The following is a 143679-nucleotide window of genomic DNA, read 5'->3' as shown; positions in this document are numbered from 1 at the left end:
CCAGGAAAACAAAGGAGACACAGGTTCAAAGTACTGCAGCTTTAGAAGATATAGGTCACACTCACTGACAAAAAATGAAGAGGGTTTAAGACAACACAATTCATCTGGACGAGTTTCTGTGCAACCTGACCTAGGCTGACCTGCTTCTGCAGGGGGATTGGATTGGATGATCTCTAAAGGTCCCTTCCAACTCCTACCATTCTATGATCTCTCATTTGCAATAAGCCAAATGAAGGTTTAGTAAGTGGTTGTTGTATTGTTGTGTAGCCAATGCAGGATGACCCCACTTTGCCAGGGTAGCTCCACACCTCAAGGGAGCCTCCAAGCTGACTATTCTAACAAATTATTTTAAATCCTGCCACGATGAAAATTTGTCCCTTTGTGACTTTCACAGAGCCACAGAGAAAAAGGTAACAGTTTCAGGAAGACAATCCAAGCCTGCTGTCTACTTTTTGCTCCCCTTAAGGACCAAGCTGGTACTCAACAGAAAAATTTGATGCAAAAAAAAAAGACCTGCCTAAATACTGCTGGTACTTCAGATCCTATTGACCTAAGCTGCTTTATTTTCCTGACAAACTGCAGATGCTTTCTGCCTTCCTCAGAGCCTTAATGCATTGCATATTTGTAGCAAGGGAGTTTCTGTGGGATTGGTCCGTTTGGGTGGTTGTGCAGCTCAGATCAGAGATTGTTTTAGATGAATAGAGCCTGTCACTTTTAAAGTAACAGCTGTGATTCAAGAAATTGGACATTCTCCAGCTAACCACTGTTATGAACAGAAGAGTAAATACAGTCCATTTAGCAGAGGCAAGAAACTCAGCACTGCTAGAGAGCCATGACTGGCACAGGTGACAGCTGTCCTCTGAGCGGGAAGGAAGGTCAGGTAGCAGAAGTGTCTTCCCATCTGCTTCTTCTTCAACAGTAATTGCCAGCCTTATGCTTTACAGTGGTGATTGCCTCAGGTAAATTGAGCCTTGGTGTTTCTGAAGTAAGTTTGTGGAAATAAGAGCACAGATTTTTGCAGGTTGTTTCTCCAAGCAGCCAGGCACTGGAGAAGCTCATCCAGGGAAAGGTGTAAACTCTCACACAAAGAGCCTTCAAAAATGGGTTAAGTGAACTCCTATGAGGTGACTGCTCTGTTTTCCTGTCTGTTCTTAGTGATATTTCCTAATAACTCTGTTATAAGACTTATAGCCAGGCTGTGTCTTGAACTTAACAACTAGGAGGCTAGCAAATTCTGGAGGAAAGTGTGTGTGTGAGAGAGAAACCATCTTTAGCCTCCTAAAGCTGCTGTCAGCTAGAATACAACAGAATAGACTATTTCAGTTAGAAGGGACTTATAAAGACCATTTAGGCAGAGATGGTTAACAAAACTGGCTGACCCAAAATGTTGCATCTGGTTCAGTCCAACTGCCCTATATCATGGATGAAGAATTGAGTCAATAGCATGTCCAAAAGCATGCTCAAGTGACTGAAGAAGCTTCTAAGCCCTCCAGTCTCAACTACAGAGCCTTCAGTAAAGCAGGTTTAGCAAAACCTTCCCACAAATGTCTCTTTTTTGTTCTACATGGAGGTCTGAGTATATCTCAAAACAGCAGTGCCTGCCATGGAGCTTACTCTTGGGCAGAAACTTGTCCCATACTGGCTTTCCAAGACTTCACGTACCAATATGTCCTGTTAAGGGCTGCACATGAGAAGAAATATTCATGAGCTCCATTTTACCAGGGCTCACTAGCCTCAAGCAATGTTCATGTCTGGGTTTTGCTTCTAGAAGTACTGAGTGAAAGGCAGTGTCAGTGGGGAAGGGAGTGCTCATGGATTCCTTTGGATTTTATTTCTCAATCAATGCAGAGCCAAAAAAGCCTGGTCATTCTCATTCCTGCTATGTATACAAATCTGAGTGTGTCAGGGCCAGTAAATCATGGAATAACAGAAACTTAAGGGTTGGAAGGGACCTCAAAAGATCACCCAGTGCAACTCCTTTGCCAGAGCAGGACCACCTAGAGTAGGTCACACAGGAACTCATCCAGCTGGGTTTGGAATGTCTCCAGAGAAGGAGACTCCACAGCCCATCTGGGCAGCCCCTTCCAGTCTCCATCACCCTCACAGTGAAGAAGTTTTTCCTTATGTTTCTTTATAATCTCTTATGATCCAGCTTGTACCCATTGCCCCTTGTTCTATCATTGGCCATCACTGAGAACAGCCTGGCTCCATCCTCCTCACACCCACCCTTTATGTATTTGTAAACACTAATGAGATCCCCCCTCAATGTCTCCATCTAATTTTTGGCATCTCTTCTATTGAATAGTAAGGCATTACCAAAAGGTTCCTAAGGTCAGACACTAATAAGGTTGATGGTGACAGAATTTGCCCACAGCCATGCACTGAGATAGGCATCCCAGCAGGCTGCCTGCACCTAATCTCACAGGCACTCCCTGACAAACAACACCCTTCCATTCATGGCATGGGGGATTGTTTGCCTGCCTCCCAGAAGAGGTCAGAACCCATGTATGAAGTGTACACCCACATCATTTATCCAGAGATTGACATGCTGCTTCAGCTCACTGCATGCAAGTGCTTGAGCTCACAGAGCAGATTCCCTTCTGCCACACTCGAGAGCATTATTAGCTGAAACTGAACCCTGTGTGAAACAAAATGAAATGGATTCCCAGGCCTTTCTTCTCCTTTCTCAGTGACTGAAGTATCACACCAGCTAATTTAGAGAGAAAATGCATTGCAGAGAAAGAAATAAAGGAACAAAGCAAATTATTATCCTTTCACTTCGAATCACTTCCAATTTCTCCATTTAAACTGCATCCAGGACGCACAGCAAGTTGCAGCTCTCAGTGTGATCTTACAGCCACATCTGCTGGGGAAGCCTGCAAACAGGAGAACCCTCATCACCACTCTGGTTCTATCACCACTACCTCTACAACTAGGGACTAGCTCATCACTTGATGAGAAAGTGGTGGCTTGATGTCTTTCCTTTTCCAGTGACTTATCACACTCTTTAGAGGTCTTGATATCAAGCTATGAGCTGTGTCCTATCAGGCAAATGGATGTGTGGCAGTAAGACTCCAGACCCACGAGGAAAGCATCGTAACAGATACTGCAGGTGGAAAATCCTGTTGTATTGCACATCTCAGAAACAAGTTATCTTTGATGCACCATCCACAGAGGTGGAGCATCAATATCCCAAGTCAATACAGCCACTGTTTCTACTGACAGGTAAAGGAAAATGAGGCAATGTCACTTTGGAAATGGACATCGCAGCATGATGGCTTCAGCACATGGAGCTGTCAGGACAGAGTGGGCACTGGGCTTGCTCCATCCATCTATCCATCCACCCATTCATCTATCCTTCCTTCCTTCCATGTCTTCATCTTTCTGTCCCTCTGTCCCTTGATTCCTCTATCCCTCTGCCCCTTCTTTCCTTCTGGATCCTACAAGGTCACTGGAGAAGAAAGCAAGAGTGACAAGGCTTGAGTGGGCTTGCCTTTCTTATAACTTGATGGAGGAACACACCTTTCATTAGTCCTATCTGATACTTCTCCCACTATTGCACTTCATTCTCTAGTGGACATGATGAGGCAGAGAAAGTAAGACTAGAACACAGGGTTCAAATCTCCTCATGGAGCAACATCAAAACAAACAAAAGGAGGTTCATCATGAAGCTGGGAAGCTCTTGCCCAGAGGATGTCATAGGTGTTGAAAAGTGGGGAGTATTCATGGGCATGTTCATGCCAAGAGAGACACTGATTTTACTAAATACCCAAAACAATACAATCTCTGAACATCAAGTGTCTGGATGCCAGAAGAGTAATTTACCTTGTTCTTATACCTGGTATCACCCTGGACCACTGTCAGGCACAGGACATTAGGCTACAAAGACAATACAGCCTCTCATGTCCTTCTGTTAACCCAGGACCCAAAATGTCCTTCATGCAAGAAATATCCCTTCAGTATACACACAAACACACAACCCTTCACTCCAGAAGACGGCTTCCCACTAATATGACTTCCAGTCCCTCAGACCCCTCTTTCCACTATTGACCAATATTCAGCTTCCAGCATCATTTCAAACACTTAAGGGTCCAGGGACTATGATGAGAGATCCAAGTTAGTTGCAGTAATGAATTAGTCCTTTCTGCCTCAGGCTCCCCACCATGAACCTCAGATTCCCAAAGTCAAGTGTGAGAGATGGCAGGAGAGGATTAAAGCAAGGAGAAATGACTTGTGAAGGGAAGAGCAAGCTGAAAAATCTACAAAATCAACAAGTTGTCTTATATTCTGCCACTTTAAAGTCTGTGTGGGGTTTTTTCTCCTAGTTTTCACTTTTTTACTAGTTGTCAGTGGATCATGGTTCAGGCTCAGCCATCAGCAAAGCACCAGGAAACTGCTGGCTCACTCCTCCTCCCCACTGTGGGATGAGGAGAATACAACAAAGAGCTCATCATGAGTGGAGACCAGGGCAGGGAGAGATCACTCACATAGTTATTGTCATGGGCAAAACAGCCTCAACTTGAGGGAAAACACAATTCAGTCTATTGTAAATCAAATCAGAGTAGGATAGTGAGAAATAGATCTCAGGAACAACACTTTGCTCCCATCCCTTCTTCTCTTCCCAGGCTCAGCTTTGCTCTTCATTTCCCTACCTCCTTTTCCCTGGAAGCACAGAGGGGCAGGGAAAGTTCATCCCAGATTGGCTCTGCCACTACTTCCTCCTGAAGGGGGGAAATCCTCACACTCTTCCCATGCTTCAGTGTGATGTCCCTCCCACAGGGGACAGTTCTCCATGAACATCTCCAATATGAGTCCTTCCCATGGGCTACAGTCCTTCATGAACTACAGTCCTTCATGAACTGCCCTAGCATGGTTCCCTTCTGTGGGCTACAGTCCCTCAGATACAGACTGCTCCAATGTGGGCTTCCCACAGTCATAGCCTTCTTTGGCACAGCTATCTGCTCTAGCATGGGGTTCTCCATGGGCTGCAGGCAGATCTCAGCTGCACTATCAATCTTCATATGTTGCAGGGGGACAGCTGCCATCTCATCACAGGCTGCAGGGGATCTCTGCTCCAGTACATCTCCTCCTTCTTCATTCATCTTGATGTCTCCATGGTTGGTTTTGTCCCATCCCATTTCCTCTCATAGAATCATAGAATGGTAGGGTTGGGTCAAGGAGAATGTGGGCAGCAGGTTGAGATTCTGCTCCCCCTCTACTCTGCCCTGCTGAGGCCTCATCTGGAGTCCTGTGTCCAGTTCTGGGCTCCTCAGCTCAAGAGGGACAGGGAAGTGCTGGAGAGAGGCCAGTGCAGGGCCACCAAGATGATCAGGGGACTGGAGCATCTTTCATAGGAGGAAAAGCTGCAGGAACTGGGGCTCTCATCCACTTCCCCTTTCTGCTGCAGGTTTTCCTTTCTTAAATAGTGGTCACAGAGATGCCCAATTCACTCAGCCTCAGCCTAAGGTGAGTCCAACTTGGAGCTGGAGGAGCTTCAAGCAGCTTCTTATATGGGATCCACTGCAGCTTCTCCCCCAGTAAAGAAAGCCCCCATCACACACACCCAGTGCACAGTGTCAACACATACCCTCAAGAAGATGCTTTTAAAGCTCTGTTTCCTTCATTAAGTGCTGGTTTTGTTGTGAGGTGTAATGAGTACCTAAGTACCTCTTGCACCCCCATCAAGGTCAGAAATCTACCTCAAGAAGATGTCTTTTCACAGCATCTTAAAGGTTGGAAGGGACCTTGAGACAGTATGAGCTCAGTGCAAAACAGGTCTATGACACAAAATGATTTCCAATAACTCAGACTGTCTTTGTCTTAGAAGCTGTTGGCCTGAGGCATTCAGTGTAAAGGCATCAAATAGGCATCTTATTTAACAGTTTACCCATTATTCAAGCTTTACTTGCCCATAGGCTTTCTCCCTAGTTCTTCCTCAAAACAATCATGTCTTCAGGCAATATATGTGCTGGGATTGACCAAAAGCCACTGACACATTTCAGGTGTAACATGCACCCAGTGACCCACTCAAGCACAGTAATTTAGTCATTACCATCCTGGCCTTGCAGCATGTTCCTACATGTTCCTCCTAAGAAATTGTTTGCTCTGATGGCAAACATCACCACAGCAGCAAATCATCCTTTTCACACAGCACTGCTGGCCATGGATCTTTTTCTCCCCCCCTAAAAGTGGCTCTTTAATAGATCTCTGAGCTCCTGAAACCCAGTCAGGGATGTGTGTGTTGGGAGAGGATTGAGGGCAAGCAGACACCCTGAATAATGGGATGATGATGAATTGTGTGCGTGACCTGAGCCATTATTTCTGCCTTTTCCATCTCAGTCTGAGGGCTGCTTCAGCAGAGCAGCCAGGAGGGCAGGGCACTGGCAAGTCACAAGGCTCTGAAAGATGCACTTTTATGTGCAGGAACAATAGTTACATTTAATTTGTCCCACATTTCAGGGCTCTGTGCTGCTCTCCCTGCAGCAGGGAGAGGGAGGTGAGACCCTGACAGATATCTGCTGGCTGCAGTAACATCACACATGCAGGTCCACACTCAGAACACTTATTAAACAGGACAAGAGCAAGGAAAGACAGTGCATGGCATGCAGATCGAATATCAGCCACGAAGGTCATAGAGGTTGTCACGATCTCAGTGACATGTTTTAAAGCTTCCTGGCAAGCTCTGAATACAGGCTCATCCTTGTCCTGTATCCAGCACTTTGACCATACAGAGTGGTCTGCAATGAAAAGTTAAGGACACATGCTTGGGCACTGATTTGTCACTGGCTGAACCACTTCCATCTTCTTTTAAGCAATTGTGTCCCTTTTCAAGCAGCTTTGCCCCAGACAATGTCTAAAGAGCATTTGAGGAGTAGCACAGGCCAGAGATTGCTCCTAAAGGGCAGGAAAAATATCACCTGTTTGAAGTAAGAGTATTTAATCATCCACATGCCATCTTGCTATGTGTCCTCCAGGCCAAAGAATGAACTTTCATCCTGATTTACCCATAAGATATTACCATAGAAAATAGACTCTAGACCCAGCTGAATGTATTTGAGGATGACTATTAGAGCCCAGTGGTATTTCACAGAGAAAATTAAGACCAAAACACTCAACCAGATCTTCTTCCTCCATCCTAAACATTAATCACATGTAGTACAAAACTAAAACTCTGATCACTTTGGTCTAGTTATACTTTTATCCCCTTTTCCTTGTCTAGGTCCAAGCATTGTCCTTGAATCCACCTCCTGTTCTTTCAACTTTATTCCCTGTCAGACTAATACACTTCTTTTGTGACCCTAATTGTTATTACTCCTTCTGGGCTGTTCAGTCTCACTCCTGCCTCCTGCTCTCAGCATCTCCAACTGCTTGTCCTGACCCTCCATTAATTGGTCAGGCTGGCTCCTGCTTTGCCATGCAAACTGCAGCAAACCATCACCTTGCCACATTCTCACCTTGGCTGCAGTACCCAGGCCTTGCCCTGGCTGTGATTGCCCCTGCCCAGCTTCTCCCACAGACCTCCAAGGTTTGCTTTCCATGCACTTTGCACTGTATAAGCAAAGAGTGGGGAAAAAAGAAACCCTTAGGATAGGGCTGTTGGTAAATTACAGGCTTTGGATTTGGCTAGTTGCTAAGGCAAGATATCACTGCTTTCCAGGGAGAAACAAAACCTGACTTTCTGTGGCTTTCTGTGTATATTTTCACTGAAATTTTAATTTTCCAAAGGAACTCCAGCCAGGCTGAGCTCGTGGCTTCTACAGGGCTTTGAGCCCAGGAGGGAACATAGATTTCAGTACACTGCCTCTGCTTCACTGCAGTGGCTGGCATGAAATTGTTGACTTCTTCATAGGCAAGGCTCTTGGGTTTGCAAAGTAGAACTTCTTCATCAAGAACATTTGCTTATACAAATTAATTTGAGCTTTAGGATGTGGAATTCCACCAGGCAAACAAAAAACTCCTGCTTGGAAAGGGTGAATGACTCTGACAAGGTCAAGCCTGGGCTCCAGCCTTTGCTGGGAGACTGCAGTGAAGTACAGAAAGAATACCAAGGGAGTGGGAATACTGACTTTGTGGCCAAAAATTCTCAGTCTTGATTTCTTTATCAAGGCAGAACTTTCTTCTGAACTGATCAATATTGTCCTGCTCTGGTTTTCTTGTGTGAAGATGGGCTTTGCAATACTGCTGTAACTTTTATGAGAGAAGTTATCTCTCATAAAAGAGAAGTTACCAGGAAGCCTGGTGAGTCAGAAAGTAGACTTCTACCCAGCCAAGTGTTTTTTAAGCTAGAGAACAAGAGCACTTTACAGTAAAACAAGCCTATTCCTTCCTCTCCCAGCTCTGTGTTTTATTGGCTTCTTTGCATGCATTCAGACATCTGTCTAACAGTATGCAGAGAACAATTGCACTAACTACAGCTCAGTGAGGTGATGCACACACAAGTTTCTGCAGGACTGGGTTGTGCATTAGCAGGAATTTTAGGTTTTTAGATGGCCATGAACATCTAATACATTAGGCACAGTATACATTTCTGACCAGTGCTTAACTTTAGACCAAGCTTCCAAAAGAGAAGCAAAATGTTTATTAAGAAAAGAATCTGGAGCTCTACAGGACATAAAGGGAAGCTTTGAAGACATGAAATCAAGTCCATAAAGATGATTTCAGAGAGAGAAGTAAATAATGAATACATTTTCCCTCCATGACTAAGCAAACAGATGGGAAGCGATGCAGAGGCTTCAAAAGGGAAAAACACAAAGATGTGTTCCAAAGAAAAAAGCTGCAAGATCCATTCAGACATGCCTCAGTGGCTCATCAGAGGCAACCCAACAAGCTGGGGGAAATTCTGCTTTGTTAGATGGAGCTTTGTTTTTTCTCTCTTGCACTTTTATGCTCTGCTTTTTCTTGTTTTTCTCACAGGAAGAGAAGGAGCCCAGGGTGACCTCTCCCCAGCTCCTTTCCATATCAAAGCTGGAGAGCTGCAGGTGCTCTAAAATGAACTGGGTTTGCAAAGCAGAGTTCACCTCGATGCTCAGGACTCCTCTCCTATTTGGCAGACACTGTGAGTGACCATTGCTCTTCATGCCACAGTCACAAAATGTCTGTGAGCACAGCCTCCATCAGCATAAATTGCCACTTGGCAACATCTCAGGACCTTCCTCCTTCTTGGGTCTTCACTGCTCCCTCATGCTTAAAGGTGGCACTTCAGCTCATTTCTGATGGACTGTGCCATCCTGGGAGGTGTGAGCAGCCATCTCTGTAGCTTCTTGCCATGTTCAGCTTGCTGATCCTTCAGCCTGCCTGAAGCAGAAAGCAATGAGCATTCACCTGTTAAGCAAATGCCATCAGTAGTGTCCTCTTCAACAAAAGAGCAAACGAGAAAGCATGTGCAATGGCAATGCTGTCTGTCTGAACTGAACAGCTTTTGCTCTCATCCATTTATGGGTTTTTCAGCATATATGTGCACAGATATTCTTACCCCGTGTTCATAACTTAAAGGTGATCTTCCAGTCTTCAACAGGTCCACAGTTTGAGATACAGAAACTTCAGAGCAAAAAGCTTTTCCCAAACATCTCAAACTCTTTCAGCAACTAAGTAAATGGGAGTTTTTTTCCAAAGCAAGCAGTGTTCCAGCCCAGGCACAACATCTTAAATGCTGATGGAACAGGAATGCATGGCTTGCATCCTGTGTGCTCAACATCTTGCTCACATAACTCTAGTTTACATGTTGATAAGGCACTAAACCAACACACCCTCATATCTTAGGCGTCGTCACTGTTGGTACCTTGGCTGGCTCAGCACTTGCCTAAGCAACCCTGAATCTGACCTTTCAGACACATTACCTGCATAGAAACTTCTTCTTGACCTTCAGACCCATCTTCTGGGATCATCCAGTAACAACCAATTACTGTTTCTGGTAGTTTCCAAAGAAATACAAAGCACAGAACTTTTACATATGCCAAAGGCTAAACATTAATCTTTTCCTTGTCCATGGTGGGATGCCTTGTATTCTTCTCAGATTTCTAGTTTTAAGGATGTGTTTCTGTAAATGACACATCTCAAAGCAAATTCTCAACAGCCAATATTTCTTTAGGACACGTACCCCTTCAAACAATACGGGAGAGCGATCAGATTGTCTCACACCTAAGAATGTTTCTGAGACATTTAAGGTAAAATAGCTATTGATTCTCATACACAAACAAAACACTGAATATGTCAGAGATGAAAATTCCAGGAAATAAGATAAACAAATACAAACCAACCAGTGTGCATTGTGTCAGATGAAATCAGCAAGGAATGATATTTTCCCTCTGAGAGGGTAAGAGCATATTAAATACAACTTAAAAATAAATTGGTTTGTGTTTTTTCACAAGAAGGGAACAACAAATCACTTAGAATCATTGGGATCAGAAGGGAACTCTAGAGCTTATCTGGCTCAAGCCCTTGCTAAAGCAGGTCCACCTAGATCAAATCACACAGGAATGCATTCAGGAGGGTTTAGAGCCTCCACACCCTCCCTGGGCAGCCTGGGCCAGGGCTCCCTCACCCTTACAGTAAAGTTTTCCCTAGTGTTTCAATGGTACTTTTTATGTTCCAGCTTTTGTCCATTACCCCTTGTTCTATCACTGGAGACAATAGGAAAAAGTGTCGCCCCATCCTCTTGACAAACACCTTTTAATCACTTGCAACTGTACTTGTAAATATCCACTTTAATTACTTCTAAATACACACTTGCATTCACTGATAGTCACTCTCTGGGCAGATGTGATTTCTCCAGATACAGACAGCAGACTGTAAGAAAACTTAGGGGAAATAAAACAGGCAGTTTGAAAGAAAAAAAGCCAAGAACCATGTAGTCTGACAGCAAGAATGTCAGCAGCATTTGCCTTTCTGAGTGTCAGAAAGCTATCAGAAAGTCAGTAACACCAGACAGAGCCACAAAAGTGTGGTATGGCAGCCATAGGCAATCCCTCTGGGGTTTTTTGCATTTTAGATTGCACTGAAATGGTAAACCAAAACACTTATAAACACCAGAAGGGCAAAGGGGGTTGGGATTTGAATGACAGAGATTGGAATTAAAGGAGACTTCCATGCCAGACTGTGGGAAGTCTGTCTTCAGATGGGAAATCTAAACAAGGAAATGTGAAATGAGCAAGTCCAAGGAAACGTTTGGATACCTTCAGTGAAGCTCTATCTCCTGTGCAATCTGATTGAGGTGAACCTGCTTTAGCAGGGGGTTGCACTAGACGGTCTCTAGAGGTCCCTTCCAATTCATACCATTCTGTGATTTATAGAAAAGAAGGAAAGATGAGCTCAGGCTCTCATGATTCTTCCACCAAATAGCTGCCCCATCTCATCACAACCTCCAGTGAAAGCTTTGGCACCACTGGCTCTTTCAGTTAATCACTGAACCCCTGTTTTAACCCACCAGTGTTAACCACTGATCCATGTCTTCAATGCCTGAGTGCTTTTTACATTCATGCCCAAGATATAGACTAACATAGAAATCATCATCACAAAAGCCTCATCCATGGGATGCAAATCTCAGGAACCAACAAGCTGCTTGTTTGTGCAAAAGAAAAGCAAAGGAGAGCAAAAAAACCCTCACTCAGATTCTTGTCCGATGGCACCCAGGGCCACAAACATTTGCTGTTCCTCCCATCACTGTGAGCATGAATGTCTAGCTACGTGTTTGAAAATACATCTTGTGCTTCCCTCAAATGCAGAATTCACTCAAGCACACAGCAGTAAGTGCCAGCTGGAGACAACTTTCCATGCCATAGGGTGCAAAATGGTTCATCAGACTTTGCTTTGCAGAAGTCTAATAGATAGGAATATACATTGGGAAAGAACCCAGAGAAGCCAAAGAGTGAGAGGAGAGCAAGGAGGGTGAGAAAAGCTGCTAAGCAGTCACTAGCAGAGTAATCAAACAAATTGCCTGGCAAAGAAAGAGTCTGGGCACATTCTTCCTTGAACCATTCTTATACCAGGGCAATATCCTTACCCCAAGAGGTGCTCTACCAATGTACTGGGTTTACATGGTAAGGTTTTGGTAGCATAGGGGCTACAGGGAGTGACCATGAGCCACGTTATCTGCTGATGGAACTTGGCATCACAGTCAGCAAACTCAACAACTCATACTCTTCAGGAGGAGCTGGCTGCTTGTCAGAGTGATTCCTGCTTGAAGATGGAACAAAAATAAGCCCAGCAATGCTGATTTCATGCAGGACACCTTCAGGACAAATGCAGTAGCTGCAAGTTCTAAACCCAAAGCATGGGGTTCCTAGCCCTGACTTTAACTATAGAGCTGTTGCTTGAGTTGGACTTTGATCTGATGAGCAGGTGCAGCAGTTGTCTTGCAGGAGATAAATCTCCCTTCCAAGGTGCACAATGAGCAGGCAGTACCCACTATCACTGTGCCCCAGCCATCCCCCTCCTCCATCTGCAACCACAAAGAGAGAGAAAAACCCTGCACCTGACCCATGAAAACATCTTGACTGCCTGGAGTGCACAGAAAGACCAAGCAATTGAACTGACTGGCTGATGCAAGACTTGCCCATACCCTATCACAGGAACACAGGCTTGGAGAGGGATGGCTACATCTAGTTGCTTTCTCCCTGGGGGAACTATGTCACATGCTCCCCATCATAGCCCTACCATATGCTTCTTTAAGGCTGACAATCATGTTCTTTCCCAGAAATCCACTGCATCACTTCTCCCCTGTCTGGCAGCTTCAGTGAAGCAGTGAGGAAACAGCCTGAACGAGCACATTTCTGCACCACATAAATTCCTGAAAGAAAAGGTTATGCAAATAGTTCATTTCCACAGCAGCAAGCTTTGACCTCAGGGCAACCTCTGTAGCTGTGTTGTCTCTGCTAAAGGCTTTCAAGTATGCTCAGATCTGGCATGTGAGATTAATAGCCACGTAAAGGGGTTAGGTTCTGTGTTGAAATAACGTTGAAAGGCATCACAGTGATTCCTCTGGCTCAGTAAGAGAGGAGACTTGCTACACAGATCCAGTTTAGCCTGTGTAACGATTTCAGCTCCTTTGGGATTAAGAGTTCAGGTACATTCTGCAGCTGTTTAACATCCAGCTGTTCCAAGTCATTGGGGTACACCATTCCAGGGATACATAGATGTATAAGGGGATCAAGTATATTCCTGTAATCAGCCTCTTTGGCTCATCCTGGACATAGCTCCTCAGTTGGCAGTTTCTAGTGAATATTCATTCACAGAAACACAGAATCTTAAGGGTTGGAAGGGACCTTGAGAGATCATCCAGTGCAATCCCACTGCCAGAGCAGGACCACCTAGACTAGGTCATTGTGCTGGAAGAAGAGCTCTACCATCAGCTCTCACCTCTGGGCTTTTCTGGGCAATTTTCTTTCCCAGAGCTGTGCTGGCTGCAATGTGACTGACAGAAAATGGTCTGAAGTGAGGTACTAGCACAGCAGCTCAGCTCTAGACTCATATATTAAACCATGTATTAAACACTAAGGGGAACAAAAGCGTTGAGCAAGACCTGGTAAAATCTGAGAACAGTTCTTTGGCTCAGGGCCAGCACACAGTGATCATTTTCTGTCATTAGGGACTTCCTCTAGCAAAGCTGTGATCTTTACATTTAATGGCTTTTGATGGATTTCTTTTTCCCCCTCCTTTTAATTTACCCACTGGTGTTTAACTCCACCCAGACTTCTGTCATTCTCACTGATCTGTGGCAAGATATTCCAAATGTTCATAAAATCCTATGTGGAGAAATAAAAGAAAGACCTTTCTTAACATGCAAACACTGAGATCTCTCCCTCTGTCCCTTTATTCACCTGATTTACTGTAAATTTCTCTGCCATTCAGCTTGTCAAAGACTCTTTTCTTCTGTATCTCTCTCTCTGTGGAGGATAAATTCTTGTAGACCACTGTTCCCAGTTATTCCAATACATTTAGCTTTCCTCTCCAGCTCTGTTCCACTGTTCTGCTTAATTAAAACAAGAGTTTCGAGAGGCAAATGCCTCTCTGCATGTGTTATTTCCAGCACTTGACTGACTAAATAACAACTTGTCACCTCAGCAAAGGGCAACTCCTTCATCTATCACAGCTATGTACATCTGCCAGTGTGAAGTGCATCTCCTGCTGATCCTTATGTTTTATGTATCCTTATACATGCAGGTATCTGTACAAGCACACTAGATACAATGACATAGGGTAAGAGTATTGCACATTATGGTGTAAGAGATTTGCATTTAGGAATGATTTCTGAAGAAGTTTGGGACAGTAATAGGTTAGGGTTAACCTACAAAAGCTTTCTTCCACAAAGCAATTGCTTTGTTGTCCTTGCTGTCCTTCCCTGCACTTTCCACAGGGCATCCTCCTTTAAGAGAAGGATGCCAGAATCAGGTAAAACTTAGGTCAGAAAGGACCTCAAGAAATCTTCTTGTCCTAACTCCTGGTCAAAACCAGGCTTTGAGATTAGATCCAATTGCTCTGGGTCTGGTCCTGCATTGGTTTCTTTAATATCTCCAAGGTAGGAACCTCCATATCCTTTCTGGGCAACTTGTTTCAGTATTTCAATTAAGATTCACAGCAAGGAAGTTTTAGAAAAAGCCACTCATCCCAGTCTTCTCTAACCATTGGACTACCCCATTCTGGAACAAATTTTGGATAAGCACCTGCCAATCTGGACTTGAGTAGCATTGTCTCTCTGTTCTTTGTGTCCTAATATCAATAGCTCAAACTGATTCCTCCCAAGAGTTCTGGCTCCTGGGACAGTGAATGCTTTCAGATTGGTTGCCCATGGTCACTTCTTGGTCAGATCCACAATATTTACTGTGGCCTCATGGGTAACAATCTGGGAATCACTTCCTTCAACTTCTTTGCTCACTGATGCAAACTTTTACTTGGTACCATAGAAAAGAAAAGTCAATAGATAAACCAGGTGGACCTGCTTCTGCAGGGAGGTTGGACTGGATGATCTCTAAAGGTCCCTTCCAACCCCTACCAGTCTATGATTCGATGAAACCAGCCATCTAAAGACACTTCCCACAGCTCTTTCTATCCAGAATAACGAGGGAAAAGGGAGAAGGTTTTGATACCTTTTTTCCCCCTTTTTTTCTTTTAAATCTTTCTTTATCAAGACTTGAAAAATATCCTGTTTTCAGGTTTCCAGCTGGCCCCAGCTCTATGATGATTTATTGTGTGGACACGAGGAGGCTGGTTGGCAGTAAACAAAGGTCCACAAATTTTCAAAGGATTCCATACCACGTGTTGGAAAACTAATTAAGTATCATACAGACTAGATGCATGCTACAGTGATTGCAAATGTTTTGTGTCTCAAGTGCTATCTTAGCACAGACATCAACTTTATGATTTGAATTTCCTTACACTCACCCTCTCTTCAGTTCCGCCCGAGTGGGTTATTTGGGCTTTTCAAGTGGTATAAATTAGCATAAATTGAAATGTCAATATGAGGCTAGAGGGAAAAAAAAAGCAATAACAAAAACAACAACAACAAAAAAACCACCTAATCACTGTTGGGAAAACTATATGTCTTTTTTGCTGTTTCCTGAAGAGTCCTTATTTTTAACTTGGGAAGCATCTCCACTTCCCAGGGCTGTGACCTCAAGGAGTTTAGTTCCTCGTAAAGCAGAATGAAGTTCAGGTTGTGGCTTAGAAGACTCTAATCGGTATGTCACTCTCAATTTACCATTCTCATAGTGAAAGAGGGGATAAATCTCATGATTTATATGGCTAGGACAGATGACAATACGTAGCACAGAGCTTTGCTGCCTGACAGGTATCTTGAGTGCTGGCAATGGGCTCTGACCAACGCATCAACCCCACATCCATAGCTAAGTAACAACTATGTGACACCACTACCTATGTCTAAGACTTGATCAGTCAAAGGATGAACTAAGAAGCAAACATCATCTCAATTGAGTAGCACTGCAGCTTGCCTGCTATCATCCAAGCCTCATCCCACAGGAAAGGTTGGAGAATATCTCCTTTTTTGATGCTTATGCAGAAGAATTTCCTGCAGTCATAAAAGACTGACTACTGCTTTCATTTCATACCAAGGATGGTTTGATGAAATCATAGTGGGTAGAAGAAGAATATAGAAAATTACCTATCTTATGAGCATTCATTGCTCTGAGTACAGACAAGAGGTTAGACACTGGAGAAACCTGAGTGAAAAATACAATCCTTAACACAGTAAACTCTCCAGGTAAGGGGACAAGGATTAGACATACAGACCGTAATGATGTGCTAGATGACATTATCTAATTGCTTTTTCAAAGCCAAGAGTCAGTAAGCCAATGTCATATCTACCTCATCTTGTCCATTCCCTGGTCTTTAGGAAATTCTCCATTTATCTTCACCATCTGTAACATGAAATCAAATGGAGGAGCAACCCTTTGAGAAGTCATAAGAGCTCAGCTGAGAAGCAAAAGTGCTTTTGCTGTAACTGTAAGGGAAGGATGACTGTCTTTCTTCACTATTCATCAAATATCCAAGCATCATTTGACCAAAAGTGCTAAAGAGGAACCAAGTGTCACAATGGATGGTGATGGCTGTATTAATGAAGTATATAACTAGGAGCAGTCAAGAAACAAATGAAGTGTCTGGAAGCAGTTTTCATTTCAGGGTGCAATCACTTCAAATCAGCTGCAGCACTTTGTACATGGCTTTTGCAGCCTGGTTGCTGTAGCCACTGATTTTTCACATGACTGTTACTGTCTCACTGTGACATTATGATCTTCCTGCCCACAATTCCTTGTGCCTGATTCTCATCCTTCATCAAGTGCTTAGGCTATAAACTCACATTCTCTTGCACAGAGGGGCTGCAAGTGCTAATCTTTGATTATACACAGCCTAGCCTTTCTCTCTTGCTGTTATTCCATGCCAAAAGAAGGAGTAGAATTCCAGAGGTAACAGAAATCAAACACATCAGAGCTGGGAGCTCCATTATTTCAGTGCTGCAGGTGCATTATTACTCCTCGAGGCTCATTACTTCCTTTGCCTTCAAGGAAACTGGAGACCTTGAAGGGATCAATAAGTACATTATTTCCCTTGTTCAATTACATTCCTGCCTAATTCTGAGCCATCTGAAGGAAACCATTCATTGGATCCAGCGTTCACGAGCCTGATTGCTACACAGAGCTTAGCTCTGAGGTGGTGCCAGCCATCCCCTCCTTGCACAAGGTACACTGCCTACAAGGGTAGTCAGAACACGTCCTTATCTGAAAGGCAGCACTGAATATATTAGGGATGAGGCACAAAGACAGTAAGACTGCTGAATATTCTTTTTGACAACCTATGAGCTCTCCAATTGCTCAACTGTAGAACTGCAGCAGCGTTAAGGGCAAGAGAGATTTCATTGCTTATTAGTTGCTTTGTTCAGCACAAAGATCCCTCTCTAGCTCTTTTTAGAAAGGGAAGGATTCCTGTTTCCTAAGGCACACTGTTAAACATCTTTGCTTGTAAATGCTTTTTATGTCATGTAAGAGACACAAATCTGGAGCTGATATTGTTCTATTCTGTGCCTATGTAACTACAGCTTCTCAAAATAGGAAACCTGTTCATCTTCCAAACTTACACACCCAAAGAGGAAAGTCATCTCTCAAAACTGCTTCTCTGCATATTGGTGAGAAGAAGCCCAAAGACTATGCTCTCATCTCAGTTAAATTGTCATCACCCTGTTCATTTTCCATCATTTCCCACCTCACTTCCACTTTGCAACTGTGATGCTGTAAACCTTCTGCCACTAGTGCAGCCACCTGAGGCAAGGCAGGAGACTCAGCTTCATTCTTCTTTTGCAAAAGAAGACTTCATGATGATCTGCAACCTCTTGCCCTGCCAGAATGTTTCTGCTGGAGGAAGTGTCTTAATCATAAAAAGATCTAGATACTAGTTTCAACCTGAAAGTCTGTAAAGTCTGTTCTGGATATGAAAGTCTGAACACGAGCCAGCAGTGTGGCCAGGTGGCCAAGAAGGTCAATGGCATCCTGGCTTGTATCAGCAATAGTGTGACCAGTAGGACCAGGGCAGGGGTTGTTTACCTGTATTTGGCATTGGTGAGGCCACACCTCAAGTGTTGTCTTCAGTGTTGGGCTCCTCACTACAAGAAAGACGTTGAGGTGCTGAAGGATGTCCAGAGATGGGCAACGAAGCTGGGGAAGGGTCTGGTGCACAAGACTGATGGGAGCAGATGAGGATCCTGGGCTTGTTTAGTCTGGAGAAAATGCTGAGGGGAGACCTTCTCATGCTCTACAACTCCCTGACAGAAGGTTGTGGTGAGGTGGGGGTTGCTCTCTTCTCTCAAGTAGCACAACAGGACAGGAGGAGGTTTAGACTGGAGATTAGGAAAAATTTCTTGCCTGAAAACGTTGTCAAGCCCTGGCACAGGCTGCCCAGGGAAGCTGGGGAGTCTCCATCCTTGGAGGTGTTTAAAAGCCATGTAACTGTAGCACTGACATGGTTTAGCATTGGCTGTAGGAGTGATGGGAGAACAGTTGGACTCAATCTTAAAGATCTTTTGCAACCTGAACAATTCTATCACTCTATGAAAGTCTGAAAAGGAAATGAGATGCTCATTTTAACAGAGGACAATTAACTATTGGAGCTTATTATGGTGGGATGAAGGAAAAACCTTCACTGCTTGAGTCCCTTAATCAAAGTTGGATATCCTTCTAAAAAGAGTGGTGATAAATCATTAAGCCCAGTGTGTCTTTCTTGTAGTGAGGAGCCCAACACTGAACACAACACTTGAGGTGTGGCCTCACCAATGCCAATACAGGTAAACAACCCCTGCCCTGGTCCTACTGGTCACACTATTGCTGATACAAGCCAGGATGCCATTGACCTTCTTGGCCACCTGGGCACACTGGTGATTAATCATAATCTCTATGAGATTATGAAACTAGGTGCTGTATCACTTCAGACATTGTTCTCCATGCCTGACCCTTTGTATCTGTTTATTCTTTCAGTATTTATTCTTTCTATTCCATCACACCCTGTCTGAGCTTTAACGAGAAGCAAATCCTCCCAGCCTATTGCTTAAAAGAAAGTTCATTATATAGCATCAGTGCAAATCTGGAGGTTTTTAACAAGACTTCTACAGGCAAACATGTGCTTTTCCTTTAAGGGTAAATTCAGAAATCAGCAGGCTATAGTCAAGCTGCAGCATGGAAAGAGACAAATGCTGACAATGTCACATTATCCCCTCCAGTTCATTCTTCCATTGGGCTTTTCCCACTCTGGATTTGCTCACTGTCAGAGATCAGTGCTTCATTTCAGCACCTCATGGAAACATGACCTAAGAACCTGTTTGCTGGGTAGACAAAGAGAGAAATCCTGCTTCAAACAAAGAAACCTTTGGGGTGTCTAAAACATCCTTATTAATTTGGGTAAAACTGCTGTTGATGTTCAAGGAATGTCATCATCCTCTATGTTTTTTGCACCAAAAAGTATTGAATTTGTGAGAAAATGTTGGGAAACATTTGTCACTAGAAGGATGTAGACTGAATACTCTTACCTCATTTCTGCATCAGCTTTCTACTACACAGCAGGATCAACTGCTGGACCCTCTGACTGTATTGGATCACTTCTGGTCTATATTAAATGAAAGACCTAATACAAGACCATGGGAGACTCAAATATCCCAAAATGCAGACTAGTTGTGATTCATAATGAAACCTCAAGATTTCTTCCCCAGAGGAGGATGGGAACCTGGGTTTTATGGCTGCCACATTGCTCAGCACTGGAGCAGAGGGCTCCAGAGGCTGAGAGATACTGACAGGTAGCCATCCATCCATCCATCGTGCCACTTGTGGGGTTCTGGCAGGCAACATGAACGTAGAGCAGCCTTGTGAGCAATTTGGTGAATGGGAAAAAAAACCCACACAAAAACTTCCCTCAGGATGTTACAAATGACACAGATGAACAAATGCAATAGCAAGTGTGTTTTTCTCAGCATTTTGTCCACTACTTCTCCTTACAAGTTCAATATTTCCTCAGCTGTGCTCTATTTGTTGGTTCCCAGAGCCTCATTGCTGCCTGTCAGACAGAGGGCTGTTTCAAGCTGTATCCTCTCCCACTGCTGGAAAGATCCTGAGGCTGGTTTTGGCTAAGCCAAACTTCCTTTGAGACAGCTCTTCTCTGGGTGTTCAGTTTAGTAACTATGGGTTTTTTTCTGGACAATCACATGGTTTACAAATAGCAAAAATTACCTTTTAGTAGAGAATGAACAAGAGGATGCTACTCTTGACTCTGTAACAGTTGTAGCCTTTGGCTAATACAGTTAAAATTTACAGATGATGCTTTGGAGGAATGATTTGGAACAGGGTTTATCTTCCCTCTGAACAACAAAGACCCATTGCAGCATAGGAGCAACACTCAATAAATGTGTTAATTAATCAATTTTCTTTAGGAAGATACCAGAGAGAATCGTTCCCAGACAAATCATTTGGACAACTGTTTCTGAGACATAAGATTCAGATGTGATTGACTGGATTAAAGAAGCCAAGGGGCACAGATCCACACAGTTCCTGCAAAGCACTGCCTAGATTTAGCCTTCCCATTTCAAAATACTGTTCTAAATCACCTCCCAGGGGCAGATTCATTTGATGGGGAGAGATTTATGGTAGCACTCTCCCACAGCACATCCTCATTTCACTCCAAAGTAGCTCCATTTCTGAGCAGTAATAAAAAGGAAATTACACTTATTAAATCTCTTGATCCCACCTTTAAGGACTATCAGTAACAGCATTTTCATAAAAGGAAAAATCTCTTTCAGCTCCAAATCTTTCCATTGCTATTGGAATTTAAAGTGGGAGATAACTTCTTAAGAAAAGACTTCTGCCAATGGCTGATGTTTGTGTTACTCATGTTTCATAGCTAACAATATGTTGTATTTCAAACTCTTCAAAGACTAGAGACTAGATAAAGATCTTGAGTGAGATCCCAACTTACCAACTGTTCATTGCCATTGCTCTTGGAGACTGTGAACTTTCAAATCCCTTTTTGTCTGGGGAGATTATTAGATGGATTCTTATCAGAGGAGAGACAATGCTGGAGGAGAAAATGTCCTTCTTGAAAGCAGGAGGGATCAAGATGCCAATCACACACAGCATAAAGCCTACATGTTGGCTTATAGAATCATAGAATGGCAGGGTTGGAAGGGACCTCCAGAGATCATCTAGACTTAGATCATCTAGTCCAACCCCAGCTCCTTGGCTATTTGTCTACAGCTTTGGAAGAGCTCAAGAACATATATACAGGCAAGATCAGAGTTCCTAGTGTCCTACTCCAGGATGCAGCAAGCACAGGGTGGTTAAAGAGGAGTATAAGAACAGGCCATAGAGCATATTGTTCTCCTCTAAAATATCCTCCTATCACCTGCTTTGGTGACTTTGCTGATTTTAGGAACTTCCCTGTTTCAAGACAGGACCCAAGTCACTGTTGATGTGCCTTGTATGTTTAATAACAGAAAATCCAAGCAAATAATGTGATTGCTGGATGAGTGTCTCTAGAACAGCAGTCCTATGGGAAGCACTGAATATCAGTCAAAGCAGAGGACAAAGGAAAGCTGTTTTGCTCCTCATTGTTCTCTGCACTCTGCAAAGTCCCTCATTTCACCAGTTCATCCCTTTACATGACAAGTAGATCTACTTTATGAATAGACAGAAAATAAGCCCAAGTCAGAACACTGGTTTCTTGCTTCAGCAGTTTGAAACCATTGTGGATGCTCATTTCTTGCAAGTGGGAAGAGGATCTCTCAGTGATCACCCTGTAGCTCCTCTTCTCCAACCGGAGAGAGGACTGTGAGATTGCATTTTCACAGTGACATATTCACCACCTGATGAAGCAGCTTCCCAAAGCTGAGCTCTATACTAACTATAAACTCTTGTCAGACTCTCTGGCCCAGCTGAACTGATGGAATCTCACCTTCCCACCAAAAATATTTGATGAGACCAGCTCCTACCAGTGCTTTCTTCTCATCCCTGGTACCACAAATCCTGGTTCTGCTTTTAAAGTTCTTAGAGAAAATTAACTGGACCTCCTCCCTGAGCTCATTTTTCTGCTGCAGAGCTGTAACAACTGTAGTTAACAGAGATGTAAGGGCTGAGACTTTGCCAGGATGATGGATGGTTATTGACTCTAGAATTCCCTGAAACTAGTTCTATGATGCAATTCATATCCTGCAATGGCAGTAGATTTACCAGCTGTGATGTGAACAGACTTACACTCCGAATTTATCTGGAAAGAATACTGTCATCACAGATAAATTAATTTAGGTTATCAAAAGAAGGCAAAGGAAGAGAAGCAGACTGTGCACAACAGTCCTTCATCCTCTGCATTGCCACAACATTGTGATGACTTATTAAAGGATGATTAACAACAGATATAGATGCAGAAAACCCATCTCCCATTCTTAAATGACAGATTTTTACTGGAATTTGACCAGAAATCATTCTTGACATGCCAGCACTTGCAAAAAGACTTCAAAACCCTTTTCAGGTCACTTCCAAAATAAAGTCTTATTAGTTAGTTAGTAGTTAGGCAGTGCCCATGCCTACAGACAGTGGCACTGATTTAGCTGTGACTCCAGAAGAGTGTTGCAGGGGCTGAAAGGCTGAAGCTGCCATGGATTTCCTGCCATGAAAGCCCTTAGATCATTTGTCTCTGAAGATGAAGTACCTTGTGTCTGGAGTACACACAGGAATATCAGGACTATTGTTAGATTACTATGGTCCTAACTCATTTAATGTCTGACCACGTGAGTGGAAAAAGGAGAAAGCAAGCTTTTAGAAACTAAAGAATATCAGATGAAACATTAGTTTCAAGTCTCCATCATTTCCTGCTTTAATCTTGAGGTATAAAGATTATCTGCTTTAAAATAAATGGTGATGTTTTTATGGGAAGATCACAGTATTGTTGAGGTTAGCAGGGAAATCACCCTCTCCAATCCTCTGATCAAAACATGGTCAGACAGAGCAGTTTGTTTAATTGAGCTTTTAATATGCCAAGGAGGGAGACACACAACTTCTCTGGGCCCTGTTTCACTGTTTAATCATATTTATAACATTTTTTAATGTTTAATTTACTGTATTTCAGTTTCTACCTCTTGTATCTTGTCCAGACATCGGACATCAATGAGAAGCATCTGCCTTCATCTTCTTTACCTCCCCACATTGGGCATTTATACACATGGATAAGATCTCCCTCAGCCTTCTGTTCTCTAGGATGAACAGTCCCAGCTCTCTCAGTCTGTCCTCATGTATCAGAAGCTCCTATCCTTGATTATTCTCCACTAAGACCATGTTTAGATAATCTCAAATTGGAAGGGACCTATAGGAATTATCAAGACTGAACCCAAGCTGTAGGGTCTGTGATCAGCACAGAAATTATTGGAAAGGTGAAAAAGAATGGACTGGAGGACAATTATAGAATGGTAGGGGTTGGAAGGGACTTATAGAGATCATCTGGTCCAACCCCTCTGCAGAAGCAGGTCCCACCTAGATCAGGTCACACAGGAACGAGTCCAGGTGGGTCTTGAAGACCTCCAAGGAAGGAGCCTCCACACCCTTCCTGGGCAGCCTGTGCCAGGGCTCCATCACCCTCACAGTGAAATAGGTTTTTCTTATGTTTAAGTGGAACTTTTTGTGTTCCAGCTTCATCCCACTTTATACTTTATCCACACTTCATACTAGTGTCTACAGTACAAGTGGTATAGCCAACAGGGTTCAGGTGAGGACCAGACATTGAAAGCACTGGTGAAGTACTGCTGATGGTCAGTATGACAGGAAGATAAAGTAAAAACTGTGTAAAGTAACACAGTTTACCCATTAAGGACTTCCTCCATGAGCAACAGCAGCAGCAGACATGAGCTTGCTACTGCATAATGGCTTTACAGCACAACAGCTTGTTTCCCCTAGATGACCGCTTTTCTCACAAAGCCAGACTTGCTTTTACCTCCTGACCCAGCTGCCTTTTCTTCAGCACTGAGGAAAAGCAATCCACACTGAATGAAGATCTGGTATTGCCTCTGGGAAGCATGGAGATACATTTGCAAAATACTGTGGTGGAATCTTATTCTACTGAAATATAAGCACCAGATCCATCAGATTAAGCTTTCAGGGCATTCAGTTGGCTGAATGTCTCAGTCTTTTTTTTCTCTTTTTTTAAATAAATACCCATCTTTTCCCCCAGACTGACAGATTATCTTCAGGTAGGTGCCTGGATATCATTAGTCCACCTGGGATGTTTCATTAGCAACTGAAGACTCAGACTGAAGTCCGGGTTCCCTGTCAAACTTCTCTCTCTTCTAGTTGAGTAAAAAAGCCTCTGCCATTTAGATGCAGGGGATTATTCTTCTTGTTATCATCTTCATGATTTTTTTTCCCCCCACAATTTCAACATTTCCAAAAGAATTTGAAGTAATCTGAAGTATAATACATGAAATAAGGTGGGCAAGGCACAACAATGTCTCTTGCTGGGAAGCTAAGCTGAGGTCTTTGTGCCAGAGGGCTTTTCCACACAATCTAATGGTGCTGAAGAGTCCTGTTTTTGGAGATTGTAGTTGCCATCGATTTGGAAGAAGCTTTTCACAGAAACACAGACTCTTAAGGGTTGGAAAGGACCTCAAAAGACCATGCAGTCCAAGCCCCCTTCCAGAGCAGGGTCACCTAGAGTAGGTCACCCAGGAACTCATCCAGGTGGGTTTGGAATGTCTCCAGAGAAGGAGTTTGACCCTACTGAAAAAGAGCTTAATGGAGGAAATGATTCTCCAGGCATCAACGCCTCAGTTTTAGCACCAAAATTCAATTCATCATTTTTTCTCTGGACAATAACTTTTGAGTTACTACTTTAGAGAAATATTGAGAGAAAACCCTGGGTTTGGGTCCTTTTCCTTGAAGATAAGTTTGTGGAAAAACAGATGATGTTTCTGGTCATCTCCTTTCTGACCATCTTCCCACTTATAGAGCCATTATCTGGTCTTTAATAATCACAAGCAATTCTGAAAAGCTGACCTGGTAGGAAAACATCCTGCATCATTCCTCTGGGTTTAATTAATAGACAGAGCTAAGGTACCCTGAGATCATTTATTCCTCTTCTTCAGCTGAACAAAAACATCGACTAGCACAACAATATTTGTCTTCTTTCAGATCCCTGGTTTAAAATGATAGGAAAATACATCAAAACACAATGTGGGGGTATGAGATATCCATTATTGCAATTACACACAGCAGCCACATTAATTAGTCATCTCAGCATAGATGGTGGAGAGGTGAGATTATCAATTGAAATTGCCCGGGTCACAGCTGTTAACAAAGCCAGAATATCAGGCAAAGAGAGTTGTGGGAAAGAGATAATATTTTAACTATCTCTATTTTGGAAACGTTCATCAATTGTGAAATGCCAGAGGAGTTAAGAAAACATTTTATCTACTAAAACTGATTGAGTGATGTTTCTCTACAGAGAGGAAATTCTTGCCTGTTGCTATTTTCTGTTTCTTCAGAAAAATTTTGTCTCCAGAGACTCTACCAGGATTCAAGCCCTCTTGAACCATTGCTGCTAGCCATAAGCTTGAATAGTTTGTTTTGTTTCTTAAGGAATAAACTTGTTATTTTGTCCCAGCTAGTTAAATTAACTTTGCTTTCTGCACTGACCCCCTAATCCCAGCAGAAAACAAAATATCAGCACTCATTTATTAGAGAGAAAATCTGGAAGCTGGATTTTGTTGGGTTTTTAAACAAGAGATTTTCTTGCTTTTGCAAAAATAAAAGGAAGACAACTGACTTACCTGCATGGGTCCAGGGCAAACAACATAACCTGTCATAGTTTGATTCCTTTTTCCTGTTAAGCATCCATCACCCCTTGACAGCTGAAAAGTTTTGAGTTTTTTAAACTGTGGTTTTGGAAGATGTGAACAGTTTCATTTTCTGGGTACACACCAAAAAAAGTGGCTCTTGAGAGCTTATAAAAGGAAAGATGAATAATAGGAGTTGGAGCAATCATGTTCTCTTCTACCTCCCAAGCCCTTCTCTCATCTCTTCTCCTTCCCTATATCCAACCAAGAGCACGAGGAACCCACACACCAGCTGTAACACAGTCAAACCTCTGCTGCCTCTTTTGTTGTGGAGAAGGAGGGTGTGTGCTACCAATAAGAGAGGGCTCAGAAGCTTGGCAGGTCTCTAGAATAGTTGCCAATAGCTTTCTGCTGTGGTGGGGCAGCAGATGCAGTTCTCCAGAGCTTTTCATCACTAATGTCTATCTCATCATGTCGTGCTCTTCTAGCTCCTTTTCTCTCACAGTAGGAGCAACTCAACTCCAGCCTCTGATCAGTTCTATCTCTTGCTAGGAAGACTTGAGTAACCTTTAATAACATAAATGGCATAGAAATAACTCTAAGGATGTTGAAATTAATAACCAACTGCCCCAAACCACCCCTTAAGGAAGACTAGAGAGGGGATGTAATTATCAGCTCTGCTTTCTGTTTGCAAATACGGTAAAGGAAGGAGTCTGGCTGTCAAGGCACCTGGTAGGGCTCAGTAGTGCAGCCAGAGATTCTTTTCCAGAGCTGGAGGCAGGTCTGCAGCATTCAATAACAGAAAGGAGTCTGCCAAAGAGATGACAGGTCTAGCAACACTGCCTTGATACATGCAGATCCTACTTACAGCAGCCAGCCTCTTCACACCCACCTCCACCTGCCTCCTGTGTGTCTTGGGGCTCTGCTTGCCTTGAGCCTGAAACCTGAGATTTATGCAACCTTAAAAGAGCAGAAAAAATAGTTAAGAATTGGCTATTTCAGTTTGCACTTTTTGCTGCTGCAGAGTGGAGGGGAACTGGATGTTGGTGATGTTATTTTGATCAAGATAAAACTTGTTCCACATATGAATGTAAAAAAGAATTAGAAAGTACAGAGGCTGGAACACTATTTCCCCCTAAATGGAAAGAAAGCTGCAGAGAGATGAGGTTTTGCAGGAAACACAGCTCTAATGAATGCTACTAAAGACAGTCACCGAGTTTCTCCTATCCTCCATCCCTAAATATTTCACCTCTTCATCTGATGGCTTTCTGGAGTAACAGGGCTGATTTATCCCTGTCACAGAGTGAACTGGCTTTTAACAAAGATTTATCTTACCTTCACTTTTCAGGAGGCTCAGTTCTCCTTTCCAGATCAAGTCCTTATGTCATATAAACCTCAGACTTGCTGGGACACAAAGAACAGGGAATCGGGGAAAACTAGCCACGTCCTCTGGGAGCACAGCAGCTTGTGCTCAGCTGATTTTTCTAGTAAAAAAAGAACTCACATTTCCTAGAGCAAAGGAAGTACCAAGGAGTTGTGTGGTAAGGAGAGGTACTGCTGTGTGAAACTCCCCTACCTCCAAAGAGCTTTATTTCAGGTAGCCTCAAGTACCATCTGCAAAGACAGGAAGAGATGAGAGATAGGAATGCAATAAAGGATTTGATATAGATTTTCCTAGACACCCACAGACACAAATCTTGCTCCAGAAAGTCAATGTGTGAATCGAACCTCTCAATTCATGCAGAGTCACAGCGGGAGTTGAACAAGTGGGAAGGTGAAGGTAGGTTTGTTTGTGTTTTCTGTGTGCTTTGTGTTGTGCTACACACACAAAAAAACAACCTTGCAGAGACTGTGCCACAGGCTGAAGAACTTAACTGATGGGTGTACCCCTCACAGAAATTTCCAACAGTTCAGGCTGGTTTGGCTTCATATTGGCTGCATTAGGAGGAAAATGAATAGAAGTGACCCAGGATAATGTTGTGCTAATGTTACAAAAGACACTGGACACTGGTCCTGCTTTTTTTTGCTGTGTTGACAATTTATCCTTTGCTATTTCATAAAAGCAAGAAGATTCCTGAGATTCCACCTTACAGATAGCCAGGGGAAAAGATACTCCAGAAATTGTCTCCTGAGGCAACATCTAATCATTTCAGTAAGATGTTGATATGAATAATGTCCCTGTGAATAGCCTGTTTTCTAGTTGCTTTCAGCAGTGGAGTTGGGAGGAGGCTTAACATTAGTCTAAGGTACTATTCCTGAATCCCTCTATAAAACACCAGACTCTCACAAAACAGATGATCACCTTGGCCTGAGAGAGCTACAATTTACTTGTCTTTTTTGGCCAGTTTTATTCATAATAATACCTAATGTCACTTTTATTCCCTTTATAAATTCAAAGTCATAAAAATTTCTCTCCCTTATTTTATCTTCTTGGTCTGGATAAGGGCTACTTTACAAAACACTCTGTGCCTGTGTATTTACATATAGCTTAACATAACGAGACACTAATCTTATTTGAGGCCTCCAAGCAGTATTGAAATATAGATTGTTATTAATAATGATAGCACTTACATATTACTGTTGCTGAAATGGCAGTCTTCCCTCCCTGCCTGCAAATGCTGCAGGAGTGTATGTTAGCTGCATTTCAAATGAGTGTGTCAGGAAAATCATAGAATCACAGACTGGTAGGGGTTGGAAAGGACCTCTGAAGATTATTTAGTCCAACCCCACTGCTCAAGCAGGTCCACCTAGATCAGGTCACTACAGCAGAAACTCCCTGCTTTACTAGTCATGTTCTTTCTTTGAGTTAATTCTGACAGTGTAGATTCCTAAACAGAGGGGGTAAAAAGAAAAGCTTTAAAAAATAAGACATTATCCCTTGGAAACTTCAGAGCAGAGTTGTAGAATCATGGAATCATAGAATCATCATGGTTGGAAAAGACCTTTAAGATCACCAAGTCCAACCACTCACCCCACACTGCCAAGCTCATCACTAGACCACGTCCCACAGCACCTCAACTACGTGTCTTTTAGATATCCCCAGGGATGGGGACTCCACCACCTCCCTGAGCAGCCTGTTCCAATGCTTATTAACCCTCTCAGTAAAAAAGTTCTTCCTAATCTCCATCCTAAACCTCCCCTGATGCAACGTGATCCCATTTCCTCTTGTCCTACTGAACTGAGCTGACATTAGTCAGTCAAGGTGAGACTTCACCAAGCCTCATAAACCAGTGAATGTCTTTACTGTTTCATGACCTTTACTGCTAAGTAACAGAAAGGCTGTTCATGAAGAACCTTGATCCCAAGAGATGGGATACATATCACGGGCAGCTGAGCTGCTAAAGTTGCCACAATTCCTTTCCCCAAGTTGTCCAACTTTGTTGGCCACAAAGATGACATTTTTCAGGTGTGCCATCATTAGAGCAAGTTGGGAACACTTGTCACACAACAATTTTCCACCTGCAAGTGAGATTTTGTGGCAACAGAGACATTGTGCTGTTGATTTCAGTGAAGAATCTGTCAGGAAAATGGGACAAACAGGGACTATTTTGATTTTCTCATTTCACTCTCACGTTCAAATGTTTTGTTTTGGTAAAGCTGAGAAGTTTTGCTTTAACTTTCTTACTCTATTTCACCCTTGTATTATGATCCTTTCAGTGCTGTGTTTATATATTCACCCATTATAGCAACAGTTCCTTGGACCATCTGAAAACATGCCGAGATGAAGGAAAATGGGTCTATTTCATACTTTCTCTGAGTAGTATTGATTAGTTCACAACATCACGTTTGTACAGTCACTGATGGTTTTGATGGCTTCTTTTTTTCACTTCACTAAAGTCTCAGTTTGCCACAAAAGCAATTTTCAAAGTGGCAGCTTTTCCTACAGATGGGAACATTTATTTACCATCAAAACTAATGCACTGCACTAACAATGTCTAATCACGTTTAGCTCCCAGGACAACTAATTTGCCCATTGCCTGGTCACAGCTCTCTTTCCCATGCTAAGCTTTATTGTGCAACCTTCCTCTTGCACTGGAGTAAGTCACCTGGCCTCCTTGCTGGAAAAATCAGGGACTGTTTCTCTATAGTGCCACAGAAGGCAGTTTTTGACTCCTGGTTCAGTGTGATGGAAAGCTGTGCCAGCAATCAAGTTAATATTCACATTAATCTTTGCAAGGATGATCAAACAATCTAGGGCTGTCTCCAGAGGGTTGAGCAGTCTGGTTGTCAACAGCCTCCCTGTGGGATTAGTGGATGGTGGCAATGAATATCCACTGGACTTACCCCAGAGGGTTGTGTCAGCTTTTGGTCTAAACTAATACCAGTAATTAGAGGTAGAGAAATCTGTGCAGTCAGTGTGTTGAGAATGGGATCTTTGCTGAAGGTTTGTCTTTGGTATCTGATTCCTAGAAGTCAGGAGAGGCAGCCTAAGTCTCCAACTGGAAGTTCAACAGCTAACATACTCATCTGAAAGCCAGGTCTGTGTTTACATGGTGCCCTATGCTATAATCCCATGTGAACACAGCCCTGGGAATCCCCCTGTTAATTTCTACCATTGCATTCTGCACAGCCCAGTTAGTGTTTCTAATGCTCTGAGGCCTGATTTTGGGATGCTCTGGTGTTCATCTTGATCTTTCCTGTGCTTTCAGATTCATAACCATTTCCCCCCACTTAACCCTTAACACCCTTCAAACACACCATGCATGAAAACTCTGCTGCTTTTCTCAGGAGCAGTTGTCTCTGACCACACTTCTGCCAAATAAAAAACCAGTAGCATAACAATGCTGTCACATAGCTTCAGTTTTAATGCTCTGACAAGGTTTTTATTACTGCAGATTTTGACTAACATATTCGTATTTCTAGACGCTTTCCTTGTTGTCACTTTTATTCCCACCTCTGTACTGCTGTTATCTATTATTACCAGGTTGCCACAGAAACTGCATTCCTCAACACTCCTTATTTGTTCCACACCAATTGTTATATGGACTGTGTTTGTTCTCACTGTTGCCAAGATCTTGGTCTTTTTTGTTGCTGAAAGTTTTGCCCTTATCTTCACTCCTTTATCAGTGGTTTGGAAGCTTTTGGCTACGTCATGGGGCAAGAAGGAGGTACCTCCCTCTCCAAGGTCTCATATTCACATTTCTCTTTGAAAATATTGCTGTATTCTGAGGCAGTTGGCTCTTACATGTTCTCTGCAGGGCATCAAGGTTTCCACAACTCTGATCATCCTCTAAGGAGCAAGGAGACTCTCTTTAGGCTGGTGCAGACCCAGTTTCCCCACAGGATTGAGCTGAATGTGAGCTACAGCAAACTGCCCACCCCAGCAGCTCTGTCCAGCCTGTCCCCATGTGCAGAACTGGACAACCCTAAATCCACACCACATCAGTGCACCCTTTCTGAAGCTGTTAAATGAACTCCTGTAAGCACTGCAAGGGGATCTCCAGCTTTCTCTCTCCCAATCTCTATGCTTTGCTGCCCTCTCCTGCTCAGCTAGCAAAACTCTTAAACCTTTCAAATGGAGGACTGCAGAGCCCCCCTGGAAATTATTAACTCCCTCATATGTGTGACAGGTCTTGCCAGAGCAGAGCCTCCCTGATGGGAGCAAAAGGGCAGAGGCAGCAAGCAGGTACAGGGTATGAATGGAGCCTGGGATTAGCACTTCCCAAGTACCTGCTTTGGGAAAAAAAACCAATTAAAACCCAACTGTGGAACAAATACTCTGCAGAAGAAGCAGTAGTGAAATGCTTCTGCAGCATCACTCTACCTGAAGCACCAATGAGGCATTTTCCAATGGCCGTGTTTGCCCTCAGAGCAGTGATGATGTTTCTCTCCCCTTTTTGCCCATCTAGTTCTTTTCCCTTAATTCAGAGGAGCTCAGGGTGTGGTGGAAGGAGGACAGAGACACACTGCCAGTATTGCAGCCACCACAGCAGTGCAGCCTGACAGCTCATACTCTGGAGCTCCCAATTGCCATCCTCCCCCAGTGTGCTCCACTCCCTGAGCCACAGCAGAAGCAAAGTCAATGACTGCAACCATCTAAAATAACAAGGGGCATAATGCCAGCCCCTTCATGCAGGCACTGCCTGGGAAGCACCTAGTTGTCAATGTACCTGTCTCACGAGTGTTATTGCCTACCAAAGAAGGGTTTAGACTCTATTTCAGACATGCCTGGAGTGATTTCATGGTGCTTTTGAGTATTTGTTGATTAATGACCTTCCTTTGCTGCAAAAAAACTTTCTCAGGGCTGAAATAGGAACCCAGCACCAAGGGCATGAGCTGCAGCCATTGCTGCTGAAGCATCGGAAATGGAGCTATTTCCTCCTGTTAAAAACTATCCAAGGTGAGAGGAGATTAGGGCTGGGTTTAGTGGATTCACTCACTTTATTCCTGAAGGGAAGGAAAGGGTTTCCTCTAGCTCACTCCTTGCCATTGGGCAGTAAGACATCACAAGGTAATGGAGGCAACTGAGTCATCTTCCTTCAACTTTCTCACTTGACACAGCTGTTGTACACATTACTGAACTTCTTTAGTCACCAAACTGTTTTATCCTGCTCTGGCAGGGAGGTTGGACTGGATGATCTTTCAAGGTCCTTTCCAACCCTTAAGATTCTGTGATTCTGTAAAGACAGATTGGTAAAAAATGATACATTACACTATGTGATTCACATTTACAATCCCCTTGTATGATTCACAACCTTTTTCTCTATGTAGACATGGTAAAAATGCCAAGCAGGATAACACTGACAACAAAAGATGGAGTTAAAATATTCTATTAAACAGCATCCTAACTGGACTAAACAGTCAATGAAGATCCCTGCATCTTCTCACTCTGAAAAAGGACCAACTAACAACTAGTAACACTGAAGGTGTAGATTCAACTTCCATTAAGGACATCAAACGAGGAAAGGTTGCTGTCCTACATGGATCGTAATTTCCAGCTAAGACAAACATCAGGTGACTCTTCTTCTACACAAGCAGAGAGGAGATACTGAGGCCAGATGCTGCACAAACAAAGATGTGAGTGTGAAGATTAACAAAAAGGTCTTGGAGAAGAAAAAAGCTGAAAGGAGATGACCTTGCCAAGTCATCTGATGCAATGCTTACTGGCTTTTGAGAGAAGAATTGAGTGATTGAACAAGAAAGAATGACACTAGCAAATACAGGAGGAAAATAAACACATGGTAAGAGCTGACTCAAAGTTCTGTTCAAAGTGGAGGAATATATAGCAGGATGATGCATCTGTACAAGGCAGAGACGAGTGATACCTGATGGACAAGCTGCTCACATGCTCAGTGCTCAGAACTTGCTGCAGGGTAGCTGGGTCACTCAGTATCATGGAGGCAAGCAGGGACAGACTGACTCCTCCAGACAACCCCATCACTCCAAATCTTTCCCAAGCATGCAGTCCCTCATGATGATGTCAATATCTGAAGTCTCAAGCACTAAGGAACTCCCTGGGGGAAAAAAAAATACATAAAAGCTGTCATCAGGGAGAAAGTGCACAAATGGCTGGGAAGCCTACTGACAAAAAAACAACAGGTTTGCTTTAAATTCAGATACTAACATTTAAACTGAGACATTGAGGCACAGGAGGGTTGAATCAACTGAGCCTGTGAGAGCAAAATAGGCTGTATGATTCTACAGCACCTTTGAAATAAGTTTTGATGTTCACTTCATTATATCCCCTTGGCTGAGTCAGGAAAACAGAACCTTGCCCTATTATTACCACTTCACATTGTTATGAAGGTCTCTGATTGGATTCAGTAGATGGTCTTAATGGGATCTGTCAAACAATAGGATAAGCCTAATTTAAATGAAAAAGCTATCTCTCCCAAAGGCACCTTTTCTTGTGTGATAAATGGCTCTTTCCTTTAGACACAAGCCTAGCATGGCATTGAGTCATGTGTTCAAATCATAATGGCTTACATGATTAACACAGAGTTAACATGGGAAAGGTATAATGTACTTAAGAAAAAAACTCTTTATTCCCAAGAAGGAAAAGAAGACTGGGACAGCAGGATTGATATTTACTGCCAGCTCTACAGCAACTACCTGCACACACAGTATAAATTATCATCTAAATTGCACTGCCCTCCTGGAAAGTGGGGGTCTAGGGAGCTTAGGACAATAGATCATTTAGAGATGCCTAAAAATGTAACTGTATTGGAAGAAAAATCCCTGATAAGCTTATCAAAATTATTACCAGAATGAGTAATTTCTTCCAACACAGTTGGAACTTGAGTGTGAAATCAATCAAATGAGTGAAAGCAGAAAGCCACATTTGTCAAAGCAGCATTACCAGCGAGGAGGTGTATTGTAGCAAAAGTGCACAAAACTGCACTTTCTCTGTTCAGAAAAGCTATAATTTGGCAAAGCAATTCAGCATGCACCTAAATTATGAACTATGCTACATATGATAGAAATCAAGCAGCGAGGTTATTATTTGCTGGAACGGTGTAGCTTAATTTCCTCCATTTGGCAATTAACAGAGCATGGGGAAAAAATACCTTAGAATTCTAAGAGTAAATAGACTCAGAGAAGTGGTTATGTGAGTCTGATTGGTACAAGACTTTTGGCTATGATGTCCAAACCCCACAAAGCTTGTACAACTCTATCCATGGCTGATTTATCTGCAATTGAACATGCTACAGATCTGCCAATTTACCACAGTGCCTCAGGCTTTTTTTTGGGAACCCATTCTGCATGAGAAACAAGAAAACCCAGACTTCTGTTCTTTGTGATTTAAAGCAGAGTCTCTAGAGCTTTATCAAAGCTGAGGAATGTTCATGCTTCAGGGCATGAGGTAACCTTCAAGTAATAGAGGTCGAGAGGAACACTTCACTGGTGGGTTATCCCATGATGGTAGGACTACTTGTAGCATCTCAAGGTATGTGCTACAGGCTACTGTCAAAGACAACTAGCTCACCCTCTCTGGTAATCCCCCTGTCCTTGTTCACCAGGGACATCTCCACTAGAACCTCAAAAGGATATTGGTGATGGGACATCAACTTGTGGTAGGATTGCTGGTTCCTTGCTTCTTGAGTGCCTCGGTGCCATGGATGTTGGCTTTCAGGTTACAGGCAATGTAGCTGCACTGGAAACTGCAAGTAGAACTGGAAATGTGAAGAGGACATCACCACACTCAATGGAAGTGAAGATCTTTCAGCTAGAAGAGAGGAAAGCAGATTTGGGTTGTTATTCAGTATATAGCTCTTTGTCTTTCAAGACAGCCCTGGAGCAGTCTTATGACTGTCAAGTGTTATACAGAGACCTTTGGACTTAGTTCTCACTCTATAAGTCTCTCATGTAACCATCATTTAACTTACCTTCCTAACAACCTCCAGAGCCCTAGTCCTTGGTCAGGCTCAGATATGTAAACACCAATCCCAGGCTATTTTGCAATAAACCAGTCAATTTTCTACAAAACACCTCCCAGTTTGCCGTGGGTAGTTTTCACTCTAAAGCCCTTGCTCAGTGAGAAACACAGATGAGATTTCACCAGGCTCAGCTCTCCTTGCCTTACAATGTGTTTAACAACGGTCCCAGCTGGCTTTGCATCCTCCCAAGCGGTGGGCAGGCAATTGGTCTGCTCTAGGGGAGACAAGTCCTGATCACCACAGAGGAGTAGTGGGCATAAGCAATGAGAAGAATAGAAAAATGGATGAAGGAATGGAAGTAAAAGATTGAGAGACCAGGAGGCAACGTTGTGAAAACCCCACACCTTGTAAGTTCTCTATTTTGTGTGTATTATTTCTGCTCAACAAAGTCTCATTGTAAAGTATCTAGTTCCCAGTTGCAACCCAGCACTGAAGCCCCTTTCCCCAGCGTGCTGATGTTCAATCTCACCTGCAGAAACGATGGCTAAATACAGCACAGCTGAATTCTGAAGGGCCAAAGTTTCTCCTGGAATTGTTGAAGTTACTCTGTGCTCCAGTCTGTCCTGGTAGAGCTGCATGGAGCTTTGACAAACGAAATCTGGGCCCAGTCCTCAAGAGTTCGTGAACCTTTCAGTAAAACTGGCTCCTATTCCAAAAAATCCTGGGCTGATGTCCAAGAAAAACTTCAGCTCCAAGAACATCCTGCCTTGCCATAGCTCTTCTGCATCCCTCCACCCAGCTCATGCCAAAAAATGCTACATGTTCTTTTCATCTTTAATTGCACACACAAAAGTGGTAAGAGATCTTGCTACCAGGAAAGCAAATAAAGCCAGAGAGGTCAGGTGTGTGCTAAATCCAGTTAGAAAGATCCTTTCTCCCCTCTAGTAACTAACATAATGAGTGGGTACTAGTTCAAGTGAAATTGCAATGGTTTTTACACTATATCCACATCTGTTCTTGCATGGAATATAGAGAAAGAGGGAAGGAGAAGCTGTTAGACTTTTCCTCCCATTCTGCAAGCAGAAGAACATTTGGCTTTATGTATTTGTTAACCTACTCTGTGAAAGTGACTTTCAAACACATGGCATGAACCCAGGGAGCCACAAAGAGAAAGATAGATGTGATGGTGGATGCCCTTGCAGACAATAGTTGTGCACAGGCACTGTTAGGAGGGGCACAGACAGCTCTCAGCTGTCAGACTTCATTTGCTCCCTACACAGTCCAGAAATGGCTCTCATGTTACATCCCTGGCCCTGCAGCAGTACCAAACTGCCAAGGGTATCTGAGCCCTTGGACACTGTAGGAGAGAAGCAGAAAGGTTGGGCAACCCAACCTCTCCAGGTGGGTCCCTCATGCAGCCCTGCCAACACTACCCTGATGTCACTCTTCTGTCCTGTCCTACCCACAGACTATCCCTGGAGCAGTTCCAGCTCTCCAGATATGTGTGAAATAACCCCATTCTTCAACTCACAGCCATACAGAGTGTCTGGTGTGCTGCAGGTAGGAACAGGGAGGTTGTTACCCTTAAATGACAGTGTGCACCCAAAGCCACAGGACCTCCTTGCAGCTCTCTTTCAGGAAGAGGTGAGGTGTAATCAGGGGACTTAGTAAAGGGCAGAGTGCTCTGTACCAAGGTTTGGACTTCTTTCAAGCACAGGGCACAGTAAAAAGCTCAGGGGTTTACAAAGCACAGTGGTACCTCAAAGAAACAACTGTGTGGATTTTTTCAGGTACAGTCAGAGAGGGTTGGACAGGCTGGACAAGGAGGCTGCTATTGTTTGCATTGCATTCCTGCCTATTGCATGCTCAATGAGCAGTGAAACTCTGCTGCTGATATATGTACTAAGTGGATAGGACAGCACTAAAACACTTCAGCACAACATCACTATATAACCTATACCACTGACATTGATTTTTCCTTTCAAGCAAGAAGAAACAGGGGAAATCTGTTCCTGCCACTGCCACCTCCAGGAATTTCCAATCGTCCCTGCAGAGAACCTTGATATCATCACTTTGCAAAGCATAAAGGAAGCAAAAGTCCTTCTGTTGATTTGACACACAATGCCAGCCCTCTGAGGAATAAGTTCAGGGCTTCATGTTACCTGTCATCCCCTCTGCACCTCTGAGAAAGTTGCTTCCTTCAAACGTGCCTCAAAAATGAAGTTAATGCTGCAGATCCAGAAGACTGTTGTAAGGAAAAAGGTCTCCACTTATCTCTAGTATCACACAGAAGGAACCAAAAGAGAGCTTAAGGAGAGAAGAAGGGATATTTAGCTTTGCTTATTAGTTGAACAAGCAATTCACAAGTAATTGAGGGGAAATACTCAAGTGTCTGTGAGTGGGGTGAAAGGGGATTCCTCTAATTTCCATCTCATTGTCTCTGAGATAAATATACTTTCCTTTCTCTATTCAATTACTGTGAATAGTAGCCAAAGTGTCCAGCCAATCTGTCCTGGGTATGGATAGATAGCACATGTGCTTAGAACTGGCAGGGCAAATGATTAATGAGGTCTTCCTTAATGGCAATGCATTTTAACTACAGCTATCACCTAATAAACCACTGGGTGTATAAAGCCTGGAGGTTTTACCCGTTTGCTTCATGAAAAAAGCTTTCTCCTTCCAGCCTCCCATCCAGTCCCAGTTACAAATTCCAGTTCTGTGGCAGATTTATCCAACCATGGAACTGGGAGAGGTTTAGGCCTGTTGACAGCCCTGATACCAAGGTCAGGAGGAGTCTATACAAACTGCAAAATGAAGAGTAGGTCTGATCACAAACATGATTTGGCCAAGTCAGCATTGAAGATGGTTAGATTGACTGTAATCCAGACTCAAAACAGATACATCAGGATTCAGAAAGCCAAGCTCAGGTACTCATTTGTATTTCAGCAGCCACATAAGCAATGTAAACAGTTTTGAGGCTGGGCCAACGTGCATGCTGAGGTAGCCCTGTGAGCAGAGCTTTGATGATCACAAGTGGTTTTGGATCAGGGTCTAACAAAACCACCTTGGAATAAAAGAAAGCCTAGAGCCTTCCCAGTCACTTGACATCATTCAGCTGTTTAGTGTAGAAAAGAGGAGACTGAGAGGGGGTCTCATTAATATTTACAAGCATCTAAAGGGTGGGTGTCAGGAGGTTGGGACATTCCTTTTTTCTATTGTAGCTAGCAACAGGACAAGGGGTGATGTAATAAAGCTGGAACACAAACAGTTCCAGTTCAACATAAGGAAGAACTCTTTCACTGTTGAGGTGAGGGAGCCCTGGCACAGGCTGCCCAGGGAGGGTGTGGAGGCTCCTTCCTTGGAGATCTTCAAGACCCACCTGAACATGTTCCTGTGTGACCTGATCTAGGTGACCCTGCTTCTGCAGGGGGGTTGGACTGGATGATCTCCAAAGGTCCCTTCCAAACCCTACCATTCTGTGATTCTATGATATCCACATGTAGGTGTTGGTCTGTGCCTGTGTGCTACTGTCTGAGCTCCCATTAAAAACCAGTCTCTATTGCCATTTTAGACACTGTAGGCAATTCTATCTGGCTCCAACCAAAGCTGCAGCCAGGAACAGCTCTCCTGTATGGATTCTGTCCTCTCTACTAACCCCATGCAAATAGTTTCGATGCCATGGGCATTAAAAGCCCTAAAAGCCTTTAAAAACAAGTCCTTCCACTGGTGAACAGTGCCAGCTAAGCCTGGAAAATGATCCACTCTAACACAGATGCCTTTGAGCTATCTGAAAGAGGTTGGGACCTCATTATATGCTATTTCTACCTGGCCCATTGAGGTTTTTGGTTGCCATTGGGCATCTCAGACAGCACTGGGCATCTGTGTTTGGCAGATGAATCCTGCCTTTGTGCTGTCACTTTTGCTGATGAAATGATAATGCCAAATGCTTCCAAAAAGGCATCACACTCACAGCTGATGTAAAAGATCTCATGAGGTAAAATGCAGTTGGTAAACAAATCCATCCTTTTGGGGCAGTTATTGTTTCTTTTCTCTGAGCCAAATTCCTCCCTGACATTTTAAACTTGCAAGTCTGCATTAAATAACAGCATCTCACTTAACTCATTTCCCATTCATATTGCCTCTTGCATGTGTTTGCTGCATAGGATACTAACTGCACTCCTTGCCAATAAGCTGTCCAGAGAAGCAGAACAACATTAATGATCAGGAAAAACAAAAGGTAGTCAATAATAACCTCAGTGGTAATTTCATGATGAGAAATTCACTCACACCTTTATTTGTGCCTGGGAGCTCTCGTTGTTCTTATTATGAAGCCTCAGGCCTGAAAAGTGGATGTGATTTCTAATTTAAACAGAGTTTGTATAACCCTTCACAAATGAATCTTGCTGAAATGCTAAAGCAGGGCTCTAACATTGCAGTTTGAGAGTGCTGCATATTCTGAATAAGTCTGTAGGTGCATAATTGAGTGATGGAAACAAACACTATTGGGAGTCATGGGACAGAAATGAGACCCCCTAATCATATCTCAGACTTTATAGAGCTACATGCTAACACAGACTGGACAGAGGATCTGTTTTTCTGGAGCAAAAGCATGGGGAGTTTATCCTGAGGTATGCCAAGAGGCCTGATCTAGGTGGACCTGCTTCTGCAGGGGGTTGGACTAGATGATCTCTAAAAGTCCCTTCCAACCCCTACCATTCTATGATTCTATGATCATGGCAGCAAGCTGCTGACCTACAGAGAACTGAAGTGATGTCAATGGCAACAATGTTTGGTGGGACATGCTTTAGATCATGCCCTGTCCTGAACATCTGGAAAACACAGTGACACCCTAAAACTTAGAAACTTTTGCCAGACTGATAGTACTGACAGACAGACATTAGTCTCACTGCTTCAACAAATAAACAGAGTTTGCTCAACTGTTGCAAGTTATCAAAAGTCATTTCGTTCTCTGATATTACATATCAAACCATGCTGCAGAGCTCATGTGGACATGCATCTTGGTACCCTTTCAACACCATAAAGTGATGTGAATCTCTCTCACCTATCAGAGAATCAATAAGGCATCAAAAACCCACTTCAAGGGACTCCCACATCCTCAGGTATGGCATAAAATATGAACTAGCTTGGTCATTTCATAAGATTAAAGCAGGAAATAATATATTTGTTTGAAGATAGACTTGCATCACTGGGCCACAGCTACAGGAAACCATGATGTTAGGTTTTATTACAGCTTTGCATAACAAAGATATTCCTTAGCTGTAGCAGTATCTCAAATAGTTTCTGTCTCTTCTAAGTGATATGGAATCTCTGTGCATGGATTCTCTGTTCTTACACTGTCTAAAGCAATTTGATTGCCAAATATAAGTCATAGAATCATAGAATGGTAGGGGTTGGAAGGGATTTTTTAGAGATCATCCAGTCCAACCCCCCTGCAGAAGCAGGGTCACCTAGATCAGGTCACACAGGAACGTGTCCAGGTGGGGCTTGAAGACCTCCAAGGAAGGAGCCTCCACAACCCCTCTGGGCAGCCTGTGCCAGGGCTCCCTCACCTCACACTGAAAGAGTTTTTTCTTATGTTGTCAGACCAACCTCACACTTTGTGGGGCTGATCTGGATGTCTCTCCCTCTTCATTTCCAAATGAACATGCCAGACTTCTTCCCTTGCACAGGAAAGATAACAGTACTGGCTGCCCTCTTCATCCTCTCTCCGTTATAGGTTGCCTGAAGAGGTATGACTAGTACATTAGGCAGATGCATAAGGCAGAAGTTCCTCCATGAGTTCTTTAAAGAAAAATCATATGCCTCTCCCTTTCATGTTGATTAAAGGTTTGTATGTTTTTTTAATGGACCACAGATCAACTACTGTGGGTGGAAATCTATATGAAAGATAGTTTATCTTTTCATTGCAAAGGTTTCTTTGGCAAATAAAGCTAATTTGGTTAATTAAAGGGGGAAAAGGAGAGCACACTCCCTCTTACTGGGCAACAAATGAGGAGTAATGAGTTAATAAAGCAGAAAAATAGATATCATGGTGGAAAGAGATGCTTTTTTTCAGCTGCCCTCCTTCATTTCAGAGAAAGGGAGAGCTCTACATTGATGAGTATCTAGAACTCACCCAGTGATAGTGGATGTCTTCTCATTTCCCATGTTTCTCCTCTTGAACATGTCCAACAAGCCTTGCAACCACAGAGCACCCTCAGCAAGCATCTTGTTTGCTCCTCATCAAATACGTCTTGCAGCTGATGTCTTTCTCCATCCCTTAAGCACTCTAAGGCATAACCAACAACATTCAGTAAAGGAGCAAAAGGAGCCTGTGTCTGCTGAGTCAGTACTAGTTAAGAAAACAGGTGAAGACAGGAATCAACCCAGCAGGCATCCATCCACATACACAGCTTTGTGAAACTGAGGGGCAGAGATCTTCCCTGGGAAGGACAATGCTGTGCAGGACCAGCCAGAGAACCCCTACACACCAGGGACACATCAAAGGATGGCCCCTAAGAACAGCTCAACGTGGGTGAGTGATCATACACCCCATCAGCCTGCAGCCCTTCCTGCAGGAGCAGAGTCTCACAGAGGATGCAAATTCTGGCACCACGAGGGCAAAACTCTGCCCTTGGCCTCAGGTCTTTGGGTTGGACAGAGAGTGCAAGGGCAGGAGGATCAGAGAGGCAGTTTCACACGACCTTCCTCCCTGAACCAAAACTGCTGACGTCCACCCGGCCCCGTTTCTGGGCACAGATCCAAGGGCTGCCTGTGAAAGTTTGTGCCCCTTCCAAGACATTTCATCTGGAAATGCTGAATCCCTGAACCTGCTCCCAGAATAAGTCTGGACTGTGTTTCACCTACCTCCAAGCACAGCCTTGTTGCACAGGTCTCCAGTAGCAGTCTGAAAACACCCACCGCTGCACCTCTGAAATAGGGGTGTGGAGACAATAAAGCAGCTTGCAGGTTCACTAGAGCAAGGCTGGAATTTAAGCACTGGTATCCTCAGTTTGTAGCTAAAACCTTGCCTGTCCCACACACACTGCTTGGCTTGCTGCCCTGCATGCACCACCACTTTCCTTATCACTCTCTACAACTCCCTGACAGAAGGTGGAGATGAGTCTCTTCTCACAAGTAATGAATCATAGGACAAGAGGAAATGGCCTCAAGAGGTTTGAATTAGAGGTAAAGAACTTTTTCCCTGAGAGGGTTGTTAGACACTATCCAAAGGCTTCCCAGGGAGATGAGAGAGTCTCCATCCCTGGAGATATTGCAAAGCCGTGGAGCTGAGGTGCTGAGGGACTTGGGTTAGTGATGGGCTTGGCAGGGTGAGGGGAAGGCTTGGACTCAATGATCTTAAAGATCTTTTCCAACCAAAATGATTCTATGATTCTATGATTTAAGAAGATACTTGGAATTATGTAGCATGGGGCTGGCTCTTTTTTCTTGGAGACAATTAAAAAGTGCCCCAGGCTGGTGAGAAACCTATTGATAAAAATTGGGGAATACTGGAAAAAGAATGATTCTGTGATTCTATGCCTGTGTCTGAGGATTATCTCTACACTCAAATAGATGTGAAAAAATAAATGAAAGCAATAAAAGCCATTCCATCTGCACAGAGAAATAGACAGGCTCCTTTGGCAGTTAGAAAAGCAGTTACTGTGGTTCTCATTCTCCAAAAAGGAGGACAAAGAAGAGCTCAAACCCACAAACTAGCAAGTCAAGGTGATTAAAATCATCTATAAACATGAAGCAGTCAAAATTGGAGTGTAATTAGGACAGTGAAGGAGGGAAAAAATATAAACACTGAATTGCAGAGTAACACTGCAAAATAGCATTGCAAATAGCAATTTAGCCTCTTTCTACTCATAGGCTGGAGAGAAATGAGCTTAAAGAAACCTGATAAGCAGATAACTGCATTATAACAATTCACTCCTCTCTCCAACACAGGTTCTTTAATGGGACCTTTGTGCATTGGAGAGCAGTGGAGAACTGGCAGACATGCTTCAGATAACAGTTCAAATCCTCTTTTCAATAAGCAGTTTAATCCCAAATCTGTTCAAAGGACCACAGGTCAAGAAATGGGTCAGAGTAGCTGCTGAGCCTCAGCTCCAACCTTCCTGGCAGCCTCCAGCTGGCATGTGGTTGGACATCTCTCTGAGAAACAATTACTCTTTTGCTCCTTGTCAGAGGTAGATTGAGATGCTCTAAGTCACCTCCTCTTCCAAGTCAGGGACAACAGCAAAAGTGACTCCTGTAAATGTCAACCAATAGCTCTCACCCAGGTCTTGCTTCAAATCTGGAATCATGGTCCCTTTGCACTTCAGCAGCTCCTCCTGTCTTCTTCATACTCCACCTCTTTACCCTCTCAGCTGCTCCTTACAGACCTCTCAGGCTCTCACAAAAGGTGAAAGCTGGTTTGTGATGTAAAGGAAGGGACAGCTGGGGTGTGAGGCACTCTCCTTGTGAAAGTATTTCCACGGCTGTGGACAAGTGACAGCTTTCTTTGGTTCTGGCTTCCTCTCAAATTTATTTGCAGACATTTTCTATTCACTTATTCCTGAACCAGTGATGATGGCTCTGGTGGGAATCTTTGTTGACTCCTCATGGTGTGCCACAAAGGTTTGTAACCAGCTTCAGTCTTGTTACAGACCTAAGGAAACCAGCAAAGAGTAAAAAGCCACAAGAGAAGATGCTCTTCTCCCTAATCTCCAATCTAAACCTCCCCTGGTGCAACTTCAGCCCATTTCCTTGTGTCCTATCACTTTTCCTTTGAGAGAAGAGACTGATCCTCACCTCACTACAATCTCCTTTCAGGTAGTTGTAGAGTCTAGATTAAACAATCACAAGTCCCTCAGCTGTTCTTCATTAGACCTGTGCTCCAGACCTTTCCCCATCTCTGCACATGTTTCAGCACCTCAGGATCCCTCTGGCAGTGAGGGGCCCAACACTGAACACAGCACTGGAGGTGAGGCCTCACTAGTACCCAGTACAGGGGGACAACTGCTTCCCTGGTCCTGCTGGTCACACTATTGCTGATACAGGCCAGGATGCCATTGGCCTTTTTGGCCACCTGGGCACACTGTTGGCTCATGTTCAGCCATTGTCATTTAACACTCCCAGGACCTTTCCCTCTGGGCAGCTTTCCAGCCCCTCTACCCCAGCCTGTAGCATTGCCTGGGGTTGTTTTGGCCCAAGTGCAGCACCCAGCACCATGTTAAAGCTCAAACAATTGTTCTCAGTCCACCAATCCAACTTATGGATCCAGCTAGGGAGCTGCAAGTAGCTTCTGCAATATTAAAACAGTTTCTAAGGGAGATTTGCCAGAAGAAATCCAGTTTCTTGCATCATAACTTTGTCCTTGAGGAGACCAGTCCAGTTTGTGGCTTTCCTAGTGTGAGTGGGCAGACATAAAGACCATCAGAATGCAAAAGGTCTGAACCCTACTTAGATTCTACACAAGCCCTCAAATGGCTAAATCTCTTCTTGAAAGTCATATTTGTCTACATAGATAATGACAGCCTGGGTACTTCTCTGTTCACCCACAAAACAGGGACCACTTAAGGCAGAAAAGTGACATCTTTCCCCACATCAGTCCTCTGGCTCAACCCTGGGAGAAGGAAGAGATTCAGATGACAGATCTTTCCCAGGAGTTCATCTGTTGCAGAGCATCACAGCAGCAGCTGTTTCTGACTCTCCTGGCCATGCCCACTCAGTGTGAAAGCACACTGCTCAGCAGATGAATGGCAACTCTCCTCATCAGGTTCTTGCTCCTAACAGGTGGCATCACCAAGAAGCAAAGGGCAGGCGTTGGGGAGGTGAATGCATGGCAGGTAGTAGTTCAACACTGTCACAGAGCTGGGATAAGAGCTTCAGCTAGTGAATGGCTATAACAAGGGACAAGGAGAGCAAAGATATCTTACATCTGCTCTGCAGCAAGTCTGGGACACTTGGGAAGATACAGAGGGAGGAGTGTCAAGGAAGGACTGCTGGTACTCCAGAAAGGTAAAGTGATGGTGTGCACTGAGGGCTGAGGATGGAGGCAGATCTGAGCTCTCATATCACAGCCATGAGCTGTGACCTCTTCCCAGCTGAGCCCTGAATGGGGAGATACCAAAGCACTTGGGAAAATAACCCAAATAACTCCAGACAGAAACTCCAGTGGGGAGGGGAAAGGAGCAGAGGAGACAGGACACTTTCAAGGCAAAAGAAGCATCATCTATTGAGAAGCCAGAGATGTGCCTGCCCTCCAGTGGGTGGCATTTTCTTCTTCATTGTCTTCCTTCAGGGTTTTATCAGTACTAACAGAACCTCACAACATCCCATGAGGCCAAAGCAGAGGACTCAGGACTAAGATCATGGTCAGGGGATGTTCCATGAAGACATTCAGGTCAGAGGGATTTTTGCAGCACACTGAAAAGAGATGGGTCATTTGCAAAGGAAATAAAACAATTGGCTCCTTGCTTGGCCTTGATTTTTCTCAAGGAGATAGATGTTTTATTCAAGGATTTTGGCAGATATTTATGCACCAGAGATATGAAGACCAAAGAAAGGAGAGAGCAGATAGACAGATATCTACACTGAATCCTAAGTACATTTGACTTAAGGAGGGTGTTGCATGTCTACTAATTTCAGCAAAATGCCATGGCCTGTTAATTAACTGGAAAGCTAATTGTATAGAAAACCTTTTAGAGAAAACCAGCTTAGGAAATAAGTAGCAGCCCTATTTAAAGCTGCCTGTCTGGTAAACAAGCCCAGGACAGTGTTGATTTTTGCAACTGACTATGTGAACTCAAGGATTTATACATTTTATGAACAATCAGCAATGTCATATTTATCATCCCACAGGATAAGCAAGAAATAAACTGATGGAAACTAGAACCTGGGCTAGGCTGTGCTGACTGCTCCCACCATGGTAACTGAGACTCAAGGGCACTCCTGTCAGCTCCAGACACTGAAAAATCCTGAGTCAGGCCTTCAAACTCACATGCCCTGCTTGAAAACCCACAGGAGAATTTGATATTTATGAATAATAACAACATAGCAGCAGCAGCAGCAACAACCTTGGTGTCTTACCCTTGGCTTTCTGCTGTATTACCAGCTTGCTGATAGACAAAATTCACTTTTTGATCATGAAGCCTGAGAATATCACGTGTTAGAGGCTCTCAGGAATTGGATGCATTAAAAAATCCTCACATATTGCAAAACTGCCAGTGAAATGACACAGCAGTATTGTACCTGTCATCTTACAAAGCAGCCATATATGTATGTATTTCACTCATATAGACAAATCCACCAAACATCTGTCCTCTTCAGCAACTGGCACAGGCTGCCCAGAGGAGTTATGGAGGCTCCTTCCTTGCAGGTCTTCAAGATTCACCTGGACATGTTCCTGTGCAACCTGATCTAGGTGACCCTGCTTCTGCAGGGGGGTTGGACTGGATGATCTCTAAAGGTCCTTTCCAACCCCTACCATTCTGTGATGCTAAGTGACTTTATGGAACAGCAAAATCCCAGTGAATAAACCAAGATAATGAGCAATAAAAGATAGGCTTGGAAAAAAAAACCAAACCCACAACAAAACTTTGCCTTGCACAGTATTGAAGATGCTTCAAAACCATCAGGGAAGAATTAAGCAGCTTTATAGCTGATTTCAGGCTTTGAGGGAACAGGGGCTTGCATCCCATTGACCTTCTGCACATGAAACATTTTTAGCCCTCTTTTTTGTGTGTCTGTGTGTGCATTTGGACATTTTTAGTTGTATCCTCTTCTCAATTTCTTCAGTACTGCCTTGAAAAGACAGAATAAGGGAGCAGCAATGGGAAAGCCAAAAATATCCTTGAATTTCATCTTCCAAAAATGGTCAGTTTGTTTTGTTTGGTGGGGTAAGACAAATGCCCCATTTTGAGGAAAAAAAGCCTTCTGGCACTGAGAAATATGTGAGCTGATCATCCAAGTCAAATGTGTTTCAGTGGACACAGGGCAAAGAGAAAGGCAGTGGGCACGTTCAGGACTGCAGTCACAGTGCTTGCCCCTGCCCCCATCTCTATCCCTTCTGCAACCAACTGAAACCTGCTGCCTCACTTTCCCTGTGTGTAAACCACAGTTGCTAATAATAGCAATTCTCCTCTCAGAGGAAGCTCTGAGGAATAATTAACTAATGCTTACAAAGTGTCAGCAAGGACTAATTACTATCATTATGCAGTCAAGATTTGCTTTAGTCCTAATGATGCTCGTTCTCATGGGCTCAAAGAGTCACTGCATCAATTGATCATAGAATCACAGAATGGTAGGGGTTGGAAGGGACCTTTAGAGATCATCTAGTCCAACCTCCACTGCCAAAGCAGGTCCCACCTAGATCAGGTCACATAGGAACGTGTCCAGGTGGGTTTTGAAGACCTCCAAGGAAGGAGCCTCCACACCCTCCCTGGGCAGCCTGTGCCAGGGCTCCCTCACCTCATAGTATCTTCTTATGTTTAAATGGAACTGTTTGTGTTCCAGCTTCATCCCATCACCCCTTGTCCTGTCACTAGATACAACAGAAAAAAGAGATGCCCCAAGCCTGGGGCTGTAAGTGGCTTCCCAAGATGTTGCAGCATTGAAAATAGAAACACAAATCATTTCATCTCTCCAACAGCCTACAAGAAAGTGAAGGCTCCAGCCTCCACTCAGCATGGCATGCTAGGGGGGAAAAAAGAGATAAAAAAGTGTTTTTCCTGTTATTGGGAGCTGATAAAGTGCCTGGGCTGAGCTGTACATCACCATCCATCCTTTGATTTGCTCTGCAAATCTAATATGGTCACATCAGCAGAAGTAGGGCCACGGCTATGGAGCCATGCCCTAGAAGCAGGGAATTGGCAACAGGTTCATCACTGGTCCAGGCTGGTGCAGGCAAGATGGGAAAAAGCAACTGGTTTTAGAGGAAAGGAAGGAGAAAGAAAGTCTTAGACTAAGGAACAAGAGCTGAGATGGACCATGCTTCTGGCCTAAAATCAGGCCCTGGCTAAAAACCAGGAATGACTTAGGGAAGGATCAGAGATATGGACATCACCAAATTCATCCATGGAGAAGGGACTTCTGGTGGCAGACAAGCCTGTGTCCAAGTAAACATTTATCAGCCTGGGGGAATAACAGGTTCTCTGTCGTCTTCCGTTTTTACATCAGGAGAAGCTGCTAAGTCAATAGATCTGTGTGAATTCAACCAGAAATGACAGTGAGGTGAAGGACCATGCTTGGCTTTTGCAACCTGCAGAGGCCCATCCTCTGCAGGACTTTTCCTGAAGGATGCACCAGGAGCAAGCAGGACCCACATCCTCCAGCAGCATGACACCACCAGAGCCTGCAGACCCATAAAAGGCTTCCTTCAGGTTTAAAAGAGAAATAGCCAAATTCAGAATAAGTACAGGCTGGGAACCACAGCTCAGATTTAATTGCATCACCCAATTAGACAACTAGAGAGATATAGTCTTGCTAGTAAATGTCTCTCTGGAGAGCAGGAAGATGGGAAGAGTCCTTGACCTAGATATATTCCAAGGTGTTAGTGGTAAATACAAGAGCTATCCCTTCAGTCCTGGAAAGACACAGTGTGAAGAAGTCCTTTTTCATGGCTCTTCCCTGTCTTGTAAGAGGTTTTAGAGTGAAATACTTAGATATGTACATCTGCATTCTTGCACACACAACTTCCCACAAAGCAAGGCAAAAAGTCAGATGTCTTCAACACTGAAATTCCCCTTACAACACCTTCCTTCAAAACAAAGCCTGAACTTCCCAAGTACAAAGTTACAGATCAAAACTGTAAGTAAAATCTTCTCACCTCCCCCATAATGTTTCAGAGACAGGAGATCCATTCAAACTGAGCTTCCCTAACAAACAAGTTGGTCTCATCTTCTGACAGCAAAGAGCTCAGCCCTGATGAGCTAATTAATGTCACTGGTGTGGGGAAAGGGCTGGCAGGCATGGAGATGTGGAAGAGGTGGGGAGGAAGGAACAGCCTCAACACAACCAAGGTCTTCAAATGCCACAGAGGAAGGGTGATGGTCACCAGCAGGAGACTCTGGGGCAGATCCTGTTGGAGCAGTGGCAGTTGTGTGCAGAGCAGGATAGTGAGGTAGCAGGTCCTTGGCATGAAGTTAATAGTGAATGTTTTTGAGCTGTCTCTTGCTGCCTGGAAGCAAAAGATCGTTCTTTTTCTCTCCCTTTAGAGCCAGATGCTCCTGATCCTCCGGCTCACTCCAAAGTGCCTACTATTAGGATTTAGCTTGGACAAACCAGCCTGTGTTACCCCAATGTGACATTAGATGTCACCCGTGCATTACATTTGCTGTGTGTTGCCTTATGGTCCCCACATGGGAAAGTCCCGTACAGCCCATTCCCCACCCTGCTCCAGGAGTGGTGATTTCAGCAGGGGCCACATCACCCAGGAGCCTGGAGATGCTCCCAGTGCCAGGAGAAATGCCCGCAGGTCAGGATCTGATACCTCAGCCTGGATGGGGTGGGACAGGAGAACGTCATCCCCATAGCCTAGGGAGATGGATTTGGCTATAACCCAGCAGAGCCAGGACTCACTAAATGGTCTGAGATACAGACGTTTAATCTGTGCATGGTCCATGACCCGTTCCAGCCAACACTGCTCATGTCTGGGCACCCTTTGAGAGGGCTGAAGAGTTTGGAGATGTGTCCCCAGTGGGATGTAGCTTTAATTCAGCAAGTTGTTTGGATTTTAGATACCCTGTGACACACAACCATGGTCAGGAAAAGGGTCCTGAGATGACATCACAGGCAGAGATGACACAGAAGTGATCTCCCCACCCTGTTTTGAAGCTCCTGGTTGAAGCCCTCCTTCACATGGTCTCCTCCAAGGGCTGCTTTTGCCTTCCCTGCAAAGGGAGGGGAGGCAAAGCCCTTGGAGATTGGCTGCCAGGCTGCAAAGCCAGGCTGCAAAGCAGGGATGGAACCCCCCCAGAGGTGTTTGGGTGCTGTACCAGCCCTACACCAAGCAGACTGGGATCTCTCCCAGGGCTGACAGGAGGAATCCCGGCATCCCCCAGCCTCTGGGATGGCTGAAGGAGGCAGACCTCATTAAAGCCTGTGGAAATCCCCTTCCACATTCCTGGCTGTGGTGTTTCCTCTCTTGCAAGGGCGTACTCTGTGGCAGGAGAATGGGGGGAGGCTTTTTGGAACATGTTTACAGAGCTCCTGCCAAACCACAGGAAGTCCCAGCTCCTGGGGATGAAGGATGAGAGGAGGAGGAGGCAGATGAGGGCAAGGCTCTGTCAACTCCTCTCCACTGCCACCAGCAAACAAAAGCCAGAGCATAGCACTGCTGTTACCCTGGGCAATGTGAGATGTAGGAGGGGCTGGAGCCGCCTTCTGTTGCTGTTTTATCTCAGAGGAGCTCAGAGAGTGATGTCCACCAGCAAAAGGAGAGAAAAACTGAGAAATATGTTGCTGCTCTGCACACATGAAGCACACCATGGCAGACACCAGAGCTTCTGGCTCAGGCAATTGAGGACAGACTTCCAAATATGGCCAAACAGCTCACAGTGCAGAAAAATGATACTTAGATGTCTTAGAATTGATTTGCACTGACTTCTAAACACCATTCATTTGTTGCATCCCTATTTGCATATCTAAGGCCTGCCATCTTATGCAGTTGTCCTGGCTGTCTGAAGGGCTGGCAGCAAATCAAACACAGCATGCAAAGTATCTGCTGCCATCAGCACCATTCCCAGTCCCAAGATGTCACTTGCCCAGTGGGGCTATCAAAGGCTTGGGCAAAAGACTGAAGATGCTCCTTCTTGATCAGAAGGTGTTGGACATCATATCCTAGAATGGCAAAGAGCTTTTGAGGCTGGGTACCACAAACCACTGCTCTGTTGACACCACCTGAGCAGGGTTCAGGCAGCAGGTCCACAACACAGTAAGCATTTTGTTTTCCTCTTTGTTTCATTAGGGACAACAGCCCTACAGCAGGCAAGAATGTTTCTGCATCTCAGAGTGCAAGGCCTCACACTCCCAGCCCTGGGTGGCTTTGGTTGCATCCTTGGTGAAGACCATGCATTGTGAAGTATCTAAAGAGAAACAATACTCACCATTCGCCAGGGAAGAACTCAATCCAGCTGCTCCCTGTCCTCAGCATTTCATTCATTCAATGAGGACAGACACTCCACACCCTGACTTATCTACCCACATCTGTAGGGGCACAGGCAGGCAGAAAAACAACCCACCTACTGAAACATTGTCTCCTATTGCTCAAGCCATTGGGAACTGCAAATTAATTCCTAACAGATTGAGTTGAAGACCTAAAGAAAAATATATAAGTTCATTTACTGGACACATTGTTTCAGAATGAACAATATATGTCTGTTTTAATAGCCATTAAACAGCCAGATTCAACAAGAGCAAAGTTCCCAAGAGGTTTCAGCTGACAATGAGTATCATCTCATGCAGGCAGCAAGAGAAGTTATTGTAGCCTATGTAATTACCACTTCCCTCCACCCCTATTTGGCAACTCCTTTATCAAACCACAGATGTCCATACTGAGTTGAGTGTTGCTGGAGCACCTTGCAGTCCAAATCTTTGTGCAGGCTTTCGTGTCCTGCAGTGCTCATTATCGTTGATTAAGTGTCTAGGGTTGCAGTTCCCAGAAGAATGTCCTCTTCTGTTAACTGAGCTGTATTTAAACACAGGAGAATCCAACATATACTTTTAACAGAAGTTCAACAGATGGTACTGATGCTTCTCTTTGGTTTGCAGCAACCTGTTACATCACAAACCCCATTGTGGTGACCCAAGGAGATTGCACTTCTCCACTTTAAGCTAAAACCCCCAGTTCTTTAAACCTTTCCTCCTAGGTCAGATTCCCCAGGTTCTATCCCACTATTCTAGACTTAGAACCAGAAATACATTGCTCCACTTGTGAGTACTGAACTTTGAGTTTCAAGCCAGGCTATTTGCTTGTTTACATCTCTCAGAATGCTCTTTTTTCCTCTCTAGAAGAGGGTGGATTTCCTGACTCACATTCCCTGGTAACCCATTGCCCAAACCGGTTGTTCCCCATTCTGTATTTGTGCAGCTGAATGTTCCCACCTCATTCCATCCCAGATGAATCTCATCCTACTTTTTCAAGGCTGTTTCTCCACAAAGCTCAGGCCACCATTCATCCCAGTTTCATCCTCTGGTGCCATTCTCAGTCCTTCCTGACTCTGCATGCCCTGCAGATTGGATAATCCTCCTCTGCATTCACTCACTCACCCTGCAGACCCTGCTCACCATCACCTTCCCATCTCAGAAGCCACATTAACAAGCACTTGAGTTATGTGCTTTAGCTGAACAGTGACAAAAGCTTTGCTGGAGGCAAGGCACAAGGCACATACTGCATCTTCCCTTTCCAGAAAGATTCTCACAAAGAAAATTGGATTGATCTGAATGTTTCTTCTTGACCAATCCCTAATGACTGCTCCCCATCTCCTTCATACCTATCATGTGTATGCAAATGATCATTTGATAGTCTGTTCTTTGATTGCTCTTTATAAGACTAGATGTTTCCTACTATATTTCCCCTGTTGTCCCTGTTAATCCCATTTTACTGTACAGATACAGTACAGTGGATCGAGAGTGGATCCACCACTGAGGTGGATGGAGAGCTGCTGAATGACAGAGCCCAGAGGGTGGTGATCAAGGGCACAGAGTCGAGTTGGAGGCCTGTGGCCAGTGGAGTTCCACAGGGATGGGTTCTGGGGCCAGTCTTGTTCAGTATCTTCATCAACCACCCGGATGGGAAGACAGAGTGTACCCTCAGCAAGCTCCTGATGACACCAAACTGGGAGCACTGGCTGATTCCCCAGAGGCTGTGCTGCCATTCAGCGGGATCTTGACCAGCTGGAGAGTTGGGCACAGAGGAACCTCATGAGGGTCAACAAGGACAAGGGCAGAGTCCTGCAGCTGGGAAGGAACAACCCCCTGCACCAGCACAGGCTGGGGATTGACCTGCTGGAGAGCAGCTCTGCAGAGAGAGACCTGGGAGTGCTGGTTGATAATAAACTGACCATGAGCCAGCAATGTGGCCTCATGGCCAAGAAGGCCAATGGCATCCTGGGGGCATCAAGAAGAGTGTGGCCAGCAGGTCAAGGGAGGTTCTTCTCCCACTCTCCTCTGCCCTGCTGAGGCCTCATCTGGAGTCCTGTGTCCAGTTCTGGGCTCCCCAGCTCAAGAGGGACAGGGAAGTGCTGGAGAGAGTCCAGTGCAGGGCCACCAAGATGATCAGGGGACTGGAGCATCTTTCATATGAGGAAAGGCTGTGGGACCTGGGGCTGTTTAGTCTGGAGAAGAGGAGACTGAGGGGAAATCTTATCAATATTTACAAATATCTAAAGGGTGGGTGTCAGGAGGTTGGGACATCCCTTTTTTCTATGGTATCTAGCAACAGTACAAGGGGTGATGGGATGAAGCTGGAACACAAAAAGTTCCACTTAAATATAAGAAAAAACTCTTTCACTGTGAGGGTGAGGGAGCCCTGGCACAGGCTGCCCAGGGAGGGTGTGGAATCTCCTTCCTTGGAGGTCTTCAAGACCTGCCTGGACATGTTCCTATGCGACCTGATCTAGGTGACCCTGCTTCTGCAGGGGGGTTGGACTGGATGATCTCTAAAGGTCCCTTCCAGCCCCTACCATTCTGTGATTCTATAATACACCCCTGTCTTAATAGGGCTCTGCCTCATGATCTCATCTTCATCATGAAATAGCCCTATTAGAGACCACTAGAGAAAAAGAAGCTCTCCAAAACATATCTGCCAAATGTTCCCACTGCCTCCAGTGAGCATTGGTGTGTCATTCCTAACCCCAATCCGCCAGACCTTAAAATAACACTTAACTTGAAGCACACAAGTACCACATCACCAGCTTCACTGCAGGTCTTCACAGCTTTGGATCTGCCTCATACATTGTTGAGCCTAAATGTCTTCAACCATGGGTTAAAAATCAGCCAGAAATGCTTATCTATTCCAGGGAGCACCTGTGAAATGGATTCAAAAGTGATCAAGATCTTCCAAGTCTCAAAGGGAAAACATGTGAGCCAAATCCTGCTCTCATGCTGAGGACCATCAGTCAGGCCACAGTGACTGCAGGTACAGGCTTGAGGGGCTCAGCTGTGATGGATGACAATGGCTCATCCTTCTGGTTTGTCCCTCACTAAGATTCTCTTGGAAACACAATCTCTCCCAACAATTTAAAAATTAAAGGAGAGCAAGAAATGAGGCTGAACCTGAGTGGATTGCAAATAGCTGATTACTGCTCTCCCACAAGCACCCAGGTCCAATGGTTAACACCTGACCAGCCTGGGGGTGTGGTGGATGAAAAGCAGTCATAGACTCTCCTTTCTACCACACAGAAACTTCCATCTTTCCTTGCAAAGTCGGTCTCCAAAAGGGAAAAAGCAGTGGGAATAGGTTATGGTGCTCTAACCACACTTGAAACAACTTGTGTTCATCTCATCAGAGGAATAGGAATGGAGGATTTCTTCAGCACATCTCTGCTAATCCTATAGCACTGTCCTCCTGGGAGGGCAACCATTCCTATGAAGGCTGAGCTGAGGAGCAGGGACAAAATGCAACTGCAGTGAAGAATGAGCCGAGGGTGCCATTGTCTCCTTCCAGCAGCAACCCACAGGGTTTATGTGTAGAAGCTGCTTTCTACCTGGTGATTTGACTGAGATGCATGTGACTGAGGCACCTACATCAAAAGCTATCTCCCTGGGGTTCTTAGACAACCAAAGAAAAGGCAGAGCATCCCTCCTGAAGCTTCTTTAGGGATCTGTAAGACAGAAAGTATGAATCCCAGGCCCCTTGTTGGGGTGGAGTGAGGGGATTCTTTATCTCTTTGAGAGAAGTTGCTCACAGTTACAACAGGGAGGAATCAGAACTTATGTTTCTCCCTCCGCTCAGCTGAGACCTGATTCAGGCTGCTCAGCTCTCCTAAAGTGAGATAAAATTCATCCCAAAACCAGTCCCTCAGTGCTAGAAAATGGAAGTGGTCCAATGCAAACAACAGGATAAATAAGCCAGCCAACACCAGCCCTCTGACAGTCAGCCTTCCCTCTGAAACCAAAAGCAAAGCAGATCCCAGAGGTCTCTCCCTCTCCAAGCACAGCTTTGCAACTATAAATATTCCCAAGATGATCTGTGTCCCCAGAGCTGCTGGATTCATCTCCTCTGTGTCTGCTACATTCACCTCCTCTGTGTCTGCCAGGGATTAACTGCTGCTGCATAGGCTGCCCTGCAGAATAAAAACTCCTGATACCACCATCATTCAGTGGCAGCAAAGGGTGATAAATTTAAAGCTAAATCCATGAGGAAACACTTTTTGTTTGTTCTAATGTAGCCTGCACAGAGTGCTGCTGAGAAGAGAATCAAGACAAATGGGACCAGGCATCCAGAGGGCCTGAGCAAGAAGGGAAATTAGCGTTGCACTGGGTGAGATAGCGATGCCCAGAGCTGACCATCACCAGGCACCATCCAAGGACCAGCAGGTGCTTCCTGCTCTTGCCATGTCCTAGTGTGATGTTTGACAGAGTCTGAGTGCAGCATACATCTCATCCCCTGACACCCTCTGTGCCTTGTAGTCAGGAGGCTTCATCTGTGATGCACAGCTGATGGAGCATCAACGAGACAAGAGAAACTGTGTTGGTGCCAGCTTCTAGATCTCTGCATTCAAAGGAGCTGCTCCAGGACAGTCCTTCCATCCAATCCCTGATGGACCACATATCTCACATGGGGAGATGTGGAGATACCTGAGAAGATACCTAGCAGTCTGGTGTCATTGCCTGCTCCAGCACAGAGCATTAGACCTTGAGTTTGCTTTCCAGGTCTCTGGTACTTCCCGAATGTGAAGTAAGAAGGAGCTTCATCTCCACCAGAAGCATCTCTGGCTTGCAGAAGTCACCCACAGCCTCACCATCATCATCCATGGTAGGAACAAGCAGCAAATACACTGCTCCTCACTGAATCTGGGCTGGAGAAGACTAAAGCTGAGATCCATGGGACTGCAGGAAGGTCCTGGACACCAGCATTGCTGTCACTCTGGTGCTGCAGCTCTTCCAGGCACACAGGAATATGGTAAGAGCCCTGGACCCAGAGACTCAGATGAAACACCAGAAACCCTGAGTGGGGCAGGGCTGGAAATCTGTCAAGCTTTCTCATGAGATTTCCTCTCTCCCTCCTGGTTCTGTTTGGGCTGGAAACACCATGAGAACAACTTTCCTCCTTGCATTTCAGCAGTTTTGCTTCCGGGCCTGGGCTAAACAAGGAAGTGCAGAGGCGTGGGAACTGAGGGGAGACACAAACACACAAGAGGATGGTCTGAACTGCTCCAGAGCTCCATGTGCAACTCACTGCCTCTGCCAGCTTAACTCCTCTGCCTGGGTTGACACCTTCAGGTGGAGATGGTTATCCCAGCCTTCCCTGTGGGCCAGATCCTGCTCTCCCTTAGACACCAAAGCAATCCCAGCAACAGCCATTCAAGTGTTACCAGTGTAAGACAAGAACATTTGGACCAGGATCTTAATGCCTGTTAAAGATACATCACCCAGCCCACAGCTGAGCACTTGGACACAGAGCCCAAATCTCCAGAGAGCTTTGTTCCTTTTGCTGCCTGATGGGGTAAAAAGAGCCTGACTTCTCGATGCACTCAGCATCTCAGCCCCCTTAGAACAGAGTGCATTTCAGGTGACTGAAGCTAAACCAATAGTGTGGAGCAACACAAACCATCACCACTTCAGGCAAGGTTGATCCATTCCTCCCAGAATCCAAATTCCTTCACTGCTATGTGCCTTCAGTACCCACAGGACAAAACAAGGTGTGCCCACATGAGCAGGTATGGCATGTAGGGATGAATAATGCTCCTCTTACCCCACATGTGTTCCAGGATAAAGTTCAGGCTAATGCACCACCTGACATATGTTTAGACCAAACCTTCTGTATGTCAAAGCTGCAAAGAATGCGGATATGGAAAGGGGGTTTTCCCACCCCAACCAGTTTGCAATCTAAGGCATTGCTCTTTCCCATAATCCTCCACCAGATTGGCAGGGAAATCTCTTTAGAATTATGAGGTTCATTGGAGCAACAACAGGGTTATGAGCAGAAAGGAGGGGATGGTGTTTAACAGCAAGGTAACAGAGTTAATGAGCACATCCCCCCTCCTCCCAGAGCTTTCATCATTATTTAATCATTGCTGTCCTAATAGCTAGTGTGATTTAAAGTATTCAAGGTCTCTTAGGCTTTGTGAAAGAAACAAGCTTTTGTGTGGTTTTTAAGGACCTCAAAATAGGGGATGGGTGCAGCAGCCTCCCAGCCCAGCAGGCCCTGTCTCTCAGCACTGAGCACTTGAGGCAAAGACAGCACTTACTTGGCTATGTGCTTTCTAGACAGGAGCTGGCCCAGAACATAGGCAAAGAAGTTTGGGTGCATCTCAGGGACATACAGATGGTGTCAGCAATAGGCAGGAGAGGATTCAGTGGCTAGAAAGGCCACTTCCAATTCCCTCTGACAACCTGGCTGCATCTGCATACTGCTGAGCACCAAGGGATCTTCATCCTACCAGAGGCTTCTCACTGAGCAAGTTCTATCTGGATTTGAGTCCATCCATTAGGGTTAGTACAGTTGGAAAGCCATGTTCCCTTCCTGGATAGTGCTGCCTACCACTACCATAACCTAGCCAGGTTCTGTTGTCTTCTCCTCTAAAGGATAGCACACTGGTGTGCCTGCTCTGTACACTGATGTTAACTGCATAGCTGGAACTGCATTCCCAGAGGCATGTGCACAGCTTCTCCATGTCCTTAGCTCAGAGAGAGAAGCACAGCCCTGATACATGTCCTCGTCTCCCTGTCAGAAAAATCAAGACAGGTAGAGTTGCACCATCTTGTGACTCTGGTCACTGACAGCTCTCTCCCATTTGCCCTGCCCAAGACATATTTCCCTGTCAGTCTGGCACATCTACTTCAGATCTCAAATGCAGATAACTATCACATCACAAGGAACAAGAAACAGATTCCCACTGGGGAGCAGCATCCTGGAGTAGTGTGGCATCAATGACATGCCCTTGAGATTCAGAGGAGGACTCAGCTGCCTGTTCACAGAATCATAGAATGCTTTGGGTTGGAAGGGACCTTTAAAGAACATCTCATTCCAACCCCCTGACATAGGCAGAGATACCTTCCACTACATCAGGTTACTCCAAGCCCTGCCCAACTTGAACACTTCCAGGGATGGGGGATGCACAACCTCTCTGAGTAACCTGTGCCAGTGCCTCACCACCCTCACAGGGAAGAACTTCCTCCTGTCTGTTCTAAATGTCCCCTCTTCCAGTTTGAAGCTGTTCTCCCTTGTCCTATCACTATATGCCCTCTCCTGTTTTCTTGTTGGTCCCTTTAGGTACTGGAATACAAGGTGTATATAAGGTGTCCCCAGAGACTTCTCCAGATCCCAACTCCAACCCTTTCACCCTGTATTCATAGGAAAGATGTTTTATCTCCATCTTCATAGCCCTCCTCTGGACTCACTCCAACAGCTCCATGTCTTGCTTATGCTGAGGACCCCAGAGCTGGATGCAGCTCTGCAGGGGAGGTCTCACCAGAGTGGAGTAGAGGTGAAGAATCACCTCCCTTGACCTGCTGCCCACACTGCTTTGGATGCAGCCCAGGACAGGGTTGGCTTTCTGGGCCACAAGCACACATTGTTGGGTCATGCTGAGCTTCTCTTCAACCAGCACCCCCAAGTCTACCTTCAGGACTACTCTCCACTCAGCCTGTATCTGTGTTTGAGATTGCTCTGACCCATGTGCAGGACCTTGCCCTTCGCCTTGTTGAACTCCATGAGGCTGACACAAGCCCACCTCAAGCCTGTGCAGGTCCCCCTGGATGCCATCCCTTCCCTTCAGCATGTCAACTGCACCACACAGCTTGGTGTCATTGGCAAACTTGCTGAGGGTGCACTCACTCCCACTGTCCATGTCACCAACAAAGCTGTTAAACAGCACCAGTCCCAATCCCAACTCCTGAGGAATGCCCCTCACCATTGCTCTCTAGTGGGACAAGAGCCATGATGTCCAGCCAATTCCTTATCCGCTGAGCGCTTCATCCATCAAATCCACATCTCTCCTATTTAAAGGGAAGGACAATGTGTGAGGGAGTGTCAAATGCTTTGTTGATCCTGCTTCCTAGCTGATGATTTTAGGGATAACCTAGCCAAGGAACTCTAGAGAACATTTTAAAAGAACTAGCAATGAGCTGTGAGATTAAAACCCCCAGCACTGCAGCCCACAGAGAGGCAATGATGCTCATGGTACAATAAGCCATGTGAACCACTATTCACAGATCCAAGGCATCAGGAAACAAACAGGAGAGTCACCACATCCTTCTAGCAAAATCACCTCTCTCTTGCATTGACCTGCATTACAAACCTAAATATGACCTCCTTTTTTGGAGTAGATTACATATTGCCTCCAAGACCACCTTTCAGACACAACTTCCCCAATTCTAGGGCTTTTTCCAGGTGCTTTACATCTTTGAAATGACTCACGTTCACATGTTCACCCCCAACACATTCCCCTTGTTATCCCAGACCTTCTCCAGCTTCCATGCACCTTGACCTCTCAGCAATTGCACTCTTGAGGTCTTCAGTCTTTGTCTGCACCTTTACCTATTAGCACTTCTGCTAATTGAAAGATGCCTTGTCTTGGAAGAGACAAAATGCAGCAACCTGGAAGCACAAGGCAAGGCCACGTGATTGTTCTCCCAGCCACAGGCACGTGTTCAGTGGCCAGTTGGATGCTACTTTGCATAGTCCTGGTGCTGAAGGCTAAGAAATGAATCAACAGGACACTGTTGCACCTTCACATAGTCAGAAAAAAAAAAGGTAAAGGTGAAGGCAAGCCATGAAATTGGAGCTGCATTACTCAGCGTGGTCAGCTTGTCATTGCATTGTGTGACCAACCACCTGAGTCACAGCAGTGGAACTCATCTCACTTAAATTTAGACATCTAAAACATAGAATCTTATGTCTAGCCACGCAGCTTCAGCTTCTTTCACAGTCTCTGATTCATTTGACCTCTCTCTGATTCTATTGCAGATTGAATCAGACCCTGGTTCTTCCTATTTCTCTGCATCCTCAAACAAAGGGACTCGACGGTGACTGGTTCATCTGAAGCCAGACATTTCAATTCCATGTGCCAAAAATCAGAGCAAAGGAATCCCACTCTGGGTATTGTCATGTCTCTCTAATTGAAGGGCTTAAAACTTTCAAAGCAGAAGGACAATGACAGTTGAATTTGTGGTGGGGTTTTTCATGCCAACATTCAGAGCCCGTTTCTCCCCTGCCAGCTTACTCAGCTTAATTCATGGGAATGTCTAGAAAAGGGAACCCCTGGAGCACAGCAAAAACAAATGAGCCAAGCTCTGGCATTTGTGTGAGCAACCAGTTCTTAATAAACTGACTAATGCTAGCATTGTGCAGCAACCATATGCACCAAGGGGTCTGCAGAGGTTTCTGTGCCACAAAGACCGACTTATAAACCTCCAGATGGAAGGTGGACTAGTGTTTCTGCAGTGTTTCAGGTGTAAGAGCACAATGCCAAAACCAACCCTTTTCAGGGTGTTTGATGAGTTTATAAGGTGCAATGAATCTGCTGTTAAACATCATTTAGGTCATGAAGGTTTTGAGAGCCAGGAAAGGTGGGCTCATCAACTGCAGTATGTATCAGAGGCATGATGCAAACCTTCCCATGCTCTGGAAAGGGCAGGCTTGTGAGAGCAGCAGGAGTGATGGGGAGAACCACAGGAGTGGGGTTTTCCACATGGAAAGGACACAATGACCCTGGGAGGCAGAGCCAGGCTGCAAAAAGGCTCTCTGAGCCATAAGGATGGAGGCAAAATTACTCATAAGCCCCTGGTGGTTAGATACTTGAGGAGATGAGGTTTCTCCCTTCATTAGAAGGTAGATCATATATGACTAGAAATTAGGGCTTTAGCATTTCAGCCTCCCTCCATCCCTGGAAGTATTGCTAGCAGAGAGCTCTGAGGCAGAACAGAGCCAGGAGGGAAGGAAATGCCTTGGGCTGTGCCCATGGGCTGCACTCAGACCCCACGGGGCTCCAGCAGGGCCAAGAGGAGAGCACTGGGGAAGGAAGTCTTACAGGCAAGGTCGGACAGCAGCTGTCTCCAGGAATGAATCCAGGAGCAGGGTCCTCCTGGGATGGGCCAGGAGGATCTTGTGTTGACTGACTGCCCTTCCTGAGTTTGGGAGGAAATTAATCTCCCACCGTGGGCTCAGTTTATTTTTACATTGCAAGTTAGCCCAAAGGGAGGGGGGGAAAAAAAAATGAAAGAGCCATAAAAAAATTCTATTCCCTAAAAGGAATCTCAAATTTCACAAGGACCTAAGGAGATTAGGCAAATCCCTGTGACCGTCAGCAGTTTCACTTAGGTCAAAGCCTGGCATAACTCAATCTCTGTGAGAAGAGAGAAGAACAGTGAGGCATGGGCTGCCCAGCTCTGCAGGCAAGCCAGCCTCTCCAAGAGGGCCTTTCTGCAATAACTGGAGGGAAATGTCCCTTTTGCAGTCCCACAGCAGAGAGGCAAAGAGAGTGGCCCAGAAGTGCAGACAGCGAGAAGGGAGCGTTATCTCTTGCAGATACCACAGTGAGACCTTCCGAGCTGGGAAGCAGAAGGAGGACCGATTTCCCAGGCTAGGAGACATCAAAGGCTGTGTGAAACCTTCTGAAAATGCTCACCCTGAATTTCTCATGCATGGGTGGGCATATGGGATAACTTGCCATAGGGTCAGGGAAATGTACAAAGCAGAGCAGTTGGGTTGTGATTTGCCTCTTGCTCTGGGGGAGAAAATGAAGAGAATTTAGCTCATAACCTAAAAATAAATACGCCACCCATAGGTTTGGTTTTGCACAAAGGTCAGCCTGAGTTAGGTAACCTAAGGCTCTTTTGGGGTGAAATCATTTCCACCCCCCAGTAAACATGTTTTTCTTCCCAAGTAACTGTTAGATGGGATGGAGCCCTGCTCTCCTGGAGATGGCTGAACACCTACCTGCCCATGGAAAGTGGGGAAACAATTCCTTGTTTGCTTTGCATGTCTCTTGTTTTCTGCTTCACTTATTAAACCCTCTTTATCCCAGCCCATGAGTTTCTCACTTTTACCCTTCTGGTTCTCTCCTCTGTCCCACTGGGGAGGAGGGAGCAAGTGGCTGTGTGGGGCTTAGTTGTTGTCTGGCTTTAAACCACAACACAAATCTGTGTTAATAGGCTCACAGAGGCATCAGCCTTTCAAGCTGTGCATCAAATTTCATCCAGGGGATCACAAACGTGTAGAAGCTGTGCTACTGCTGCTGCAACAGCAGAGAGGTAATGGAGAGGGGAATTGAGAACAATCCTTTGGATTACTCTAAGGAGAAATAGGGCTTTTAGCTCATACTCTGAGGTTTTAAAAAGATCCACTTCCCTCTCAATGAGAGGAGGGAGAGTCTTGATAGAAATCCAAGAGAAAGCCTCCTGCTCTGTTGTGTGAATACACAGTGTTGCTTTACATTGTGTGATGGGATGGTGGATGGGGTCTGCCCTCCACTGCAGAGAGATGGGAGACTTTTGCAATTGTTTCCCTGGTGCATTTTCCAGAAGAAACTGATGTTCTCTACAATTCTTAGCTCTCCTCATAGGGAAGCTTGTTGTCTCTTTGTGGCTTCCCTGCTGTTTGAATTCCTTCAGTAGTATCAGCCCTGAGGTTTTCAAAATTATGAGTCAGGAGCTGGGAAATCCTGACACTGACTTAGAAACTAAAAGATTAAAAACAAGACAGCCCAATCACAGGGATCTTCGAGTTGCTTCTGGTCTTTGAACTTCTAAGGTCAAGAGTGGAACAGTCCCATTGCAGTGTTTCTGGGTATCATCACATTTGTCTTTCTATCTTTTCTTTCCTTGCATTAAGAGCTATTCAGTGTTGAAAGCCTCTTTCTGTCCTGTGGACATGCAGCACAAGGTGGTCTTCAGGTAGGATGCAGCCTCCTGGGCACAGGGAGAATGAATGCAAATTGTTACAGTCAGCTGTTTTACCTACAAAATACATAAGCTGAGCCAAAAACATGTGAGGAGAGATCAAGATAGCAGATGGGATAAGGAAAGGCAGACAGTGTTGTTGCTCACCTCAGCTGCCAGCATTTGATATTCGCTCCTGACCCAGTGAGAGCTTTCATGTGGGAGGGGAAAGGAACAATAAAGATGACTCTCATGTTGCTGAGGCACACAGACAAGGACATCCAGGTCTGATTTTTAATATCTGACATTGAGGGAGCCCCTGAAAGCCCTCTCTTCTGTCAGATTCCTGCTTTGATTAGCACTGTGTCAACAAACAGGAGGATATTCCCATTCCCAGACAGTTTGCAGACTACACACCTCTGAAGCAGGATACAAAAACATGGTCCTCGCCCCTACAGGTGGGAAAAGGAGACCCAGTGGAATTAAATGACCTGAGGTTCCACAGCACTACACTATGGAAAGGTCAGAAATGGAGCTGGAGCTTCCCAGCCATGTGGCTCGCTCAGACATGGGCAAGCTCTGCCCAGATTGGAAGCAGCTCTTACTCCCAGGGTCAGGGACACACAGTCATTCTTGTGAAGCACCACATTTGACCACTAAAGCCAGATGAGCATACAGACAACTCTGCTCTTGGCCCTCTGCAAGGTCAGGTCACTCTGAGCTGGAGTTTGCAGCTCTGCTCCTTGCTCTGCACTTGTATCACACACAAAGAGGACACGAGCTCTGATCTGTTTGACCAATTGATCTCGGTAATTTCATAGAATCATAGAATGGTAGGGGTTGGAAGGGACCTTTAGAGATCATCTAGTCCAACCCCCCTGCAGAAGCAGGGTCACCTAGATAATTTCCAGGAACTCTGCAAAAATTACCTTGCAAACTGCATGGCTTTGCACTTATTTCTGCTGCAGATGACCTCTTCCAGCCACAAATGTCCCTCACCCTATGATGAAAGCTTACTTTGATCTTCCTTTAAGGAGCATGAGCTTGGAGGAAGAAGTGAGGAACTCTTCTGCCTGCTGCAACAACCTGACTTTAGGGACAGAAATGAAAGTCTTCAAACCATTTGATCCAGATGGAGGAGCAGGGTTAAAATCACAGTAGTGCCTTCTTCTCGGATGGACCTATGTCAGGACTGAATTTCATTCTGGACCTACAGAAATAACAAAAAATAGATCTATTTCTCCAGTGTCAACAGGAGGGAATGTCCTCTGCTCATCCCCTAACATCAAGATGACCAAAAGCATCAGCTGGGCTTTGGGCTGAGTAGGTTCAGTTTGGACAGAGGTAACATGGTCCTTTGTTCGTGATGATTTCACCAATCTGACATCTGCTCTCATACATTTCCCCACTTTCCATCCCCAAAAAGCTGGAAAACACAGTTTCCCTAACTAGAAACACACTTTTCATAGGAATATTTTCCAAGAGCTGAAGCCAGATGAATTTTTGCAGCCCAACTTTAGTAGAAGCTCACTGCTCTTACCTGGCCCCTCCATGCCTGTAACCTGACAGGTTCCTTCAGCAATCTTCAACTCCTCTTGACTTCTCTCTTTTTTGTGTGGTGTTTGTTTCTTTGCCCTTCTTAAATAAACCACTGGCAGTTACTATGGTAACACACCTCATTCTTTCTCTCTCCTCCCTAAAAGTCTATTTCTATTTAACAGGCTTTTTAAAAGACTCTATTTATACTTTCTTTTGTTATCCTGCCCCTGCTCACTCGCAGCCAGACAAGGGCAGGCAGACTGGTGCTTGCACTAGCCTGTGTTACTAATAATGGCCATCCATAAACACAAGAGCAAGCCGTGGGGATCAAAGCTGTGACCTTCATCAGGAGATGCTCTGCTTCTCAGAGCAACAGAAAGGAAACCTGAAACACGACACACCTCACACCTTGTGCTCTGGCAGGAAACGCTGCTAGCAGGGGCCATCCCCACCTTCCACCCTCCAGCAGTGTGCTGAGGGGCTGCAAAGCCCCAGAAACAGCCATCATGTGAAAAACAGCCTTGCTCTCACAGCAGGCAGCTCCCACCTTCCTTCTTTTCTCAGTGTCAGACATTGGTCTATGTTACAGGTAATTGGATAAAGAGAAAAATACGAGCTGTGGTCCTTTTTGCTTCCTATTTTATGAAAAGCTTCCTTCCTCTCCATGCTTTTTCACTTTAAATCTCAAGCCTCGAGCTTTATTCCCTTAAGGTTTGTTATGTCATTTAAACACACAGATTACAATTTACCTTAACCCCTTAGCTGAAGCAGGAGGTGGTTGAATTTTTACAATGGCATTTTTGGGAGCATTGTTGCTAATAAAAACCAATAAGTCTGTAACAGTCCAAGCACAATTGGGTTTCTTTCTCCATTGAGAGGTTTCACTTTGCATGGTCAGGCTGGTGCCAGAAACCACACAATTTTTTGGCCACTTTTAGGGTGTTTCAGGAAACATATTGTCCAGAGATCTCCATTTTTCAGTAGGAAAAGCATCTAGAAGAAAGACTCCCCATCCCTTCCCTTCTTTGCCTCACATAAAGACAGCTTGCAGGAGTTATTTACTGAGGAAGAATGAACCTGTAAATATGTTTTCTTCTCGCTTCTAATCTCCACAGCCTGGACAGAGCAAAAAGCTGTGATGTCCTCAAAGTGAAACTCCAGGAAGGGTTAAAGTATCTAAAACTCAATAAGCAGCTCACAAGAAAGTGTCCTGTCCCCAGGGTAGGATCAGTGTATGAGAATTTGCTCAGCTCATGTAATGTTTGTAACTCGATTTCCTGCCGGAAAGCTTCAGTGGGTGGAGTTTCTGCTGAACCAGACAGAACTAGAACTATTTCCTTCTCCAGATTGCTCGTGCATGTCCAGTCAAGCTCAACTGAATTAATAGCAACCGGCTTGTTTCCCCCACACACCCCTTCCCATTCATGTCTTGCAGTAAAGATATGGGAAGTATGTGATAATCTTGCTGCCAGGGCCAAGTGCCTCAGGAGGTGGGATGATCCAGTAACCTTGGGCAAGTCTCTTTCTTTCTCTGCACCTCAGGTCCACCTCTTGTTATACTCTGGAGAAAGGATGTCCTAATGACCAGCCTCCTGCCCTATCGATTTCCTACATGACCTTTGGAAAGTCACTTCACCTTTGCCTGCCTCTGCTTTCCAAGCAATGGAGAGGAAACTAGCAAAGGGCTTGCTCACTCTGTTTCCATCACCAGGGCCCAGGAGGACTGAAAGTAGGAATCTCTCCAGCTTAAGCTTAAAGACGAGTTGCTATTGTCTCCTGCAACAGTGCAGATTGTGGTAGACCACCAGAAGAACTTCTGCAAGCAAAAAACAGCCCTGTTACCTCCCACATTCCCAATAGCAAACTGATTCGTACATCCCCTGTCTCAGCCGTTCCAGAAACCATGAATTTCCTTCACATCCATCACTGAATGCAACCAAACCTCCTTGCAAAGGCCAGATCTTGCTTGTTTCTTTACCAAAGGTCTAGGTTTCACCAAAATGGTCTAAGCTAAGCTCCAGGAAGATGCTTCCATCCATACCAAGAGCATCCAAACAGGGATGAATGCAAGCCTAGCCAAGTGAGATGCTACAGATCTCCCAGGAGATCAAATCAGAGCCAGGGACAAATATTTAGTCCATGTACAGTTTCAGGACTCTGCTGGCTTTAAATGCTGACAGGTCAAGTTATTTGAGGTTCAGCTGGTAACTCAGACACTTGACTACCAAGGTTCAGGTGAAGGTGGACAAACTCCCTTCTTTCAGCTGATTTTCAGCAGCACCTTTTGAAAACTCTTCCCAGGGTAAGCAGAGAAGTCACCCTGACCAAAAGAAATGAAGCAGTGGGGTTTTTCCAAGGAGGAAACTCCTCTGAGGCAGAGAGGCATTTCTAAGTTCTGTGTTTCTCACCCTTTTCCAATTGCTGTCTCCACAGCAGCCCGTCAGTCTCAGTGCTTGTCTGTGATGGACCCCTGGAGCACACCCTCTCCCCTCCACACCGATAGTGTCAGGTCCTAAGGATGTGTCTACACTCCCAGGTAGAGCTGGTTACACAGAATAGTCCTTTCCTTAGGTCTATCTAAGTCTGGAGGCCTGGGTGTGAGGTAGAAAGTAGGCACTGCTCCTTATCATACAAGGAAGATTATGCAAGTGTGTCCTTTAATGAGGAAAATGGAGGCTCTTTGAATAGGTATGTGAGGTTGGCTGCAGGGGACTTCTGGCAGTGAGCAGGGTTCTTGCAGCATGTACCAGCCCAGATTTCAAGTGCCAGATGAACTGGGGCAACCAGCTACCCCCCACCAATCTCCTTATACCAAATAAACAATTCACCCTCCCTCAGAAAAATAAGGACAGAACTTGAGGACTGTATCATCACTGAAAGAACTGGCAGCAGGACCTAAAACTCAAACTGTTTATTTATTAGTTACTTTATCTCTTTCTGATTGCTGGCCTGCAGGTGTGGGAATGCAATCTGTATGGCTTTGGGGAGTTTTTTAATTGCAATCACTTTTCAGACCACCTTCAGGCATGTCAGGGATCAGCAGTATTGAGGGGATTGCATGTGAAGAAGCCCTGCCCTTCTGAGACCCATCCTGCTTTCCCTGATGTGGTTAAAATGCCATTCCACATTGCAGAGCCTGCAAGGATTTAACCACGTTCTCAGCCCAGACAAAAGCCCTGGACTCTGGTGTGTGCCTGTGAAGGCAGGACTGAGCTTCAGCTGTGTAGGAGGGCAGCTGCAAGAAGCCAGGCTATCTGCGGCACTCAGTAGTGATCCCTTTATAGCCGCCCCCATCTCGCTTACATGCAAATGCAGCCTCTTAGTCTCTGGGCCCAGCTCTTTCTGTTCTGAAGTCTTTGTTGGCTATTAATACCTGGGGAATCTGTGAAGTAGGCAAACAAGGTTTTGATGAGTGTGGGAAAAAGAAAGGCGTTACCACGTATGAGTGAACTTCAGTTTCGCTCATGTGCTGAATTAGTCAGTGCCTTCAAGTGAGTTGCAAGTGCTGGTCCAGCTATGAAATGAACTTGAAGAGGAAAGTGGCCCATTTTGAGCCCTTCCTGGAGGAAAAGCTAACTTAAAATCTGAATCAGAACTGAGGTTTTGTTTCTTTTGGGGTTTTTTTACTTTCTTATCTCTTCCAGAAAGAAAAAGTATCATCTAATGTATCATCATCAGAGACTGTGAGCTGGAGAAACCAAGGTTGCTGGTAGTGCAGGTGAACATGATGTCTGTGTCAGGACTGGTGACTAGAAGCTTCATCCAGGTGTTGAAGTCCCAGAGGAACACAATGTGATAACTGCTTCACCAAAGGAAGAGGTGTAGGGAATACAAGAGACAAGCTCTGGTGGCTGAGAAACTCGGTGGAGGACTTTTTCGGTTCAACCAGTCAGTGAATGGGAAGGAGGCATTAGTGCTGAAACATTGTTACTGACATAACAAGAATCCATGTTTCACTTCCTACCCTGGAGGAGTACTTCCTCCTGTAACATTTCCAGCCCAGAATTGCCACTTTTTCTGCTGCTCCCCTCTCTAACACAGTAGTTCTGCTGCTCCTCTCTAACACAGCAGCCATGAGAAGGGTTTTCTGCAGGTGGCAAAAGAAAAGGGTAATTTTGTTCCAGCAGTTCAGATGGCTTGAAGAAAGTTGCATTTGGCTGAAATGGAAATGATGGAAGGGGTAAGGAAAGACTATGGAACAAAAAAGATTACAGAAACATGGTTGACAGCAGGATGAGCATGAGCCAGCAATGTGCCCTCATGGGAAAGAACGTCAATGGCTTCTTGGGGTGGATTAGAAGGGCTGTGGGCAGTAGGTGGAGAGAGGTTCTGCTCCCCCTCTACTCTGCCCTTGTGAGACCACACCTGGAATGTTGTGTCCAGTTCTGGGCCCTTCAGTTCAAGAAGGACAGGGAGCTGCTGGAGAGAGTTCAGCACAGAGCCACAAAGGTGATGGAGTGGAGCATCTCCCTTATGATGAAAGTCTGAGGGAGCTGGGGCTCTTTGGCTTGGAGGAGACTGAGGGGTGACCTCATTCATGTTTACAAATACATAAAGGGTGAGTGTCAGGAGGATGGAGTCAGGCTGTTCTCAGTGATGGCCAATGATAGGACAAGGGGCAACAGGTACAAGCTGGAACAGAAGAGGTTCCAAAGAAACATAAGGAAAAACTTCTTCCCTGTTGAGGTGGGGGAACACTGGAAGGGGCTGCACAGATGGGTTACGGAGTCTCCTTCTCTGGAGACATTCCAAACCCAGCTGGATGAGTTCCTGTGTGACCTGCTCTAGGTGGTCCTGCTCTGGCAGGGGGGTTGCACTGGATGAGCTTTCGAGGTCCCTTCCAACCTTATGATTCTCTGATTCTGTGAAACTCAGACAAAGCAGGTGTATGGATTGCATTTCCATCCTTTCTGCAAATGTGGAGGCTTCATCCAGGAAAGCATCCTAGCTGTATAAAATCATAGAATCGTTTCAGCTGGAAGAAGACCTTGAAGATCATTGACTCCAGCCTTTGTCCCAGCCCTGTCAACAATAATACAAGCAATACAAGTAATACAAGCACCTTGACAAGCACACAGTAAAACAAGGCCAGGCCTTCCACTAACAGTAAGGCAAATACAGCCCTCCAGTATCAGTAGCTGCATGGAGGTCACAAGCTCTCTACATTGCTTTTCAGTGCACTAAGCCAAAAAACACGCTGAAGGATGGTGACAGGCACAGGAGATTGTTGATATTTGTGCTGAAAAAAACATTAACATTCAGAAAATTACAGCTAACATGAAGCTTATTTGATCCATAATCAGGCAGTGACCTGAATATGGAAACATTCCTCTCTGCTTGTTTCTCTAAAACACTGAGAAGTGAGGCAGGGCTTGACTGAAGATGGCTTCAGGCTTGCCAGGTGACCTGAAGGTGTTCCTCAGTTGCATTGCATAGCAATTTTTTATGCCTACTCCAGCTTACAATGCACAAAAAAACTCCCCTACCAAAGAGCAACAGTGAAACCGATGTGGATTTACACCCTCAGCTGAGAAGCTATGCTCTCAGGCACAGCAAGCCCTCAGCCTCACCCATGCAACAGGGATCAAGCTGGTTTTGACAGCATTTCTGAGGCAATGTGGTGGAGGCTCATGCTGTTGCCCCTTTTTCTTTTGCCAGAGCTGTCAAGCTGAGATCGTGCTGGAGCGCTAGCATTTGCCATGTGACATTTGAAATGGTAAGCAAAGGCACAGCTTGCCAACCACCACTCTCAGGTTCTCAGCTAAATAAAAACAGATGAAGTGGCATTTGCTGCATCTGAAGGAAAGGTGGGTCTATCATAGCCACAAATAGTAACGGATACAGAAAAACAAACGTATTCCCTCGGAGCCAAAATGCAGTTCCCCATCGTGCCTGGGAATCCCCATGGAAGGAAAAGGGGTCATGCTGTTTTAACAAGAAAGGATTCGACCAAAAATACCCAACCAACTAGAGCAGCTGCAAAGTTGTTTGTCTTTGTGCTGGGTTGCTCGTTTGTTTGTTTCGGTTTTCGGGTTTTTTGGGGTAGGTTTTTTCTTTTTTGCTTTTAAAGAAAGCATTCACAGGAGGGTTTCTCAGTGAGTCCTACCATCACTAGAAATAGCAGGAGGACTTCTGCCCTCCAGAGCTTCCACTGAGCTTTGCCAGACTGATCCCAGCTCCAGTAAAAGACGTGCTCTGAGTGTTTCAACGTCGATGTGAATAACAGAAGATTTTCTCACTTAGGAAAAGTAGCAGGGAGTCAAACAGAGAAACTTGAGCGTCAAGAGCAAGGGGGAAGTAACAGTTTTCTTTCTGTTTTCAGCAGATGTCTATTGTAAGGTGTGAATTTGCTGACATCTGACAAAGGTTAAGCTTGTGCTATGCCTCTGCCTCGAGCAGGGAAGGGGAAGGTGAGATTTAGGCATGTCAATAAATATCTCTTTTATCCAGCTGCCTGTTTTCAAACTTGCAGAAGCAGAATGTCTGTAACATCCTTTGAAATTGGTCAACAGATTCAAAAGTTTTAGCAGAGGATCCATGTTATACATTTACACTTATATACTGAGGTGTATAAGTATATTGCATTAAGAAACCTTAGAAATATTTATTTGCTTTAGGTTTGGGTGGGGATTTTTTTTTTGCATGATGCATTAAGGAATTCTGAACCTCCTCTTTCCTTTTTTTCCTCCTTTTTTCTTTTCCCATTGGAAACACTCGCTACACCAAATTGACCTTTCTCAAGTTCTGCTGGAGGACTTGCTGTAGGTTGTGACAGGTCAGGCCTCAACCAAAGAGGATGCCTCCTGGCTCTTTTAACAAAGTATGTTGTCAGAAACATAAAGCACTGCCAGGTGGTTCTGGTTTAGAGTGTTTTAGTGCCTTTCAGGGAAGTGGAAAAAACCATCCTGGAAACACAAGTACATCTGAGGGTCTTCCAATATTCAGCTGCTGTGCCTTCATCTCTATGCATTTGTGTATGACTCCTGAGGAACCATTTCATCTCTCTCTCCCTGTTTTTCATCCCCAAAAGCCCTAACCTACTGTTCTTTTAATATCCATGAAGCCTTTGGCTGCCTCCACAATGACTTCTGCTCAAAGAGTCCTCCGTAAATCAGAAAGAAATGAAAAGAGGCAACTTGTGCTGACGTCAGATGCTCTGTCCCTACTCCTTTGAATTTACAGTAGTTCTTTATGCCACTGATCTAGACAGGGATTTACAGCCACAAGGTCGACAGCCTGAGGTGAGGCCCTTGGCCGGAAAGACTGTGCAATGGCAGCTCGTGAATCACCACAGTCCCTGGGGCAGCGACCGGCTGGGCAGCGCCGCTGCGCCTCGCACGTACCCAGCACTGACAGCAGCGGGATGTTAAATAGAAAGAGTGTGGGCAGCAGGTCAAGAGAAGTCTTTCTTCTCTCCTCTGCCCTGGTGAGGCCTCATCTGGAGTCCTGTGCCCAGTTCTGGGCTCCCCAGCTCAAAAGGGACAGGGAAGTGCTGGAGTCCAGCGCAGGGTCACCAAGATGATCAGGGGACTGGAGCATCTTCCTTATGAGGAAAGGCTGTGGGACCTGGGGTTGTTCAGCCTGGAGGAGGCTGAGGGGGGAGCTCATTAATACTTACAAGTATTTGAAAGATGTATGTCAAAAGGATGGGGCAAGGCTTTTTTTTTTCTGTGATGTCCAGTGATGGGACAAGGGGTGACAGACAAAAGCTGGAACACAAAAAGTTCCACTTGAACGTAAGGGAAAACTTCTTTACTGTAAGGGTGAGGGAGCCCTGGCACAGGCTGCCCAGGGAGACTGTGGAGGCTCCTCCTCTGGAGGTTTCCAAACCTGCCTGCATGCGTTCCTGTGAGACCTGATCCAGCTGGATCTGCTTTAGCAGGGAGGTTGGACTGGATGATCTCTAGAGGTCCCTTCCAGTGCTGACCATTCTGACTGCATGATGCACTGCACATCAGGAACCAGTGGTCTTTCCTGGCTGGTAAGGCCCAGGTCTGTTCTGCCCGCACCTGCCCCTGCCTCCAGGTCTCCCTGCTCCCCTTCCTCTTTGTTACACTCCCCTTCCTCCTCCTTCTCCTCCTCCTCCTCCTCCTCACTGCCCCGGCCCGCTGCGCCCCCGCCTCGCCGCGCGCGCTCGCTTGGCCCCGCCCACTCCCAAGCCCCGCCCACCACGTAGCCCATGACCACGCCCCCTCCCCACTGTCCCCGCCCCCTTTCATCCCGTCTCTTGGTAGCTCCATTTCCATTGGTTCTCCGGGAGCCACGTGACGCGGCGTGGGCGGGGCCCGGCGTGGGCGGCCTGAGCCGGGGCGGAGAGGCCGGGGGGGCGCTCGGCGGCGGCGGCAGCGGCGGAGGCTGCATGTGCGGGCGCGGGTTGGCGAGCGGGGCTGGGCGGGCGGCGAGGAGCGGCACGGAGCGAGGCGGCGCGGCCGGAGCCGGCGAGCAGGTCAGTGCGTGAGACTGGGCGCGGCGCGGCGCGGTGCGGCGTGGCGGGAGATCGGCGGTGGCCGCACGTGGGGCCGCCCGCGCAACAATGCGGGCGGGAGGCGGCCGCGGGCGAGCGGCCGCCGGGCATAGCGCGGGGCCATTCGCACCCGCTGCCGTCTGCCTTTGGCCCGGGAGCGGGACTATCGTGGCGAAGGGGTGGGAAAGGCCGTGCACGGGGCGATTGTGGCGTGCGGGGGAGGTGGAGCGCGGCGCCGAGCGCTGCGGGCCTGCCGGAGGGTGGGCGCCGAGCAGTGCGGTGGCCTCGGGAACCGTGAGGGCCGGACGAGGGGCTGCACCCTTACGAGAACTCCGGTAGCTGCATCGAGGCAACCCCATCGGTACGATAAACCCCATCGGGTGGAAGGGGCACAGCGCGATAATCGCGGTAGCCGCATCGGGGTGGGACCCGCAGTGCGATTACCCCGCTGGCTGCATCGGGGGGGAGTGCGGTACGATAATCCCGCTGGCTGCATCGGAGGAGGAGGCACGGTGCGATAATCCCGCTGGCTGCATCGGGGGGGAGTACGGTACGATAATCCCGCTGGCTGCATCGGAGAGGGGACACAGTGCGATAATCCCGGTGGCTGCATCGGAGAGGGGACACAGTGCGATAATCGCGGTAGCTGCATCAGTATGAGGGGACACGGTGCGATAATCCCGGTAGCTGCATCGGGGAGGGGACACAGTGCGATAATCCCAATAGCTGCATCAGTATGAGGCGGCACGGTGCGGTAATCCCGGCAGCTGCATTGGGGGAGGACACGACACGGTGCAATAATCCCGGTGGCTACATCGGGTGGAAGGGGCACAGTGCGATAACTCTTGTAGGTGCATGGTGATGGCGGGGGAGGCTCGGTGAGATAATCCTGGTAGCTGCATCGGGCAGGAGGGGACACGGTGCGATAATCCCAGTAGCTGCAATGGGGGGAGGCACGGTGCGATAATCCCAGTGGCTGCGTGGGGAGGGGGCACGGTGCGATAACGCCTTAGCTGCACATCGAGGAGGGGGCACGGTGCGATAATCCCGGTGGCTGCAAAGGGTTGGGGGAGGGCATGGAGCGATAACTCCGGTAGCTGTGGGGCCGTGCGTGGGGCTGCACGGTGCGGTAACCCCGGTAGCAGTAAGAGGAGGTTACGCACAGCCTGGCGCTAATCCCGGTAGCAGCAGTGGGGCTCAAGCAGGGTATTGCAGACCAGTTGCAGTGGAGGGGGATCATGCCCGATGATGCACCGTGCGATAGTCCCTGTGGGGACCACCTCATGTGGAGTGCTGGACGCTACAGTCACCCACTTCATCAGGGTGCTGTGCACGGTGCTGCACACAGAGCAGGGCAGCTCCGAGCATACTGCCCTGTGTGCTGGGTGTGATGCAGGGTGTAAATCCAGGGGCATGAATGCTTCCCTGCTCCGAGGGGCCTCACCACCTTCATGAGACCGGACGCAGGGCTCAGCTGCAAGGGGCCCAGGGGGGAAGTGCATACTGTGCTGTCCAGCTTGCCACCTCGGTGGACATTTCCCACCTCAGTGCGAGAAAACGGGGAGGGAAAAATACCTAGTACGGGGCTGTGCTCACTGCATCATCAGTTGCAGCAGTGATGGCCTCTCCTGAGCTGTTTCTGTTAGGCTAATGAGCCTTTCACTAGCCTGGCCATGGCTTGGGTGTTTTGGGAGGCTGATGGGCTCCACTGCCCGAGCAGGCGGATCACGTAGCAGGAGGACACCCCATGCAGTGCCTTTCTCTGCCATAGGTAAGGTGGTTTTTGCATGCGACTGGAATTACTAATCCAAGCAATTAGCTGGAATCTGGCAAGTTTGTACTGCTGCCAATTTCCAGTTAATTTGGTTACGGCTTCGTCTCCCTACTCAAAGGAGCTGAAACGTAAAGGGAGCGACTGAGTGTCTGGAGCTGCTGGGTTGGGTTCACCTGCATCCTTCTTGCTAAAGGAAGAGGATTTAATGTATTTATCAACAGCAGTGGAAAAAGTAGTGTGGATAAATGGGGCTGGTGATTTGTTTTTACATTAAATATCATGAATCTCCCTACCCTGTTGTGAGCTGGGTTAAAATTCCAATTACAATGATTACTGAGTTTTTTGATCTTATCGTTGCTAACAGCATATGTTGAAAAAGCTGCAGGTGGATTTAAAGCTGGGGCCTTTTTACACCCACCAGTATTTAACTACAGCTGGGTGTTGTCACTAGGTTTCAGAGTAAACCACCCAGGTGCTAGCTAGTGGGGGCTGGTACAGCACACTTCCCAACACAGTTGCTTTTTGGGGATGTCAGATGCCAGTAGCGGCTGCCAAATTTGACACGTGGGCAAGTGAAGGAAGAGACTTTTAACCTTTTGCTAAGTGCTCCAACCTGAAATTTATTCCTTTGGGAAAGTGATACTTGTGTAAACTTTACGAGGCTGAAAATAGTCACATTGCTGGGGCCCTGTGAGTCTTTTCCCCTGTTGCCTCCACACACAGGAGGGGGCTGCTTGCAGGAGCAAAAAGCTTTCATTACTACTCTTTTATTTTTATATGTGTCTTGATAGCTCAAGAATCACTTTCCTGCTTCCAGTCAAGGCAGTCCCTGATGAGAAGCATCCGCTTCTGATGCATCCACATCTCATTCTGGCCTTTGAAGTGCACTTCTTTGATTTGATGGCAGAAGTGCCCGTAGAAATGTCAAAACAACAAACCCAACCCAACCATCAAACCCCGGTGTTTAGGCACATTTCCAGCTTAATCATCCCCTGCAAGCGATGGAAATCAGTGGCTTGAAATCCAACAGCACTTGATATTAAAATAGCAAACAGTAAACATTGGCTCCTATCAATAACTTTAATTATGGTTTGGGTTTTGTCTTAAATAAGGCACAAGTTGCCATAGGGAAATCCAAGTTCGGCATCCAGACGTGCTCAGCGGGGTGGTAGAATCTTTGGACGTGGCATAACGTGCTTTTATAGCATAAATTAAAATAAACCAGGGCTTTAGCAGGATAGCATCCTGTTGTGCAAGAAAACTGCAAACTTTTGGGCTGAGACAGGGTGGTTTCTGGGCATTGAGTGTTGTGGCATGTTGGTAGATGACGTTTCCCGAGCAGTTTCGGACGTGGAGAGCGAGTTTTACCGCTCCAGAGCTGAACGCCGCTGGGGTTCTTTCAAGCTTAAAATGAAGTGCAGAGGAGGCTTTGTGTGTGCTGCTGATAGCCAAACTGAAAGCAAAAATAAACACCCCCAGAAAGCTTTGGGGGGTTGGGGGGTTTTTTTTGGTCTGACAGAAAAGTGTCAGTCCAGGGGTGGGTGTGAAGTGCTGCATTCGCTCTGCTCCGTACCTGAAAGTACAGATTGCAGCACATGACTGCCTCGTACATGGCTCCCCACACATTTTGTGTCTTTTTCTTTTTTCCCCTCTCCCTTCCCTCTGATTATATCCAGAGTGGAAGGGAGAGAAGCAGCACCCATCGCTCCGTTAAATGTTCATTTTTGCCAAGTGACGCTGTGAACGCGAGACGCGACTGAATTCCTGTGGCAAGGAGCCTTTAAAATTTCAACAGCTCTACCTATAAATACAGTTGCTGTGAAAGGCAATCCGGCTTGAGAAAAAAAACCTCACAAATATCATGCTCTTTTTTTAGTCCCACTATATCTGTCTGACTTTAGTGCAATGCAATGCATCTCTGGCCAGGCGGTGAGGGCGAGCGTGAAGGCTCTTGGTTCCTCTTGTGAATTTAGGCGAGGAATGGGTGCAAGCAGAGATGGGAAAAGGAAAAGAATCTGTTTTCTTTGTGCCAAAAAGATGGAATGGTGAGGTTGGTTCTGTGTAGCCACGTGGCTTTTGGTCATCGCTTGGTCCAGGTGGGTCCCTGGGAGCTGCTGCACTGCAGGGTGATGCAGGTTGCAGGAGGAAGGAGCTTGAAGCATCCTTGGGTGTGAAGCAACGTCCTGGGTGAAAATTAATTGGGGGGAGGGAGAAAGAAAATAATTAAAGAAGGAAAAAAGGCAGCTGCCACCTTACCCTGGAGGTGTCTGGGCTCACCTGGCTGCTCTGTGATGCAACCGTGGCTGCCTGGGGAGCTTGGGGGCTGGTTTTGGGCATGCCCAAGGTTGCCCAGGGACAGGCTGGTCCCCGGAGCAGGTACAGCATGTTCTCCTGGGCACTTCTCCACCCCAGTGGTACCCCCCCCACCAGCCTCACATGATGCAGGGTGATGGCCACCATGAACATTCCAGTGGAGAAGGCACCGCTACCTTCAGGGCTGGGATGCAAAGGCTAAACCGAAGGGTGCTTTTGCAGCTTAGTGATGCTTTTAAGTGTGTACTCGCATGGAGGAAACCCACCTATGTGGCCAGAGCAGCTTCAGCATTAACCCTGGGGTCACCTTGCAGCACAAAAACCTGCTTGAGGGTGTTTGGATGGGGCACAGGCTGGACAATGGGTGAGAGTAGGGTGGGAGATCAAGGCGGGGAATTGCTGCGTGTGCAGTTCGGCGAAGTGCTGAGCCTGGGCTGTGTGGGAGCTGCAGACAGGCTCCTCACGTGACCGTCTGAATTTCAGATGATTGCTGGACCACTTTGCCAACAGCCTCTCGCAGCTCATCAGCTGCAATATCGCTTCTTTCCCTTTTCCTCTTTGCCCTTTCCCCCCCATCCTCCCCCACCTGATTTCCAAGCCAGAGCAGGAAGGGTGAATACAACACAGAGGGTGGCTGCAGCTGCACAGGATCTGTATCCAAATTGTTTCCTGGAAGGCAAGTTTTAAGTTTTGGGGGGTTTTCTTAATACCTTAAAAACATTTTTACTGTGAGTCTCTCATGTCTGTGCTGCTTGGATGTCACATTTGGTTTCCCATGACATTGGGCGATTGAGGTGGAGGGAGCAGGGTAGGGGAAAGGAGAAGCCAAATGCTTTTCTTCATGCAGATCTCTGCAGTGGTATCGTGGCTGGTCAATGGCAAATGTGTTCCCTCTCATCTTTGTGATAGTTGTCAGCAATTTCCTCTCTTACGTCACTGCAGTTAATAAGATGTTTAACTTGGGAGCTGGGGGCGATGTGGCGTGTTATCGTGTTGCAAAGGAGGGGGGGGAATGACGAGTTCCCGCACAGGCTTGTGCTGAGGGAGATCCTATCGGTGCAGCTTGTCAGGCTGGGGAGAACAGCTGGGTTTGGAGTCAGCCCGTTCCCTTTCACCCTTAATGAACCTGACCTGGCTGCATTGAATTTTATTTGATTATGGCAATGATTATTTTGACTTCTAACACTACGAGAAGCGACTCGGTCCTCTAGACCTGCTGCATTGCCAAAGCCAAGGCTGCAGCACTGTTTTTGTTTAAGCAGACTGTACCTGCCTGGCAGGACTTTGACTTTTTTCCTTGGTCCTCTGAAGCATTGCAGGAGACCACCTGATAGCTTTTTTTTTTTTTGTGGTGATGTTGGTGTGACAACACAGGTGTGTTGCCTGCAGAAGCAGAGCCCTCCGGAACGGTCGTTAACTGTGTGTTTTGAGTGCTGTGTATGTCACCAGTTGATTATAGAGTTAAAGCATTGCTGTTGTAGATGCCTTGACCAGAAATAGCATCCCTCCCTGCCGTGGTTTGCAAGGCCAGCTTGTCAAGAGTGGGCAAGTTGGTCAATAAACACTCTGAGCAGCACCCTTGGGAGTTTTGCACCAAAATGGAAACTCCTGTGTCCTTCAGCCCTTCTCTCCTTGCCAAGTTGTTTTCTTCCTCCCCCCCCACCCCCTTCCTTCTCCAACCTGCTGCTCCAACTCTCTCTGCTGTGTTTTTCCACCAGTGTCTTTCAAGCATGACAGCAGGGAGAAGAAAGGCAGCGCAGGGCCACGGGCACCACGACGTGGGGGGCTGATGCCTATCAGCCCAACCCTTGCATGTGGCTTGGGGGCCTCATCTTTAGGGTTTGAGTTGGATAGCCTGGCTATCTGACTCGTGTGTCCACGTTCATGTGTGAGTGGAGAAGGGTCCCGTAACCCTCTCATGGCAACAGGGTGGGCAGAGGGGCACAGAGGTTTTGTAAGAGGAAGAACCTCAGCTCCAGCAGTGACGTCTTCCACTCGTCGAGTAGGACCTGTCACTCCCAGTCCTGCCAGCACCCAGCCACAGGCTCCCACCAGTGATTTTGCTCAATAACTCTTCATTTTTCCTTAAGGAAAAAAAAAATCTTCTTAAAAAGCAACATGCCACCAGAATGTTGGGACATTGGCTTGTTTTTTTGGAGGGTCACAGCCTCCTAGCTCTTCTCTTGCTCCAGAGAAGGAGCAATTTGCAGCCCTCGTGGGAACAGGGTCTTAAATAACCCCACCACATCCAAGCTAAGCGAGCTCACGCTTTCATTGCTGGATACAGGAGTTAGCTTTTCTTGCTTCTTGCTGTTGCACACACAACAGCCTTCTCTGTGCTGCTCCTGCAGTCTGGGGTGAGGGGAAATTCGGGTGCTGGGTAGTGCTGGCTCGGCACACTTTCCCGAGCTGGGCAGCCACCCAGGGCCCCCTTCATGCAAACGGGGTCAGCAGCTGGAAAATTGCAGAGCAAAGTGCCTCCCTGGTAATTCCCAGCTGCCATTAAAGCAGCTTTAAAATAAATTCCCTCAAAGAGCAATTCCAAGTATTTGAGGGTTTGAACTTTGCTGGAGAAGGGTTTGGGAGCTGCTGGCTACCACGTTGCACCCTGGCAAGCCAAAGAAAGGCACTGGGGTGGGGGGAGGAATTGCCCTGGTCATCACAACCTTTATAAAGCCCTTTTAAAATGTGTATATTGCATTTATTTAGTAGTGATGTGTGCAACATGTTGATGAGAAATGGAGCACTGCTGGAAGCAAAGCTTGCATTAGACTGGGAAGATGCTGAGCAGTATCCTGGGCTACTGGCAGCGCTCAGGCTTTATCACCCTCACTGTGGCATCATACCTGGTTGCCAGTGCTTACCCAGGGGCATGGCCCAACCAGGCACCCCTTGCCATGCATTCCTCAGCCAGCTCTGCTTGGTAACGTGGGTACAACAGAAAACAAACTTTGCAGAGAGCCCTTCTCTCCCAGAGCCCCTGAAGCTTGCTTTATAAGAGACAAAAAATACTTTGGAGCAACGTGCTCTTTTTTTTCTCATGCTCATGAAAATTCTCAGAGCAAACCAGTAACCTCAGCTACCCCCAATTCATTATTTTTTTAGGGGGCTTTTAAGGGAAGGCTTGTCTCAGCCTCTTTGTCCTTTCCTCTCCTCCACCCTGTCAGTGACAAATTACAGCTTTGTGCTTTCTTGTGAGGCAGGTAGAAAAATGAAAGGGTTTAGTCAACAAACAGGAATATTTTTCTCATCCTTATTTCCCCACACCAAGAGACTCAGTGTCCCTGTGGTGATGCTCCACAGGATGATGGGGTCATGCACCCCAAGGAGTGCAACCTGCTGGGCATAGGGATGTCCCCATGAGGCTGGGCACCCTGAGCTGGGGACAGCCAAGCTTTTTTCCCACAGGAAGAGTGCTGGGCTCCTGCCAAAGTCCCCTCTCTGGGGCCCTACCACCAGCTCAAATACAACCAGGCTGAGTGCTGGTGATTAAACCCATGATCCAGGTCACCTCTTGCCCCAGATGGTAGGGATACCAATAGCAGGGTTGCATCCAGGCAGGGAGCTTGTATCTCTGCATGCCCACTCAGAGAGGCTGGTGATTATCTGGGACAGGTTGGGGTGAAACAACCCTAGAAAGCCCATTCCAGCTGGGATTTCCTTCCTATGCACCCTTCCTTGCTGTGGCTCAGCCACTCCCAGCTCAAGCTGATTCTGTTCATGGGCTGTCCTTTGCTCTGGCAGCTTTTTAATTAACTTGGTATCATGTATGTAATACTTAAATGTTTTTTTCTGCCTGGACATAGTGGAGCTATGTCCTGAGGTGAGCAGGGCAGGTATGGATGTACAGGGCAATTTGCCTTGGACAGGACAGCAGTGGGTGCAGTCCCAACCCAAAGTCACATCCACTGGACCACACACTTAGTTCTCCTTTTTTTTCCTCCTCCAAAACTAATCCCTCTAGCCCCTTAGGCTTTTGTTGTTGTTGTTGTTGTTGCTGCTTCTCCCTAAATTCCTGATAATTTGCAGGCTCACTGCCAGCATACAATGTGCTATAAAAAGGGGACTTGTTCTTCAAGCTTCCCTCCAGTACACAGCATTTGCACAAATAGCAACACGCTTGACAGGGAGGTCTGATTCCTTCTGCTATTACTGAAATGCTCAGAGGGTGCTTGGGGAGTAGAGCCACTGTCTTAAGCCAAGTTGAATTTCTCAGAGAGCCCTGAGCCCAAATCCCAGCTGATGTTTTAGCTCCCATCATCTGGAAAAACAGAGTTGTGCCTTTTTACTTTTCTCCCCATGCAGCTTCTCTGTCTCTAAGAGTGAGGGGATGCAATTTGCATCCCTCCACACTCCACCAGCTCAGGTATGGCTGCCAGGAGGGATGTGGGCTGTGGCATCCCACAAAAGGCAGCCCTAGGGCCACCACTGATATTTGGCTAGTCTGTAGACCCGTCCCTCCCCTGCTGTTACAGGCAGCCACGACACAAACCCCCTGCCAGCTTCCTTCTTAGAGCTAATGAGCCGTTTGACCCTGGCAAGTCCTCGGGGAAAGCTGCTGCTGGAGCCTTGCTGCTCACATGGCTACAAACTGCTCTTGTTTCCAGTTTAGATTTATTTGTGGATGTCTTGTACCCATTTGGCCTTATTCTTCTTGTACCCACACTGGCTTTTAGCTTGGATGGCTCTTTTCCCTGCTCTGCTGTGCTGTGCCAAGGGCTGTAGGTCTGCTAACCTAAATAAGCCTAATGCTCTGGGTTGACAGGGATGGAAGGGGCATAAGGGCATCCAAATTTCCCCATCCCTGTGGTGGAGACAGCATCAGCAACTCAAATCTGCAGCTCATCCTCCCATTAATGGAGGAAATGCCTCTCAACATCCCCACCAGGGTTGGTTCCACAGAACACCCTGACCAATCCTCCCTATTGAGAAACACTCTCCAGTTCTAAGCCCTCATCTGATATCATTGGCATGCTCCTCTTTGGCAATGTAAAAGCCATTTTGGGGGAGGATGAGGGTTTTTTTCCCTGATGCAGCCTTCAGTAACACCTTCCTTATCCTTCCAGTTGGCAGCCTCAGGTAGCGGCACGGCCGCTCGTGCGCCTGGCTGTGCTAATCTCGTGCTAATCCCAGCCCTGGTCTTGTGAAGCAGAAGTTTCCTGTGCATGACTGTGTCGGGTGCTTTACTGACAGGCTGAAGTGGATTTATCACACTTAACTTGATCAGAGCAAAATATGCATGTGGCTCTGTATCCTTGGCTCCTGTCTGGGTGTGTTGGACCAGCCAGGATACGAGGTGTTTTGATTCAAACCTCACCAAGGGGATTTGAGGCTTTGTGCACAAGACCTTGCAAAACGAGATGATGTCTGTGAGCCTGTGCAGATGTAGGAAGAGCTGCAAGCTGTTTGCTTTCCCTTCAGGAGTGGTAATTTCTCACCTTGGGGATCTCATTTTCCTCACCAGTTCTTTTTTCCCTGCCATGTTTGGTATCTTTACCATGGATTTTCTTCACATATGGATGCCTTTTTGCACCTTCTTTGGAAGCTCTGTGCTTATTCCTGGTGATGCTGAGATGCTGGCTTGCCTGTGCCCATTTGGACTCCTGCCTTCTCATAGAGTCATAGAATTGTTTGGTTGGAAAAGACCTTTAAGATCATCGGGCCCAACCACTAACCTCACACTGCCAAGCTCACCACTAAGCTGAGCACAGGGAGTGCTCAGCTGGTACCTTTGGTGCCATCATCACCAGCTTCTTACTACTTCCAAGTTTTCCTTTAGTTAAGAACCTGTTTTTTTGTTTGTTTTTTCATCCTGCCTAATCTAAACTGCATCATCATGTGCCTGTTTGGGGCAGGGTTTTATATTCCCCTGCAGTGTCCTTCTGGCATGCCATGCCCTCGTTAAGTGATGTGTAAATTGGCATCACCAAGGAGGAGCTGGGCTCTGCAGTTATTAGCAGGATTATTCTCATCTCTCACAGTTCCCAGCAAAGCTGCTCAGCTGGTATAACACAGTTCTAACGTTCATCTCTGCTGTCAGGGAGAGTGATGAAAATCCCACATTGGGGTTTGGTGGCAAACTCCTGGGAGAAAGTTCAGGACCCCAAGCTCCTCTTCTCCAGGCTGTGGTTGTTCAGTGCCTCATGCCAGACACTAACTTTCTACCCTGAGTCTTTTCCAAGCAGCCTGTGGGCTCCTTTGCAGCTCTAGCACAGGAGCACATCACATCCTGTGCTTGGTGGTGGTATTACTGGTTTTGTTTTCTGCATTGTGTTTTCTCACTGCCTAAATCAGCCTACATCCACAGCTTCCAACACTTACAGTGGATGCAGCTGGGTATTTTCCCCCTGCAGTCCATCTTCCTCATTCCTCTCTCCTCATTTATTTGGTTTCTCACTGTATTTAAAGCCAGGAGTGGTCAGCGTGTGTTTTGCAACCTTCTGCTCCTGTTACTCATTTCTTAGAAACGAAAGGGAAAGAACCACAAGCACTAAAGAGCCTGAGGTTCGAGGGCTAGCTGTTTATTTGTCAAAGCTAGAAATGCAGTGGCTGAGGAGAACAAGAGGAAATCCTCAGTGCAAATGTACCTCAATTAAACTCAGGCTTGCATAAGTCCAAACTGGAGAGGGTCATAACCACAGTGGCTGCAGTGTGGGGGGGTTCCTCCTGCTGCAGTTTTACTTGGAGGTGTTAGCACTGCAATTACTGCCAATAACATCTTAGTGTTGCATTTTGTACCTCCCAAGCTGGCTGTCCTGCACCATGCCCAGTGGGTGCTGGGTAAGCAGTGGTGCCCATCTCAGTGGCGTTGTGGCAGTACAAGTGGCAAGTGGGGAGCTGTGAACCAGCCCCGGGGGTGTGAATTCTGGTGAGGAGGCTGAGGCTGGCCATTAACTGCTGTGGAGAGAAGGGATAAAGCATGTGAAGCCCAAAAAGCATAAAAATAGGTGTATGGATCATTCAGGAGGGTTTGAGGACTGCTTAGGATCTCCTCCCTCGGAAGCAGCAGCTACCAGATGAAAGAGAACATCTCCCACCAGGCATTTTGGAGCATCTGCTTTGAGTTTTGTGTGTATGTTTGGGGAAGTGGGGAAGGCTGCTCACTGGGTTACTGGCTGGGCAGGGCAGAGAGTGTCCCTCAGGGGATATGGTTGGTTGCTTATGAAACACGTTTTGACACCAGGAGCGATTTCCACATCTTTCTTCTCTTTCAGACTGCGTTGTCAATAACTTCCCAGAGCGCTGAGGCTGGGCATGAGCTGGATTTCTGCTCACCGGGAGGGTAAGGGGTGGTTGCACAGTAGGGGGGACACAGAGTTTCCTTTTTCAGTGCTACTAGAGGAGGCATTGGCATGTAATTACCACCAACTTGAATCCAGCCAGACCAACTTTCTGGCAAAAGCAAATACAATAGGAGCCAAAGGTTACTGCATGCCTTAAGTAAAACCATTACAGCCCTGAGGCCTCACCCAGGCCCATTCTGCAAAGCATCCAGGACCAGCTCAGTTCAGTTTTCCTGAGCCTGGAAGACTTGGTTTGATGGCAGTGACCCATAACTTCTCTTTTCTTCCTTAGTTCTCCTCTAAAGCCACCTACGTTCCTGTGGCCACCCCAGCACCTGCCAGGAGCAGCACATCTGACTGGAGTTAGCAAGACTGCTGTGGGATGTGCTTAGTTTAGAGTTTTCTTGCTAAAATTATTAGTGGCTTTAATTGAAGTCAGAGGCAAGTGAAGGCAGGTTACACATGACCAGCATCTTCACAAGACACTGCCAGATACAACCCGATGTCCTGCCCAGTGATGGCGTGGATGAAGATGCTGGGCACCATACAAGGTCCTGCTTGGCCTGGAGGAGCCACCCTAGGCTTTTCTTCCAACTACTTCCCTAAACTGGGCTTTGCTACAAAACCCAGAGGATTTAACATTCTATCCCTGCAGCCCAAAGTGATGCAAATTCATTACTCCATCCAAATCTCAAGAAGCAGTAAATCTTGCCTCATACTGAGCGTGCTCTATCCTTTGCCCCAGTCTGAGAAGCTCTGCCTGAGTCCACCCTGCTGCAAGGACAAGCCAGGCCAGGGAGGAAGTGTTCAGTGGGAAAGGCTTTCTCATTGCCACCCAGTTTAATTATCAGTGTCTTGGTGTTTGCAATGTGCTGGCCGCTGGTCCTGCCCCCATACAGGGTTGCTCTGGCCACTGGCATCCCCACAGAGCTACTGGCAGTGAGGAATGGAGTTTCACAACCCATCTTTCCAGGCTCCTACAATATTGCTGGAGGGAGGGGAATGTGCTGGAGAAAATATCCCAACTGTTGTTAAAAGGCACAGCTTTCTCTGGGACAGCCATTCCTCCACTGCACCAGACACTCTGCTCTGTCTGGCAGTGCCTGCTGGAGCCAGCCCGTGTCACTGTCGGGTGCCTTTGCCCTCCTGACCTCCCCTTCATGTGCAAATAATTGCAATCATGATAAGCAGATTCTTTTATGAAGAAACTCTTTGCTTTTCCCTCACGGTGCTCAGTCAATTTCTATCTGGACAATAAATCTCCAGGCTCTCCAGGACACACCCTCCACACCAGGCAGTAATGCCTCTTAAATAATGGGCCTGCCAGATGCTTGTTCTGTCTGAGTGAAGAGCATGCCAGCCAGTTGCAGCATCTGTAAATCATTTGCCAGGAGAGCCCAGGCAGCGTGGGAGTCTCAAGTCACGTCTCATGTGGCCAACCCTTTTGAGTCAAGGTGAAAGTTTTCTGGGCTACCCAGAGCAGAAACATCTGTGAGCTGCAGCAGTGAAAGATGTACCCCACATATCTGAGGAGGAAGGTGGAGAAATCTTCCTCCTTTGTCCTTCTGAAAGGTTTGACCTCCTTGCCAGGCAAAGGCTAAGCTAGTCCATTTTCTTGATCCTGCTCTGTGTCTGCTGTTGCTTCAAAATGCTGGGAGCATCAGATGATGAGATGTACTCTTGGGCAGCGGAGGGCACTGGGGAAGCTTGAACTTGTTTGGTGTTGGGTCATCTCTTCTTAAGTGATGGGACATGGAAAAGGCTGAAAGTAGAAATGGCTTTCTCTGGTGTGACCTCTCTCTTGAGTCTTCTTTTGGAGCATCACAACCCCAGTCCATGTGTTTTGGGACTCCAGCAAGGACTACATCTACAGGTTCTCTGCAGAAGATCTCCTTGCATCTGGGAGTGATGTCTGGACCATTTCACTCAGCCTGGTTTCTCTCCCAGCCTAATTACAAATCTCTTGGATGCTCTTAGGCAGCTTTGGCAGGTGTTCTGCTTTTCTAGCTCTGGTGCCAGGGAACCTCAGCCACAACCATAAAGTCTTTCTGTGGTTACTAGAAAGCAGTTATGCTCCTTGTATGTCTTTTCCCTGCCAGAAGCTGGTAAGTGGACAGGTCCTACACAAATAAACTTCTCAAGGGCAGGGCTTGTTTGGTGGAAAAAGGTTAATCAGCATGAAGTCTGTGAATTGCTACTGACCCAACTTTGTTGACAAAGTACAGTTATTAATTGGACTTAGAAGCAAAGCACCTGAGGATATTTAGAAGGAGCTTGTCCATCACAAGGGCTGAGATCTCCCAGGGAGAAGATCTGGCTGAGCTCTTTGGAGATATACCTAGGGTCTTGTCCATGGCTGTGATTTGGGATTTTGTTGCCGAGGTGTGTTGCTGAGATGTGATGTGGTCTCAGTCTCCAACAGTAGCCATGGGAATGTGGTGATTCCCTGTCAGTGGAGCTGTGGAAGAGGACAGGAGGAGCCCACCAAAGAAGCCCAGCACCAGGTGACTTCTTCAGAGCAAGCTGAAGTTGTCTCTGTTCATCTAACTGAAGAATGTCCCTGCTTATTCCAGGGGGAGTGAGCTAGATGACACTTACAGGTCCCTTCCAATCCAGACCATTCCATGATGACTATCACAAGCCTTCCTGGGTCCCTAAATTGAGGTTTCTGCTCTCAAGCTGAATGCTACCCATAGCATAATTGCCTGGGCAGGAGCAATGGCTTCATGGGAAAGGTGAAGTTCAGGAGTGTGACCTGTGCTGCTGCCAGCATGGTCCTAAATCCTGATAACTGCTGACTGCTGTGGGAGACACTCTCACCCTACTGTTCCCCCAGCTTGGTGGCTTATTTTAGGCTGTGGCAGGACAGTGGTTGGTACAGGGCCCTGGGTCCCATGGCAGCATTTCAGTCAGAGAAGAGCCACCATCATGGCAGCAGAGCCCAGCAAGCTCCTGAGCCTATCATGGCTGGCAGGTTTGTTCACAGCATCTCAGGCACTGTGTGATGAACAGCTTGCTTCCCTCAGCCTGGAAACGAGCAGAAAACCCACGCTGGCACCCACCCAAAACAGAAGCTATGGGAATCCTCCTCGACAGCATGACAGCAAACACTCGTCTTGAGCAGGGCCAGTGCTGGGAGGCTCTTGCCCAACAAGCCCCCAGAAAAGCCTGTCCCATTGCAGGAGGAGCTTGCTTTGGGGCTGTGAAGTTTCCTGCACCTGTGTGACTAAGCAGACCAGAAAGCACCTTTGGTGCACACCAGAGTGGTGGCAATTTGGCTGTCACTAAACCATGTCCCTCAGCACCTCAGCTACGTGGCTTTGAAATTATCTCCAGGGATGGGGACACCCCCACCCCCCTGGGCAGCCTGGGACAGTGGCTAACAACCCTCTCAGGGAAAAAGTTCTGCCTCAGCTCCAATCTAAACCTCTTCTGATGCAACTTTTCCTCTTGTCACTCATTGCTTGGGAGAGGAGACTGATCCTCACCTCACTACAGCCTCCTGTCAGGGAGTTGTAGAGAATGGTCATGTCTCCCCTCAGCTTCCTCCATCAGACAGGAGTTTGGAGCAGCTTGGCCATTCTCTGCAGAGCAACTATGGCAAGCAGCCCATCACAAGTGGGGTTTTCCCATCAGGCTCTCCAGCTGCTATAAATAACAGGAAACGTTTTGTCATTTTCTGCTCCGGAGAAGGTCAGGAGATGGATTCTGTGGTCTTTGGAGCTTTAATGAGGTTGGAGATTTATGCAGTACACCCAGAAGTCCCCTGGGGCAGCCTGCCTGAGGCCATTTGGCTCATTGGATGGAGAAGTCTTGAATGCCAGCCTTTGACAAAGTTACTTTAGGCTGCCCTTTATGAGATGTCAGGTCCTGCTAAATCCTTCGTATGCTCTTGGTCTCCAAGGCTGGATGTTAACTCTTGGATTGCTGCAGAACATGCTCATGAGAGTTTGAACTATCCTCCATCTGCAGTAGGAAAAGCTTCTACTGTGGATGGATACAGGGATACCAGCCACTGATCTCATGAACATGCTGGGAGCTCATCTGGCAGCTTCCCTGACTTGTCAGCACTTAATATTCTGCTCATGGTGGGCAAATGTCTAAAATGGTCTTTTTGATTCCTTCATTGAGGAAGCTTGGCCTTCTTGAATCTCCCTGGAGCTTTTAGACCAACTGTTTCATTCCTGGGTGTTTGATGTCTGATGGCCAGACCATTGCATTTATCATTGTGTTCCTGCCACGGGGAGGAACAGAGTCCCCAGTGAATGGCAGAAGACTTGAAGCAGCCCTTTGCAAACTGATTTTATTTAAATTATTCACCTTGCAGTTTGCCTCCAAACCAATATTCAGTCCCAATTTGTGGTGAGTTTGACTCACCTCAGTGCTCTGCCATCTCCATTATTGGCGTGTGCTCCGTGAGCCTGTCAGATCCTACCAAAGCTCTGGTTATTAAAGGTTGCTGTCTTCCATCTTCATGGCTGGGACTGGATTAACACTATGGTGTTGGGGTTGGAAAAGTCCTAAGGCATTGGAATGGTCTCAGAAGAAACAGACCAAAGTAACCTATTTCCAGTGCAGTTGATGTGTGCACACCAAGGCTGGGAGTTATCCTAAATTAGAGAGGTTCTTGCCATAGGTAGGATGAGGGAGGGGGACATACCTCTAGAAGTTAACTCCATATATATGCCAACTGCTCTTTCTCCATTAGAGAGAGGACAAAGTGAAAAGCCTGAAGGGTATTTGTCTGGGTCAGGCTGGCATCGATTAAAGTCACACAAACCCTTCTCTGGCTGATGGCAGTGATGGGTCTCAGTTGGGGTTGGATTATTTCCCACTCAGCATCCCCAGCTCTTCTCCTCATGGTTTCCCTGGCTTGTGCTTGCAGCAGGGGGGTAACTCAACAAATCCAAGTGGGAAGATCAGCCTCAGAAGTTTACTCAGACATCTCAACAGCTTTCCTGGGTCAGGCCTGTGCTGCCTGAGGCCCCAGCAGTGTGCAGGAAGGAGGCAGAGCTGCTGCCTGATGCCTCTCCCATCCCTCCAGCAGATGCAGGAATGCTTTGATGTCTGCTCCCCCAGCACCAGGATTAACCACCAGTCAGACCCTTCCATCCACCTCCAAATAAATCTCCTAAACTCAGGCGAGCCCTGCTCAGAGGGATCCCAGCATTCCCCTCTTGCAGATTAAGGGTTAAAAATAGTTTCTCCCCTTGCACCTGCCCTTCTGAAGCCAAGACTATGTGTTATTTTTACAGCCCAGGTTTCTTGGTGGTTGGCTCCTCTCCTAGGGCACAGAGGATGGGGACATATAGCAAAATTACATCTCAGAAGGGTAGGCAGCGTGGGAAGCGCTCACACTACACATGGGTTGGAAGAAGCCTTTCCCACTCTTTACTTCTCCTTCCTATAACCTCATCCTTCAAAACCAAGGCAGAAATGCTCTTTCAGGGATGATCCTTAGGAAAAATACCAGCTTTTGTTCTTTTTGCAGTTTATTTAGACACCTCTTCAAAGGACAGGAGGGCTGCCAACACCGAATGTGGAACTGCGTGCTTGTGAGAGCATTCTGTCTGTCTCTGAGGGGTTTGGGGGTCTAAATGAACATCCCCTCTGGAGCAGTGAAGAAAGCCTGGCTCTGCCCTATTAAATTATTTCAGGAAGGCTGAATTATTTTTTTGTAAGAGCCTGTGTGTTTACATTTCATAAGCTTATTTTAAAACACATGTGTATACAAGGGCAGCCTTATTTATAAGGCGAATGGGCTGCTGTGTCCTTACCTGACTTAAGTGTCAAGGAAGCAGCTTTTTTTTTTTACTCTTTACAAACTTTTTACAAGAACAGTTTAAAATAAAATACTGGTTTGCTGTGTGCCAGTGAATCTGCTCAAGAGGAGGTCAGGGCAAGGTCTTGTTTTCCAACTGTAGAAAGCTATTTTGCTTGTTTACTGAGCTTCTCTTTGCCAGCTGTCATTTTAGGTTAATCTGTTAATGACAGCTATAGGTAAAAAAAACCAAACCTCATTTTGATCCCTTAGAGTCCTAGGATGGATGCATGGCTAAAATCCCAAGCTAGCCAGGCTTCCCAGCTAAACAGAGTTTGGGAACTTTCCATCGGCAAAGCAGGGTTTGCTGGGCAACCCATTCAGTCTGGGTTCTTGGCAAGGTTTCTAGCTTCAAATCCCACTGGGAAATACATGAGAAAGCCATTTGCAGGGTATACTGGTGTTTTCTGCTTCTCCAGGGGGAAGGATATTATTCTTTATTCTTGATTTTAGCTATATGAACTGGCAACGCTCCCACCTGGCAACAGGAAGGTGGGGAGCATCTTACGGTAGTGCTGAAAGGCTCTAGGTTGATGTATGATGGCTGTCTAGGTTGTAGTATGATTAGATATCACAGAATCACAGAATGGTGGGGATTGGAAAGGACATCTGGAGCTCATCCAGCCCAACCCACCTGCTAAAGCAGGTTCCACTTGATCAGGGGACCCAGAAACGTGTCCAGGTGGGTTTGGAAACCTCCAGAGAAGGAGCCTCCACACCCTCCCTGGCCAGCCTGTGCCAGGGCTCCCTCACATCAACACCAAACAAGTTTCTCCTTGTGTTTAAGTGGAACTTTTTTGTGTCCCAGCTTATGTCCATTACTCTTAGTCCTGTTGCTGGACACTACAGTAAAAAAATTTGCCCCATCTTCTTGACATGCACCCTTTGGGAATTTATAAGTGTTGGTGATGAGGTTCCCCCTCAGCCTTCTCTGGGCTAAACAGCGTCAGGTCCCACAGCCTTTCATCTTCAGAGAGATGTTCTAGTCCCCTGATCATCTTTGTAGCCCTCCACTGGCCTCTCTCCAGAAGTTCTTTATCACTTTTGAGCTGGGGAGCCTAAAATTGGACACAGGACTCCACATGAGGCCTCACCAGGGCAGAGTAGAGAGAGGGGGATGTATGAACCTTAGTGGCAGGATGAGGAGAGTGAGCAGAGCCCCAGGGAGCCACTAATTTACACTAAAGCAAAGTGAAGCTTTGACTGTAGGATGTGCAGTTCATCTTGCAGAAAGGATCAAAAGCCTGTATGTGTTTTATGCCTATCCTTGGAGATGTTTTTCTGCTTTTAGAAGCAAGGAAGCTTCAAGCTTCCTTGGGCCTGGTAGGTATGAACGTGAAGACCTAGGAGGTAGGGAGGTGAGCAGATGCTGTTTATATCCAGGAAAGAGGTGAAGCAGATGTGATGTGAGGGATGATTTTCCTTCCAGAAAAGCTGTAAACCAAAGCCCTGACCACTGGTGGTTATTTAAAGAGTCCTGCGGTGCTTCCTGCAATGGGAAGGTGCTTGGCCTATGGTCAGGCTGGGCGACTGCTCTCTGCAAAGCCAAACAAACAGCAGCCACTTGAACTTTCCACCTTGAGGCTGGGCCAGATGCCTCGTCCTCAGGCCATGATCAAGCACCACGCCTCAGGCTTTGCAGACCAGCCTTCTTGGAGGATTCAGGGTGACAACCACATTTTGGGGTTGAGGGGTGCTTTCCCTATTGCATGAAAATCCTCAAGGGAAAAGTTTGATGCTGCTTGAAGCTAAGAGAGGCCTTCTGGGAAGGGAGATTTGCATCTCCAGGATGGGCTGGGAGACTCTACCCATGGAGTCCATGTCCTTTGGTGACCTTGGTCAGGGTGAAGAGAGGAAATTACATCCTTTAACACCAGCCATGTACTTTAGCTGAGTACAGTTAGAGTGCAGTTAGCTTCTTAACTGCAGGATGTTCATTATCTAGGTGGACCTGCTTGAGCAGAGGGGTTGGCTAGATGATCTCTAAAGGTCCCTTCCAACCCCTACCATTCTATGATCTGTGATTCCTGAAGGGCGTGAAGATGCCAAGGCATCAATGGTGAGATGCCCATGGTGATGTGTCATCGACTGGGGAAGTTGATGTTGGTCTTTTCCAACCTCTGCCATCCTGTGACAGTCGATGTGAAATGTCAGGCACTCACCTCTATGTATCTTTGTTGCTTCTATTGAGTTGTATTTAGCATGATGCAATGCCTCTCCCAACTTCTGCCCAGAGGGGTTGTGGAGTCTCCTTCCTTGGAGGTCTTCAAGACCCGCCTGGACACGTTCCTGTATGACCTAATCTAGGTTGACCTGCTTGTGCAAGGAGGTTGGACTAGATGATCTCTAAAAGTCCCTTCCTACCCCTACCATTCTATGATTCTAACCCTTCCCCAGTGACCAGAGACATTTTAGCAGCTCACATGAACCCTACTGTGGATTCTCCTTCCTCACATCCAGCAGCAGCTCCTCAGCCTGGGAACTTTTGCAGGACTTGGCAGCAGGGCTACTGCAGGAGTATTTCACACAGGACCCAAAAATATTGCTGTGGGTGCAGCAGCGGTCGGCCTGAGTGCGGGGTCAGGTCCCTAAGAAATCAGACTGTTGACGAACGAGCTCCAGCGTATTCAAATGTTTCGTCTGATTTTCTTGGACTGCAGAGTTTCCAAGGGAGCCAAAAAGCTGGCTTGCTTCTCTTATTGACTTTGCAGACCAGAAATACAGGCGAGTTGAGTGAAGTAAGGAAGCTCGAATTCTTGTATTGGTGTAGCAGAGAGGGGGAAAAGCTCCGTTTGAAAAAGCTCAACTCTTTGTTTTAGAGATAATAACAAAAGCCCAAGGTGGTGTGTCCCAGCTCTGCTGCCTGCTCTCAGCACCAGCAATGGTCATGTGGGCACAGAGCAGGCCCATAATATCTATAGATCACAGTATCTATTGGATCTTATTAATAGTTACAAATATCTCAATGGTGGGTGTCAGGAGGTGGGGGCAGCACTTTTTGTAGCTAGCGATAGGACAAGGGGTAATGGGATGAAGCTGGAACACAAACAGCTCCATTTGAACTTAAGAAAAAGCTGTTTCACTGTTGAGGTGAGGGAGCCCTGGCACAGGCTGCCCAGGGAGGGTGTGGAGGCTCCTTCCTTGGAGATCTTCAAGACCTGCCTGGACACATTCCTGTGTGACCTGATCTAGGTGACCCTGCTTCTGCAGTGGGATTGGACTGAATGATCTCTAAAGGTCCCTTCCAACCCCTACTATTCAGTGAGTCTATGATCCACCCCCACCATTGAACTCCTTGCTTGACATGCCTATGAATTTCTGTCAAAGCAGCAAATCCAGGGATATTTCTCTTGTCAAGGTCAACTAGGTGTGTCCATACAGACACTCTGTGCAAGCCAGCACTGAGCTGAGACAGGAGCACAGGAGACATCAGGCAGGAGCAGAGCATCACTTTAAACTGCAAATGAACTCTGGAATGACAGTGAACTTGAAGCAAGGGCATGTTTCAGGCCAGGCTGGCCATGAATCAGCTCTGGAAAATGAAAGACGAAACTTTCTGACTTCAAGTTATGAGCTTATATACTCCCAATTATCTGGTTTAATGGACATAAGCCAGAGACAAACATTTATCGAGGCAAGCATTTGGGACAGCTTCCTGAAAATGAACTCATTGAAAATGGTATGATTTAGAGGCTAAAAATGACTCAGAATCTTGTATTTGAAAGCTGAGTTAATTTGACATGAAGATACCTTACTGTGGATCCCAGAGCTGCATCCTTTATCCCTTTACTGCTCTTTGCTAAAATGTAGAGGCATGATAAATCACTTCCAGAAACAAAAGTTGAAAAAGAAATAACCACATCTGAATGATAGCAAAAGATTCTGCACATCACAGCTATGCAATCTTACTCCTTTCCCCTCAAGATACACAACCCAGGCTGGCAGTGAACAAGGAGGGGCAATGAGGCAGCCCATGACCTGGCTTTGTTATTTCACAGCACAGGATTGGGGTGGGGGCTAGAATAAGGATGTCCCACACATGGGTGCAGTTTTGTCAGCAAATCTTAGTCCTGGGGGCTTTTTTGCAGATGCTGTTCCAGAATAAGGTTGTGGTTTTTTTCGGACTCTTTAAAATACTGATTCCTTTGTTACTTTACAAATGGCTGTATATTCCCAGAACTGCCCTTCCAGGGATGAAAACACAGAAGAGATGTCATGCCTGCACCTGGGCATCAGTTCTTCCTGCTAGAGGCTAAAATTGGCATCTGCTAAAGTTAGTGGAGATTTCATTGAGCTCTTGTTTGTTTTATTGAAGTGGATGGGTCAAGGACCAGGTTGTTATTGATGCCCTGGCATCAGCGAGATGCACCCAGGGTTCTAGCTGGTGGGATTCATCCTCTTCTTTGGGGCTATGGTTGCAAACTGGGAAGATGGTCAGAATGTGCTGCCAGTGAGGAGCTGGTGATGCTGTCACCAGCTTTGGAGACAGTAGTGCCTGTGATGATGGTGATCACAGGATGGTAGGGGTTGGAAGGGAACTCTAAAGATCATCTAGTCCATAATGCCCAGCTCCTGCCTCTGATTGTACCAGTGAAAGGAGTGAGCTCAGTTAATTCTTGATGTTAGCCAAAGTCTCCTATTCCTACCCCTATGCAAGACTCATGCACTGCACCAATCTCCTGGGAGCAGATTTGGGACAGGTGCACCTCTGTGATAGAGCTGGAGACTTCACAAGTGCATCCAACCAAATGCAGGTCACCCTAGTGCCTCAGGCTCATCCAGCTTCACTGAAGGGGTCAGTTAGCATTTCCAGACCTTGCAGGAAGGCCTCTTGGTGAGGTGCCCAAAGTCTTTCAGGTGTTCTGGTGGGCAGCAAACTGAGCATGAGCCAGCAATGTGCCCTCGTGGCCAAGAAGGCCAATGGCATCTGGGGGGCATCAAGAAGAGTGTGGGCAGCAGGTTGAGGGAGGTTCTGCTCCCCCTCTACTCTGCCCTGGTGAGGCCTCATCTGGAATCCTGTGTCCAGTTCTGGGCTCCTCAGCTCAAGAGTGATAAAGAACTTCTGGCCAGAGTCTAGCACAGGGCCACCAAGATGCTGAGGGGACTGGAACATCTCTTTGACAAGGGAAGATTATGAGACCTGGGGCTGTTTAGCCTGAAGAAGTCCGGGGGGAGACCTTATCAGCACTTATAAATGATGTTGAGAGGATGCAGCCAATCTTTCTTCTGTGGTGCCCAGTGACAGGACAGGGGGTAACAAACACAAGCTGGAACAAAGAAGTTCCACTTGATATAGGAATAGAAACTTGTTTGGTGCTGAGGTGAGGGAGCCCTGGGAAGTGTGGAGGCTCCTTCTTGGGAGCTTTCCAAACCCACCTGGGCACATTCCTGTGCCTCCTGATCGAGGGGAACCTGCTGTAGCAGGGGCTTGGGCTGGATGAGCTCTAGAGGTCCCATCCAACTCTCATCATTCTGTGATTCTGTGAGTAGAGCTTATGGGAAGTCCTTCTGCTGTTTCTAGTAAATGCCTGCCCAGGGCATGCCAATGACAGCAGAGAGGATGTGCTCCAGTTGTTTGACAAATGACACTTCCCATAGGTCTGGGAATGGGATGGAGGTGTTTTATCGACCAGCTGATAAAAGAAAATGCTGGAGAAATTCCTGCCTGGAAATGCACAGCACAGTTTCACACCATGCTTGATGTTAAATTACAATGCTCATTTAGCAGCCTTTGGCTGTCTCTGTGCTGCCCACAGTGCTGTGCCAGTACAGCTGCCTGTTTGCAGGGAGACAGCATGGGAACAGCTCAAGCTCAAAATAAACTCTTCTTTTTCCTGTAATTCCCCCAAGATACACTGTCTCTTGTTGCCATCATGAAGATGGCATCAGCATCAATGCCCTCATGCCAGCAGGGCTGAGCCAAGCTGTGTGTGCTGGAGTGGATGAGGCTTGTGCCCTGTGACTGGAGGGGACATCTTCAGTGGCCCTCAGTTCCCTCAGGCAGGCCTGTGCTGGGACATCCCATCCCTGGGCTGCTTTTGCTGTTGCTTGTCACGTATGATGCCAAATTTAAACTATTAGTGAAACAGCAAAACATCCTTTGTGGTGCACTTATAAGATGCTGCAGTATGGTTTCTATGGTAAGATGAAATAGTACAGATTTTAGCATGGAGTTTGGTACATTGATAGGAATGTCCTGACTTAGCTGCTTTTCCATACTACAGGAGCTTATAACAGGGGAACTGGTCAAGCCCTATGTTTCTGCACTTCTGCAAGGTCTCTAGATTTTCCTCAGTGTTGTGGGTTTTGTTTGCTGCAGCCTGGCTCTTTAGGAAGCAGCCTGAAGAAGAGATGGAGTAAAACCCTCCTGGGGTTCACATGTGACAGTGAGGATTAGGAATGGCTGTCTGCCTGCCTCCCTCCCCAGGCTGAGACCATCTTGTGTGCCCTTGGGAGCAGAGGCATAGGGACCACTCTGGCTGAGTCTCTAAGCAAGTATTTAATCCAGCTGGCTGAGTCACTCCTGATGACCTCTGGTTTTGACAGACCAGGAACATCCAGAGTGGGTGCTGTGGCTCCCCTGCAGAGCCCACACATGTAGGAGCACTCTGTGCCACTGAGCAAGATGTCCAGGGAAGGGATCAGTGGTGCCTGGTGAGTGCAGTGGGGCCAGAGAGGAGAAAAAAGAATGGGGAAGCAGCCTGGATTTCCCCCTGCACAGCAGCTTTAGCTTTTTGCTTGTTATTGGAGTTGCTTTTTCATTCACACCCTTTGCCTTTCCCTCCAGCAAAGGGCACATAACATGCATGGGCATCCCCCAAAATATTTGCTATCTTTAGTAGAAGGCTGGCTTCATCATAAATGATGAATTTGAGTTTGCAGCTTAATTTATCCAGGAAAACTCATTTGCTTTCACCTTGGTTAGAACCTGCTCCGGTGCAGCAAGGGTGGCTGAGAAATGCCACCCACACTGGGGTGTCAAAACGCCTCTGAAACCCTCTGAGTAGAGCTGGAACAGCTTTTGTGTCTCCAGGCCATTAAAGCTTTCTCCTGGGGTCAGGAAGGATGTGCAGAGCAGAGATGAAACACCATGTCCTGCCTGTTCCATCCCTTCTGGATCTGGCCATAGGAGCTGAGGAAGTTTTCCTGCTGAGCAGGGTGGGGAGCCTTCACATCTCAGCCTTCAGTTAATTTTCAGGTGATATCCTTCCCTGCCCAGCTGGTCTGAGCAACCAGCACATTCAAACCCTTCCCTCTCTGCAGGGAATCTGCATTTCCCTAAAGGCAGTGCTGGCTCTATGCAAATATCTGATGAAGTCAAAGCCATGAATAAGCTTCCCAGGGCATTCCTTGAGCAGTCAGACAAGTCTCCTGCAAACCTTTTGGTGTTTTGGGGAAGAAGCAGCGTGGCATTGCTGACTGTGGGCTCCTCTGGCCCAAGAAGTGCCACATGCTGATCACCTCCACCAAGAGCAGGGTCTGTCTGGAAAGGTGCTTTGGGGTTGCAGCATCTCACAGTTGGATTTGCTTTTCCAGGGTACACTTTTCCATGGGATGTAGCATCCCTGCTTGTTGCAGTGCTCACATGATGTTCACAGCAGCATTGTATGTAGGATGGATTTCCTCCTGTTCCTGCCCATGGGCCTTCTTCAGTGATCCCCAAAATCACCCTAGTACTGTCTATCACAACCAGCTGGTCTGAGTTATGTGAACTGCTCCTTGCTTTCCCTGCTGGGATGGGAGGAGGAGCAAGTAGCAGCATCCCATGGTGAGTCTGACATGTCTCCTGTTTGGAGCAGGCTGTTTGCTCATGCACATCATTGCATTTCTTCTCTCTGAGATGCCACAGCACTTGCTGGCTTTTGTAAAGCCACTACTGGAAATCCTTCCTGGGAATGATAGGAATGAGATTAGATGTCTGCTCATCTTGTGTGTCAAAAGACAGTTCATTTAAGTGACAAGAAGCACCGAGATCTCTGTAGTTTGCCATCAGTTCCTTTTATAGATGGTTTTGCCTCACAAAGTGGGTGGGAGCAGCCTTGGCATTGGAAGTGAGGATGTGATTTAAAGGGTTCATGTCTGGAGCGGCCTCTTTCTGCTTCTGGTTCACAGCCTGGAGGGAGATGGATCTGATTGTGACTGGGGAGACTATGTCTTGAGCTGCAGCAATGTAGGACTCTGATCCCCTTCCCTAAAACAGAGTCCTGTTCCAGAGAGGGTTTTTGATACCTTGGCAAATCTTGAATCTAGTTTGGAACCCACTCAGTGAGGAGGTGAGATGGGAGGATGCTGGCATGCAGTCTCAGGGAAGGGCAACAGTGTCACCTGGCCATTCTGGTCACTGAGCAGTCACAGAAGCCATGGTAAAAAGGTTCTGCACTGGTTCAACCTTCTTCCTCCAAAGTGATACACAATCCTCCCTCCTCCTTTCAGTTGGCTCCTCCATCTCCCATGTTGACAGGGTGTAAATTGGGCGGAGGGCAAGGGGCAACACGGTACATACCTGGGCTCAGCAGTGGGCATGATCTGAACAGCAGAGACACCGATGTCTCGCCAGTGAGAACAGCTCCAACTTTTGGCATTTCATCCTCTTTGATCTCTTATTTGAAAGAAAAGCACCTTTATTTGCTCAGCAGGCCCTCACAGTCAGGGGACACCTCTCAGTGCCTGCCAGCACAGTGTCTCTTGGCGCTGGGTGTTTGCACAAGAGCGACGGCGGCTCAGACCAAAGGGTTTTGTCCATGTTGCTGGTTGTGGCTGGGTGCAGGGGGGTAGGAGAGGGTCCAGGGTCAAGCTGTGCCTATAGCTGTGCATCCAAACTGGCAGCTCAGAGATCCCTGCTTTTATCCCCAGAGCTTTGCTGATGTGTTGCCTTTGCAGAGCATTGGTCCTGCAGCAACCAGGGGCTCTGTCATGACTTTTTGCTGGAGCTAAGGAAGTTTCTGGAAGAGGTTTGCAGGGAAAAACTTCTCTGCAGGACCTGGGCTTGGTGGAGTGAGCTTGGCTTGCTAGGGGTCTACAGCATGCCTGGGCACCATCAGACCTTGCAGCATCTCGTGCAGGAGCAGGGCATTTTTCCATCTCTCTCACTTGCTTCACAGCTTTTAATTATCCTGTCTGACACCCATCATGTTTCTCCCAGCATCTTTCTGTATTATTAGTGGAGTATTTATGACCTGCATGCTGGAAAGGAGACAGCCCTGGAAGGACTGTTTCAATGGGTGGTTTCACCTAAGGGGGTGACAGCAGTTAAGACTGGTGAGGACAAGGAGAAGCCATCCCATCCATTTTCCTTGCAGCACTGTACTCATGGGCTATTGGCTGCTTCCAAAAGCCACCCCTCAGCATCCTGTTACAATATGTGTGGCCCTGTCTCTGTGGAGTGAAATGTGTAGACTCAGGGCAAGGGTGGGATGGTTGGGGGGACAACCCATGAGGCACGGGGTCTGGATGGTAGAGGAAGCTCAAAAGACCCACACAGCCCATCTCAACCTGATGCCATTGACTTGGGAAGCTGCCTGTCTCCAGAGCTTGGCATCTGTGGTCAATGTTGGCGTAGATACCAACAGAGGAACTCTCAGTGGAGCATGTTGTCTTCTCCCCCATGTTGCCATCCCCAGCATGTCATGGAGAAAGATGTGCTTTTAATAGTATCTACAGGTCCAACTCCACACATTGGGTAGATTGAATTCCCTGGAGACCCCTTCTCTGTCAACAACTGTCCATGAAAGCCAGGGTGGAGGGTTGGCACCAGGAGTTGTGCAAGAGACGCCACTGACGCAGAGACAGCTGCTGCTGCCCTTTGGTCAGGGCTGCTGTTGGCTTGACCAAGAGGCAAGACCAGGAGGTGTAGGGACAACTTCGCTTTGGGATCCTACCACTGAGTGTAGACATGACAAATAGCAAAGTTCAGTTCTGATAGAAAACGGAGTGGTTGAAGATCAGTGGCCAAAACATCAGTGCTGGAGTAGGCAGTGTTAAAACTAAGCACAGGATGCACCTCTCCCAAAAAATAGCCTCCTCATCATAGGCTCAAGCTGTACTGTGAAGGGGAGGTCATAGTAGCCTCTCTGTGCCCTTCCTGGGTAGCTGCTGCTACCCATGCTCCTGATGCTTCCCCCATAAGAGGCCTCTCTCCCCCATCAAATTTGCTGCTCATACACCTGCCACAAGTGTTAAATTCGCTCAAAATACTATGAGAAACCACAAGAAATGATGAGCAGATGTTCAGCTGTGTGAGAGATTCGGGGTGGCAGATACACGTGGTGGTGGCAGTTGCTAGGGGGAGGGCACTGGGGTTGGCTTGCCTCACTGTGTGTGTTTTTGGGGCAAGGATGCTGCTTTGGGACTTTTTTCTTCCCTGGGATACTCTTGAGCAAGACAGGAAATCTGGAAATGCCCCATCAGTTACAGAATTGCTCTTTTTTTGTCCCAGTTCCTCTGACCAAAAGAAATCCATGAAGGAAGGAGGAGAGCTGGCTCCCAGTATTTGGGGTTCCTGACTTCCCTGTACATGAGGCACTGGAGGGTGAGGATCATCCATCCCCAATAAACTCCAAAAACCTCTCCAGAGCACACCATCTGCAAACCTGGGAGGCAGCCAGCTCTAAGCCTATTACTTTTCCCTGTGGAGTTGGCCAATCTTCCGTCCCCTTCTAGGGTTTTTTCCTTCCTTTCCCTTCTAATTGAAGCCAGGAAAAGCCTCTGATGTCGGCACCATGGCTGTGAGCTCCTCATGGCTGCTGGGGGAAGGCAGCAAGGGGATATCCCAGATCATCAAACCAGGGTCTCAAGTGGTAGGGATGGACAGGGGGCTGTGTTTGGCTGGGGGAAGGAGCTTCTTTCCCCCATGCTGAAGGTTTGGTGCTTTTTCTTTTGGTTATTATGAGCTGATTCTGGTGGATGAATCTGTTATGGTGTAAGAAGGAGTTAGGTTAAAAAAAGGAGAAGCAGCCCCAGCACTGGTAACCATCACAGGCATCCTCACACCAACAGAGTCTGTGTCCTATCAGGATTGGGAAGTGGAACCAGAGCAGACAAGAAGGAAAAACAACTTCCAAAGGGCCATTTTCAGCACTTTTCCATGCCTCAGCCTCTCTTCAGAGAAAAAGAAAACATGAAAGATAAAAAGGGATCAATCATGTTAGTGCAGCCTCTACTTGCATTCTCAACTTGCACAGACTGTGCTCTTTTTATCTGTCTGGCTGGCTTCTTGTCTCATCTTCCCCCTTCCTCCCTCTTTACCAGTCTCCCCACTGCCTCCTGCTTGTGAATCTCAGTGCTGACATCATACCACTGTCCCCACTGTCTAAATACCACCAAACTGCTTAAATCTGACCAGAGCTATAGAATCTGGGGCTGTGCAGCTCTTTTATGCCAGTTTACATGGAAGCTAACATTTACCATGCACTACAAAAGATGTGGAGGAAGATACATGAACTGGTTTATTTGTAGGTGAGTTTTGATGGCCTGTTGATCTTCCTCTGTGCCTGTGCAATTCTAATCCCTCTCCTTGCTGTTCTGTTTAGAAAACATCCCCTGTGGCAAAAGAAACCATGGTGGTCTCCTGACAGCGCTGGGCAGGACAGGGAACTTAGAGTGGCCAGCACAGGGCCACCAAGATGATCAGGGGACTGAAGCATCTTCCTTATGAGGAAAGGCTGTGGGAACTGGGGCTGTTTGGTCTGGAGAAGACAAGGCTGAGGGGGGATCTCATTAATATTTAATAGTATTTAAAAGGTGTATGTCGAGAGGATGGAGCAGCACTTTTTTTCTGTTGTCTTAAGTGGTAGGGCAAGAGATAATGGACAAAAGCTGGAACATTAAAAGTTCCACTTAAACATAAGGAAAAACTACTGTAAGGGTGAGGGAGCCTTGGCCCAGGCTGCCCAGGGAGGGTGTGGAGGCTCCTTTTGAGACGTTTCCAAACCCACTTGGACATATTCCTGTGCCCCCTGATCAAGGGGAACCTGCTTTAGCAGGGACTTGGGCTGGATGATCTCTGGAAGTCCCTTCCAGCCCCCACCATTCTGTGTTTCAGTGCTCCCTTCCTTGCAGCAGATACCACAGGGCCGCCGCCACCTCCCCTCAGTGTCCAGCACGGCTTTTCCGGGATATCCCCATCTGCTCTTTCCAGCCCTGCACCTGGAGCAGGATGTGCTGGTGGCTGCTTACACCTCTGTCCCCAGACACCAACTCCTGTGGGGTGTTTTGTATCCGTTGCTCTCCTCCCGGATCTTTCCTGTTTCCTTCCGTGCAGATGCAGCCGGAGGAAATCTCAGCGCCTTGGCTTTCCTTTGTCCAGGCCTCGGCCACACTTGTGGGTCAGGGACAGCACTGTGGCTTTCTGTATCCTGGGGCCTGTCACCACTGGCAGTGGTGATGGTTGCAGTGCTGGTGGTGCTGGTGACAGTGATGGTGGTGCTGGCAGCTCTCCTCGTGCCTGCAACCAGGCCTCCTAGGCCTGCCCACCGCAGTCACACGCGGCCCTGGTAGATGCGTGTGAAACTGCTTCTGTGGTAATCACTGGGACTACTCTGTTCTGTTTTGGGGATGGTGGAAATGCTTGTTGCAGAGGTGGGACTGGGAGCAGGGAGAGTAAGACTTGATCCCCTTTAAGGGAATAGGGCTCATCTGTGTCGCTCTACAGAGGCTGAAACCAGGAGAGAAGTCGAGCAAATGTAACACAGATGGGTGTTTTGTTGTTTTTTTCTGAAGATGAACTTTGAACATGAGATGTGCTCACTCAGGAGATAGCTATATTTATATACCAGCAAGACAGATATTGTTTGGGTGAGTAAGAGCCTTTGTTCTGAATCCTGCTGCTACAGCCCACGTGGTGAGACAATTTGGCTCTGCAGAGCTTCCTTTTCCTTTGCTTGGGGAGTTGCTGTGTTTAGAAAAACCTGACTTCACCAGCCACATCCTGCTAGCCCAGGTACCAGCGGCATAGCTGTCAGGTCTGGCATCTTCTCACCACTCCAGCCAGGCCCTTTTGTTAGCTGCAGCAAAGGAGCCTTGGTCTTTATTTTATGTCAAGGTGCTGGGAAGAAGAGCAGCCTCATCCCTGCTATTGCAGACTCTGTCCCTGGATGGCTGAGGCCAAGCTATGCATAATGCAGCTGCCACCCTGCAAAGGAATAATTAGGAGAAGCCTGTCATCCCTTCTGCTTTGGGGTGTAGGCACAGAGGTGACAGCTCAGTGGTCTCCATCCCCTAGAGCAGCATTCTCATTGCTCTCTTGCCAGAGTGGAGTGTATTCTCCCTGGGTCCTGGGCAGGCTCCTGCCAGTACTTCTTGTGAAGGAACCAGAAATGTCTGAAATCATGGTGAAAAAGGTCACTGTGACTCACAGAGTATGTGTGATTTTTGGTGGGGGTTTGTCAAGGAAGAAGCCCACCAGGTTGTGTTAATACTTGTGAAAGTTCAAATGCAAATATTGTCAGCAAAGCTTTGAGATGAGCTTGCAGATGCTGGGCACATTGTGAGGAGGCTGTTCCCATCCCTCCCCAGCCTTAGGCACAGCAGGGAGACAGCGGCATCAGGGTGCCTGTCTCCTCCACTCATCCGTGCTGCATTTCCTTCACTGGGCTTCAGCCTCATGGGCTTGAGCCTGAAAAGCGAGTTCTGCTCTGCTGAGCATCCTCATCCAGGGCTTCCTTACCACATCCTCCTGTGCTTCCTCCAGCTTCTCCATAGCACTGAAGTCAGAGGACATTTATTCACTTGGCAGGTTATTAATATTAGTTGAAATACCCTTTTCCACATTGCTCTGCTCTGCCATGCTTAACGTGGTGATCAGCATCGCAGCCTGTAGCCCTGGAGATGATTCAAAGTTGAATATCCATTAGGGACTTAAAGGCTTCAAGGCTGAATTGCTGAGATGTGCAATTACCAAAATGCTTGGGACACTTCCACTGGAGAGGAGACTTTGTGGGAAAGGAGCACTCACTGTTCTTGTACAGCGGCGGTTCCCACTGAGCCTCAGTTACTGGCAGTGAGCACACCCAAGCCAATAAAAAATATGGGCTCCAGAGTAGCTGTGGAGCAGGAACCATGTGCTGGATGATGATGAGGGGTGAGCTGCTGCTCCCTGCATGCAGTGGCTCCCAGTCCCAAGGAGTTGCTCAGCGGGTGGGTTTACTCTGTGACACGATTAGACATGGGCATGATTTGTGTTAATGTGAGCCTGTGGCTGGTTAAAATGGAGTGTGAGCTTGTCTGGGGTATGGAAAAAGGAGGGTTTTTGCTGCTTTTCTATGTGCAGTGCAAGCACTTCTCACAGAATCACAGATGGTTGGGTTTGGAAGGGATCTCCAGAGATCATCCAGCCCAACCCTCTGCTAAAGCAGGTTCCCCTTGATCAGGGGGCACAGGAATGTGTCCAGGTGGGTTTGGGAACCTCCCAAGAGGGAGCCTCCACACCCTCCTTGGGTAGCCTGTGCTAGGGCTCCTCACAGCAAAGAAGTTTCTCCTCCTGTTCCAGTGGCACTTCCTGTGTTCCAGCTTGTGCCTATTACCCCTTGTCCTGTCACTGAGCACCACAGACTGGCCTTATCCTCTTGACATGCACCCTTTGGGTATTTATCAGCACTGATAAGATCCCCTCTCAATTTTCTCATCTCCAGGCTCAACAGCCCCAGGGCTCGCAGCCTTTTCTCATGACAATGCTCCATACTGCTGCATTGAGCCCAGGGAGGCAGAAGGCAAATGCTGTTAAACATAGTGGAAGCTCAAAGACCCAAGAGATGAAGATGTTAAAAGCATAGATCCTTGGATCCTTTGCTTCAGAGAAACTGGGTTTGCAAGGGAATGATTTGTGGCAATACCTCTTTCCAGCAGCTTGAGCAGGCATCTGTGTCTACCCTTTCTTACTCCCAGCCCTTTCTGAGTGTTTTTACCTCTTTTTTCCTTGAAGGGAATGGAGAAGGAAGGAAGAAGCTTGCTGAGGGGATTGCCAACAGTTGTGTCTTGGGAAACATTCACTTTCTAGGTTGCTGGCTCTTTTTGTGGCCATGATAGCCCAGAGCTCAGCAGCTGCACCTGTAAGAGCCAAACCCAGCCCAAAATTACCCTCCAGATATACCGATTCTTAACCAGTGATGATGAGCTCATCCTTGGTGGGAGCAGACCCCACAAGCAAAGTGGTGGGTGGAAACATCACTGGAACAGCATATCAAGCCCAGGAGGAGAGCAGGTTTCCTATCCTGTCTTACAGGAGCGTTGCAAGCTTTGAGCAAAGTTCCCAGCTGCTGTGGTCCATCTGGGGTGGGTGAGCTCAGCATCACCTGAGACCTGAGCTGCTCTGAATCAGACCCAAAAATGCTGGTGGGAGGCAGCTCTCAGCTCACTCCCATCCCTCAACTGAGCTTCCAGCCTCCATCAGCTGCTAAAATCTGATTTTATCAATGGAGACTGGAAATTACCACCCTGGGATGTCCCACTCATCCCCAGACAGGATTTGGACTTCCCAGGGGATCCTTGCAGAGCAGTTCAGTATTGTTCTCCAGCATCCATCAAAAGAATCCCCAAAACAATGCACCACGACCAAGGAAACCCACGGCTCGACTCTGCTCAGCCACAAGTCACCATCACAAAGCACAGAGCTGGTCCTGTCCCATCTCCTGCCTCTGGGGTGGCATTACCTGCAGGCAAAGAAAATGAGTCAGGAGTGATGTGATGTGATTAATGAGGGGATTTGGGGCAACTCAGTAGGGCAGAGACATCGCAGGGTCTACAGAGGAGCCAGAGAGGGCTCAATGCCAAAATCCTTTTGAGTTTTGGCCCTTTTCCAGCTCCTAGACCCCTCTAAGCTCCTTTCCAAAATCCTGTCTGTTAAACCCATGGGCCCAGAGACACGCTGTGTTGCCAGGGCAGTGCCAGGCTCGCACGTGCTGCCAATAATAAACCATCAGTGCTGTGCCAGCAGGAAAGCCCACGAGTTCCAACAGCCAAGCTGGGCACATTTAGGAGAGAAGCTGTGCTTCCCCTCACCACTCCACCTGGCTTTCTTCTTTTTCCCCTTCACTGTTTGATTCTTCTCATTCCTGGGGACCTCTGGCAGAGCAGGAGCCAGCGAATGGGTTGTCAGGGATGCTCAGGCACAGAGGAGCCCAGTGACAGTGCCCAAGGGGTGTGATGAGCTGCTCAGTGCTCAGCACAATTCCCTGCTTCCCTTGTGTCTTGTCACATTGGGATAAAACAACTCAGAAGGGAATGTTTGTGGGCTCTGGGGCGTCAGGAGAAGAAGAGAGGGGCGTATGCCAGCCTGACTCGGGTTACTTATGTGCTTATGGTCTATTTTGAGACTCCAGCCACGCGACACTAAGCAGCTGCTGACCCAGGGTAGGAATTAGCTTCAAAACAAGAGTCCAGCAGGGAAGCACCGGGTTTCCCTTGCCTCTCTGAGCAGGGTTGGCAGCACCCTTGCCTTCCCTCAGGCTCATCCTCTTGGATTCTGTCATTTCTACAGAGAAGATCAATCTCTCTTTTTAAATTCTTTCCCATTTCCATTCCTGAAGTGAAGGTGCCCAGGGCTGGGAGGCTGGGATACCTGATAGGAGGTGACGTGCTGGCAGTGATGGTGGAGTGGATGAGTGAGCAGAGGGACCCTGAAGATACCGGCCCACAACTCTCCTCTCCTCTCCTCTCCTCTCCTCTCCTCTCCTCTCCTCTCCTCTCCTCTCCTCTCCTCTCCTCTCCTCTCCTCTCCTCTCCTCTCCTCTCCTCTCCTCTCCTCTCCTCTCCTCTCCTCTCCTCTCCTCTCCTCTCCTCTCCTCTCCTCCTCCCCAAGAAAGCTTATTTGCAGGCAGCTTAGTTTGCCTTAAGAGCATTAGAGGTGCATTTGGTGGACATCAGCTGCTCGAGCAGCGCTGAGAGCATGTGCCTGATTAAGGGCAGAGGTGGCTGGTTTTGGGCAGAGGAACAGATATGGGAGGAGATGTTCACCCTGCATTTAGGAGACACTGAGATGAGGTCAGAGGGGATGAGTATGGGTGCCAGGGGTCAGCTCACATGGCTCAGGGACTTAAATACACCAGCCAGGTGCTGATATTGAGTGGTATGGACAAGAGGAAATGGGCTCAAGTTGCACCAGAGGAGGTTTAAATTAGATATTAGTAAGTACTTCACTGAGAGAGAGACGCTGACACAGGCTGCCCAGGGGGGTGATGAAGTCCCCATCCCTAGACATATTTGAAAGACACATAGATGTGATTCTGAGAGACATGGTCTAGTGGTGGGCTTGGCACTGTGAGGTGAGTGGTTGGACTTAATGTTCTTAAAGGTCTTTTCTAACCAAAATAATTCTATGATTCCATGAGAAGAAGCCCCTTCCTACCATGTGCTTTTCCCCTTTGCAGGGACAATGTGAGTTGCCCCCCCCAGCTTTCCTGTGCCATTTCAGCTTTTTAGGTGATATTTCAGCTTTTTTTCTTGAAATACCACCTCTCTTTCTAATCTACATTCTCTTGTGAAGATGAACGTGGTTGGGGGTGTTCATACGGGATCTGGTTGGAAAAGACCTTTAAGATCATCAAGTCCAACCCCTCACCTCACACTGCCAAGCCCATCACTAACCCATGTCCCTCAGCACCACACCTATACCTCCTTTAAATATCTCCAGGGGCTCCCCCAGCTCCCTGGGCAGCCTGGCACAGGGGCTGACAATCCTCTCAGGGAAAAAGTTCTTCCTCAGCTCCAATCTAAACCTCCCCTGGCACAACCCGAAGCCTTTTCCTCTTGTCCAATCATTCATTACTGGAGAGAAGAAACCAACCCTCACTATAACTGCCTGAAAGGGAGTTGTAGAGAGTGATCTTACCTCCTTTCAGCCTGTTCTTCTCCAGGCTAAGCACCCCCAGCTCCCTCAGCCGCTCCTCATCAGACTCGTGCTTCACTGAGGTGCTGCTGTATGCGACGGCACCGTGTGTCCCCCACACCAGCCAGGCCCTGCCTCGAAGGCACCATCACCCCCCTCATTTTCCTTCCCTTTCTTTCCCATGCAGCCTCGCTCACCGCCGGGATTTATGGAGGTGCTGAGGAGCAGCTCTGCGCCCCGCAGCCACCGGCAGCCCTCCCCGTAGAGCAGCGCCCGGCCTCCTCGCCTCGCCTCACCAGGCCTCGCCTCGCCCGACACCCCGACCCTCCGACCCAACCATTCAAGGCTCCCGTGCATGGATCTCCTCAGCGAGGGACCGCTGCCCCACGCCGCCCCGTAGGCCCCCGGCCCCCCGTGCCCCCCTCAAGTACTCCACATACCCCGATGGGGTAACGTGACGGGGGTCAGCCTCCCGCCACAGACACCCCCCACCACATGCAGAGGCCTTTCTAGAGCCCCGCGGAGCGCGGCACCGGCGGCCGCTCGCCGTCGCACACGCGCCGAGGACGCCGACACTACAGCAAAGGGATTTGGCTTCTTTAGGGTTTTTAATTATTATTATTATTATTACCATTAATATTATTTTTCCCCCCTGTCTGGCTTTTCCCCCCACGAGGGGTTTGAGGTGTGTGGAGGAAGCCGACGCGCTCCCAGGAGCTGGGATTATTTGCACAACGTCTGTACATTGAGTTCTCGATCCTGTTTTGGTTATTTTTTTCTTATTGAAGTGCAGAGGGGTTCTCATTTCTTTGGGGTTTGGTTTTTTTTGCCCCCTCCACGCCAAGCTTTTTGTGAGTTTTGCCCTCACTACCGTCAGCACCACCTCACTTTTCTCCCATCCCACCATGGCCCGGATGAACCGCCCTGCGCCGGTGGAAGTCTGCTACAAAAACATGAGGTTCCTCATCACCCATAACCCCACCAATGCCACGCTCAGCACCTTCTTGGAGGTAAGGAGGGGAGGCTGGAAGGGATGGACCAGGGCCCAGCTGTGCATTTTAGACTAAAAGCCGATGTTAAGGTGCAACAGGGATCAATCCTGTGTAGGATCATAGAATGGTAGGGGTTGGAAGGAACCTTTAGAGATCATCCAGTCCATCCCCCCTGCAGAGCAGGTTCCATCTAGATCAAGTCACACAGGAACGTGTCCAAGCAGATCTTGAAGACCTCCAGGGAAGGAGCCTCCACACCCTTCCTGGGGATGAGGCAGCAGCACATGGTACCATGAGCCCTGGTGGAACCCCAGGGCAGCGGGGGGCACCTCCAGTTTTTGGGGATAGGATGTTTTGGAGAAGTCCAAGAGTGATGTTTGAGCAAGGTGAATATGGAGCAGTTTCCCCACAAACTTGTATCCCCTGCCAGCTCCACCATCACATTGGATCTAGGGGCTCAGCAGTGATGCACATGGATGCACTCTACCTCCCCTGCATCTCCCAGCACTTCTATAAGGACTTCTCATGCTAAATATCCCAGCATCTCCCATGCCCAGAGTGTGTTGGGTGGTGCAGAAGGAGCTGGAGGACTCAGTGTTGGGTGAGCCAGCAGCAGTGTTCTGCCTGGGAGCACTGCCTCAGCATTGGCACCAGCTGGGAGTCACAGAATCATTATGGTTGGGAAGGACCTTTAAGATCAAGTCCAACCACTCACCTCACACTGCTAAGCCCATCACTAACCCATATCCCAGGTTAGGAAGAGATGAATGGATGCTTGTCCACGCTCTGTGAAGAAAGACTTGCTCTTTTTATCAATACCCAAGGGAAACACCATGTCCTGCAGGTTCAGTGGAGCTGACAAAAGCAGCTTACCAGGAGCCATTTGGGGTTGTTACTGACTTTGCAAGGCTGCTTATGAGCCTGGCAAAGGTGTTTTGCCTTAGACCTAAATCGTGTTGAGGCCCAACGTGCTGGCAGCAGAAGCATCTCCCTAGCTCAAGGAAGTCCCTCAATGCACACCTGAAAAAACACATGTGATTGCTGCCAGCTCAGAGAGCTGCAGGAAGATAGTTGGAGACAGCCACCCCGTACCCTGCATGCTGTGCACGAGTCCATGGAGATAGCATGAGTAGGAAGAGGAGGGAAAACTCCCCTTTCCCCCAATCTTATTGATTTTTGGGTGAGCTGCCAAGTGTGTGGGGTTTGCTGTGGTCTGATGAGTGCACACAGGGAATGAAGGAGCTGCCTGATTGCAGGGGATGATCTAACAGTGTACCTGACACCGGGGGCAATCCCTGCAGCAGGTGATAAGCCACGCTGCAAACAGCCAAAGTCCCACACCCAGGCCTGCAGCACGTTGGAGTGATGTCAGGGTACAGCAACGAGGTCAAGAGGGAGCCTCTGAGCAACGTGCAAGATGCTGAACGTAGTTGTTGGGGCACGCTGTGACTGCCCCAGGTGCCTCCACACAATTCTGAAGCACAAATGATTTCTTCTTTGGGGGACTTGCACGTGTTTTGGAGATGTTTCTTGGTCTGGGGTGATGTGTCCCATCAGGGCTTAAAAATAAAGGCTCCTTGATGGTTCCTTGGAGTCATGAAGGGTAAAAGTCTTACCCTGGCTACATGGCTTTGGTGCCCTGGGATTTCATGTTTCCTCGTGCTTTCCCAGACTGAATGGACCACAGGGGGTCTGCTGAAGGGTCCAGAGATGGAGCATGATGCTGTTTTAGGTCTGTCCTGATGTACAGGACAAGGGGAAATGGCCTCAAGTTGCCCCAGGGAAGGTTTAAATTGGAGATTAGAGAGAACTTTTTCACTGAGAGGATTGTTGGGCACTGGCACAGGCTGCCCAGGGAGTTGGGGGAATCCCCATCCCTGAAGGTATTTAAAAGATGCATAGCTGAGGTGCTGAGGGACATGGGTTAATGGTGGGCTTGGCAGCATGAGGTGCGTGGTTGGATTTGATGATCTGAAATGACTTTTCCAACCAGAATGATTCTCTGTGGCCATAAGCAGGGCTCACATGTGTTGGGATTAGCTGAGGTGCAACTGTCAAGGTGTTTTTTCAGACCTTTCCCTCTCCTTCCCTCCCCAGGACCTGAAAAAATACGGTGCCACCACGGTTGTGCGAGTGTGTGAAGTGACCTATGACAAGACCCCCCTGGAGAAGGACGGCATCACCGTCATGGTGAGGAGCTGCACCCCCTGTGCCCACATCCCCCCTCCCCACCTCTGCCCAGTGACCATCACCCTTGGCCCCGAGCAGGGCTGGCAGCCCAACTTCACCCTCAGGGTGAGCTGGGTGAGCTCCCTGCTCCTCAGGCTCAGATGGGGCTGGGGCTTTGAAGAAAGGAGAGCGCTGCCCACGCACCCGAAACTGTGAGTCAGGCGGCTGAGTCGGCAGCTGCCTCCTGCCCGCGCTCAGCCACGGAGCATCCGGAGGGGGAGAGTGCCAGGGCTCACGTGCAAGATACTCTTGCTGCCCATTACTCTCTCTTATCAGAGAAAAGGAGTGGGTTGGCTTTTTGCTCTTCCAGCAGCTGACTGAGGGATAAAGGCAGCAGGCAACGAGCAGGGAAAGGCAAAGAGGCAGAGCAGGCAGCTGCCTGGACTGCATCTCGGCTGATAAGTAATTGGAGATGATGTCAGGCCTGATTGCCCTGCCAGGAGTTCAGCTCCAGCTGCAAAGCGAGGCTCTGCTCATTATGTAGGAATGAGTTTGGAAGTGCCTCGTGTCTCCTAGGGTGGTCCTGTGGGTGTGTAGGTCCTCTCTATAGCTCTAATGTATATCCTACAGAGAGACTTAGCTATGTCCTAGATCCTCTGAGCTACAGGCAGATAGATAATAGATCCTATGTCTCAAACCATCCAGATGCAGATCTCTCTAGATATAGATGCTATGTCCCTATAGGATGTCTCATAGCTGTATCCTACATATAGAACCTGTTTGAGGGACATCATATCTGCTCACTTAAACACCAAATCCTGTCTTCTAGCCTGTTTCTGACTGCAGTCCTCCAGTCAGAGTTTCTGTTTCTAGGATATAAATCCCTCTCTACATATTACAGGGAGAGAGACCTACATCTAGGGCATGTTTTATATAGGGAAATACCAATATCCTTGATATAGAAACTATACAGCCTCTGTATATAAGTTTCTGTAACTATATAGAAACCTTCCAAGGTATATAGAGAGCTATCTATGTCTTATGTATATCTGTGGGTAGCTCTATATATGCAGATACAGACATATCTCTCTATATACCTATATCTTAACAAATATATCCCAATCCCTTTCTTTGGGGAACAGGCACAAGCTAGTTAAGGACTGACCATGGTGTGGTGTGCCTGGCTGCAGCAGCTGCAGCCCACACGTGCAGTGATCCCATCCTGGACACCCTCCCTGAGTGTTTTTGGACATCTCCCTTAGCTTTGGGCTCCTCTGGGTGCTGCAGGAGATGTTGAGCAACCTCTAAAGCTGACAGCAGTTGCCAATATGTGTCTTGTGCCATGGACATCTGCTTGGCAGCTCTTCCAGCAGGTCAGAGTGGGGGAAGAAATCTGCCAGAGGGCTGATGCTGTGTAGGTTTCACTGGATGAAGGCTCATGGTGCAGGGTTAATACACTGTATTGGATACACCAGTGGTGTTCAATATCTTCATCAGTGATGTGCATGGTTGGGATCAAGTGCACCCTCAGCAGGTTTGCAGATGACACCAAGCTAAGTGGGGCAGTTGATATGTAGAGGGAACAGATGGCATCCAGAGGGACCTGGACAGGCTTGAGAGGTCAGCCCATGTGAACCTCATGGAGTTCAGTATGATCAAGGACAAAGTCCTGCACATGAGTCAGGGCAATCCCCAGCTTTATTACAGAGTGGAGGATAAATGGATCGAAAGCAACCCTGCAGAGAAGGATTTGGGGGTGCTGGTGGATGAAAAATGGGATGTGAGCCTGCAATGTGGGTTCACAGCCCAGAAAGCCAACTGTATCTTGGGCTGCACCCAAAGCAGTGTGGGCAGCAGGTCCAGGAAAGGGATTCTCCCCCTCTGCTCTGTTGAGACCCTCCCCCTGCAGTGCTGCATCCAGCTCTGGAGCCCCCAACGTAAGAAGGACACAGAGTTCTGGAGCAGATCCAGAGGAGGCTATTAAAATGGTCAGAGGGCTGAAGCACCTCTGCTGTGGAGAAGGGCTGAGAAAGTCAGGATTGTTCATCCTGGAGATGAGAAGGTTCCAGGGAAACCTTATAGCAGCCTTTCAGTATAGAAAGGGGGCTTATGGGAAAGATGGTCCTTTTTACCAAGGCCTGTAGTGACAGGACAAAGGGCAACAGTTTTAAACTGAATGAGGTAAGGTTTACACTGAGCGTAAGGAAGAAAGTTTTTATGATAGGTGAGGCACTGGCACAGGTTGCCCAGAGACACTGTGGATGCCCCATCCCTGGAGTAAGGGCAGGTTGGGCAGGGCTTGGAGCAACCTGCTCTAGTGAAAGCTGTCCCTGCCCATGGTGGATGGACTAGGTAATATTTGAAGGTCCTTTCCACCTCAAAACATTCTGTGCTTTGGTGATTTGTGGTGTGGTGTGCCACCCCCTGTGCAAGCCTGGCAGCCTGCACTCACAGCTGAAGTAGTGCTTTCTGGGTACTGCAGGGAGGAGGTGATCTTGCAGGACAGACAACAGGCTGTGCACAATGAGCTGGCTCAAGCATGAGGAGCCCCTGTAGCCTAGCGTGCTCCTTCCCTAGCAAGGCTCAGCTGAAATTGCATCACCTGTTCAGACACTGGAGTGCAGTGAAGCTCAGCAGCTTCTGCTGCTGTCTAACCCCCGGGATGGCTCTAGCACAGCAGCTCAGTGATTCACCCCTCAAACACCAGCATTATGTCCTTGTTGCCTCTCTTCCACGGGAGCTCACCATGCCACTTCCCCTCTAAGCCATGGCCCCTTGCTCATCCCTCTCTCCAGCTGCTGAGGATCCAGTGGCCACACTCCTCATGCCAAATCCATCTGGGAGTTTTTCCTCATGTTCCAGCAGAACTTCCTGTGTTCCAGCTTGTGCCTGTTACCCCTTGTCCTGTCACTGGCCACCACAGAAAAAAGACTGGCCCCATCCTCTCAACACCTGCTCTTTAGGCCTTTATAAGTGCTGATAAGGTCCTCCCTCAGCCTTCTGTCCTCCAGGCTAAACAGCCCCAGGTCTCACAGCCTTTCCTCATCAGAGAGATGCTCTAGTCCCTTCAGCATCTTGGAAACCCTCCACTGGTGTCTCTTTTGATCTGAGGAGCCCAGAACTGGACACAGGACTCCAGATGAGGCCTCACCAAGGCACATCACCTTCAACCTACTGGCCACACTCTTCTTGATGCACCTCAGGGTGTGACTGGCCTTCTTGCCAACAAGGACACCTACTACATGCCTGCAGAGCAGCTCTGTACGCCCAGTTCCCAGCACACACATCCCCTCCCCACTGCTCAGGTCCCAAACACCATCACCCTGCGTAAAAATAATCCTCTCTGAGTTTTTTCCCTGGGGTTTCACAGACTTTCTCTCCTCCCCTGACTTCTTCCCCACCTTGCAGGACTGGCCCTTTGATGATGGAGCTCCTCCTCCCAGCAAGATCGTGGAAGATTGGCTCAACTTGCTGAAGACCAAGTTCTGTGAAGACCCCGGGTGCTGCGTGGCCGTGCACTGCGTGGCTGGCTTAGGGCGGTGAGTCAGACAGAGGGACAGGGGCAAACCTGCTGCTCTCTCCCTCCCCTTCCCCAAACAGGCCTTGAGCAGGGTTTTCTCATGCAGCAGAAACCTTAGCAGGACTTGGCATTAACAGGGAGCTGCTGCCTGAGCTCCTCCTTTAAACTTCTCCCAGCAAAGCCCTGGGTACTGGAGGAGATCTGGGGTGCTCAGTGCTGTCCTGCCCATGCCCCATTGTGGTTTTGGTTTTGGTTTTGTTAACTGCTCATTGTGCAAATAGTGCAAAAAGCCTCCTGCTACAACCAGGAGCTGATGCCTTTTGAGAGCTGCTGCATTTTACTGCTCCCCCACCACTACAAGTCAGGTTTTGCATGTGTATTTACGTCTACTTTTCCCATAGATTTGCCTCCAAAGTCCTTGTCCTCATTAGAATCACAGGATGAATCCCAGAATGGTGGGGGTTGGAAGAGACCTCTAGAGCTCATCCAGCCCAACCTCCTGCTAAAGCAGGTTCCCCTCCATCAGGGAGCACAGGAACATGTCCAGGTGGGTTTGGAAATCTCCAGAGAAGGAGCCTCCACACCCTCTCTGGGCAGCCTGGGCTCCCTCACCTCAACATAGAGAGTGAACAACAAACAGCTGCCAGCCCTGTGCTGGGGATTTTACCCCCATAATCAGCCAGCCCATGGCACAGCCCTTGGCATGGCCCTTGGCACAGCCCTTGGCACGGCCCTTGCAGCCAAATGGCAAGAAACTAGAAACTAAAAGCAAGTGCTGGCGATTGCCCACAGTGCCACCAGTACAGTGGCATGTCCCCTTGCCCTGGGATGGGATGTCAGCCCCTGGGACACCTATCTGGGGAGTGACTTTGGCTGCTGTTGCCTTCCAGTGCTCCCGTCCTGGTGGCTCTGGCCCTGATTGAGAGCGGGATGAAGTACGAGGACGCCATCCAGTTCATCCGACAGTAAGTGCAGCGGCCTCTCGGTGTCAGGGGCAGAGCAGCCCTTCCTTCTGCAAGGGAGTGGAGACACCTGGCATGTAGAATAGAATCATGGAGTTGGTTGGAAAAGACCTTTAGGATCACTGAGTCCAACCACTCACCTCACACTGCCAAGTCCGTCACTAACCCATGGCCTCAGTGCCACAGCTACACGGCTTTGCAATCCCTCCAGGGATGGGAACTCCTCCACCTCCCTGGGCAGCCCATTCCAATGCTTAATAACCCTCTCAGTGAAAAAGTTCTTCCTAATCTCCAATCTAAACCTCCCCTGCAGCAAGTTGAGGCCATTTCTTCTTGTCCTCTCACTTGTCACTTGGGAGAAGAGGCCAACACTCACCTCACTACAACCTCCTGTCAGGGAGTTGTTGTGAGTGCTCCTGTCTGCCCTCAGGCTCCTCTTCTCCAGGCTGAACACCCCCAATCCCTCAGCTGCTCCTCACAGCACTTGTGCTCCAGCCCCTTCCCCAGCTACCAGCTACACCCCCAGGTACTTTTCTTTTCCTGGAGCCAGTGCCTGGGGTTGTTGTGGCCCAAGAGCAAGACCCAGCTCTTAGCCTTGTTGAACCTCATGCAATTAGTCTCAGCCCATTGATCCAGCCTGTCCAAGTCCTTCTGAAGAGCCTTCCTACCCTCAAGCAGATCAACACTCCTGCTCAGCTCGATGTCTTTTGCAAACTCACAAAGAGTGAACTCCATCCCCCCATCCAGATCATTGTTAAAGATACTAAACAGAACAGGCCCCAACAATGAGCCCTGGGGAAAACCCCAAGCACATCCCAGGGTTTTTTCAGGGCAACAGATTTGCTTTTCTCTCCTTTTTAGGGGCACTGGGGTGGGTCAAGAAAAGTGAGGGCCAGCATTGAGCCCCCTGTGCCTCTACAATAGGGCTGCAGGAGGCTGGAGCAGCAACCAGGAGCATCCCTGTGGGATTTTGGCGCCTGGTTCTCCATGCTCTAAGGTTCAGAGAGTTGAGCAGAGAGGAACCTCATGAGGGTCAACAAGGACAAGGGCAGAGTCCTGCAGCTGGGAAGGAACAACCCCCTGCACCAGCACAGGCTGGGGATTGACCTGCTGGAGAGCAGCTCTGCACAGACACACCTGGGAGTGATGGTTGATAATAAACTGACCATGAGCCAGCAATGTGCCCTCGTGGCCAAGAAGGCCAATGGCATCCTGGGATGCATCAAGAAGAGTGTGGCCAGCAGGTTGAGGGAGGTTCTTGTCCCTCTCTACTCTGCCCTGGTGAGGTCTCATTTGGAGTCCTGTGTCCAGTTCTGGGCTCCTCAGCTCAAGAGGGACAGGGAAGTGCTGGAGAGAGTCCAGTGCAGGGCCACCAAGATGATCAGGAGAATGGAACATCTTCCTTATGAGGAAAGGCTGCGGGAACTGGGGCTGTTTAGTCTGGAGAAGAGGAGACTGAGGGGGGATCTCATTAATATTTATAAATAAAAGGGTGGGTGTCAGAAGGTTGGGACATCCCTTTTTTCTATAGTAGTTAGCAACAGGACAAGGGGTGATGGGATGAAGCTGGAACACAAAAAGTTCCACTTAAACATAAGAAAAAACTATTTCACTGTTTCAGTGAGGGAGCCCTGGCACAGGCTGCCCAGAGGGGGTGTGGAGGCTCCTTCCTTGGAGGTCTTCAAGACCCACCTGGACATGTTCCTATGCGACCTGATCTAGGTGACCCTGCTTCTGCAGGGGGTTTGGACTGGATGATCTGTTAAGGTCCCTTCCAACCCCTACCATTCTGTGATTCTATAGAAGTGAGAAAGCTGGTGAGATCAGTACCCATCTCCATCCCTAGAGGATACATACAGCTGCAGCCTCCAAAATGCCTTACCCTTGCAGGCAGGGGGTGTTGAGGGTTGTGTTTGGGCTGTGGGGTGTGCTGCCACACCCCTGACTGTGCCTGCCCTTCTGTGTCCCCGCAGGAAGCGCCGAGGAGCCATCAACAGCAAGCAGCTGACCTACCTGGAAAAATACCGACCAAAGCAGAGACTCCGATTTAAGGACCCTCATAACCACAAGAACAAATGCTGCATCATGTAACCTCAATGACCTCTTGCCAAAATCCGTGCACACAGACCTTCCCCAACCCTCAGGCACTCGCACGCATCCCACTCCCTCACCTCCTCGCTCAGCCCCACTGAGCACCCCACACGTCACCCCACTGCTGGGGCTGAGGGGGAACACAGGGCTCCACTGATGTGTTCCAGCACCCACAGCATGGTTGTGTGCGACAGACATCCCAAACACAGGCTGCTCTCTCCAGATACAGCCCCGAGGAAGGAAGGTGGTGCTGCCCTGTGACTCCTGGCATTAGCAGATGATGAGCTCACCTGACAGTTCTTCGTCGCCTTCCTCCTCCTCCCTTTCCCCTCCTGTTGCACTGAGAGGATGGGTGAAGGGTTGGGGGGATGCAGGCAGAGCTGTGCCAGCTGAGAAGGGATGGGGAGCAGGAGGGCTGGAGCACCCCCAGGAAAACCCTTTCCCACCTTTTCCCTTTAATTAAGGGCTGCAGCAGCGGGGATGGAGGCAGGGAGGGCACAGTGGCCTTCAGGGGGGAGATGGTGATGGCAGGGAGAATTGAAGGGGGCTCCTAGCCTGGTGCTGGCCACATGGCCATGGGAAGGGCTGAGCAGAGTCCCTTCCCAGCACCATTCCCTTTCTCCTGGCCACTCTACCACTCCTCCATCTCCTCATTGCTGTGATGCCAGCCAGGGTGCTGCGAATGGGGCTCGTTGGGGGCTGCAGCAAAGGCACTGGGAAATGTAGGGACTGTGGCAGGGCTCTCAGCCCCTCAGCTTTGCCAAGGTGCAGGGTCAGCACCGAGTGTCCCCCAAAGTGTGGGGTGCTCTTATTTATAGCTTCCAAATTCAATGCACAGGGTGGTGGGTTCTCTCCTGTCGTGTCCCCATCGCTGAACCATGGCTGCGATGCCCCAGGGGACACAATGTGCATCTCAGGGCACATCCACGTCCTCCACTGCTGTGTTGGCTGGCCAAGGGGCTGGGCTGTAGCTTTCCTGGTGGGGGGGGGATTTTGGGTGCTCCTGGCAAGAGCACATCACCAAATTTTGCACCTGCCTTTCTCACATCTGCCTGGCACCCCAAACCCCTCCCCTGGCACGTGCCCTGGTGGGTTGGACTCAGAGCTGCCCCTGAGCTGGGACGTGAACCACCTCTCAGCTCTCTGCCTTTGAAGGCTTGCAGCAGCAGTGGGCACGGAGGGGACATGGGGCTGGGTTGTTTGGGTTTATTTTCTTTTGACAAGGATAAGAAGAAATTTGCTAATTAAAGGAAAAAAAAACCAACTTGAAAGCTTGTCTTCCACATGTGCTCTGGCCTTTCTTTCTCCCATTGGAACTCCCCATCTGCTGTCACCAGGGCAAGGTCCAAGGCTCTGGGTGTCCTTTGGGCTCGCTGCTGCTCACCCCCTTGGCTGCAGAGGGTTGTAAGTGTTGGGGCAAGGAGGGCTGTCCACCTTGAGAAGCCTTCAGGTGTGCCCTATGTTGGCTGTCTCTAAAGGTTTGTGTGCCTTCTGACTCTCCAAACATGTTTGCTTCAGAAGGTTCATCTCCTGGGAGGAATCAACAGAATCTCAAGGGTTGGAAAGGACCTCAAGAGCTCATCCAGTGCAACTCCTCTGCCAGAGCAGCAGCACCTAGAGCAGGTCATACAGGAACTCATCCAGCTGGGTTGGAATGTCTCCAGAGAAGGAGACTCCACAGCCCATCTGGGCAGCCCCTGCCAGTGCTCCCTCACCTGAATAGGGAAGGAATTCTTCCTTGAGGGAGGCTGGTTAGACTCCTTCAGTAGCTGCAGATGGGTAGGGGACAGCTTCCTGCCACCACACACAGGCAGAGTCTGTGCTTGAAGCTGTTTCTAGTGCCACTCCTCTCAGGATGGGAGCCAGGGCCATCCCATGGGACATGGCTGTGGTATCACAGGAGTGGTACCTCCATGTGTGGCCCTGGAATCGTCACACCACACACCTCAGGCCTGTCCAAGCCTCCACAGTGAGGCACAACCCTGTGTCACTTGAGTTTCTTCTGCCCCATTCCAGAATGGTGATTCTTGTGTCTGGTGGGAAAGGCAGCAACAGTCAAAGGGCCTGTGTTGGGTGGGAAGGGTGAGAAATTGGGCTGATAAAAAGACCTTGTATTACAGCAGTCCCCTGGATGGGTCACCATCCCATCCCCTTCTTGCCTGAGTGTGTGCTGCTGCTAAAATAGGTTCTGCTTTGTCCTCAGGGGTGGTAGGAGGTGGCTTGGCATCGCCATTGGGATGGCACCAAGCCTTATCCAGGAGACCTCATGGTCCCATGTGCTCCCTGGTGACAACAGGCTGTGCTGTGACTTGCAAGGAGTTTAAGATGAAGTGATGGGAACTGTTGCTTTGCAAGCTTGGAGATGTTTCTACCCTGGCAAGAGGAAGAGAAATGTTGTCATCCCTGGGGACAGGGGTTTGAATTCAGCCTCCTTTAGCTGTAGGAACTTTGCATCTCCCCCATGCAGGGTTTAATGGTGAAAGGTTCAGATCTCAGCTTAGTGGGCTTGTTATGGAGGGGGACAGGCTTTACAGTGCTCTGCTTGCCACCTTAAAAATGGAGACACTGTAGCCTAAGAGTAATCCTTGACCTGGCCCAATCCATATGGCCAAATCCTGAGCGCCTCAGCCTGGCAGAGCAGCATCTTGATACCCCTCAATATTGTGAGTCACTGCAAAAGGAAAACCAAACAAAACCCAAACCCTGCTGGTGTAATTGTCCTACTTGCTTTTCTCTGGACATCTTTCCCTCCCCCATCCTGGACCTTCCTGTTCCCTCCCACGTGCTGCTCCATGCACAGGATGCCTTGGCAGCCCAGGAGGTGCTGGTCTCAACTGAAGGGCTGGAACCAGTTCCAAGCTTTCTCTGGGTTGGACTGCCAAATATCTGGGGCTTTTTTTTTAGTAACATAATAGGTTTGGGATTAGACATCTCAAAAGAGCACAGTTCTCTCACCAGTTGGAGGGGAAAGGTGAGTCTCAGAAGGTGCATGACACCAGAGCCAAGGGCTCTTAGTTTGGGCTGGTTTGGGGATCTCTCCTTGCAGGCTAATCCTCTTTTCACCTCAGAGGCCAAAATGTTGAAAGGAGAACCTTAAAAATCTGACATATCTGCTGATTCTGGTCCTGCTCCAGTTGCCTCCATCAGGTTGTGGCCTATGTCATAGGGAACAGACACCCTCCATGGCTTTGGCTACAAACCAACCACCTCATCCTGCCCTTCTCTGCAGAACAAAAGGCAATGAGGCACCCCTGTCCACCTCCCCCACCCCCTCCATGGAAACCTTCCAGCTCTCCATACAGCAGGGAAGCTCTGACCATCCAACCAAGGGCTTGTAGGCTTTGCCCAGAAATCACTCATGACTGAACCTCTCATGGGGGAGTAAATCTAAGCAGGTATTTGTAGCTGTGTCCTCTCACCTGTGGCACATGTGTGTGGCCTTACCTGTGTCCCTCCTGTCTGCCAGTGGGATGCAGCACGTGGTGGGGGCAGGGGTAGGGCTGAAGGCAATAACAGCCCTCACAAATGGCCAAGTTTTTCTTTAGGAAAAGCCTGGGGATGTGTATGTAAAGACTCTGCATCTGTAAATTCATATTCTGGGACTTGCAACAAGGCTGACACTGGAGCTTGGGCTCAGAGCTTCACATGAGGGGGGTTTATGAATAACAGATTTCCCAAGGAAGCAGACAGTCTTCCTCTATCTACAATAGAACCAGTTTTGGGGGTTTTCTTTCATTTGTTTCCATTGGTTTGGTTTGGTTTTTATTAGTCCCAGGGGGAAAGCACAGAGGGACAGTCGTGACTTCCACGCAGTTTCCAGGCTCTTCCTCGCTTCCAGCAAGATGGGTAGGTGCAGTTTGAGGGTTGCATTTGGAGGGGATACTGTCTGGTGGGAGAAAAATGTGGCTGGTTTCTCTGGGCAGGGGGTCAGGAGCCAGCTGTGATCCTGCTCACAAGCTCCACCAGCCATTCCTGGGGAGGGGGAGCCTTTCACTCTGCTCAGCTTCCCTTAGATGATGCTCTCCCAATGAACTCTCCTCTCCCCTGCTGTTCCTGTGCAACAAAGAGCTGCATATTTTCCTTTTTAACTCTTTGGACTATTGTAGTAGTATGTAGATTAAGCCCAGATGACTTCTTCTTTTGCTTTCTTTTTGTTTTTGTTTGGTCTGAGCCACAGCTCCATTATTACACCCAAAGCTTTTGGAATGGGGCAGCATCACCTTGGCCATGCAGATGAGATACAGCATCTTGACACTTCATAACCTTTTTAAATGGAAACATGGCTGTTTACTCACATCTTGTGTAACAAGGTAAAGAAAAACCAAGAAATGTATGCCTTTAGTGATCACTTCTCTCTTTTCCCTTGAGTTTTATGAACTTGATGGTGGTTACACTCCAGCAGTGAAATAAAAAGTGTTCACTGTTTTATACATCCCTGTGTGCTGCTGTGCTGCTAAAGGGGACTCAGCAGCACTGGGGATGCAGTTTGTACATCCCTGTGTGCTGCAGCAGCACTGGGCAGGCAGTTTGTACACCCCTGTGTGCTGCAGCAGCACTGGGGATGCAGTTTGTACACCCCTGTGTGCTGCTGTGCTGCTAAAGGGGACTCAGCAGCACTGGGGATGCAGTTTGTACACCCCTATATGCTGCTGTGCTGCTAAAGGGGGCTCAGCAGCACTGGGGAGGCAGTTTGTACACCCCTGAGTGCTGCTAAAGGGGACTCAGCAGCACTGGGGAGGCAGTTTGTACACCCCTGAGTGCTGCTAAAGGGGACTTAGCAGCACTGGAGATGCAGTTTGTACACCCCTGAGTGCTGCTAAAGGGGACTTAGCAGCACTGGAGATGCAGTTTGTACACCCCTGAGTGCTGCTAAAGGGGACTCAGCAGCACTGAGGAGGCAGTTTGTACACCCCTGAGTGCTGCTGTGCTGCTAAAGGGGACTCAGCAGCACTGGGGAGGCAGTTTGTACACCCCTGTGTGCTGCTAAAGGGGACTCAGCAGCACTGGGGAGGCAGTTTGTACACCCCTGAGTGCTGCTAAAGGGGACTCAGCAGCACTGGGGAGGCAGTTTGTACACCCCTCTGTGTGCTGCTGTGCTGCTAAAGGGGACTCAGCAGCACTGGGGATGCAGTTTGTACACCCCTGTGTGCTGCTAAAGGGGACTCAGCAGCATTGGGGATGCCGTTTATACACCCCTGTGTGCTGCTGTGCTGCTTACAGGGTCTCAGCAACATGAGGGAGGCATAGGCAGAGCTGAGCTCCAGCCAAGGGACAGTGGAGGGCTGGATGAAGGAGAGGTCAGGGTCCTGCTGCCTTCCCTTGGCTGGAAGCCTCAGCCCATTCCCATCCCCTTCCAAATATGTCTCAGCTATTCCCTGAGTTCTGTTCCTCCTCTCATCCCATTCCCTTTTCCTGGGAGCTCTGCATAGGCCACAGAGGTGGCTTGGAAAGGGTCAAAGTGGTTTAGACATTGGGGTATGCTGCCCTGGGAGGTGATGGAGTCCCAATCCTCAGAGATTGTTTAGCCCAGACAAGAGGAGATTGAGAGGAGAGCTCATCAGCACTTACAAGTACCTAAGGGATGACTGTCAGGAGGATCAGGTGACACTGTTTTTCTGTAGTGTCCAGTGACAGGACAAGGGGTAATGGGCATAAGCTGGGACACAAAAGGTTCCACTTAAGGAGAAACTTCTGAGATGTTGAGGTGAGGGAGCCCTGGCCCAGGCTGCCCAGGGAGGGTGTGGAGGCTCCATCTCTGGAGGTTTCCAAACCCACCTGGGATGTGTTCCTGTGCCCTCTGATTGAGGTGAACCTGCTTTATCAGGGGGTTGGGCTGGATGAGCTCTAGGGGTCCCTTCCAGCCCTCTGTGAGTCTGTGTGACAGATAAAGTGGTACCCGAGGCTGAGAGAATTTGCCCTGTGCCAAGGCAGGTGCTAGGGGTGCACCCAGGTCTCCAGGTGCTCACATAAAATCCTTTACCCATGGGCTGCTCTCTGTCCCAAACAGCATGGGCACTGCATGTTCCATCTCCAACCCTTAGCAAAACACCATGCAGGTTTTCAGCAGCCTGCATGCCAGGCAGCTCACACTTCCAACACACCCCTGGCACAGTCACCATGAGCACAGCAGGGCCAGGAGCCAGCACCTCACCAGAGAGGGTCCAACCATCACAGCATTTCCTTCCAATCCAAGTGGCTTCTTCTCCAGAAGAGGACCTGGCAGTGGGGAGACCCTGGAGCTGTTCTGCAGCCATGGACATGCCTTGGCTGAGGGAGCTGTTGCTCACTCAGCAAAGTGTGGTGTGGCTTTTAAGTACCCCCCTCATCATCAAACCATTGGCATAAGCAGAGCCCACACACACCCTGATCCTGTGTCCAGTGTGTCTCAACTGATGTAGTTGGGCAAAAGGCTCCAAGATGCATTTACCCCTCATGGAAAGAGTTGACCTCATGGCAAGGCTGTAGGGTGCTGTTGGACAAGCTGCCCAACTGAGAGCCCTTTTTGTGCCTCCAACAGGCCATGGCTAACATATTATAGCATGCAAGAGCCTGGCTGCTTGAGATCATGTGTGCAGTGGGCAGCCCTTGTGCCAGAAACTCTCCAAACACCCAGGTGTGCCTTGGTATGAAGGAGCAATGGGTGGAATCAGCTCCTCAATATGCATCATTCACCAGCACAAACACACCTGCCAGGGACACTTGGGTTAGGGAGATCTTGTAGCTGGAGATGTGATGGCTGCTTCTCCCTCCCTTGCTGCTTCTCCTGTTATAGACCACTTTAACAACTAAATGTATTGGGTGGAGAGAAGCTGCTCACACTCTGAGGTCTTGGGGCAGTGTCTCCCAGTTGAGCAACACAAGACATACTGGCCTCAGTTGACACAGGAAGGTAAACTGGGTGGACTGGTCACCACACCAGCAAGGAGGAGCCAGGTTGAGTATTAGGGTAGAGTTTTAGCTGTGAGATGGACTTTTAGAGGAAGGACATGGAGTTCAAGCCCTTGGAGGACTTCTAAGAACAGGATTTGAGGTTGGGATGGGAAGATGACCTAACCCCATGAATGCTTTGTGGTCAGCTGTGGTCCATCCTTGCTCTTCTCTAGGCTCAGAATCAACTGAGCAAGTTAAAACTGCAGAGGCAACTGATCCCAGCAGGACACAGGACACTTGGTGGGTATCTCAGTATCTCTGCAGGAACAGGCATGTGTCATAGAATCACAGAATGGTCATCTATGGCAAAATATCTTCCCTTGCCTGGCAGAGAGGGGAGGCTGAAATGACCTTGACTCAAGGTTTTCTGCAGGAAGAGCCTACTAGGAAAAGAGGTTGGATTCAGAAGATGTGAGATGGGTTTTACTTAGCCACTCTCACCATCCAGTTCCAACTCCAGACCCCTCATTCCTGCCCCATCACTGGGACTCCTGAAGGAATCAGGCACTGCAACATCCCAGCCTGGCAGCTGAAGAAGGGAGCTCTTGGGAACCACCACAGCTCAACAGAGCCAGCAGACCTCTTGGAGACTTTGACCCTCTCCAGTGACTGTTGCCCATAACAAAGCTCTTCCAAGGAAGAACATTCAGCCAGCTCAGCCCCAGTGCTGTAGGAGTTTCTATCAGTGTTGGGTTGGACTGGGATCTCCAGAGGTCCCTCCAAACCCCCAGCATCCTGTGATTCTAGGATTCCCCCACCAAGCCATGGGGTTCAGGCTTGACCCCTTTGCTTTCTAAACTTCTACCAAGAGGAGTCTAAGTACAACTGGATTCAATCTTAGCCCCTAGCTGTAGAGTTTGGACTCTGGGTTCTGTCACTGGATCTGTTTATTGTAGCATGAGCTAAAACTCATCTTACAAGAGCAGTCCTGAGCTAGAACTCCTTACAAGAGCAGTCCTGAACCAAGAAATCCCTTACAAGCCAAGTTCCCCTCTCCTCCTGCCATGACTCCTCCCTGGTTCCTGTCATTGAGTCTGGGGTCTTCTTGTTCCTTCCTTTGTCTCTCTACACTTTCTGTTGCTTATCCTGGAGGTCTTTTTCTATTGTTCATGCAGATTTAAAATCACCTTATCTTATCTACCCTTGGGTGTTGTCAGTGGCACCAGCCAGTTAACTTCAGCTTCTTCTTTGCACTTGGGTGTCATAAGCCTTGCCAGTCTTTTGTTAACTTCCAGCAGGATCATTTCCTCCCCCTTCTTACAAGAATCCCTTTAAAGACTACTCCCAGTGCTTTGCTGCCCTGAAGTTTGTGGCTTCAGGCCTAAGCACTCATAGAGTTTACAGCTTCAGCAAACCTCAGTTCACTCCAGTTTTGCACAGCTAATTCTAATAGTCTACAATCAAGGTTCTTTTCACTCCCAAGACCCAGGTTAGAGCAGGGAAGCACTGGCCAGGGGGTTGCATGGGAAAGTGCCTCAAGGCTGCTGCAAGGTGGGGGGCCTGATGTGGCTGCTTCAAGTTGAGATGTCCTCAGGTTTGTTTACACTGCCACTGTCAGGCTGATGGTTCAGGATTAGTTTCAATGATTGAGCTGTTTGCCACAGGGTTTGTAAAGCCCTGTTTGTCCATTCCTCTACCCCAGGAATTTGAATCCAGTGACTGATTTAACCCTGCAGTGCATGGGAGCTCCCAGCACCACCATGTTCCTATAAGAGCAGTGAAAACAGCAGATAAAGGGAAGACCTATGTGGTATCTTCAGGAGAGCATGGGCTAACCTTGGTTAGATACCCAAGAGTCCACTCAGAGATGACATTACACATACCCCATCCTTTGTAAGATCTGCTCAGTGCTTCTCAGTGGCAGAGACCACCCATCAGACACCAAGACTGTCTTTATTCATGAAACCAGTTCGATTTTTAGCTCTGCCTCCCATGAGCAAGGCAGGAAGGCAAAGAACAGAGTCTCCACAGAGGCTGAGGAGCAGGAGCTGGCATGAACAGGCTGGTAAGCAAGGAATGCTGATGCTAATTGTGTGAGCTCCTGAGTAATTAAAAGGGGCTGGGTGGAGTAAGTGGGAAAAAAGGGGGAGGAAACTCCCCTCATGCTGCTGGAGGCTCAGGAAGGCTTTTCAGCCAGATGCCAGCTTGGAAGAGAGAAAGGCTGCAGCGGGGTGGTGTGGCCAGAGCTGTCCTTGGATTGCCCCAGTGCTCTGCAAGGCAGATCCCTATCTCCTCACAGGCTTTGAGCCACTCAGCTGCAAGGGGCACTGCCTCCACCCTTGTGCAATAAGCCACTGGGCCTTCAATCATCCTAATTGCTGCCTCACCTCCCAACCAAGAGGGCCAGGGGGACTTCTGAACAGCCACCCAGGCTCCTGCCTGTGCAGGCTGTCTCCTACCTGCCTGCACTCCTCTGTGCTCCTGTGCACCCCTTTGCAGGTCACACCTGCAGCTCTCTGGTAGGCTGTTGTCACTCCATGCACAGGTACTTGCCCTTCCAAAGAGAACTACTATGAAAGTCCATCAAATTGGAGTTTCTGGAAAGGTCTAAGCTGGCCACTCACAGGTCCTGGGATCTCTTCCCAACTGGTGCCACGGTCTGCAGTGCAGCAGCTTCTTCTCAGCAGAGGAGGTGGTTACCTGCAACCCCTGTGGCAGTGCCTTCAGTCCTGCCAACACCAAAATCAGTGAGATCTGCCCACCTCAAGGTGAGTGTTCACAGAGTGGTCTCATCCCTGGCTTCCTTTCCAGTCAGCAGGTATCAAGGGAAGAGTCAATGTTGGAGATCTGGGAGGGGCTGTCTCATCCTGACATGGACACTCCTTTCAGAGCTCCACCACCACAGAGAGACCCTAGATGCTCATCTCACATAGAGACACCCATGATGGAGGCACCCAAAGGTGAAGGATCACCTTGTAAGGTGATCCATGGCTCAGAGCTCACCCTGTCAGTGTCACTAACCCACCTCAGAAAGTTCTCTCTGCAGAGCCATGGGAAGCAAAGTTTGCAGGGTCTTGAGTAAAGACCAGCCATGGTGCAGGCTCATGAGACTGGCTACAAATTGCTTTGTGAGGGGCACCTTGCTCCTTGTTTGTCATGTGCTGAGCCATGATGAAACATTTCCTTGCTTGTTTTGGACAGTTGCTGGCTGTCACAGCCAACTCTGACCCTTCTTCACAGAATCTTAAGGGTTGGAAGGGACTTTGAAAACTCATCCAGTGCAACCCCCATGCCAGAGCAGCAGCACCTAGAGCAGGGCACACAGGAACTCATCCAGCTGGGTTTGGAATGTCTCCAGAGAAGGAGCCTCCACAACCCATCTGAGCAGCCCCTTCCAGTGCTCCCTCACCTCAACAGGGAAGAAATTCTTCCTTGTGTTCCTTTGGACCCTCTTGTGTTCCATTTTATACCCATTGTCCCTTGCCCTAGTGAGGCTCTCATCACTTCTCCTTGTCAACCTACTTGAGTTCAACCCTTTTGCAACATCTCCACCTGAGGACATGGTGCTGTCTGAGAGAGGACTTCCAGCTTCCCTCTGCACCCAGGGAGTCATGCACCATTATGGAGAGGCTCTGCAGCCACAGGGGGATTGCAGGGGGGGAAGGTCTCACCTTCCCCCAGGACCCCAGTGTGTGTGGATGTGAGGCACAGCAGTGTGGGAGGTGCTGCCCTGTTGGCACTGTGGTACCTGGAAACTCCCATGCTCACAGGGATGAAAATGTAGGGCAGAGCTTGGGTTGGGAAGAAGATTAAAATGTTCATAACAAACCTAACTGAAAAATCAAGCAGGGAATTAGACACTGCTTGGCAGACCCACGGTGACATGGAGCATCAGGGGTGGGTTTTGCCTGGGAGCTTTCCCTGCAAAGAGATCAAGGAGAGGAAGGAGAGACTCTTTGCCCAAATTGACATGACCACCCCCATGGCTCAGAAAGGGGGTTCTGCCAGTCACTGTTCCATGCCACAACCACAGCAAGGAGCTGTGCTGCCCTTCCTGGCCATCAAGATGATCAGGGGACTGGAGCATCTTCCTTATGAGGAAAGGCTGTGGGACCTGGGGCTGTTTAGTCTGGAGAAGAGGAGACTGAGGGGGGATCTCATTAATATTTACAAGTATATCTAAATGGTGGGTGTCAGGAGGTTGGGGCAGCACTTTTTCGATGACATCCAGCAACAGGACAAGGGGTGATGGGATGAAGCTGGAACACAAAAGTTCCATTTAAACATAAGAAAAAACTATATCACTGTTTCAGTGAGGGAGCCCTGGCACAGGCTGCCCAGAGGGGGTGTGGAGGCTCCTTCCTTGGAGGTCTTCAAGACCAGCCTGGACATGTTCCTATGAGACCTGATCTAGGTGACCCTGCTTCTGCAGGGGAGTTGGACTAGATGATCTCTAAAGGTCTCTTCCAACCCCTACCATTCTATGACTCTATGATTCCTGAGCTGCTCACTGGGGCAGAATTTAACTGTCAGAGGGAGCAAACCTGTGAGTGGCAGGAGGGGAAGAGAATTGCACAGAGCTTGGGAAGGGCTGAGTCACTCTGTCAGCATCATCACCCGAGGAGAAAGCACCTTGGCTGCCAAATAGCCACCTGGAGCTTTGTCAGCACAACCTTTGAATGAAAAAAAAAGCCCTCATGTGGAACTGACAGCCTCTCCTGTATCCCAAGGGAGAGCTACGTGTGCTGCACACAGCCAGGGAGCTCCCTGCAAAAGCAGGAGCTGTGAAAAAATGCCCTTCCCTGGCTGCAGGTGCTGGTTTCTGTTGCAACATCTCCCTTGGGGCTCGAAGAGCAGAGGAGGCTGCTGTGGCTCTCCCACAGCAACCCCAGGCAGCCTCCAGGGACGTGTCACAGCCAAGCAGGGGCTGGGTGCAAGGATGGGGGCGGGAGGTGATTAGAGAGCTGACAGCTCAGCGCAGGACGCAAGAGCTGCCTCTGCCTGGCAGAGATAACAGAGAGGCTGGCAGCACTGCTGGCTTCAGCCAGGGACTGACTCACCTAAGCCAGGGCATCTTGTCTGGATATCAGGTGGAGACAGGGAGAAGCCATGCATTGAGATGAGCTTTGATCTTGGAGGCAAACAACATCTTGTTTTGCAGCGCTGGGGCAGCCGTGGGTGACAGAGAAGGACAGACAGACAGGTTTTGGGGTGCCTGGTTCAAGACATTTGTTTTTAGTGAATGGGTACTCAGCACTCAGAACAAGGGCTGTGATAAAGTGACACCAAGCTGGGCAGGAGCATGGATTTGCTTGAGGGCAGGAAGGCTCTTCAGAGGGACCTGGCCAGGATGGATCAATGGGCTGAGGCCAATTGTGTGAGGTTTATCAAGGCCAGCTGCGGGGTTCTGCCCTTGGGCCACAACAACCCCAGGCAATGCTCCAGGCTTGGGGCAGAGGGGCTGGGGAGCTGCCTGGAGGGAAATAACCTGGGGGTGACCACATTGACTGGCTTTTGTTGTATTTCCTTTCTTTATGCTCTCATGAATCAGATTGTAGATCAGACTGTTCTTTAACAATGAGCCTGTTATTAGCCTGACATCACTCCTAGACATGTCTGGCCCACAAAGGGAGTTGAGGTGCTCAGCAGGCTCCTGAGGCTTTAGCACCACTTTGGTACAGGCTCTGGAGACCAGGAGGAGATTTTGGCCCATGCATCAAAGCTTTTGTGTCTTGCATGGAACTGAGCTCTAGCCTTGCTTGGGTTGAGCCTGAAGCAGCTGTTTTGCATCCAAGAACCCATTTCCTTATTGCATCCTGAAGGTTTTAGGAAAGCTGAGGTAGTAAATATAATGGCAGCATGTAAACTCCCAGGGGCTCACTGTATCTCCCTGTGGCTGAGGAGAGGAGGTGAGTGCATTGAGCCTGGGAGCTTCACTCACCTCTCTGAGTTGTTGGAGGTGTGCAGCCACGGTGAGCCTGCAGCCTCCTTCTGTGTGAGAGCAGTATGTGGTGATGTCTGATGCTCAGGCCCTGGGACAGCAGGGCTCAGGCTGCCCTGAGAAGTTTAGGAAGCAACACCAGTATTTCTAAAGCATCAAGCCCTACTCAAAATCGAGGGGTGAAGCAGAGGATCTGCTGAGACCACTGGACCAGTCCAACTGTCCTGTACCATTTGCATACAGTCCTTCCTGTTGCTTCATCTCAGGCTTTGCTGGGGGCTGTTTGGCAAGGAACTGCCCTCATTTTATACCACATGTGCAGCTTCCTCCACAATCTGGACTTGAATTCCATTGAGCCCCTTGGAAACCCCTGAAGTTTCAGCATCAAAGAGAAGATGCTTCAGGTTTTGGACCAAGACAGATCCTGGTGCCCAGTTCCACCACTTTCTCCTCCTGATCTGACATCTCCCCCCAAAACCTTCTCCTCTCACAGCCTTTGTTCAAGCAAACTCACTCTAAAACATGCCAGCAGGGAGTCAGCCTCCCAGCCCTGCTCTCAGCCTGCTGCTGGAGTAAAGAATCCCTGTCCTTAAAGACAGAACCTTCAACAAAAGACAGGGAAACAAAACCAACATACAACCAAAACCAAGCTCCTCTGCAGCCTGACCTTTTCTCATCTGTAAGGGGCTGCCAAAGCAAACTGCACCGTGGGTCCTTCCCACTCCCTGCCTCTCTCCTCAGGTTCCTCCCTGCCCCAGCTCTGCCAGTCAGGGAGACAATGCAGGCATCTCTTGGGGTGGTGAGGGCAGCTTTCTCTGCTTTCATCCAGAGAGAGGGTCTTGGTGTAGGGTGGGATCTGCAGTTCCTGGCAGATGGGACAGCGAGGGAAGGTGGAAGAGCATCCACAGCCTTGGTGGTGTTGGAAGGAGCAGAGGGGATACATGTAGTTTAAAAAATCTTGTCTCCTCCAGGGCTCATTCAGGCCACTACAGGAGGAAAAAACAAAAGAGAAAATAATCCCCCTGTGAATGGCTGGTGCCAGCTGCCAGAAACAGTGCTTGGCTCTGGGCTGTGCTTGCCTCAGCAGAGCCTGACTCGTTTTTGCTGCCTTTCACATCTCCCCACTCAGCTAACAAGCTTCTGAGGACATAAGCTGAGCTTGAGCATCTGAGAGTCCTTGTCCTGACTGTGGCAAGCCATGGCCTCTCTGCCTGCAAGCACACAGCCAGGGCTTGTCCACATCAGACAGAGCTGGCTGCCTCTAATTAGCAGCGGGTGATAAATCCAGGGGGGAGATGACAACCCAGCGGGATGAATCCAAGCATCCTGTCCTTTCAGTTCTCTTCCTCCCATCACACACAGTCAGGCTTGCTGGATTCTGTGGCAATAAGCCACCTCCTCCCTCATCTGATGGACTCACCAAATGGGATGTTGCTTTCACAGAATACCAAGGGCTGGAAGGGACCTGGAAAGCTCATCCAGTGCAATCCCCCTGCCAGAGCAGCAGCACCTAGAGCAGGGCACACAGGAACTCACCCACCTGGGTTTGGAATGTCTCCAGAGAAGGAGCCTCCACAGCCCATCTGGGCAGCCCCTGCCAGTGCTCCCTCACCTCAACAGGGAACAAATTCTTCCTTGTGTTTCTCTGGAACCTCTTCTGTTCCAGCTTGTGCCCATTGCCCCTTGTCCTATCATTGGCCATCACAGAGAACAACCTGGCTCCATCCTCCTGACACCCACCCTTTATGTACTTGTAAACATGAATGAGATCCCCCCTTAGTCTCCTCTTCTCCAAGCTAAACAGCCCCAGCTCCCTCAGCCTTTCATCAGAAGGGAGATGCTCCACTCCCTTCATCATCTTTGTGTCCCTGTGCTGAACTCTCCAGCAGCTCCCTGTCCTTGAACTGAGGGGCCCAGAACTGGACACAAGATTCCAGATGTGGTCTCACAAGGGCAGAGTAGAGGGGGAGCAGAACCTCTCTCACTCAAGCTGCTGCCCACAGCCCTTCTAATCCAGCCCAGGATGCCATTGGCCTTCTTGGCCACGAGGGCACGTTGCTGGCTCATGCTCATCCTGCTGTGCTCCAGGACCCCCAGGTCCCTTTCCCCTACACTAGTCTCTAACAGTTCATTCCCCAGCCTGTACTGATACATGGGGTTTTCTTTCCCAGATGCAACACTCTACACTTGCCCTTGTTGACTTTCATTAGATTTCTCTCTGCCCAACCTGTCTCTCTCCAGCCTGTCCAGGTCTCACTGAATGGCAGCACAGCCTCTGGTGTCAGCCACTGCCCCCAGTTTAGTATCATCAGCAAACTTGCTTTGTGCTCTCCTGTTGGGAAGCAACAGCTGTCCTGGCCTCCCTGTCCTGCTGCTGATGGAAGGAGATGCCATGAGGCCTCCCCTCTTAGCCCATGGAGGGGTTCAGTTGCTTTGCCCAATGTGGATACATGGTGACAGCTGTCCTGGGATCCCACACCAAACACTGTTGTGGTTTGGTAGAGCAGAGCTTGGATGAAGAACCACCTGATCTCATGGTTTACTTCATCGTGTGTCCTGCAAAACAGGCTGTTGCAATTGCAGGTGGGATTTACAGCAATAAGCATTCTGCTGAGGATGGTTCCCAGCTTGCAGTCCTCCACAGGCTTTGGTCCATCTCAGCACAGGAGATTAGGAGGGGCTTTAAAATCCAGGGGCTGTTGAGGTGGCTGCAGAGGCAGGTGCCAGGGCAGAGGAACTGCTGTGCATGGGAGGGCACAGCTCAGCCCATCTTTTTCACCCATGATTTCAGTGAGGCTTTGCCTGGATCCTGCCCAGCACAGGGAGGGCCCCCTTGGTGCCACAGTCCCCAAGGGCAATGTCTGTTTTCCCCCTGCAAATCTGGAGGGAACATCATCTCCTTGAGGGCTTTTCTACTCAGCATCATTTGGGTTGAAGCTGCCTGAGATGATTCACATAAATCTTGCTTCTTTAGGAAAACAAGAGAAAAAAGCTGGGGTGTGGTGTCAAAGCAGCTTGCCTTGCCAAGAGCATCCCTGCTGAGTCTGCAAAGCCTCCCCTGGAGCCTTGCCACCCTGCTGTGTGATTGGCACCTTTGGGAGACCATAAACCATTACTGGGACTTGGAAGCCACTAACTCTGGGAGTGAGGGAGAAGAATGTCTGCTCTGCAGACCTGCACAGAACTGCTCTGAGCCCAGCCCTGCTGCTGGCTGAGCTGGACAAGCTGTGAATTCATCCCTCTCTGAGGTAAAAACAGACTCAGGACTGTTTCTCAGCTCTTGTCCCCTGAAAGGGAAGTGAGCACCTCACTGGGGAGTATCTTCACAGCCTCACAGAGTCATGCTTTGGTTTATGGTGCATCTCCCACTGCAGCAGATTTCCTCACAGGGGAAACAAAAAGCAAGGGAGGATGCAGGAAGGCACGAGTCTCGGGTTTGGGCTTAGGGCAAGGTGGGATGAGGGCATGCTGGAGAGGGGAGAAAAGGAGGAACCACTCAACCCTGTGGAGAAGGGACCACAGGCCTTCCCTAAAGGAGACAACCAGGTGGCCATCCTAAGCCAAACTCTGCTGATTGAGTCAAGAGAGAAGAGACAGAGGTAATGTAACTCGTGACAAGACAAATCCAATCCCTCTCCTCACCAACCTCCCACCAGAAAACAGTGGGGAAAAGAAAAGGTTAAATGGAATGAAAGAGACTGAGAGGACTTTCACAGCTGCAGTTGGAGTGAGATGTCCTTGAGCAGACTCTACAATGCTTGGACAAGGCCAACCTGACCATGCCCCAGGCAGGCCAAGTGAACTGTAAGTACATCAGCAAAGTCAGCAGCTCTCTTTCATGAGTTTCTTTTAAAAGAAAAAGGATAGAATTAACTGCAGGCCAATTAAACACACCAAATGATCATTGTTGAGAACCTTCACCATCCTGTGATGCCAAAGAATGTGAGAGCATTAAAACGGGTCTACCCTTCAGAGTGGGAGTAACAGCAGAGGTCTTATGCAAGAACAGTGCACCAGGACAGGCTGGGGATTGATCTGCTGGAAAGCAGCTCAGGGAGAGGGACCTGGGAGTGCTGGTTGATGATAAACTGACCATGAGCCACCAATGTGCCCTCATGGCCAAGAAGGTCAATGGCAGCCTGGGGGCATCAAGAAGAGTGTGGGCAGCAGGTCAAGGGAGGTTCTTCTCCCCCTCTACTCTGCCCTGGTGAGGCCTCATCTGGAGTCCTGTGTCCAGTTCTGGGCTCCTCAGCTCAAGAGGGAAAGTGCTGGAGAGAGTCCAGCTCAGGGCCATCAAGATGATCAGGGGACTGGAGCATCTTTATGAGGAAAGGCTGCAGGACCTGGGGCTGTTTAGTCTGGAGGAGGCTGAGGGGAGATCTTATTAACATTTATAGATACCTAAAGGTATGTGGGTATCAAGAAGATGGGGCCAGTCATTTTTCTGTGGTGCCCAGTGACAGAACGAGGGATATTGAGCACAAGCTGGAACATAGGAAGTGCCACTGGAACATGAGGAGAAAGTCCTTTGGTGCTGAGGTGAGGGAGCCCTGGCACAGGCTGCCCAGGGAGGGTGTGGAGGCTCCTTCTTGGGAGGTTTCCAAACCCACCTGGACACGTTCCTGTGCCCTCTGATGGAGGAGAACCTGCTTGTTGTTGGTATGAGAGGGATGTGGGGATGCAACCAGCACTTCTGCAGTAGACACTTCTGCAGGTGTGTCTCACACAGGTTGTAGTTGGTCTGATCTCCTCTAGGATCAAGATGGTCTTCTTGCTGGTTACAGACCATCACAGCCCATGAACAGAAGCAAGCCTGCCGTGGCTTTAGGCAGAAACAGGGCTGGCTGGAGGACTTTTGTACGGCCTCTGTCTTTTTTCAGAGGCTCAAATGTTACCTCCTGGGCATAGGCAAGTGGCTTTTGCTCTGATATACAATTACACAGAGCCTGCCACACTGATGTTCAGGCTGGGGCAGTTTGGCAATAGCTAACCCAGTATTACAGCTAAGGAGTCCACCCTAGGCTTTCCAGACATCAAGGCCTGGTTCCCATAAGATCTCAGACTCCCTAGCCTTTGGTCATTAGGTCCAAGGTACATCCAAGACTCTCATGGTTTGAAGATGTCAGGAGTGAGCCATGGCTGGTCAGCACAGAGCCATGGACACTGAAATGTCCTGAGACTGTCCTCCACATCTCCTGCCTTAACCACTAATGTGGTTAACAAAACCTTCCAGCACCATGGCTCTGGGACTCATGGGTGAGAAGACAAACATTAGCATCATCTAAGAGCCCTTCACATGCTCTCATCTGGTTGACCAAGGTCTTTTCTCTCCTTCAACACCCCAGAGCTCTCAACCTTATGAGGTAGACTCAGAGGAAGTCCAGCACACACATGGGGTTTGCAATGAATGTTTTTCAGTGTTTCTCACCTGCTACTCTGGTAGAATTGCAGCCACTTACAGCAAACTGGCTCTGGAAAACCTACTGGTGTAAGAAAACCAGCTCCAAAGTGTCATCATCCCAGACATGAGAGCAGGAATCTGCTGCAGGCATGGATCTACTGCTCTCTCATGTCTGTGCTCTGGTCTGCAGAAGGGCCTCTTGCAACCTGGAGGAGAGCAGATTCACTAGGGATGGTGAAGGACCCTGTGTATAACAAGTTATATTGCTGTTGCCAGGTCTCAGCTGTGACAGAACCAAGGCAGCACCTAGCAGATCTCCATCAGGTCTCACCATGTGGCATTGGAGGCATTGTTCTGGCACCTTGGAGGTAAAGAAGAGAAAGCAAGTACAGCAATCTAGGACACCTCCCATCTCTTCTGAATGTGTCCTAGGACCAGAAGAAATGCTTCCCAGTGCTGCCAAAGTCTCACTACATCTCTGTCTCTCAGCTCCATTCCAGAGTCCAAGAAGCAAGTGGTTAAAGGAGCTTGTTCTTGAAATAACTTCACTGATGCTGCATTTGGAGCAGCTGGACCAAACCTTTCTTGAATGAAGTCTATTAGGACTAGTCCAAGCAATTATACTTGGATGTTGGCTTTTAAGAAGTCCAATGGTCTCCAGGTCAGTGGTCCTAGGAGGGTGCACAAGAGGGGCTGCACTTCCAGAGGTTTTCCAAGAGGACCCTCACATCACCTTAAGAATATATTACTTTTACTGAAGTCACACATCTCACCTTGGAGCTTCAGTGCATCTCAGATGAAGTATTCCTTGGGGAGTGCAAAGGCTGGGGAGTTAGGAGCTGTGTCCTGATGGATGTTTTTAGTACAGAAGGTGTCTTTCCCAGCCTGGGATTGAGCACAGCATAGGCAGAGTGCACCCCAAATGAACAGCAGTTGAGCAAAATGGCTAACTACCCTTCCAACTTGCAAGTGGGGCTGGATCTTCATGGCTGCCTGGATCAAACAGGAGCTGAAACCCATCAGCTACCTCAGTTTTGACTCCTCCTGTAAGTCCTTTGGGCTCATTGTTTATGGTGTCATTGTTTGGGGAGCTGACATTGAAACAAATGGTGAGGCAGATGGATGTGAGTCAAGACCTTTGAGTTTTTGGCCTTTATCTTAATGACACAAGTTGAATGCTTCTGGGAGGAGTTCTCTTTATCCCATTGCAAATGGAATGGGTAATAATGCCTCATGTTTACAGGCTGAGCCATAAGATGTGCTTGCTTATTGGGATAACAGTTACTGGGAAGATATTAAGCAAAGACAGATGTTTGTAAAGTTGTTTGAAGTTCATTTTTGGGGAGTTAAACAACAGAAAGGGTTGAGTGATTTGCCTGGTGCACCAGCAACACTTCGGGTCTGGAAGGTTTGTGCTTCTTGGACTGAGTTAACAAATATGTACAGGCTGAGGCTTTAAATTCAGCAAAGCACTCAGCTGTGTGCTTAGATCTCCTTGGCTTCAGTGACATTGCAATGCAGCCTTGTGCAACTTGCTACGTGTGAGGACCTTGGATTTTTTGGATAACAAAGACAACACAAGTCATGGCCAAACTAAGGGTCACTGTGTCATATGTCTGGCTGCCACAAAGGGCTTCATCCTTATTGTTCTCTCTTAACTGGAGAGATGGTGGCTGCTGAGGTAGTTTTCACATGATATTTTTTGTGGCAATGTTGCTGATTATTCAATTACCTGGGTGAGAAATGTTTAACTTGGATTCTGGGTTTGGAGAGTTCACAGGCTTGTTGCTTGTTTTTGTTTGTGTGTGTGTGTGATACAAGGCAATCGGGAGATTTTCTCACAGCCATCAGGTGAAGAAAGATTGCTGAGAAAGTCTGATGTCCCTTCGGTGAGTGACAATGCAGAAGGACTCTCTCGGCAGGACATTGGGAGGGTCACTTCTCAGCAGGGTCAGTTCATCTCTCAGGGAGGCTCATAGAGAAGATCAAACTCATAGATTAGTCCATTCGGTGTGTTTCTTCTTGCTCTTGCACTCCCTCTGCTGACCTAGTCTGCTCTGTTAAAGAAATGCTGGTGCCAGAGCTAAGCAAAATACAGAATCATAGAATCAGTATGGATGGAAAAGACTTTTGAGCCCAACCACTCACCTCACACTGCCAAACTAAACTAAACTAAACCACATCCCTCAGCACCTCATCTCTGTGTCTTGAATATCTCTAAGGATGGTGACTCCACCACCTCCCTGGGCAGCCTGTTCCAACACTTCATAACCCTCTGGGTAAAAAGCTCTTCTTAATGTCCAATCTAAACCTCCTCTGGTGCAACTTAAGCCCATTTCTTCTTGTCCTATAATTCATTACTGGAGACATCAACTCCCATCTAACTACAACCTCTTTTCAGGTAGTTGTAGAAGGTGATCATGTCTCCTCTCAGCCTTCTCTTCTCTAGACTAAACACCTCCATTTCCCTCAGCTGCTCCATATCAGGCTTGTGCTCCAGACCATTATCAGCTTCATTGCCTATCTCTGGCCATGCTCCAGCACCTCATTGTCCTTCTTGTAGTGAGTGGCCCAGAACTGGACACAGTGTTCAAGGTACAGCCTCAACAGCATCGAGTACAAGGGGATAAAAATGTCAGAAGACCCTGGGAGAGACCTCAGAAGGTTTCTAGTCCAACCTACTCAAAGCACAGTTCAGCCATCAGCCCAGGTTGCTCAGGGCATTCTCCAGTTTGGTCCTGAAAATCTCCAGGGATTCAGACAACAAGACCTGTTCCAGTGTTTGACATCTTCACATCCAACTCAGTCCCTCTGTAGTGGCACCAAAGTCTTGGGCTGGCACAGTCAAAGCTGGATCACGCTGGGGATGTACCTGCACATCTACCTTTGTCACCATTAACATGAAGTCCTTCTGGGTACAGAAGAGAAGCTCTGCCTGAACCTTTGGAAACCAGCAAGTGCTCAGGTTTAGAAAATAAGCTGCCAACTGCCTTCCCTTGGTGCACTCACACACCAAACCAGTGATCTCCACAGCTGCAAAACCACGTCTGCAGCAGTTAAAGGCGAGAGACTTTTTTTGCCATGCCTGATACAGTCTCACCTTAGCAGGCCAGGCTCACAGGATCTATTTCCCACTGCTGATAGATACCCCATCAGCAAACAAAGGAGGTCTTAAGTCAGTGTCAGCAGTTTTCCCCTTCAGCTTGCACCTGGGGAGCCTTTGCATGGCATCATTGCCCAGAGTAAGATGTGGTGACCAGGGTTGGAAGGGCAGCTCTGCACTCCTCCAATCTCTCCTCACAGAACAAAGCTGTCTGCATCTTCTCTTTCCTCCTTCATCCTTGTGGTGACAGCTCAGGTGGTGCTGACTCTGTGCAGCCCAGAATAACCCAGAGGAGATGAGGTAGCAAGGGGGAAGGTGGGATTCACCTTCCAACACCCTCTCCAAACCATGACCGAGGTCTGTCCATCACCCACCCTCCTCTGTGGATGCCTCTTGCTCATTTGGGGTGAATTTCAGCTCTACCAGCACACTGGGTGCCTCTCCCTCCAGAAAACCAAACCTAAAATAAGAAGCCTTGTTGCTCAGCTTTGAATGCAAGCTCTGTAGGCCAGAAGAAACATAACCCAGAGCAGCCCAGTTAACCTTTCCCCAAACCGCTTCGCCTTTCGTAAGCCAGAAAGATAAGACCCAGTGGGGCTGCTGGGAAGTGGTGGAGAAGCAGAGAATTGCTCTGTGTGTGTCCTTTTAAAGGTCCCAAAAGGAAAAGGCCTCTGACAAGGAGTTTATTTTCATTAAAAATGACAGGCCCAGCTCAAGCAGTCAAACAAACAAAGCAAGTCTGTAGAACAGCAAGTGCAAAAGGTCCTGGGTTATTTATAAAGGGCTTTTAAGTATATTAGGCCTAACACCAACATAAATCAACCCTGCAAGGATTCCATAGGCATGTCACATGTGGCTCTAGCTGTTGTCAGCTTTGTGATGGAGTATATTTAGTGGCCTGTCATCTGCCAAGCCCTCCCTGCTTTTTCCCAAGTGACTCCCATTTGAAAATTAATACTTTGAGACCAGACACTAATTCCTGTCTCCAGCCATATATTGACCAGCTCAGATCCTTCCTAAGCACTCAGATCCTTCCTAAGCACTCAGATCCTTGCCATAGCATTCAAGAGACACTTTGCTGTCCAGCTTCTTGCAGAATGGCAAAGGATGTTGTTGAAGGTTTGCTCAAGCCAACAGGTTTTGTTCTCTGAGACAAGTTATTCTGTGCAGAGGGTCACCACATTCTGCCATTGTGGGCTTCAGTTCAAATAAATCTGAAGGATTAATCCTCAGCTGGTCAGAAGGAACCATAGAATCATAGAATGGTAGGGGCTGGAGGTTGGAAGGGACATTTAGAGATCATCTAAAGGAAGATGAGGAGGTCCCGTGGGACTTGTTCACATGGCTGGTTGAAGACCCTGCAATCCAATAAATAACATGGGATTTGTGAAAGGGACACTAGGAGTTGGCTCTGCTGACTCTGGCTTCTGGATGTGAGAGTCTGGGAACCAAGGCAAGCCACAGGAACAAGAGGTGAGAGGAAGGCTCAGGGTGAAAGCTGGCTCACTCACTATGAGAGCTGGACTCAAAGCTTGTAGAGCAGCTGGAAGGAAATTAAGAGTCTGGTCCACCTAAGACACAGAAATACCTCATTTGCTGGCAACCATTTCTTCATGTTCAGAGCCCAGGCAAAGCCAGTGCTGGGAAATAGCCACATGTTGATCTGCTGCTGCCAGCTAAAGCTCTCTGCATTTCAGATGACACAGTGGCATGGGCACGAGAGAACTTCTCTTTCAGGTATCTTGAGGCATGTTAAACAGTACTAGAATGTTGGTATGTCCCCAGAACCTTGAGGGAAATTTGTGCCTTTCAGTGCCTTACACTCTAAAACCAGGGCTAGTTTCATTTCTGAGTCTCATTTCTGGCTTTTATTGCTCCAGCTTTTGTTAGGAGAAGATGCCACATCAGGGGAAGGGACTTCTGGGTAGAGCAAAAATGTTCTTAGATCAGTGTTCACACTGATGCCCATCCTTGAGATCCCAGTTCACCCCCTAAGCAACTTGGCTGTTTATGCATCCCTGATGGAGCAATCTGGACAACTACATTTGCTCTTCCAGAGAGGATCCAGGACAGGCTTTTCATCTTCATTTTATGATGAGGTCAGATATCATTATGTGCCTGGGAATGTGATGAAGTTCTTCCACTATCAGAAGCCCAAAGCCAACATCATAGCTAAGTTTCCTGAAAGGGAGTGCAGAGAGAGAAGTACCTGATTTGGGGAATCCTTTGGATTTGCTTTATGATGCCAAATGCCTCAGCTGTTTTAAATGTGTTAAAATTAACTCCAGTTTAGTAACACCCAATAATTGCCTAATTGGTTTGAACTAACTGGCTACATACAGCCCAGAAGATGCCAGCTGGTGACCCCCTGCCTTTCTCAGAAGGCTCTGGGAATTGTCTGCAGGAACAATTGCTCAGCAGGAAAGGCAAGTTTTGCAAAAATCAAGCTTCACTGGGACAAAAAGCTGTGGTTTTGCTCAAGCCATTCCATTTTGTTTGTTTGTTTGTGTATCTTCCCAGAAAACTCAAATCAAAAGCTTTCATTTGGGTCAGTTTGATGCCAGACATTGCTTTTAACTTTGTACCATGACACACATAGCCCCAGGAAACTCCTTGCTTCAGCTGAGCTGTGCTGCTGATGCCTGTGAATGAGGTTCCCCCTTCCCTTTAGCCAGACAAAAAGCAGATGAAAGCACTGAGACTGAGGGTTGGGTAGTACATGGGGATTTGTGGAGTCTTTTGCCCACATGAATAGGAAGCAAAACTGGGTTTTTTTCCAGGATGATGCTCAGCTCTCCATCTTAGATCCATCCCTGAATAAAGCAACTTGCTGTTTGATGTCCCAAATATTTCTGAGGGGAGAATCCACCTGGAAACTGCCAAGGGTCAAAGTGATCTCTCCTTGAGCCATTCAGTCCAACAGTGCTGGGCTGAACCAGCAATACCAGTGTTGCTCTGGACAACTGTAAAAGTCCCAGGCAAGTGTTTTCAAGCTGGAGCTGCTCACAGCCCGTTAATTGCTGGAAACTTGCACCAGATGGCGATGACAGCCCATCTCCGTCCTCAGCTCTTAAATAACTGAGAAGGCAAGACTGAAGCATCCCTGAATTGTTTGGGGGCTTTTTGTGTGTTAATGATCCCTGCTGAAGTGCCTGAAGCCTGTCTCCTTAGGTACCCTTTTGCCAATATCCTGGGAGGAACAGGTAGAATAGGAGAGAAAACAGCCATCCCTATGGTCAGGACAAGAAGCCATGTATAGAGGTGTGTGGCTGGATATAAGGGGTCAGAGCAGAGTGGGGATGGAAGTTGCCAAGAGCAAAATCAACACAGAACAGCATGAGACATCAAGAATCTGTCCTGTACGTCAGCCTAACAGATATTCCCCACCTTAGTGGGTTAAAAGCAGCTTGTACAGACCTCTGATAAACACATGTGTCTCTGCTCACTGACCTCTGCCTCCACATACTGTGGCATCAACCTTGCAGTGATGCCAAGCAAGTTATATTGTCTCTGAGTCTTTTGGTGGACCCCTCCAGCAGTTCCCAGAGGCCAACTCTGAGAGACAGGCTCCAGCCACCACAATCTGCCTGGCCACAAGCATTTTCATCCCCCTTAGGTACATTCCCAGCACTCCCAGAACCTGTCAGGAAGCAGTTCAGTAAACAGCAGTTGGATTTACAGAGCTCATTCCTGGATGGGAAATGCTGGCAGGTTGACAGGCCAGATCCTGCATGTGCCTCTGGCCATGTAGAATCCCAGCCATATGACCCAGAGGTTCTGTCCTGCTGCAGTGGGTGGGAGGCAGAGCTCAAGCCATGAGCTAAAGAACTCCCACCCTGCCCATGCATTGGCTTGGTGTGGGATGCATCGTGAGCAGGGCTGTGGGCTGCTTACAAAAACACCCCCTGCATGGACACAGGCAGTGTGATGAGCAAAGCTGGACACAAAACAGGCCTGTCAAGATGTTAGCTGAGAAAACTAAACTTTTCCTGCACAAGCCTCTGACATGATGGCCTGAAAAGTAGCAGCCAGAGAGCTGGGGCTGGCCCTGTCATCACACTGGGGATACACACTGAGCCATGTTGGTTGAAACAGGCATCTTCCCAGCCTGATCCTTCTCTGCCCAGCATCTTAGGTTTATTATTTCTAACTGAACAAGACTTGGAATATGATTTAGCTGGTCAGATGGGAACCTGGCCTCCCACTCATCCAGAGATGAGGATGGCTCCAGGAGGAGTCAGAGAGTAAGTGTCTGGGTTGAGGAAACAGGTCTGGCCTCACTGAAACATGGTATTTGACATTGTCTGCTGTGATAACAAGCACCTGCTCTGTGTTGTGATGGTCTGAAAGTCCTGGTTGCAGCTGGGAGAAGTTTCCATACCCCATCTACCCCTGCAAACAAAGCCTGATCCCAGGGGAGTTCTGCCTCAGAGCAAAAATATGTGCTAACATTAACATGTGCAAAGGTTTAGAT

The 143679-nt window shown here is 47.9% G+C and overlaps 1 protein-coding gene across 1 annotated transcript; it reads left to right on the top strand.

Annotated features, from left to right (window-relative positions):
• Positions 1-73034: 73034 nt before the first annotated feature.
• PTP4A3 (protein tyrosine phosphatase 4A3) lies at positions 73035-119227 on the top strand. Its single transcript, XM_061994947.1, has 6 exons — positions 73035-73129; positions 108344-109166; positions 111246-111338; positions 114726-114856; positions 115728-115802; positions 117773-119227. Exons 2-6 carry the CDS (start codon positions 109062-109064, stop codon positions 117888-117890), a joined length of 522 nt encoding a protein of 173 aa, XP_061850931.1. The 5' UTR covers positions 73035-73129; positions 108344-109061; the 3' UTR covers positions 117891-119227.
• Positions 119228-143679: the final 24452 nt, after the last annotated feature.

The sequence above is a fragment of the Colius striatus genome, chromosome 4 (genome assembly GCF_028858725.1).
Source record: "Colius striatus isolate bColStr4 chromosome 4, bColStr4.1.hap1, whole genome shotgun sequence".
NCBI lineage: Eukaryota > Metazoa > Chordata > Aves > Coliiformes > Coliidae > Colius > Colius striatus.
The sequence above is the reverse complement of the archived record's forward strand: the minus strand, read 5'-3'. Positions and strand labels throughout refer to the sequence as shown.

What these genes read in the sequence shown, in the direction of transcription:
- PTP4A3 (XM_061994947.1), top strand. Translation starts at nt 109,062, where the DNA reads ATGGCCCGGATGAACCGCCCTGCGCCGGTGGAAGTCTGCTACAAAAAC. An exon ending in AGGACGGCATCACCGTCATG is followed by an intron (nt 111,339 to 114,725) that starts GTGAGGAGCTGC and finishes CCCACCTTGCAG; the next exon opens with GACTGGCCCTTTGATGATGG. An exon ending in TGCGTGGCTGGCTTAGGGCG is followed by an intron (nt 114,857 to 115,727) that starts GTGAGTCAGACA and finishes GTTGCCTTCCAG; the next exon opens with TGCTCCCGTCCTGGTGGCTC.